At 40.6% G+C, this 125,783-nt stretch overlaps 3 protein-coding genes, 2 long non-coding RNA genes and 1 other non-coding gene across 6 annotated transcripts; all 6 read left to right on the top strand.

Moving 5' to 3' along the window:
• Window positions 1-5,968: 5,968 nt before the first annotated feature.
• LOC131250139 (brassinosteroid-responsive RING protein 1-like) lies at window positions 5,969-6,635 on the top strand. Its single transcript, XM_058250760.1, has one exon. It carries the CDS (start codon window positions 5,992-5,994, stop codon window positions 6,580-6,582), a length of 591 nt encoding a protein of 196 aa, XP_058106743.1. The 5' UTR covers window positions 5,969-5,991; the 3' UTR covers window positions 6,583-6,635.
• An 11,610-nt stretch (window positions 6,636-18,245) lies between these two features.
• LOC131250140 (uncharacterized) lies at window positions 18,246-21,361 on the top strand. Its single transcript, XM_058250761.1, has 6 exons — window positions 18,246-18,424; window positions 19,906-20,052; window positions 20,151-20,288; window positions 20,625-20,771; window positions 20,869-21,029; window positions 21,150-21,361. Exons 1-6 carry the CDS (start codon window positions 18,392-18,394, stop codon window positions 21,211-21,213), a joined length of 690 nt encoding a protein of 229 aa, XP_058106744.1. The 5' UTR covers window positions 18,246-18,391; the 3' UTR covers window positions 21,214-21,361.
• An 802-nt stretch (window positions 21,362-22,163) lies between these two features.
• LOC131249083 (uncharacterized) lies at window positions 22,164-120,554 on the top strand. The gene is made up of 3 exons (XR_009172668.1): window positions 22,164-22,601; window positions 23,542-23,660; window positions 120,395-120,554. It is a non-coding gene; the product is annotated as an uncharacterized LOC131249083 (long non-coding RNA).
• LOC131249084 (uncharacterized) lies at window positions 24,282-25,123 on the top strand. The gene is made up of 3 exons (XR_009172669.1): window positions 24,282-24,491; window positions 24,659-24,703; window positions 24,799-25,123. It is a non-coding gene; the product is annotated as an uncharacterized LOC131249084 (long non-coding RNA).
• On the top strand, window positions 75,930-76,036 carry LOC131250300 (small nucleolar RNA R71). The gene has a single exon (XR_009173225.1). It is a non-coding gene; the product is annotated as a small nucleolar RNA R71 (small nucleolar RNA).
• Window positions 96,873-97,694, top strand: LOC131249082 (brassinosteroid-responsive RING protein 1-like). The gene has a single exon (XM_058249650.1). The coding sequence runs from the start codon at window positions 96,921-96,923 to the stop codon at window positions 97,539-97,541; it is 621 nt and encodes a 206-aa protein (XP_058105633.1). The 5' UTR covers window positions 96,873-96,920; the 3' UTR covers window positions 97,542-97,694.
• Window positions 120,555-125,783: the final 5,229 nt, after the last annotated feature.

A 125,783-nucleotide genomic window follows, 5' to 3' on the forward strand; every position in this document is an offset into this window, starting at 1 on the left:
TTGTCAGTCTCAACTTACAGCAAGAGATGGCCAACGACCGTCTTTAATTGAGACGGCCCTTGACAGTCTTAAAGTACTAGTAAGAGACGGTCAATGGCCGTCTCTAATAGGGACCGTCTTTGACCGTCTCAAATTCTGCCATATAAGACGGTCAGGGACCGTCTCTTATTCCTGACGGTCAATGGCCGTCTTTTATCTGCAGTTAATGACGGTTTTTGACCGTCTTAAATGATTTGTCAACGTTCAAAATTTTAAGACAATAATAAGGACGGTCAAGGGCCGTCTAAAAATTTAGAGAGTTTACGGCCATCTCTAAAGTGTCTTTAAACCAAGCAATTTTAGAGACGGTCTAGAACCGTCTCTATATCCGTCATTTTTTTCCATTTTTCACGTAGTGAGCTAAGAATGGATGGGAGCTCTAAGGGGCCACCATGATGTATCAGTTTTATCCACACCATTCATCTATTTTTTTCATATCATTGTATAGCATGAGCCCAAAATTGAGGCAGATCCAACCCTCAAGTGGACCACACCACATGAAGCAGAGAGGTGACGGTTGAAACCCTCAAGTCCCTCTGTGATGATTAATTTCCATCCAAACTATTGATAAGGTCAGATGGACTGGATGGAGGGAAAACACAGATATCACAAAAGTTTCAACACCAAGTCAAGTGTTATGAGTACCCATAGGTGGTGAAATATCACTACAACATAAGTGTATGCGTGGGTATGTGTGCATAAACTTCTGTGACCTAAGAAGTTTTAAACGGTGCGTGTTTAATTCTCACTCTTTTAGGGTGTACCAACGGTTCATAGCTCAAGGGATATACTAAGTGAGAGATATCTCGTTTCAACACTAAGGTCTTGGTATCGATCTACTGGGGTGGCTAACACCGAAGTGTGAACTGAAGGTAGGGTGTTACTAACAAAAAAAATAAAAAAAATAAAAAAGATTAAAGTTACATGGGCCCACAATAATATATTTATTATATCCACACTGTTAATCCATTTGACAAGATCATTTTAGAAGAATGAGCTTAAAAATGAGCCATATCCAAAGCTCAGGTAGATCACACCACAAATAGCAGTGGGGCAATAATTCTTACCTTTAAAAAAAATTCATAGGCTAACCATAACATCTATTTTCCATCCAACCTGTTCATAAGGTTACACAGACCTGAATGAAGTGGAAAAACAAATATCATATTAATCTAAAACTTTTGTGAACCTCACAAGGGTTTCAACAGTAGACATTCAATCCTCACTGCTTTTGACAGTGTGGTCCAGTTGATCCTCGGATCTGTCTTATTTTTTGGCTCAAGCCTTAAAACAAGCTCATCAAATGGACAGACGGACGGTTTGGATATAACACATACATCGTGGTGGGACCCACAGAACTTAGTGACGTGGACACACTGGCGAGGTCGGTGGTGTGTGGTACACCAGCCAATACGCTTCCAAAATTGGATGGACGGTGTGAATAATAGTCAGACATCACGGTGGCCCCTAAGAGGCGGGGTTAGTGCCCAATCCGCGTGCCTTGACCAAAGACTGCTACAGAATTCGACGTGTATTAGGTGATCTCCTTGACCCAAGAACTGTTATTTAGAGATGTACATGAGGTGCCAAAAGAATCATCCTGTACGGTGTATATGGCACATGGTGGATGTCCATCAGCCCAAAAGTCCCTCTCGTCCATTCATCATACTGTCCACACTTGTATGAAAAGTAAACGGTTATGAAACATCCAACGTACATGTGGTCCACCTCTTGAATAGATCAGACAAATTTATATGTCCCAGATATCTCAAACGCGTGCATGATTTCATGGGTGTATGACGCTTGCAGTTCGGTGTTACTCGCTACAGGAATCCCCTGTAACCCAAGCTGTGTGTGGCCCACCGTGATGTTTACAAGGTATCCACTCTGTCCACCCGTTTCTCCAGCTCATTATACGACATGGGCTCAAATATAATAGAGATAAAAAACTTAAGTGGGCCACACCATAGAAAACAGTAGGATGGGACATGTGCCATTGAAACCTTTCTCGGCCACCATAATGTTTATATGCCATCCAAACCGTTCATATGATTACTTATGACGGAAGAAAGAGAAAAAAATAAAAAATAAATAAACTTACTATCCTGACCCGAAAATTTTGTGACTCCCTTAGAACGTTTCAAAGGTGAGCGTTGAGCCTTCACTCTTTCTTAGAATGTTCCACGGGCCACAGGAAGTTGCTATGGTCAGAACTAGGTAGGGTCCGCAGATTTCCGTGATCAATCCACTTCGTCCATCAGTTTCAAAAGATTGTAATAGGAAATTAATACGAAAATCAGGTATATTCAAAAATAAGGTGGGCCACCCCCCATGAAACATTGAGAATGGAAACATCAAACCTATTTTGGAGCTGATCATGATATTTATATGCCATCCAAACCGTCCATAAGGTTATTGCTACTCGGATAAATTGGAGGAATAAATATCAGCCTTATACAAAAACTCCTGTAGCCCCTACAAAAATCTAATGGTGGGTGTTCAATCCATGCTGTTTAATGTGATGCGGCCCACCTGACTGTTGAATACGCATGCCTATTTTCTCACTCCTATCCTGTTAATGTGGTCTTGCAAAACCGCTGGACAGAGTTGATTTGTCAGGGGCATCTATGTACGGCCCACGTAGCTCCAACCACAGGAACTACCCGTGGCCGGTGGCTCAGGCAACAGGCGAGTTAGGTCCACCAGCCCTCTTCCGCGGTGGTTGACCAAATAAGACTTGTTACCGATGGACCGCGCTACCCTTGACTACGGACGCGGATTGCGCTCTGACAGCGTCAGTAGCGAGGTTGGTGGCTACTGACAGTGCTCCGAGGAGCCTGCTTTTTTTTTATATATATATATATATATATATATATATATATATATATATATAATCCGAGCCCTCCATCTATTTTTATAGATCATTATAGAGCATGACCCAGAAAATGAGGGAGATCCAAATCTCGAGTGGACCACACCACAAGAAAACAGTTGTGATTGATTGCCTACTGTTAAAAACTTTCTGAGACTCACTGTAATGTTTATTTGTCATCCAAACGGTTGATTATGTCACGTACACATGGATGGAGAGAAAACATAAATATCAGCTTAATTCAAAACTTTTGTAGCCATTAAAAAGTTTTGAACGGTGAGTGTTCAATCACCACTCTTTCCTGTGGTGTGGTCCATATGAGATTTGGATCCCATCGTTTTTGGGATCTCATACTATAAAATAATATAGGAAAATGAATGGATGGCATGATGGGACTCATACATTATGGCAGAGCCCACAGCACAATAGCCACGTTACTGTTAGTACGCAATCCGCGTCCCCTTGACTACGCTGAGTCTCACCACCGAGGTGGGTGGGACGCTGACTGTGGGGTTCTGTGCCTTAAAACCACAATGTCCAACCATTTTGACGGACGCGGTTTGGCCAGTGACGCTGCCACCAGCCAGATGGCTAGTGGTCGGTGCTATGTGGTCTCTCTAGCATGCTGTACTTGTTTTATCCCTACGCCGTTCATTCATTTTGAAAGATAATTTTAAGGCTTTATCTAAAAAATAAGGTAGATCTAAATGTCACGTGAACTACATCGTGTAAAAAATGACAGTGATTGAATGTCCACCATTAAAAACCTCTTAGGCCCACTGTAATAGTTTTTTGACATTTAACCTCTTGATTAGGTCATAGAGATTTGGATGAAGGGAAAATATATATATCATCTTCATCCAAAACTTTTGTGGGCCTCAGAAAGTTTTTAATGGTGACCGTTCAATCAACATTGTCCGGTCCTCATGAGATTGGGTGCATACCGTGAAATGATCAGGAAGAATGGGTATACGGCATGGATGAAACAGATACATCATGGTGGAGCACAGAGAGCACTGATCCATTTCCTATTTTGACAGCTCATTTTAGGGCATGATTGCACTAATGAAATTGAGTCAAATCTTAGATGTGCCATGCCACAGAGAACAGCTTTTGTAGCCCATAAGAATTTTTTAATAGCCAATCACCTATGTTTCCTACTATAGTCCATCTTAAATTAGGATCATTTCTTAAAATGAGTTTTCAATACTGATGGACGGTGACGATGTAGTCATATACATCATAGTGGGCCCCACGGTCAGGGGTCCCACCCAACTCGGTGGATCCGGAATCCACGGAAGCTGCACCCTCATTCTGAATGAATCCTTCCAAACGTGTTATAATTCTAATTGGTGGACATTTGATTGTTGAAGGGAGCGGATTTGGTGAGACCCGGGATCCACGAGGTGGGTGAGACCCGTGACTGTAAGGCTTACAGTGATGTATGTGCATTAAATTCACACCGTCCAACCATTCTAAAAGCTCATTTTAGAGATGATACAAAAAATGAAGTTGAATCAAATCTTAGGTGGACCATACCATAGGAAAGGTCATGATTGAATCCTCACCATAATTAAAAAGTCCATGGAATCCAAGGAATGTGTATTTGACATCCAACTCATCAACAAGGTCATAAAATCCTAGATGAAAAGAGCACACAGATGTCATCTTAATCCAAAGCTTTTTTAGCCCCACAAGAAGTTTTTAATGGTGGATCACTACTCATCTAGAATTTGGAACTCCTTCGTTTTGTTGATCAATAGGGATGAACGGCATGGATGTAGTCACATACATCACAGTAGGCTCCACAGGGGTCCCACCCACCTAGTTGATCCGGGTCTCACCTAAATGGCTTCCTTTGTGGAAATAGAACCTTTTGAATTTTATTTTTTTTTAATTTTAAACAATTAAAAAAATTGTCTAATGGTCAGATTGTGAAAGAATCCTAATTTTTGGTTCACGGTACATCAAAAGTAATAATTTCCAAGTGGCTGCGTATCATCCATCACACTCCGCCAGAGTACAAAAACATCTCCAATTATAAAATCAGGTCCAAAAAAGCAACCCATATTCCCCACGTTTATCATCCATGCATATCCATCCATCCACGCATGTATATAAAGTCAGAAACTTCCTATCACATCCGTCAGCGAGAAGAATCCCATTTCCTGTCATTTTCTCCCAACACAGACTTAATACCCAATTGGACAGACCATGACGTGGCCACATTTGATTGGGCCACATGTGCTACCCAGGCCCCAAAAACCATGTTCGAAAGGACGCGGATTGCATACTGACACTCCCAACAGCAACCTCGTGGTCGTGCTATATGGGACCCACCATGATGAACATGTTCAATCCATACCGTTTATTTATTTTGACTGATCATTTTAGATTACGATTCCAAAAATGGGACTAATTCAAATCTCAAGTATACCACCACACAGGAAAACAGAGATGATTGGTTTCCTACCATTAAAAATTCTTAGGGCCATGGAAGTTTTAGACCAATATGATAATTTTTGTTTTCTTTTTATGTAAGTTTCTGTGACGTATTCAATATATTAAATGAAAAATCAACATAATAGTGGGCGAACCATATTTTTAATGGTAAGCATTCAATTACCACTGTTTTTTCATAGAGTAGTCCACCTAATACTTGGATATATTTCAATTTAAATATCTTACCTTAAAGGAGTTTGAAAAATTAAAATACGACAGCAATTTGTATTCTATTTGAAAGTTAGTCGAGTATGAAGTTTTGAACGGAGGGCATTCAATTACTACTGTTTTCTTGTAGAGTTCCATGTGAGATTTTGGATCTACCTCGTTTTTGGGCTCAAGCCCTAAAATGAGCTGAAAAAATAGATGGACGGCGTGGATGAAACAAATACATCATGGTATGGCCCAAACAGCACCGATCAGTTTCGAGGTTGCGCATCCTATTTATTTGAAAAGTCGTTCGGTCGAGTATGTACTCGATCGAGTCTCACGTGGGTTGGACAAATTACGTCTCGCCACGTCAGGCCTTCACAGAACTCGCTGTTTCCCCGCCCTGACCGAATCCGGCCCCCTATAAAATGCAAACTGACCCTATTGATTCTCCACAACGACTACTTGCAAATTGCAATCCGTCCCCACCTCTCGCCATGGGTTTTCCTTCTGCCTTACCCGACCTAGCTCTTCCCAGATGCGTTCTACACGCGTTTTACGCTCTTGGATTCCTCAGAAATCTCATCTCCGCCCTTTTCGGGCTTCTGGGTCTGACCCAACTGGTCGAATACGAAGTCTCCGTTTCGTCAGACGCGTCTGATCGTATCCGACGGCCTGGATTCCAGTCCCCGTCGGCAATGCTCATACGGCAGTTCTTGCCCGTCGTTTGTTTTGGGGATTTGTGTACGGAGAAGGTGATGGACGGGTGTGTGATTTGCTTGTGTGAGTTTGAGGAGGAGGACGAGATCCGACGGTTGAGGCACTGCGAGCACGTGTTCCATGTGAGCTGTTTGGACCGTTGGATGGATTGTGACCAGAAGACGTGTCCGCTGTGTAGGAGCCATTTGGTTCCGGAAGAAATCAGGGAAGAATTCCAGGAGAGGCTTTGGGCAGCTGAGGCGGCTTTGTATTCGGACGGCGAGGATCCGTCCACGTGGCATCTGGTCAGCTCTCTGTAGAAGGGTTGTTAGGCAATCCAATTCAGCCACTTTTGTAAAGTGTTTTTTTTTTTTTTTTTGATATATATATTTAAAATTTTTTATTATTAATTGTGTGTGGAGGGAGGTAAAAGCTACTCTGGTAGCGTGCGATGCTTGATACGCAGGCACTCGGAAATTGAACACGTGGAACTCGCTGTAAATAATTAACAATCTCAAAATCAGATTTGGCCGTTGAGTAATCTAAAGATTCTAAACTCTGATTAGTGAACAGTTGTTTGATGAAACAGGACCGTTCGATTCCTTTCATTTGAACCGTTGAATCAATCGGATGGTTATCGGTGCTGCATTAAAAAGAGCGTTGCCACTGGGTGAGTGTACTCTCGCGTAAAGATGTTGTCAACCCCCCGCGGCAGGCATGCCTGAGTTGTTGTATAAAATCTGAGCCGTTTATCAGGTGGTCCATACTTTAAAATGTCCAAGTCAAGAGAATAGGAATTCACAGGTTGATACTTTACGTAGATTCTATTCAAACGCATTTTGGTAAGTGGACATGCGGACTCTCTGTATGACTTTTTAGATGGCGGGTCTAGTGATGAACGGTTCAGATCTTGTACCTTGTGCAACGGTTACGACATGGAGCCTAGTGCAACTTTTGTGTGAAATTCTGGCAAGTATACTCTCGCCTAAGCAGTTGTCGTAGCTGGGGCATCGAGTGAAGTGGGACCGAGTTAGGGCTAACCCAACTCGTTCCGGTTTTGAAATAGGGTTGACCGGAGCTCAACTCGGCTCGGTACCAAGTCCAGCATGCCTGAACCGATCCGAATCTAAGTTTTTCCTGGATTAATCTGGATCAAATTCAACCCGGTCAAAAGTACCAAGTCAGTTCGAGTTGGCATCGATTCGATTGAGAGATAAGAGAGGGAGGGAGTGGAGTGGACAAAGAAGATGAGGGTGGTGATGGTGGTCAGTAATTGCTGAGCTCGAAAGAGGAGGGAGAGAGGGAGTGGATAAGAGAGAGAGGAGGAGGATGGTGATGGCGGTGGCCGATGGGTGGCTACCGGGGTCAGAAGAGGAGGGAGGGAAGGAGTGGAAAAGGAGGATGAGGGAGAAAGGGTGGTTGCCGGGCTTCGAAGAGGAGCATGAGGAAGGGAGGAAAAGAGAGAGTTTGGGATCGGGCTTGGGTGCGACATATTTGGTTAAATATACTTAAAAATTAGGATACACACACACACACCTGAATTCGAGTCAAGTTAGTTTTAGATCTAGTCGAGTCTCATTAGATCGAGTTTTGGGTTGAGTTGAGTTGACTTACTGGGTAACTCAAACTTGACTCGGTTTGAATTTGGATTAGGTGAAGCCTACTCAATTCGGACCAACTCACCCATTCTGCTAGGGTCCAGTTGGGTCTAAATGACTTCGACAAGTCGAGTGGGCCAGTCGCTCCTGACACATGTGCTTCGATGGTTTGGCTTCCGTTCTGACCAAATCATGGATGTGGATTGAGTGGGGCCAGTTGTACTCGTGACACACGTGCTTCGATGGTTTGGCTTCCGTGCCGACCGAATCACGGATGTGGATTGTGTGGGACCAATCACTATGGACATACCACGTGGTTGGATTGGAGGGCTCACATGCTGCTATCAGAGAGGTGATCGCCTAACAAAGCACGTTTGAAAAGGGATGTTTGTATCGCCCTGAAAATCGGGGGTCGTGCATATACTCGACTCCTGAGTTCCTGAGGTTACTTATAGCCAATTTTCATTAATATGCGTCCAATCTAAATGCGCAGCCTGAAATCTCCTGGAACATGAAGTACATCCACACAAGTCCACTGAAATGAAAGAGACTGAATACAAATATATACATATATATATACATGTCCAAAGGAATACATGGGTCGCATAAGATGCTACCTAATAAAATCACAAAAGAATAATATAACCAAAAAGAGTAAAGCTGAGCCCCTGCTCAGCGATCCAATCCCGCCTCTCAAGCTAGCGGAGAACCGTCCATCCACTGGAAGTAGGACAGCTCGTCCTCCTCCTCGAAGCTCGCCTCACCAGGCTCCTCTAATCCCGAGCCACCTGCATCTATGAATGGGTCTGGTTGGTGTTTTAAAACACCGTCCCAGAGTGGGAGTGAGTGATCAACTCAGTAGGTGCTATTAGTCTTAAGTTATCACAGACATCAATTATAATATGACATTAATGAAAAGCAGTCAAGCATAAATGTCAAACTAATCTTATTAATGCGCATGTATGCAGCATGACATGATGCATACCCTCACCACAACGCTCCCTCGTGCGACACCATCTAACAATCGCCAATGCCAACACTCCCTCAGTGCGACCTCGACTGCCGAATCGCCACCCTAACTAGTGCGATGCATGCGATCGTGTTAGCCGTGTGATTAATTAGGTCCATTCATCTAGCAGATTTGGGAATCTGGTACACCTCACGTATCAATGTCCTAAACGGGTTGCTAGGCCAAGACCCCCCAATGCGTGAGGACGAGACCCCGTGGTCCGTGATCCCGTTGGGTTCCTCATCCCCGACTTCAAGCACATGAGGAGTGCTATGAGAAAGGGATCGCTCGCGGTCACTATGGGGAGGCGCGGTACCCCAGCATAGGCCGACAGCTCGGACATAGTGTCCCATTCCACCATGCCCGGCTCACGAGGCTGTGGACGAAATTTCAAGTGGGTTATTGATGAGCGACAACGGTTGTAGGGTGTTACAGGTTCCATACATGTGTGAGCAAACAGGGTTAACGAACAAGGTTGGTCAGATAGTAGGCTAGACCACCTGAGTCGGGCAAGCATGAGGCGAGTGACATCGGGCACAAAGGACCCATGTAGTTGAACTACAGCCACCCGAACACACCCGCCCAAACGCATGGGTTTAGCCACAGCATAGTACAACCGATGGGACTACCGTCACTTCTCAAATTCCTGACCAACCCAAGGAGGGTGAGGGAATTCATAGCATGCCAACTATCCAAAAATCATCAAGCATAATAGTATCCTATACTTATGCATTCTATCCATACAATACGGACATCTTCGCAAGCAAATATATATTGTTAATAACTAAGGTGCGTGTGAGTGTGTGAGTGTGTGAGGAAGTTAAACACTTCCTCCGTCCCAAGAAATCATGTGCACAAGGTTATGAATTATACACATAAAGCAACACCACATGTGAGGAAAAGAATCAAGCAACCATGGGCATATTGTCAACCATACATCAAGTTATGTGAGAAGCAAAATCAATCATCATAAGAGCCAAGCAACAATTCCATATTATTTCAACAAACCTACAACTCATAGGGTTTTTCTAAATTCTCCAAATATGACATCTAAGCAACCAAAATCATTAATCTCATATTAGAATTGGTGCTAGGCTACCTAAGAGCAATAGTCCGCACCTTCGAATTCGTTGGAGGCTTGGGGACGACCTATGAGCGGGAATTTTTGGGGTTGAACGGCCGGAATCTCTAAAACAAAGCATTTGTATGTTAGAATCCATGCTAATCTCTTCTCAATACATGGATTTCAAGAAAAAAGGGTGAGGGATTTTACCTAGACGATCAACGGAGCGAATGTGTGGTTGTGGTGGAGGGATTTCCTTGGAGAAAGGGTAGAGAGTTGCAAGGTTGAGCTTCCTTGGGCCCCACCATCAACAACACCCTCCTTCACTCTCTTCTTCCTCTCTTTTTCTCCTCATTTCTCCTTTTTCTCTTCTCCTTTTTCTCTCTTCTCTCTTTCCTTCTCTAGGGCAAAATCGTGTGGGGAGAGAGAGCCCAAATGAGGCCCTTTTATAATGCCAGATTTGGTGAAAATAGCCCTAAAAAGTTGGGTTTTTATGATACTAGACCTATGGGAGGGTCTTTTCAAGATCTAGGGCCCACTATAGGGTATACATATTGATATACACCATAGGATAGTTAGCCCTAATGATGATCTACGTATAAACATGATCGGCCCGCCATTTGGATGCGCCAATTGACAGATATGATTAGAAATCTGTTCAACGGTCACCGATGGTCGATCGGGGCCACGACTATACGGATATGAGCAGGGAAATATCCTTACTCCATGTGTGAAGTTTGGTCGCAAACCGACGGTCCGAAATCCTCAACTTTGCATAAGAGTGGATGACTCAATTCACTTAAGTTTCAATTCCTTTCTTTTAGGGTATTTGCGTTTCTCATGCACTCGTCCCTCGGCTCAAGTTGAGCGGTTCTGGACACTACCCGGTCCAACTCCCGCGATGGACGTCGAGCCCAGTAAGACGAACATTACTCTATAATTTTGGAACTAATGGCCCACCAACGAGCGGTCTAGAGCTTGTTCAGAAAATCGGGGCAGTTCTGGTGGCCCTCCAACCATGAAACTTATAGGATAGGTGCTCTATGGCCCGATGAAGGGCCATGCAAAATTTGAGAATGATCAGATATGGGGTTTGGTCGCATGGGCTCGATTTGCGATCAACGGTCACCGTTTCACGATTGGGTCCCAGAGTTTGTGGATGGGTGTAGAAAAATTAATTAGACCTCCCCTGAAAATGTAGAAGAGATCCGATGGCTGGATAGCCTTGTATCTCAGCTTCATTTGCGAGCGCCAGATTCCGGTCCTGGCATAAATGGGGTGCATTTAGTCAGTGCCAGATCCCACTTCTGGGTGTCCACTGGGTCCGTGGTTCGCGATGGTCCACAAGCCCAGTGAGCTCTATGGTTTCCTAAATTTTTAGATTTTTCTGACCTTCCTGTGTCGCGGTACAGCCCGCACGGGCTGTCGCTAGGTGTAAACGGTCATCTGGCTTGGAGGCCCGCACCAGGTTTTATCAGGACCCGTTTGGCCTAATTAATTGAGCAAATTTTGGTCTAATTTATTTGTGATACCTCACTACGAGTAGCTTAAACGAATGGTCTTATGGCAAATCTTACGTGGACGCCCCAAGACATTGTTCTGGTTCGGCGGGTCGTTACACTACACCTGATGTTCAAGTGATCGGGCGGATTCATTGGCTTCCTACGGCTGATTAATTGGACTGGTGCGGTTCTTTACTGGTACTACCCCTGTATACACTAACATTGAGTTCTAATGGTCAATAAGTAATATTATAAGTTAATTAATTTTAAAAAAAATTTAAAGGAATTTTGGAAATCCAAAACAGTGAAAATTCAGGATGTTACAACGTTGATCAGGCATGTCCCGAACTCGAAACAGGCTGGGTCTCCGAGGGAGCCACAGTGATTTATGGGTTTATCAACACCGTCCATTCATATTTTCATATCATTTTAAAGGGATAAGACAAAAAATAGGCAGGTCCAAGGCTCAAGTGGGCCACACCATAGGAAGCAGCGGTGATAATAACGGCCACCATTGAAACACTTGCCTAGTGGCCACTGCGATGTTTACTTGCCATCGAACCTGCTCGTAGAGTCACATATATGAAACAACAAAACAAATATCAACTGAATCCAAAACTTTTAAGGCTCTAAAGAAGTATTTAATGGTGGAAGTTTAATCCTCAATGTGTGGTCCACTTGAGCGTTGGATCTGCATCTTTCTTTGGCTTAGATTCTAAAATGATATGAAAAAAATGGTCAGACGGTACTGATAAACCAATACATGATGGTGGGTCCCTCAAAGCCCTAACCTGTTCCGAGCACGGCACAGGCGGGGTCTGTACCCAATCCGCATCGCTTGGAACTTGAAAGTTAGGTGAGTACTGCAAAGAATTGCGTGGTGTGCCACCACCGATTTGATGTGGCAAAGTGTTTTGGCCCCAACATAAAGTATATGTTATATCCATACCGTCCATCAATTTTTTTTAGATCATTTAAGATCATGATACCAAAAATAAGGATTATCCAAACCTCAAGTGGGCCACACTATAGGAAGCAGTGGGAATTAAATGCCTACACTTGAAAACTTCTTAGGAGCATCTAAAGTTTGGATCAAGCTGATATTTACCTTTTCCCTTTCATCTGGGTCTTTCTGACATTATGAATAGGTTGGATGGCAAATAAACATTATGGTGAGCCCTAGGAAGGTTTCAGTGGTGGGCATCATTATCTCCATTGCTTTCTATGGTGTGGTCTTCCCCGTACTTCTCCCCATGACCTAAAATAATCTTATAAAATGGATGAACGGTATGGATATAACACATATGTCATGGTGGGCCAACATAACTTTGTTATGTCAGCACATCACGAGAGCACCACACAATCCGCTCATGTGAATAATTTAATATGATAGAGAAAGGTAGCTTAATCATATCCAGTCACCAAGGATCACGTAGGCCGCCACAGGGGTCTTTATCCGCATCCTCAAATTACAGTGTCCTCATATTATTATCAGGGATATTTCAGGTGACCCCACGTGGTAGGATTTAATTGTGCCTTGTGCGTGAAAAAAAAAATAATAGGGACCGGATTAGGTGAGACCCGATGCTCGCCCAAGACGGCGCACCTCTTAATGTGGGCCCCACCTTGATGTATGTATTCTGTAGAGTTGTACACGAACTGAGCTAGCTTGGTTAGCTTGCCCATCTCAACTCGAAAAAGCTCGATTTGGAGCTGAGTTCGAGCCCAGTTGAGCTGATTTTTTGAGCTCAAAAATGAGTTCAACTCGGATCGAACCCAATTCGAATCGTACTTGGATCGAATCAATTCAGTGACTTGGTTACTTTGATATTGATGTTGCCCACCTAATGTTTGATGAAATAACTTAACAAAGTGTGGCTGGTGGTAAGGAAAGTATGCATATGAAACAAATATATATATATTTTTTTTCCATAACTTTTATCTTGCTTAGAAGGTGTCTGATAAAATACATGTAAAATCACTGCTGCTATTTTACTTATGGTAGATTTTGAAGGTGTAGTCCATGTGTTTATAAAAATGCTGCACAAGTGAACTTGGCTCAAATTGGCTTGAGTTGCTGGTCAAACCCAGTCGAGCTAGCCAATTAGGCCCGAGGGCCGAGCCGAGCCGAGTTTGAGCTAGGATCAGCTAGTGGCCGAGCCGGGTCGAGCTGAGGCTAGCTCAACTCTATTCAACTCGGTGTACACCCTTAGTATTCTATATCCATGCTGTTCACAAAATCAATGCAATATATATATATATATATATATATATATATATATATATATATATATATATATATATATATATATATATATATATATATATATCTCTCTCGCTCTCTCTCTCTCTCTCTCTCAAAAATGAAGTAGTTGGAATTATTAGGTGGGCTATATCATAAGAAATAATGGTCATTGAATGCCCTACTATTAAAAACTGCTTATTTGCCATCCAAACAGCTTGATTCATAACTTTGGTATCTGTCAATGGTCTATCACTACTCTTTCCTGTGGTATTGTCAACTTGATAATTGCATCGGTTACATTTTTGGAACAGGTCGCACCGTCTTGGGCGAGTCCGGGATCTCGGCTCCCCATAGCAGGTGACCAAGCGAGTGGATTAGGTGTTACTTGGGTAACACCTTGGCAGGTATTATCCTTACTGTGTGGGACCCATTTTGATGGATGTAACGTATATTCAAGCTCTCCATTTTTTAGTCGACGTTATTCCAAAATTTAAGCATATACAAATCTTAACCACACAATTGGGAAAAGTAGTGGATGACCATTAATTTTTTTTTTACAGGCCATGAATGTATCTATCAAGCTGATATTTGTATTTTCCCATGGTCCATGTCTGATTTACCTTATCAAGGAGTTGGATGGCACGTAAACATTTAAGTACGTACTTATGATGGGCCTTGGGCAGTTTTTAATGATGGGTGTTCAATCACCATTGTTTTCTATGGTGTGGTACACCTGAAATTTGGATATGCTTAATTTCTGGGACCATATTATAAAATTGGCTGAAAACAACGTATGGACAGCATAGATATGCAATACATCATACATCATTGAGGTGGGCCCTGCAGTAAGGGTATAGCCAAAGGTGCTACCTAGTAAATGCCTAACCCGCTCCCGTTGACCAAACCAAATCGTGTGGCACACCAGCCATCTGGCTGGTGTGTTGAGGTCACCAAGTTATGTGGGCCCCACCATAAGGTATGTGTTATATTTAGGCCGTCCATCCATTTTGAGAGATCGTTTTAAGGTTTGAACCCAAAAATAAAAGAGATCCAAATATCAAGTGGACCACTTTGCAGAAAAAGTGGGAGATTGGACGTCTACTATTAAAGCCTTCTTGGAGTCATAGAAGTGTTGGATCATTCTAACATTTGTTTTTTTCTCTTCATCCATGTTTGTGTGGCCTTATGAGCAGATTGGATGAAGAGAAAAATAATCTCAAAAAATAAATGAATGGTGTGGATATAATAAATATATTTATAAAGAGTGCGGATCCTCTGCCTTCCGGAGGCGGGGAGTTCCTGCCTCCAGCGTTTTCATTGGTCAACGTCACTGTCAGTGCCACCTCGTCATTTTTTAAATATATTAGAAAAAGTACATTTAATAAAAACTAAAACGGAGACGTTAAACGAAAGCGGTTTACGCGCACGGTATGCGTAGTGAGTAAAGTCTGTGGAGCCCACCGTTATTCTCATTCGTGCAACTCCATCCATCTCTTTTATCATCTAAAACTATGAAAATTAATCATATCCAAAGATTAAGTAGACCACACCAGCTGAAACAGTGTGAATTGAATTCTACTATTGAATAGTTTTGGGGCACATGGAAGTTTTATATCAAGATGATATTTGTTTTTTCCACTACAAAAAAAATAACCAAAGGCTACGGACTATTCTGACTTTTAGTTATGGCTATAACCATGGCTCATTTGCTACGGCTTAAAACCGTAGCTAAAGCTTTAAAACTGTAGCTAAAAGCTAACTCCGCCAGACATACATGCAACCTTGGATACCTCATAAGAGACTCTACGAAGCCCATTAAAATGCGTGTACTCCATCTAATACATCTATCCATTTTTTAAGAGTATTTTAGAGCAAGAACCCAAAAAAGAAAGTAGATCGAAAGAACAAGTGGACCACACGGTAGGAAAGAGTATAGATTAATCCATTGATCGATGGTGTGGTTCAATTAAACCTTTGATTTGCCTAGATGTTGGGTCCATTCCCTATTAAAAAAATACAAAATTAATGGACGGAGTGGATATATCGATTGCATCAAGATGGACCCCACAAAGCCCTTGACAAAGTCGTACATCCAGATCCCATCAAATGTGAACCGTGGAGGGCCTCTTATGGATTATTCAATGGCTACGGTCAAATTGGATTTTAGCTACGGTTAAAAACCGTAGCAAGACCGTAACAGGCAAAAAGCACAAAACCGCGTTGCCTTTTTTCTTTTCCCCCTCTCACGAAACATTCATTTCCCTCCCTCCACTCAACCCTATTCCCTCTCAGGTACGTCCCTTTCTCTATCTCTCGATCTCCCCCGCCCCTTCTCTCTGTCTCTCTCTCTCTCTCTTGATCTCCCGCACTCCTTTTCTCTCTCTCTCGATCTCCCCTCTTACGAACTCCTCTTCTCTCCCTAACCATCCCCTCCCACTCGATCTCACGAACTCCTCTTCATCAATGGATGATTTCGAGTTTTTGCACTCCTGGTTGTGAAAGATCTAAAACCTCTCTCTGCTGAAAGATTCGGAACCCCTCTCTCACTCCCACTCACAAAAAATCAAAAACCCCTTTTCCACTGATAGATCTGAAAGCAGAGCTCTCTCTGTACTTGTCGCAAAAGTAACAGGCAGAGCACCAAACAAGCTCTTTAAGGAAAGGTTAGTTTATGTAGAAACAATTTTCAATCAATTTTTTGTTGCTTGTTTCCAAATTTCGGATGTTTAGATTTAGGGGTTTTTGATTATTATTTTTTTATTTATACTTTTTTTTTTTTACTGAAATTGAATGTTGAGATTAGAGTTTCTAAAATTTATCTGTAAATTTGTTGTCTGATGATGTAGAGGGGGATTTCCCTTGGAAAATGCATGGTGTACCCTATTGTGAAGCTTAATGTGGTGTTGTGGGTTGCGGCATGGTTTGATCCCGAGCCAATTGATCGTTGCTTCACTAACATCAATCTAGTGTCTAGGGACCAAGAACATGTGGAGGAAGGGATGCTAACTGTTTGACGAAATTCCCAAAGCGCATGTTGCACAGGCATGCACCTCTTATGTATTTATCGCAACTTATTTCCATTAATATTTCAAATATATATTACAATAGTTATCATAGGTTTTGATTTTGTTGTTGCATTAATTTGAATTGCAAGTAGGTTTTGTTGGGCAGGTGCATGCTTTATATGCACAACACTAGCAAGCTTAAAACATGCATATATGGTTATACAGCCACCACCTTCAGGTATATATCCTACGTCCTCCTCCAAACATGTGGAAGTGTAACCACTGAAGTAAGTTGTAATGCATTTGTGGACTTATGGAATTGAAAATATAACCTAGGGAGCAGGGACGAGTTGCCTTAGCATGTTGGCTGCTATGCTAAGGAAATACTCTTTTATGAAAGCTTGGGCTTGGCAATAAGAACACAAAACTCTTACAGATGCTATGAGCATGCAATTAATTACAAAGGTTTATTAAAATCAACCAGTTGCTTTGAGAAATAAAATTATGGTTCCAATAGAATATCCTATGCCTGTGCAATTCAATTGTTTTGCTAAGCTATGGTTTTGGGAAAAGTGTGTCATGATCAAGGGAGGTGATTCAATAATTGTGTATGGAAAGAACCGTTGCTTTTGTAATTGGCCATGAATATTTTTATCGTAGCAAGGTACTGCGGTATTTTTGTTATCGTTCTATGGTACATTTTGAAGGGCTTTCCTTGATGTGATGCAGTCCCAATTTATTCATTTTTGTATTATGTGCAGGCTTGTTAATGTTCATAATTGCTAGCATGTTTGATGATCTTTAATTTAGTGTTTTGATGGTCTGATACATTGGTTTTTCCTTTGCCCAAAATAGCATTTGGATGTTTGCACTCTGCAATATGCAGCATGATTTTTATTTTTTAATTTTTTTAATTTTTTGGTTATGTTTTGCTTTGTTTTTGTTTTTGTTTTTTGTTTTTTGGTTTCTTTTAAGAAATTCCCATCCCACTTAGAAATTTTAGAAAGCGCTTGTATAAAAATGTTGTTTTAACCTTGCTATCCATATGTGCTATGAGTGATTCCATAGAAAGAGATATGGAGCTGTTGGTGAGAAATGAATATTCGTCATGGCCTGAGGGTAAACAGGAAAATGCTTTGTTATGGCTAACCATATCAGAAATCTCCATTTTGCACATTGTAAATGTAAATAGAATGTAATCAAATTCCTTTCAAGTCGGACATCCATTGCTTGACGAAAGAAAAAAAAAATGTATTGGCCCTGTAAGTATTTTTGGACTGACAGCTATCTCTGTTGGTGCAAATTAGCTAGACTGTCCAAATCATCTTACCATGAAGCCAGATATCCATGGTATTTAGCTCATTGTTTTATTTTCAAAGCTAATATTCTTACTCACGGTTGTCTCTTGGACCGATGTAAATCCCTAATTATATGCATCTTGATGGTTCTTTCCTCTATTAATGCATTTTGTACTTGGTTTTTATTAGCTTATGATCTGCTCTCAATGGTAATTTCATGTTCTTAGTCATATTGTTCTTACTCACGGTTTTTTTTTTTCCAATGGCTTTTTAAAGATACTCTTGGATTTTTACTCACAAGCATGGCGTCCATGTGTGGTAGGCGGTTCATCAAAATGACATCTAAGGAAATGAAAAACAGCCTACATTCAAAATACATGCATGGCCCATTTGATTAGAAGTTGAGACTATGTCCTTCTTTCTCGACCAAGGTAGGTACAAAGTAAGTTGATTTTATGGACGACGGGGATCTTCCTATTCCATGTCTATGTAGTATGGCTAGGTGTATGGAGGCAAGTTTTTATATGTTCATGAGACTGCACATTGAGTAGATTCATTTCCGCACATCTTCCAGTTCCATGTTTTTCTAAAGTCATCCTGGTAGATATCCGGCCTACTTATTTATGCTGTTGATAGCGGACTTCTACTTTATTGAATATGAATACTAACTAATTGCAATTTGGTCATTTCCACTTTATTGAACTTGTTATTGCAATTTTATTGGATAGTGCATCCAAATGCTGCCTAAATAGTCAGTTTGTGTTGGATTAGAAGTATCACAGTTGCGAGAACATACAACCTAAACTGATTCTACCCAAAAAAAACCATTGGGCTGAAACTCAGAAGACAAAACAGAATCATGTAATGAATGTAGCACAGTCTCTCTCTCTCTCTCTCTCTCTCTCTGTATGTATGTATAAACCTGTATAGGTCCACATGCACTTATGCATAGCCCATTTATGTAGGTTTAGATGTGTTTGTGTATGCATATGTAACATGTTCATGTGTATGCAATATGCAGACAAACATGGATAATTTGATATTGTATATATACCTAGTTTGCTTTCTAAATGACTGTAGATAAAAAGTCTTTTGGGGAAGAAAGTGGAGTGGCTTTATTATATACTTCAGGCATTTAGAGCTTTTGGGATGGTGGTTATTTACATTTTTAGTTCATTGGCATAGGAATCTCTTCAAGTTCATTGAGGCTGCATTTGGATGCTCAGTTGAATTCAATTGCAAAATTTCAATTCATTAAAATGGAAATGACTAATGGAGTAGCTCCTTTTCAACTATGAAGTGATATGAAGGATTTTTTTGCTTTATGAGAATAGTGGGATTAGCGAAACAGGGTTCGTAACACCAATCTCAAATGGCTAGGACGATGCGGTGGTGATTATGGAAAAAAAATACTAATATTAATTCTTGCAGATGTAGTGAAGTAATCTATGTGCCTGTGGTCCTCTGTCAGAATTCTAGTAATAGTTTTCCTTGCTTGCATATATATGTTGTTGCATATACTTGAGTAAAAATAATTTTAATGAGTTGCATGTAGTAATATATGTGCCTGGCCACGGAATTCAAGTAATACCTTTGCTTACATATGTTGCATTATTTATCAAATCAGTTGTAGTTCTTCAAATTTCAGATTCTTTAGGGACCAATTAGATACTTGGAAATTATTGAATTGGAAATTGGAGTAGCATAGAAAACCCAAAAACGAACATATGAAGTGATAAAAAGGAAATGAAATGAATTTTATGTTTGTTGAATCGTGAATGAAAATCCTTCCTGATGTGCAGGTGCTTGTTTGTTTGTCTTATTTAACATTGCTTGTTCCATTTTCTATGTGCTTTTTTATTTTTCTTTGAGTCTGATCTTGATTTTTCTATGTGCTTTCCATTTTCTATGAATAAACTGCAGGTTTCTCGTCTGTTTGCTGAGTGGTGTCGGATTTGTGAACTTCCTGGCAATACTGATGTCGCTTATACCCATTATATCTCACAGTTACAACAAAGTGGGTTGCTTAAAGGGGATGATCTCATGGATCACTTTTTCCGAATCCTCATGGTAAACTTTTTCCGTGGTTTGTATTATGTTTCCATGAGAATCCTCCAGACCCTCACAGTTGTTAAGAGTTTTCCTTCTCTTTCTACCTATAATTTCAGGAAATTTCTGTAGCAAATTGTTTGGCCACTGACATGATTAATCCAAGCTCATTGTCCCTACAAATGCCACAACAAGTCCAGCATCTCTCATTTGCTGTTATTGATATGTATGCAAAGCTTGTGGTTTTAGTTATTAAGGTAGCGATCTTTTTTTTATTTTATTTTTGTGGTTATGGGAAATTTTTTTCAATTATAACAAATGTTGCTAGTTACATTAACCTCAGCAGGTGTTTTCTTTAATTAATTCAATGATTTATAACTTCATTTATCTTTGTTGTTGTTGTATTGTACGGTGGACCAGGGATCAAGTAAAGTGTTTCTCTTGTCCAAGGTTAATTGAAACACATGCACAAGGAAAATTTTTTGTTTTGTTTTTTTTTTTTTTTTTTTTTTTTTGTTTTTAAATAAAAATAAAATTTATACTTCTGCTTCCATTATGGTTACTTACAGTGTTCTCATTATGACATGTGGCAGATTTTGTCAGTGATTGTGAGAGTTATCCAAAAGGATGCAGAAGAGAAGAAAGTTGTTTTTAGCCAAAGGGCATATTTCAAATTGTTTCTGAACTGGCTTTTGGACCTTGGTTCCCTTGACCCTGTCCTTGATAGTTCCAACTTTCAGGTATGTGTTACTCATGAATGTCATCATTATCTTCTTTCTCCTCATCTTACACAACTGTGGTATAATCAGTTTTTTTTTTTTTTTTACTTGTGGGCAGGTTCACTTTCTGTACAAAGGCACTCTAAGGGTGCTCTTTGTACTGCTTCATGATTTTCCAGAGTTCCTTTGTGATTATCATTTCAGCTTCTGTGATGTGATTCCACGCAGTTGCATTCAAATGCGGAATGTTATTCAAAGTGCATTCCCAGGAAACATGAGGTTGCCCAATCCTTCTACTCCCAACTTGAAGTTGGCTGCATTACGATTTTGTTTGAACTTCCTAATCAATATTTAATAGTTCTCTATTAAGCTAGCATCTTTCTTCTCTCCTGAATGCAGATTGATTTGCTGGCTGAAATCAGCCAATCACCGGGCATTCTCTTTGAGGTTGATGGTGCTCTGAAAGCAAAGCAGATTAAGGCTGACATTGATGAGTATCTCAAGTTATCTTAAGTTGTCATTATTTTTCTCTACCTAACATTGAGAAATTCTCTTATTTTCATATTTACATAGCCAACCATGCTATACTATTTTATAAGTGCATGTTGCCAAATCATTAGTGCATATTTTGTAGCAAACATTTTTCATGTAGTACAGCTACTAGGAATCCTAGTTTCTAAAAACAAAAGAGAACAATTATAAATCCGGATGTGAATCTAAATCATAGGATTCAAATCATAGAATTGTAGGATTCATCTAGATAAAAAGAGATTCAAGATGGGATTCAAATCATTCTACTTAAGTTCAGCTCAAATCACAAGTTGTAAATCAACTATGATCATAAGTGATTGATTTGTTTAGCCAAGTAAGCATGAAAAAATAATAATAACGATTTCTAGTTCCTGTAATGAAGAGAGTAGCCCTTAAATTGCAGTCAGGTCTCTTTTTAGTCCAACTTAAATCTAGTGGACTTGCAATTTGGAGCCTAATCCATCATAAATAGAACTTAGTTTTTCTACTTAGACCAATAATTGCCAATCCGTATAATAGTGCATCCAAATGCCATTTAAGTATATCACCATTAAACATCTTACTAAAATTTAGGCTTGGGATAGTTAAGTGGTCTAAAGAAACGGACAGTTCCATAGAACATCGATAGGACAGTCGTGATAAGGGTCATCTTGAACTTTGAAATTGGTTCCCACGAATCTTAAAATGCTAAAAAAAATACCTGTACTTGATCTTTGGGCGGGACATTCGTTTCTGATCATGTGGGCGGCACATGCATTTCTGATAGTGTAGTTTGTGAATTTGATGTAAGAATAGTCTCCATTAGTTTTGAAATTCTATTAATTGCTTCTTCAGGGAAATCTTCAATTGAAAGATTTTGATATAAAAAAGCAGCAGGTGGGGTCTCTAGGAGAGCTGTTCAGAGGACTTTCCAGACTATTGTAACTGAAAATTTCCTTGAAATCCATCTCTTTTGGGCCGGGAAAGGGACTTGCTGTACACCTAATCAAGGTACTTTTGGTCCATCCATTTCGGCCATCAGTGTCACTCCAGGTAATATATCCAGGACTGAATATTAGAATTAAATTCTACAAATTTCTAACTGTTTGATACTAACAAATGAATATACATATCCTTTTTCTTTTTTCTTTTTTTTTTTTCTTTTTTTTTTTTTAAATTTAGATTTCATACCGACTGTTACAAGTCCACCAGGTTGGGGAAAGAAAAGCAAGACTGGTTTGATCATTGGGATTGTAGTTGGTGTTGGCGCTCTGAGCTTTAAATCCATTTTCGCAGTTTTTATCTGGAGATGCAGGAGAAGGGGTAGTGATGAAGATGAAAGTAATGCCAATATTGCTGAATTAGGGTGCATTTGGATGCTCAATTGAAGTGGATTGCAATTCATTCAAATCATTGCAGAGGAATGACCAAAGTTGGGGGTGATGCCGTAATTGCAATTCCATGTATACCAACTTGAAATTGTCGCAATTGCAATCTTGACACTAACCATACTTGGTCACTTTCTGTTTATTACGTTTCAATTCAACTGAGCATCCAAACACAACCTCATCGATATGCATTGAAACTCCAACTTAGACACTTGTAACTCAATTGGCGGAATATAGTCTTCCATCTCAAACAGGAGAAATTACAATTTTGTTCTAAAAAAACCTCTTGTGGTCAATTGGCTTTCTTTGGCCATATTCAGATGTCCAGGAGGGCAGGATTCCATTCCACCTAGGTCGATATCCGCAACATTTCAAACATAACCTGAAACCTCCTAAATATTGACTTGGGGCAGAAAAAGTGGACAATTGCTACTCTCTATACCAGAGTTTCCATTTTCTCTGTTGTCTCGAACACTCAACGGAATTGATGAACATCTGGTTTGCCAAAATATCTATTGTGATTGTGATTTAGGGTACATCCAAACACACCCTTAGGATGTGCTTGGATGCACAATTGAATCATATTGCAATAATTAGTTCAGTGGACTGGAAATGGAAAACTTATAAAATATTTATATTAATGGAATATTATTGAAATTGCAATACATTAATTTTGAGGTTGGACTTGAAAGGAGAGCAACTGATTGTCGTTACGGTCTAGTTATTTCATCAAGACTCAACTGAATGCTCACAATTCAATTGGTTGTGCATGCAAACACAGCAATACAATTTTGATTTTAGTGAAGCCCATGTTCAAAAATAGAGATTGTGCATGCATGCATTGATTAAGTAGATAATATGATCCAAATCTTCCTTTGTATTTGAATTTGCAGAGTGTCTAATCATGGCTGCCAAAGCAAACAATTTCAGTTATTCTGAACTAAGGGCTGCAACAGAGGACTTCCGTCCGGCAAATAAGTTGGGAGAGGGAGGATTTGGGCATGTTTATAAGGTACCTTTTTGTGTTTGATCTGGAATAAAAAAAAAAAAAAGAAACAGAAATTTAAGAACTAAGGATGTGTTCGGAAGTTTCCACTTTTGTCAGTAAAACAAGTTCAGCTCAAATCACAAATGAGAAAAGAATGGGTTTGTAATTCTAGAACATTATTATCTCACTTGGTTTGGGTTGGCATAGGAAAATGCAAACTGTGTTAAGTCAGATTTCTTTTACACTTTATTGCTGCCCCAAATTGCAATTGGGTTTGCCTATTGCCCATTCTCTATTCCAAAAGCGAAGTTTCCAAATGCACCCTGACATTTAAACACCTTTCAAGCTCTTTTTAGAACTTTTCATATTATTGCTAAAGCAATTTGTGAGGGGAAAAAAAATGTGAATCACAGCATGTGTATACCCATGCCACATGAGTTGACTCATTCATCCGGCGAGCCATGCTTGTGCTAGGAAAATGGACAGAAAACCACTAACTAAAGCATGTTTGGCATAGGAAAATGGACAGAAAACCATCAACTACAGCATGTTTGGCATAGGAAGATCTCTTAGTTTGGAACATCTAGCCACCTATCGTACATATGACCCAAGTTGAAACTTAGTTGTGTACATGATTCCCATCCACCACTAATGGATGGTTGGATATCTAGGAACAGAGTCTCATTTAGAAACAAGAATGCATGAATCTTGCTGTAGAATTATTTTAACTGCTCCAATTTTATCTTTGTTAATTATAGTTTCTGCTGTAGGTTGTGAAATGTGAGTTACCGGTTGTCCCTGCAAGGGAATTACCATCTGAGGAATGTCCAACCTAGCTCTCTAGTTCCCAATCAGGTAAATTTAGAACCACTTGCTTTCTAATTCCCAGTCAGGGTGAAAGAAAAACATCGCTACCTACCGGAGTATACTGTGCATTGGACTCTGGCTCCTAGTCCTACTTCTTACCTATGTCTTTTTCTTTTTTGCCTGCTATCTAATTACCTAAATTTCCTTCTATGCAGCTATATTTTAATCCTGCTACTGTGAAAATGTTGAGCAGCCTGAAGGTATATATTGTTGACATATGAATTGTCTTTGATATTTTACATTTTAGCATAACTATTGCACACTTGCTGTATGTTGATGAAGTTTGGTTTTGTAGTATGAAAGTAATGCATAGTTCGTGAGGTGGTCAACCATGTGCAGTAAGTTTTCGGATCAAAGCGAAGCTGAGAATAGAGTGTTAGTTGATGGAAAATTGATAACCAGTAGAGGCACATCCATGGAGTTATCGCTTGCGATTGTTGAGAAGCTATTTGGCTGCGAGAAGGCATTGGATCTTGCTGTCAATGAGAACTTTAAATAGACATATAACTATTATGTTGGTATTGTACTTTTGTCAATGGATTAAAATGAATGATTGTATTTGATTGAATGAATGAATGATTGTATTTGATTGAATAAATAAATGATTTAGCCATGAAGTATTTATCTATATTAGCTTTTATATGAGTTGATCTATCAGGTCATGTACTATAATGGTAAGAGATGCCATTATTATATTTTCTTTAATTATTTTTTAAAGCAATTGGCAGTTGCTACGGCTATTAACCATAGCCCTTTATTTGAAACTGTAGCTGTTTCTAATTTTAGCCTATTGCTACGGTTCTTGCTCTACTTTTAGCTACAGATATAATCCGTAGCGATATATACTTTAGAGCTACGGAAAGTATTGCTACGGCTTTAATTCGTAGCTATTGTATTTATGGCTACGGATTAAAACCGTAGCCATAGCTTAAAGACCTATGGCTACGGCATCAATGGCTACGGTCGTGCTACGGACTATAACCGTAGCCATAGGCATTTAGCTACGGTTTTTATCCGTAGCCTTTTCCCAGGTTTTTGGTAGTGTCCATTCATCCATGTCTTTGTGATCCTATGAACAGTTTGGATGAAAAATAAAAACCATTGGGGGCTTAGAAACACTTCAATGGTGAAAATCAATATTTCCACTGTTTCCTTTGGTATGTTCTGCTTGAGCTTTTGATATACTTCAATTTTGGGCTCAACTCCTAAAATGATCTGAAAATACGGATGGACGGCGTGGATAAACCACATGAATTCACAATGGCCCAATAGAGTTTACTCAGTACGATAAGACTCGGTACGCAATCCGATTTCACGTTTTAGACGCGGATTTCCTGCCATAGCCTATTGCAATAAAGATTCTGTGCAAGGATTCCAGATAGGCCCACTGCGACGTTTGTGATAAATCCAACCCGTTCATCCCTTTTTAGATATCATTTTAGGACATCATACCAAAACTAATGAATATACAAAACTTAAATGGGCCACACGAGAGGAAACAGTGGGGATTTAGTGTCCACCGTTGAAATATTTATATGGCCACAAAAGTTTTGCATCGGTCTAATATTTTGGTGTTTTCACTTCATCCTAGTAAAAATGACCTTATAAACAGTTTGGATGGCATATAAACATCAAGAGGCCCAGGAAGGTTTCAACGGTAGGAATTTCTTTCTCCACTGTTTCATCTTGTATGTCCCAGTTGAGTTTTTGATCATCCTAATTTTTGGTTACATGTCTTAAAATGAGCTCTAAAAATGGATGAATGGATTGGAATTCTTATAAACATCACGGTGGACCCCACCATACATCCAGCGCTAGAACTTCATGCAAAACGCTTTCCCCAGTGAATCCACGTCCACGGTTTCCATTGGAAACTTATTGGCCACTCCCCTGCCACTTGGTGCTATGTGGGCCCACCATGATGTATGTGTTTCATCCATGCCGTCCATCTATTTTTCTAAATCATTTTATGGTCTGAGACCAAAAATGAGGTATAACCCAATCTCAAGTGGACCACATTACATGAAACAGTGTTGAATGAACGTTAACCATTAAAAACTTTTTGGGGACCATAAAAGTTTTGGATCAAGCTGATCTTTGATTTTTCCCTTCACCTGGGTCTTTATGACCAAACCAACAGATTGGATGTCAAATGAACAGTACGGTGGGCCTTAGGAGGACTTTAATGATGGATATCCAATCACCATTGTTTTCCTGTAGTATGGTCCACATGAGATTTATATCCCTCTCATTTTTGGGATCAACCCCTAAAATTATATGTAAAAATAGATTAACGGAATGGATGAAACACATACATCATAGTGGGGAAGTGATGTCACCCATTTATATGGGTCCCACTATGATGTATGTTTTGTATCCACACCATCCATCCATTTGGAGAGATCATTTTAGGGCATGAGCCAAAGAATGAATCAGATCCAAAACTCAAGTGGACCCCACTACAGAAAATTGTGGAGAGAGTCACGCCCACTATTAAACTGTGGAGAGAGTCACGCCCACCATTTATTATGACTGAATCCAATCCAAACCGCGTCACTTTGTCTATTGAACCCCGTCACTTTGATCTACAACCCCGTCACTTTGTCTACTGAACCCCGTCACTTTGTATTGCAACCTCGTCACTTTGTCTAATGAACCCCGTCACTTTGTACTGCAACCCCGTCACTTTGTGTACTGAACTCCGTCACTTTGTACTACAACATCGTTACTTTGTTTATTATACTCCATCACTTTATGCTACAACCTCGTCACTTTGTCTACTGTACCCCGTCACTTTGTGCTGCAATCTCGTCACTTTGTCTAGTGACCTCGTCACTTTGTACTGTACTCCGTCACTTTGTACTGCAACCCTGTCACTTTGTCTACTGAACCCTGTTAATTTGTTTAGTGAACCCTGTCACTTTGTACTGCAACCCTGTCACTGTCTAGTGAACCTCGTCACTATCTAGTGAACCCCATCACTTTGTACTGTAACCCCGTCACTTTGTCTACTGAACCCCATCACTTTGTACTTCAACGTCGTCACTTTGTCTACTGTACCCAGTCACTTTATGCTTCAACCTCATCACTTTGTCTACTGTACCCCATCACTTTGTCCAGTAACCATACTTAACCCCATCACTTTGTCCAATAACTCTACTTAACCCCATCATTGTGTCTAGTAAAACCCCATCACAAAGTGACGGGGTACTTCACAAAGTGACGAGGTAAAGTAGACAAAGTGACGAGGTTGCTGCACAAAGTGACTAGGTACAGTAGACAAAGTGACGATGTTGCAGTACAAAGTGATGGGGTTCAGTAGACAAAGTGACGGGGTTGCAGTACAAAGTGATGGGGTTCACTAGACAGTGACGAGGTTCACTAGACAGTGACGGGATTGCAGTACAAAGTGACATGGTTCACTAGACAAAGTGACGGGGTTCAGTAGACAAAGTGACGAGGTTGCAGTACAAAATGATGGGGTTCACTAGACAAAGTAACGAGATTGCAGCACAAAGTGATGGGGTACAGTAGACAAAGTGACGAGGTTGTAGCATAAAGCGACGGGATACATTAGACAAAATGACGATGTTGCAGTACAAAGTGACGGAGTTCAGTAGACAAAGTGACAGTAGACAAAGTGACGGGATTGCAGTACAAAGCGACGAAGTTCACTAGACAAAGTGACGAGGTTCAGTAGACAAAGTGACTGGGTTACAATACAAAGTGATAGGGTTCAATAGACAAAGTGACGAAGTTTGGATTGGATTCAGTTGTAATAAATGGTGGGTGTGACTCTCTCCACTATTTTCTGTGGTGGGGTTCACTCGAGTTTTGGATTTGATTCATTCTTTGGCTCATGCCCTAAAATGATCTCTCCAAATGGATGGACGGTGTGGATATAAAACATACATCATAGTGGGACCCATATAAATGGGTGACATCACTTCCCCACCATGATGTATGTGTTTCATCCATTCCGTTAATCTATTTTTACATATAATTTTAGGGGTTGATCCCAAAAATGAGAGTGATATAAATCTCATATGGACCACACCACAGGAAAACAATGGTGATTGGATATCCATCATTAAAGTCCTCCTAAGGCCCACCGTACTGTTTATTTGACATCCAATTTGTTGGTTTGGTCATAAAGACCCCGGTGAAGGGAAAAAACAAAGATCAACTTGATCCAAAACTTTTATGGTCCCCAAAAAGTTTTTAATAGTTAACGTTCATTTAACACTGTTTCATGTAATGTGGTCCACTTGAGATTGGGTTATACCTCATTTTTTGTCTCAGACCATAAAATGATCTAGAAAAATAGATGGACAGCATGGATGAAACACATACATCATGGTGGGCCCACATAGCACCAAGTGGCAGCGGAGTAGCCAATACGTTTCTAATGAAAACCGTGGATGCGGATTCACTGGGGAAAGCCTTTTGCATGAAGTTCCAGCGCTGGGATGTATGGTGGGGTCCACCGTGATATTTATAAGAATTCCAATCCATTCATCCATTTTTAAAGCTCATTTTAAGACATGTAACCAAAAATTAGGATGATCAAAAACTCAACTGGGCCATACAAGATGAAACAGTGGGGAATGAAATTCCTACTGTTGAAACCTTCTTGGGCCTCTTAATGTTTATATGCCATCCAAACTATTTATGAGGTCATTTTTACTAGGATGAAGTGAAAACACCAAAATATTAGACCGATGCAAAACTTTTGTGGCCATATAAATATTTCAACGGTAGACACTAAATCCCCACTGTTTCCTCTCGTGTGGCCCATTTGAGTTTTGTATATTCATTAGTTTTGGTATGATGTCCTAAAATGATATCTAAAAATGGATGAACGGGTTGGATTTATCACAAACGTCGCAGTGGGCCCATTCGGAATCCTTGCGCAGGATCTTACTGCAAAAGGCTTTCGCAGAAATCCGTGTCTAACATGAAATCGGATTGCATACTGAGTAATATTGTACTGAGTAAACTCTATTGGGCCCACCGTGAATTCATGTGGTTTATCCACGCCGTCCATCCGTTTTTTCAGATCATTTTAGGAGTTGAGCCCAAAACTGAAGTATATCAAAAGCTCAAGTAGACCATACCAAAGGAAACGATGGAAGTATTGATATTCACCATTGAAGTGTTTCTTAGCCCCTAATGATTTTTATTTTTCATTCAAACTGTTCATACGATCACAAAGACATGGATGAATGGCAAAAACAAATATCATCTTGATATAAAACTTCCGGGGGCCCCAAAAACTTTTCAACAGTAGAATTCAATTCATACTATTTCAGGTAGTGTGGTCCACTTGATCTTTGGATATGATTAATTTTTGTTGTAAAACCCTAGATGATAAAAGGGATAGATGGAGTTTTTACAATGCTAGAATGACAGTGACAGTGGGCTCCACATACTTTACTCGTTACGCTTACCGTACTCAGCATGCAAACAGCTTCGTTTAACGTCTCCGTTATAGTTTTTATTAAATGTACTTTTTCTAATATATTTAAAAAATTAATGAGGTGGCACTTGCAGTGACGTTGACCAATGAAAACGCTGGAGGCAGGGAGTTCCTGCCTCCGGGAGGCAGAGGATCTGCACTCATTTATAAAACTTGATGACTTCCGAGATCTTATACATGAGCGAGGTACATACACCGGCCAGGGCGCTGGTGTGCCGTAGAGCAGCTAATCCGCTTCCAAATTGCGCAGCCTCGGCCTGGAAGGAATTTCAAACGTATTTTCTCAGGATCTGTCACTGACGGCGATACATGGCCTAATCAAATCTCACACGTCACAAGGACAGCCCTCCTGAATCGCAGGCAATCCGTTCTATCAATCGATGGCGTTGCTAAAGTCAGGTCGAGCAATATCTATCAAGGGCTGACTTGATATCTGATCTGAACCGTCCGTCGGTTAGGCCACACCTTAAGGATGCGTTGGTGATTTGATATGGATTAAAACGTCAAGAAGGAAAAAAAGAATAGCAGTTTATTTCTGTCCATCCAATGGTTACACAATGCGTGAACCACCTGATGAGTAAATTAACCCAATCACTTCCCAAATTCATTTGGAGAGGGGATCCAATACAGGAACAGTTTGGATCTCATGCCTTACGCCACGGACATCAGATGAGCCACATGTATATAAATAATTTGTATACACATGTCATGTCGCCAACGGTGTCTAAAACCATGTCTGCAGCGGTCACAGATTCGCTGCCTTCGTGACTTCAGGGCCCACCGTGAGGTGTGATGTATGTGCTTTGTTATAGGAGAATTTGAAACTATCCCAATTGAGGTAAGCCTGGCACGGTTAGTTGAGCAGCCACGTTGAGGAAGGGAGATGGCAGAGCAAGATAAGCTGACCCACGGCTTGGCACTAGCCCTGCGACTCTAACCAAGTTTTTTTTATAGAGCTTTCCTGTCGTTTTCCCACTTCAAAGTTCTTTTGTAGAACTTTCACACCAGTCTGAAACCAGAAAAAGCCATTACACACCCCATCCGTTGGCTCTGAGTAAATCCTCGTCGACCTACAACTAGGCTCAACTTGTTTACTGGTCTGGACTGTTATAGGCAGGACTCAGACTATAAGGTCGGCTTAGACAGAGCTATGCCCTACGAGCACGCTCAAAGTCAACTCCAGTAACGGACTTATGGAGCAACATCCGACGCACGATCTCAGGGTAATTGTCAGCATCAACGCATGCGTCGTTCCCGCTTAATGATAAAAATCATGTCAAAAATGACAGACACATTTACTCCAATCGAAAAGTAAAATAGGAGACACGCCCAAAGGAATAGGTACGCAAAATCTCTCACCCAAACATCCATTTACACTACTTAGACCCAAATTCCTAGTCTGACTTTGGCATCGGAGGGTCCCCTACTCTAGTCAGGGTCTCCTTTGTCTTCCTCCTATGCAGGCTTACAGGGCTCGGCACGAGTACTCGGAGCTCGGAGGGGGTGAGCCAGATTTATGCATCAATATTTTGGCGGCGCCTGTGGGAATCGGAATAAAAACCGCTCTTACTTTACCAAGGGGAGATGACAAAAGGAAAAAAGAATATACACACACCAACTGTCACAGTGAATCTCGAGCCGTCCAGGGCCCAGAATTCGACCTCTGGATTGCAGATAGAGTCTGCACCTACGAAACCTACTCAGCGGTCTAGAAATTGAGGAGGCAGATACCAAGCGCTACAAAACCAAATGGAAATGCTAGTTAATGAAGTCAGTCAAATGAGATAGCAGATGAATGACAACACTCACCTCTTGATCAAGAGGTGAATGCTCCGACGGGTGTAGAACATCCAGCCCCTGTAACATCCAAAGACATCTCGTAAGGATCATCTGGTCAAATCCCGATGCGAGCACGGGAACTATCAAATTAAGCTCCAACACACGTCACAGAAACCTCGGCCCTGGCCTCGACCGATCTCCACCATGAACTGGAACAAAGAAGATGCGGGAGGACTCCTGAGCTTGATCACGTTCGGGAAACAGTGGCCGAGAATAAAGATCCCTGAAAAACTCAGCTTGAAGAACTACGAGGACAGATCGACACAATGCATCGGACGTATCAAACTCAGACCCCGACCATTGTGGAAGCGATGGTGGAGGAGACTGAACCCCCATTCACCAGTGAGATAATGAATGCGGTATGCCTCCGCGGTTCCAGATGTCTCCCATCACGCCTTACTCGGGCTCTGGGGACCCTATCGAGCATATGGAGTCTTATCGTTCATGGATGGAGCTCCAATCAGCCTCCAGACCAATCATGTGCCAAGCATTCTCCATAATGCTTACTAGAGCCGCAAGAGGTTGGTATCGATAGCTGAAACCGAAGTCTATTGGCTCGTTTGCTGAGCTTAGTAAGGCGTTTCTCACACAGTTCATTGTAGGTAAGCAGCTTAGGAAACCCTCCGCCCACCTACTCACCATCAAATAGAAAGACAGGGAAGCTCTGAAGGATTACATTCTTTGATTCAATGGAGAAGCGATGCAAGTCGACGACTACTCGGACATGATTGCTGTGGCTGCAATAATCTCCGGGCTTAGGGAAGGAAAGTTCCTATTCTCGATAAGGAAAAACCCTCCGACTACACTGGGAAAATTCATGAATTGAGCACAAAAATATTTGAATGCCGAGGACTTCTTCAGCTCTCGAAAAGGGACTCATTACACGGGAAACTCCTCCAGAGACAAAAAGCGCAAAGATGCCCCATTACAGCCAAGCACGGGCAGAAAAAGGTCAGACGAGGATGGATCCTGCCACCAAAGGCCGAGTAGAAGGCATGAGAGCAAGTTTAGCTCATATACTCCCCTCAATACATCTCCGGAGCAAATCCTCTTGGATATTTGAGACCAAAAGCTGTTACATTGGTCGAGCTACATGAAAATGGGAGTAGGTCAGCGAGACAAGCGTAAATACTGTCGCTTTCATCGCAACCATGGGCACAACACTAGCGACCGTGTCGATATGAAAGAAGAGATCGAGACTCTTATTCGCAAATGGCATCTACGTTAATACATAAAGGAGGAGAAATAGCCACGGAAGGATGAGCCGTCGAGTAGAGCAGTGGACGACGCCGTGGAGATCTAGACAATATGTGGGGGACCATCACGAGGTGGGGATTCGAACCAAGCTCGAAAAGCTCACGCTCGAAGTACCGACCCCGAACATTACATCCACCTTGCTGAAAGGCCAAGTAAGGAGCCTCGGATGAGTCCGTGCAGCCTAACATTCACAGAGGATGACGTGCAAGGGATTTAACACCCTACAATGATGCGTTAGTGGTTACGATGACCATAGTTAATTGAAAGGTGTATCGCATTCTGGTTGATATAGGGAGCCGGTCAACATTCTGTACTCCGAGGCATTCGACAAGATGGGCCTTGACTGGTCACGCCTTTAACCCATTCGGACCTTGCTGCACAGCTTCGTGGGTGACAAAGTCATCTCGGAAGGGGCGATCTCTCTCCCGATCACAACAGGGGAGGGACAAAGCCAAGTCACCTTGTTGGTAGACTTTCTAGTAGTAAATACACCGTTGACATACAACTTCATCCTTGGATGACCATCACTTAACTCCATGAGGGGAGTGGTATTCACATACCATCTGATAATAAAGTTTTCCGCTGTTGGATGAATAGGCTACCTCTGAGGAGATCAACGGGAGGCTCGACGTTGTTATGTTGTAGCGGTTAGAAAGGGCTTGACAAAACAGGCCCTAATAGTCGATGCACTCGATCCCAGAGAAGATTCCTCGAAGGGAAGTTCCCCTATGGAGGATCTTTTGGCCATTCCACTCGATGATATCAACTCGACTAGAACAGTTCATCTCAGATCATCATTGACCACTGATCAGTGAACACAGATGTTGGAGTTACTATGACAGCATAGAGATGTCTTTGCATGGTCCCATCAAGATATGCTCGGCATCGCCCTGAAGTAATGGTTTACAAGTTGAATGTGGATCCAGAGCACAAACCTATCATGCAAAAGAGAAGGGCTTTCTAGCCAGAGAGGTACGCGGTGATCGCCGAGGAAGTGAAAAATTGCTCGAGGCAGGCTTTATCGAAGAAATCCACTATCTAGACTTGATCGCCAACGTTGTACTCGTCAAAAAAGCTAACGGGAAATGGCGGGTCTGTATAGACTACTCCAATCTGAATAAAGCCTACCCAAAGGATAGCTTCCCCCTCCCCAGAATCGATCAACTGGTCGACAACATGGCTGGGCACAAGCTACTCACATTCATGGATGCATACTCTGGCTATAATCAGATAACAGTGCACCCCTCAGACAAACAGAAAATGACATTTGTCATGGATAAAGGGCTTTACAATTATCGAGCCATGCCCTTCAGCTTGAAGAACAAGGCGGCCACATATCAGAAACTGGTAAACAAAATGTTTGCTTGTCATATCGGTCGAAGCATGGAGGTCTACGTCGATGACATGCTTGTGACAAGCATTAGAGTAGCCGACCACGTATCAAACCTCGGAGAAACCTTCTCTATTATACGAAAGTATCAAATGAGGTTGAACCCAAACAAATGCGTGTTTGGTGTGGGCTCAAGTAAATTTCTCATTTTTCAAGTCAGCCAGAGAAGTATTGAGGCAAACCCAGATAAGATCAAGGCTCTACTTAACATGAGCTCATCTCGAACGATGAAGGAGATCCAATGCCTCATCGGAAGAGTAGCCGCACTTAGCTTGTTCATCTCAAGAACAATAGATAAGTGCCTCCCCTTCTTCCAGTAGCTGAAGGCAGAATGGACCTCGGACCGTGAGCAGATGTTTCAGTAGTTGAAGCAATATCCAGGGTCTCCTCTGTTACTGTCAAAGCCAGTGAAAGGGGAAATGTTGTTCCTCTACTTGGCAGTCTTAACCTCGACCCTCATCAGAGTATCCGAAGGGAAGTAGCACTTGGTATATTACGTCAGCAAAACACTGGTCCTGGTAAAGACAAGATATCCGGGCATGAAAAAGCTCGCTCTGGCTCTGATCGTGTCTGTGCGACAGATACGCCCGTACTTCCAGGCACACTTGATAATCGTCCTCACTAACCAACCACTTCGATAGGTACTCCAGAAGCCTGAAGTATCTGGACGCCTGACCAAGTGGGCAATAAAACTCAGCGAATTCGACATCGAATATCGACCGAGGACTGTCATCAAGGGCCAAGTAGTGGCCAACTTCATAGCAGAGTTCACCGCTCAGAATAGTGAAGCTGAAGCATCCGACTCGGATGCACTCTCTTATTCGGCAGCAAACCTCATGACCCTCCAAGTACCTCCACTTGCCGAGGATACCAGAGCAGAGGCAGGGACAATGGATGATTGGACCCTGTTCGTAGATGGGTCGTCAAACTCGAAGCGAGGAGGAGCAGGAATTGTCCTAGTCACACCTAACTCGACAACTGTTCAATATCTCATAAGGCTTGTCTTTCGAGCCTCGAATAATGAGGCAGAGTATGAGGCTTTACTAGCTGGGTTTAGACTAGTAATTGCCTTGGGAGTCCGAGTCCTTAAAATTCGGTGCGACTCTCAGCTCGTCGTGAACCAAGTATCAGCAAAATATGAGGCTAAGGAAGCCAGGATGATAGCCTCTCTAGGTGAAGCACAAAAACTTATGAGTAAGTTTCAGGGGTGCAACATCAGTCAAATACCGAGGACTGAGAATTCTTGGGCAGACGCTCTTGCAAAGTTGGCCTCGGCGACTAAAGGGAACATTCCAAAGATTGTCCCCATAGAATTCCTCAATGTGCAATCATTAATCGCCTCGACCGATGGATCGTCCACCCTATGCAGACAACCACAACCTGGATAGATCCTATAATTGAATACCTCAGGGATGGCAAGACCCCTGAGGATAAGCTGGAGGCTCGGCGTCTGAGGCTTAGAGCAACACGATATGCAATCATAGGAGGTACATTGTACAAGAAAGGCTTTTTGTTACCATATCTGAGGTGTCTCTGACCAGACGAGGTAGAGTACGTGATCCGAGAGACCTATGAAGGGATTGCAGGAATCACTCTGGTGGCCGAGCTCTAGCCCAGAAGATTATTTGCCAAGGATACTTCTGGCAAACAATTTGAGAAGACTCCAGAGGCTTTACCCAGAAATGTGACAAATGCCAAAGGTTTACGGTCATCTCGAGGCAACCAGCGGAGGAGCTGGCTCCCATGAGCGGGCTGTAGCCATTTGCTCAATGGGGGATTAATATCATCGGACATTACCCCAAGCTAAAGGACAAACTAAGTATGCAATTGTGGTCATCGATTACTTCACCAAATGGGCTAAAGCCGAGCTTGTAGTTGGGATCACTGAGCAGAAAGTGATAGACTTCGTCTGGAAGAATATCGTCTGCCGGTTCGGCATCCCTCACACCATTGTGTCAGACAATGGAAAACAGTTCGACAATGACAGATTTAAGGGCATGTGTCAAAGACTCGGTATCAAAAATGCATACTCATCGCCTCGGCATCCTCAATCCAACGGCCAAGTGGAAGCAATAAACAAGATTATAAAGAGTCATCTTAAGATCAAGCTCGAAAAAGCAAAAGGTGCCTGGGCTGAATAGCTCCTGTTCTTGTTATGGGCATACCGAACTACAACCCGGTCACCGTGGAGACCCCGTTATCCCTCTCTTATGGCGTCGAGGCGGTTATCCCCATCGAGATAAGACTTTTCACTGCTCGAGTGCGATCCTATCAGGATGAAGAGAACTCCAAGCATATGATAATGAGCCTCGACTTACTTGAGGAGCTAAGGAATACAACTGAATTACAGATCGCGGCTCGGCACCAACAGCTCGCCCGTTTCTACAACTATAGGGTCAAGATGAGGCGGTTCCAAAAGGGAGACCTCGTCCTTCGCCGTGTATTCCAAAACACCACTGAGTCTAGAGTGGGGTCCCTGAGACCAAATTGGGAGGGACCCTATCGAGTAGTCAGCTCGGCCAGACCCGGGTCCTACCATCTCGAAAATCTGGAAGGGCGCCCATTGCCACACCCATGGAATGCTAAGCATATGAAGATCTACTATTCCTGAGAGAAATAATATAAGGGTTGGAATTATTTGTGGTTAATCCACTTTCAAATAAAAGAAGCATCTTTCTACACTTTTGTAAAATCTACATGGGATCTCGAATAGGGGTAAAGGTCCTGCAGATGAGTTAATTGCTTAAAGAAGTGATGACCTCTCACCTAGGTATGCTATGAAGGACCATCTCTCATATGCAGGGACGAACCCCTTCGGCTAGCTAACTCTTAAAGAAGAGGTCAGCTCGTCATTCGACAGACCCCATGAGGGTAATCCACAATCAACAACAAACACGTCAATAAAAAATCCACAAGTATGATATTCAAAATAGCACCGAGGCGCAATAATATCTAGTTATAAAAAATAAAAAGAAATAAGGTAAAATGTGGTTAAGCCAGCTTGAGGGGGGTCCGCAGGGGGGTTGGTCGGCTAGGGGAGTATCTTTGGTGTCTAGGGCATTGAGATTGAGGTCTGGGTAAAGACCTTTGACGTCTTCTACGCATGCATTGTAGCCGAAGTAGTAGATCTTCTCAGCCTCAACAGTCCTTTCTGTCGAAGTCTTAAACTCCTTGACAGCAGGAGCAGCCATCGAAGTGGCCGAGGCCTCAAACTCTACACGTTGAGTAGCGAGAGCTTTCTCAACGGCTGCCTCTGTCTCGACGACAGCGTTAAGCTTCGCCTACCTTAGCTTGCCCGCCAGTCGGGTGTTATCATCCTCCACCGTACTAAGTTAGGTTCTCACCTTTGCCAGCTCGGAATCAGCAAAGTCCAGATGGGACTGGAGCTTCTTGACGTCTCCTTGGAACACCAGCTCCCTCACCTAGCCCTTAGCCACAAGGCCCTTGAGCTCCTCTCCCTCCTCAGCTGCCGCCTTCAAGAGCAAATCCGCCTCAGCCTTCTCTCCTCGGAGGGCATCTATCTCTCCCTAGAGAGCCTCGATCTCCCCATCCTTCCTACTTATTTCTTGTAGCCTTTCCCAGGTTGACAGAAAAATGGGCAGTGCTTGCACAAAATAAGAAACGAAAGATATGTTGAAATTAAGGAGAGGTAAATCCAACTAAGGGAGGTGGGTTACCTTATAGCAAACCGAGGCAATATCATTGACAAAGGATTCATGATGGTGTGTGAGGAGCTTGGCAATCTCCACCTTAGGAGTATGCTTCATCGCCCAGCCAACTTATTAGGACATGTGATAGCTAAGGGGGAACTCCCCAGCCTCAAGGAGAGGAGTAGACCCTGCGGCCTCGCCGACACCACTGGCAGCCGAAGGCCTGAGGCTCCGTCATAGGCTAGCCCCCATCCCTGGTCGGAGTATGTGTTCTCCCGACTTGGTAGTCAACATTGGTGGACACGAGCACGATGTCCTTGTCGCCTGCCGGAGCCTCACCCCTGAGCTCAGAAGAGGAGGGGATGGCAATGACAGCTTCCTAACTGCCTCCCTTTCTACTTTGGGCAAGGGTGGAGGGGAGGTCAGGGGTGATTCGGGGGTAGGGGCAGGAGTGGCGACAGCCCTAGCCTTAAAAGTGGTGGTGCGACTAGCTTCGGGTCGGGGAGTCTCCTTCCTCCGAGCGGTGACCTTCACTCGGGGTTTGGAGCACAACATCTCTTGGAGAGGGGGAGGCTTCCTCTTCCTAGACCTCTCCGCATCGCCAATACCTGTGTAAAATATCTCAGCTTAGGGAGATGACTCCATTAAGAACTCCAACTAACAGAATAGTATATTAATACTAACCTAAAGCGAAAGGGGTGGGTTTAAATTTGCAAAGACTGGACTGATGAAGGTCTTCCCGGTTGATGATGCGGTGCCAGACGCGTTGCTCGGTGTTAAGCAATCTCGCCCTAGCAACCTGAGTTTGAAGAAGGAGAGTGAGCTCGGGAGAACCCTTCGGGTATGCTGCCAAAGGATAGTTAGGATCAAATAAGAACAACACGAGTTAAAAGTTGACGGTAGAACAGGCACCTCAAGAAATCAGACTTGGAGTAAAGAATTTGGTGGGCACTTTGACCTGTAGACCATTGAGCTCAGCTGGGAGTGCCACCCACTCTCCCGAGGCCCAAAACCACTTGTTCTTCCAATCTTTGTTGGAAGTAGGGAGCATAGTGATGAGGTCAGGACCTTATTGAGTCCTCGTTGAGAAATAATACCAGCACGGCTCGTAGAGGTCGCGCTTAGCTTGGTAAATGGCCATAAACTCGTCAAGTGTTAGCTCATAGTTTTTGAGCTGATGCTAGATCAGGTAGGTGGCTATCAACGTCCTTCAAGCATTGGGGATGAGCTGGCTTGGAGCCAACTTTAGATGTGCGGTCATGGCATGCACGAAGGGGTGAATGGGGAATTGGAGCCCACATTGGAGGGCGCATATGAAGATTGCTACATCACCTTCAGCTGAATCCCCTGGGGCATCCAAAGGGCTCGGAGCACATATATGTACGTAATGAGCTTGGAATCTGATAATCTGCTCGGATCTCGGCCATCTGGGATTCTATTAAGATCGAGCACCCAGGGACAAGCTCGGCAGGTCAGCCACCTAATGGTCCAGCAACCACCCATCCTATTAGATTTTAAGGTATTCTTTTTGTGCCTTTAGAGCGACCACTGGCTTTAGTACACTTATCTTTTCTGGCATGAGGTCGGAGGGGTATCCCTTCCATTGGACCTTCCAAGGCCTCACGCCTAGAGTCTGCATTTTTTGGCTCTAATTCACCCTCGAACGCATAGACTTCTCGAGCTTCACCCGATCCATTCAACATCGTAGACTGAACGGGAAAGAGAAAGACTAAAAAGAAAAGGGGAGCTAGAAAGAGAAAAGACTCACTGAAAATCGCCTGCTCGGGGAATTGTTAACAGCAAACGCCTTCCAGGAGGAATAGAGGAGAGAGTTCAAATGAAGGGAATACCAGCTTTTATAGCCCTAGTCGGCCATTTGTAATTATGACAAACAATTGTATGTGAAGCTGGAACGTCGTAGGGTCAAACCCTATGCTGCACATGGCAACTCATCATTAGTTTAGGCTTACATCAACCAAGCCATGCACTGCTTGCATTAAATGAGAATCGATGTGCAGACATCCTTGCTTGTAATTGAAAAGCTGCTACCATAGTACAACGCCTCAATAACAGGGAACCATGATTACGATTATACGCTCCGATTTTACTGACTTATCATTATGAAGGGCGCAATGGATCATCTCCCCAGGCATTTACTCCCTGAGTTCGAGCTCGAACTCAGTGAGTAAGGGGCTTTTGTTATGGGAGAATTTGATCCAACCCCAATTGAGGTAAGCCCGGCTCGGCTAGTTGAATGGCCTCGTCGAGGAAGGGAGATGGCAGAGTAAGATAAGCCGACCCATGGCTCGGCACTAGCCCTGCTACTCTGACCAAGTTCTTTTGTAGAGCTTTCACATCGTTATCCTTCTTCTAAGTTCTTTTGTAGAGCTTTCACATCAGCTTGGAACCCAGAAGAAGCCATTACACACCCCATCCGCTGGCTCCAATCAAATCCTCGTCGACCTACAACCAGGCTCAACCTGCTTACGGGTCCAGACTATTATAGGCATGACTCAGACTATAAGGTTGGCTCGGACAGAGATATGCCCTATGATCATGCTCAAGGTCAACTCCAGTAATGTATGTATGGAGCAATATCTGGCGCACGATCTCAGGGTAACTGCCAGCATCAACGCATGCGTCATTCTTGCTTAATGATAGAAATTATGCTGGAAATGATAGACACGTTTACTCTAATCGAAAGGTATAACTAGTAGACACGCCTACAGGAACATGTACGGAAAATCTCTCACCCAAACCCCCATTTACACTACTTAGACCCAGATTCCTAGCTTGACTTTGGCATCGGAGGGTCCCCTGCTCTAGCCAGGGTCTCCTTTGTCTTCCTCCTGTGTAGGCTTATAGGGCTCGGCGCGAGTGCTCAGAGCTCGGAGGGGGTGAGCCAGATTTATGCATCAACATGCTTTATATTTATGCCACCCATCTGCTTTGTGTGGTAGGGAAGGACATGATGAGTTCAAAACTAGGACAGAGTTTTATATTCAAGCATTCTAAAAGATGTGACTCACTATGAATAGTAAACTTAATTAATTACATATGGTCGTCATTCCTAAATAGTAAACTTATCATTTACATATGGTCATCATTCCTACTGGACATCATGGTTTTTGGCAATAATAATAATAATAATAATAATAAGTATTTAATTTAACATAACGACGATATCCTCCTAAAATTTTTAAGACTAAAATTTCTAAGCTCTTTTCATGTTGGACCCAACTCCTAAAACCCAAAGGATCAAAATTTATAATGAAATTAAAACTTATTATTTATGGTATAAATGAAAATGAAAGGGGTTTTCGATCGTTGATCTGATGGAATCTTGTAATTCTGGCATGGGTAACCCGGCATAGTAGGGTTGGTTGGCTAAAGTATCTTCAACTACCCTAAAATCATATATGATACTTCGAAAAACTTATTTTGGTTTGTGAGATATGACTGTTTTAAGGTTATGATGGTTTAGATCATTTCTGCATCAGGCCTTCTCTGGTCCATCTTTGCCATGGAAGTGTCCACGACCTGCTCTACATCTTTTTGCCAACTCATTTTGAAGCATGGGCACAAAGGGAAAGCTTATCCAAATCTTAGGTGGACCAGGCTATAGGAAGTAATAGTAATTGACACCTAACTTGAATACTTCCTAGGACCAACCATAATGTTTATTTCCCATAACCTCTAATGAGGTCATAAAACGTGTGTCCCCACCCTCACCCATGAAGGTGTTGTTGGGAGAATTGCGAAAACACACATAGATGAATCTAAGATATCAGTCTAATAGCACCAACCAAACATAAAGAGAACACAAAAATTTAACGTCGAAAAATCCTGTTAGGAAAAAACCACGACACAAAATGACAGATGATCACAATATATGAAAGCAAGATTTATAAAGAGAAAGAGCTTACCCGATTCAAACAACTTCGAATCTCCCCCTTGCTACGCCATTTGAAACCCTAAGACGATTTAGAAACCCTTAGAATATCTCCCAATCCCATTACACCCATATATATAGTTTTGAGAAGAATCCCAAATGAAATCGAAAACAAATTTTGCAGATCCAGTGGACTCGCAAAAATTCCCTGCAAAGCTGTTTGATGTCATCAAACGCCATTCGATGACATTGACACTTAACCTTCGATGACATCAAAGCCACTTCGATGGCATCAAACAACTACCAAAACTATCTAGAGATAAAACATGGATTTTTCAAAAATCTTCGATTACTCCACCCAGCTTCGATGGTATCGAACACATCTTCAATGTCATCAAACACATTTTTGATGTCATCAAACACTCTAAGATGTTATCGAAAAATGGCATCAATATATCCAACAACTAACAAAGAAAATTCAGAAAATACTTGATGGCATTGAGCGACTTCGATGACATCGAAGCCTGCTCAATGGTATCGAACCTGTCATCGACAGACCGTTGATTTTACAGATTTAAGACATCTATTAACAATAGGTATGGCCCTTGCAAATACATCTAGGCGATTCATGCATTTTTATTTTTATTTTCCAAATTATTGTAGGGCATTATCTGAAAAATGAAGAAGATCCAAAACTCAGCTGGAGCATATATAGGAAATAGTGGTGATTGAAGGACCTACCCTTAAAAACTTTCTAGGGCCCACTGTAATGTTTTATAATGTTTAGTTGCCATCCAACATGTTGATAAGGTCAGATGAATATGGATGAAGGAAAAAAGCAAATATCAGCTCGATCCAAAACTTGTGGTCAATTAATAGGCAATCACCACGTTTTCCCAACGTATTGTCCACCTGAGATTTGGATTCTTCATTGCCGTGCTCTGAAATACTAAGGGCCCCACAAGAAATTGTTAGCTAGTAGTGATTTAATGCCCACCTAAATACCTATTAGGACCCAACATGATGTTTATTTGCCATCCAATCTATTAATAAGGTCACAAAGGCCTAGGCGCAAGGAAAACACAAATATCAACTTGATACAAAAAAATTTTAGCCTTTGAAAATATTTTAATGGTGGGCAATTAATCATCACTTTTTCATATAGTATGGTCCGGATGAGATTTGATCCGCTTCATTTTTGGGCTAATGCCTTAAAATAATCTAGAGATATGAACAACGGTTTGGATTTAAAACACATACCTTATGAATAGGCTGCATAGTCGTAGATCCACCCACCTCGATAGTTCCGAAAATTATAGAAACGTGCTGTTGGGAAGATGTTAGCCATCCATATCTTATCCTTGGATACACGGACTTCAACCTTTGGACTGAAATCATTTTTCGATTATCCAAACCGTTTATGTGATGGGACTTACTTCAAAAGGAGAATATCCAAAATATAAAAATCCTTAGATTGGAATATCTAAGGCACCTCGATCATTTGAATCTAGTACAATAAACAAGTGTAATTTCTGGTGTGTGGTACATCTAAGCTGGGACCCATAATCTTGCCAGTTCAATTATTAATTGTGTGCCACGTGTGCAGCCTGTAAACACATGCGTATCATCTTATCGCATACTGAAATAGAAGTCTACTTTGATTTCTTTACTAGTAAATATTGCACGTGCTTCGCATGTGGGAATACATTAAATGAAGGGAAATGCACGTGCTGTGATTCATTCCTACGGGTTATGGTCATCCTCACCGGGGCACACAGGAAAAAAGGGTCCAGAAGAAAGCTGATTGCCTTGGTGTGTTGACGTGGCAAAGTTCTGTGGGCCCCACCATGATGTATGTGTTATATCCACACCGCCCATCTATGTTGCGAGATTATTTTGGGCATGGGTCCAAAAATAAGGCAAATCTAAAACTCAAGTGTACCAAAAAAAACAAAAAAACAGAGGAAAAATAATAACACCCATCATTGAAACCTTCCTAAGGTGAACCGAGAAGTTTATTTACCATCCAACTTATTTATAAGAACACACTGACTAGTATGAAGGGAAAACACAAATATCAACTGGATCCAAAACTTTTATGGCTGTTGAGAAGTTTTCAATGGTAGGCGTTCAATCACACTGCTTTCTATGGTGTGGTCCACTTGAATTTGGATAGGCTAAAATAATCTCGCAAAATGGATGGACGGTGTGGATATAAAACATCCATCATGGTGTGAACACACCAAATGAAGTCTAGGCACTAAAATGAGGTTTTAAGTCAAACCCTAATTTGTTAAAGCTCTTGGATGAAATTGCAGTAAACCTCCTTTTCCAGAGTTGTGTCCAAAATAGACCCTCGTAGAGATATATCAATGGATTATTCCAGGTACATGGAGCCAGCGCAAGGAATTAGATTCCGGTCCTAATAGGTCTGCACACAAAGTGATGGACCCAAATCCAATTAGATTTGACTATATTCCATTGGACCCGGTCAAGTGCATGAAATAGGATTGGAATGGTTTTGGTCCCCACCCTGATCTAGAATCCAGGCTAAAATATAATTTCATATTCAGTTTCTACTTCCTAGCTTGTGTCTAGGTTCTCAAATAAATATAATAATACAATGTCTTACATGCAGCTAATTGTTAAGGATGAGATTATGTTTTTGGCCGTGTGATGGCTAACATGGAGTGTGTGTACTAACAAGCTAACCCAAAAAATTATTATTCTGGCCGTGTGATGGTTAACATGGAGTGTGTGTACTAACAAGCTAACCCAAATAATAATAATAATAATAAAAATGGGATGCTTCAAAAATTAAACTCAAGTTGGATTTTCACATGTTTATACTAAGTAAAAAATGGATGCTTCACATGTCATAAACAGGCAACTATTGGAAATTCAAGAAGATACCAAATACGCCAAACAACCGTCCGTATCATGGAAAGAAAGGATTAAGTTCACCGGACAAAAGTCATTCCGCTTGTAGAAACACAGTGGGAATATTATGTTGAAGAAGAAGTTTTATAAAAACCTCAGGATGAAATCTATTTGCGAAGCACCTATATCTATTCACACCCTAGGTATGTAAATTTCATTTGAGACTGAAATTTTCATTAATGGAGGTAGAATGTAATAATTTAAAATTTTTCATACATATGTAGATACATAGATGATTATCTGACTGTACCACTGATTGTTTCCCTGCTCGATCATCTCCCACATACGAGGCCAAAGTATATAATTATCTAACTATTTACCCAATTGTATATTCTTATAATTACTGATCTAAATGTTAATCCAAGTCGTTAATCTAATGAATCGTGTAACTAATTCATTCAATAACACATTAAGCACATGTCCATTTACGAAAGTAACCATATAATAATTAAAATCTTCATCATTTGATTTCCTTATTTTTAACTCATTATCCAACTAGATATCAAAATAAACTATTTGTTACAAAGCTCGTGAGGAATACATTGAATCCATCAAGAAATTTTTATATTAGACACCCTTATACGTCGCTAAAAGCCATGACAGAGTGTAAGCCATTAAATGCTCATTGAGCACAATTAATGTGAGACTACACTCAGATCCATAGTTTAAGTGGCAGATTGAATGAAAGATACCGCGTTTCAACATTGAGGTCTTGGTATTGCTAAAAGTGAGCTCAAGTGGTAGACTGAGTGAAAGATACCTCATTTCAACGCTGAAGTCTTGGCATCGATTCCTTAGTGGGGTGGCTAACAGTGAAGTGTGATCTAACGGTGGGTGTACTAAAAAATTAAAAAAAAAAAACAGTGAAGTGTGAACTCACAATGGGTGTACTAACAAGCTTGAAAAAAAAATAAAAGAAAAAGAGTTACCATGAGACTCGTCCGGAGGAGACAGTGAAGTATGATCTCATAGATAGTGAAGTGTGGTCTGACAGTGGGTGTACTAACAAGCTAACAAAATAAAAACAGAGAAGTATGAAGTAACAGTGGGTGTACTAACAAGCTTTAAAAGAAAAATACAAAAAAAAAATAAAAATAAAATAAAGTTAATATGGGACTCGTCCGGAAAGGCCATCATTTTTGGGTTCCAATTTTTTATATTACACGTCACTAGTAGCCACGGAAGGGTATAAGGTGTTAAAACGTACATTATTAACGGCATACATCAAAGGTAGACTCCACATGATTAGTGGTGGATGTTAAAGGGGTATCTCACATGGTAGGCAATAACATTGATGGTGGGCCCCACATGATAGATGAACCATATAAAGGTGAGCCCCACATGAGGACAATCCACATTAAAGGTCAGCCCCTAATGATGAATGACCCACTTCCAAGGCAGTTCCTGCTTGATGGATGGCACACTTAGAAGTTGGGCCTTATAAGATAGACAATCTACATTAAAGGTGGGCCCCAATGATGTACAAACCACATCTAAGGTGGGCCTGACATATAGATAACCCATATCAAAGTTGGGCCTGGCAAGGTGGATGGTCCATGTTAAAGGCACGTCCCAAATGATGAAAGATTCACGTTGAAGATAGGGCCAAAGTGGGCCCAATATAATGAACAGTCCTCATCAAAGGTTGGGCCCATATGATCACGGTAGATATTAAGAGTGGACAAAAAACTTGAAAGATGAGTACTATGCGATGTTAGAAACCAAACATACATATCTATTTTTTTGTGATAAGTACATTGTTTACCAATATACTTATTTATTAATTAAATAGAAACCAAAATAAGCTACGTGAGACATAAGTAACTTACTTAGAATAACTTATCAATTGAAAGGTACCGTTAGCATGCACTGAATTTCATCCATGATGTACCAAAACTTGGTTAGGTACATGTGAGTCACATCGACGAGCATTAGTCACTGCCATTTTAATGGTCTGGTTAGGCACGCGTGAGTCACATGGGAGCATCTCTAGTGCACTTTCATTTTCAAATTGATCATGGCATATATACCATCATACGTGTCTAACCTCCTTACCATATAAGGTTCAAAGAATATACACCATACCGGACCATCGACGAACGGTCCAGCTGTGTCGGCTCAAAATAACTGATCCAAGGCCATATGGGATGATATGGGTCACATCAGTGGTGAATGATGTGACACCTGACACACTGATTTCAAATTGCTTATATTGTCATCACACACCAAATGTTTTATGGAAGGGTGGAAAGATGGGGCAGATTAGCTGTTACTTATCCTAACCGTGTGGGGCTCACCTTGATGTACTTTTTGTATATCCAGATTGTCTATCTGTTTTTACATCTCATTTTAGTATGGGATCATAAACCTTAATTAGATCCAATTTTCAAATTGACCATACCACTAAAAATAGTGATAAATGACCATTAAAAACTCTTTTATGAGCCACAAAAGTCTTAGATCAAGATGATCTTTGTATTTTCTCTTCATCCAGATCTCGTTGACATTATCAAGGGTTGGATTTTATATAAATATTATGAAAACTTTTCTATGGGTTCTTTGAAAATTTTAATGATGAGGCACTTAGCAGTATTAATGGGCTGGGCTCGGGCCTAAAACATAAAAAATTTGAATAGGCTGGCCTGGAACAGTTCAAACTCTGGTCCGAGACATACCCCAGGTCCGGTCCCATTGACAGCAATAGAGGCACTCAATCACTACTGTTTTCTGTGATGTGGTCCCCCTCACATTTGGGTCTTTATAATTTTTGGAACACGATCCTAAAACAAGCAGAAGAAAGGGATGGATGGTGAGGATATATGAAAAATATCAAGGAGGGCCCTACAGTTGGGTAACACCCACTAATATATTACCCGGGTAACACTAGTCTGCTCAATAATGTTTATGCTTGTATATATTGGGAAAATATTACCTGTAATATGTCCATTTCCTTGTATATATCAAGAAAGATGATAGTTTTCTTTTGTTTGTATATAAATGGAATGGCTAATTTGGATATCACCAAATAAGTTACTTTTTCTACTCCCAAGTCCCAACGGTAGATAAGTGACTTATTTTCGGATGAATAAGTTTGGTTTATGATTAGTATATACTTATTTTATTAATTTTTTAACTTTTCGTAAGTTGATGAAGAAAGGCATTAAGAGATTGAGAGAAGAAAGCATTAAGTATATTTTTTACCAACATATTTATGTCTCTTTTTAACGCACGCACACGCCTTGGTGGAATTTCACTGCCTATGGGTACTCGGACCCTTGACCTAGTGTTGAAGCTTCCTAGAGTCTACCACTCGAGCAAGCGTAAGGACCCAACATATTTAAAGTAGAAATTAAGATAAGCTGCTAACAGCACAAGTAGCTTATCTTTAGCAACTTTAGATCCAAACGCCCTGGAAATATCATATTTCCTACTAGTTGTGATTATGTGGCGAATAGGGGCATCGACTTGAATAAGGAGAATGGACGGTTAGAAAGACAAGTCCTACCATAGGTCGCTCACTTGATGAGTGAACTGCCTTTGTTTTTTTCTATATAGCATATTCAAAGTGCATTTTGTCTAAGCATGGCCTAGATCTTTGATACGTGTCCCATATAAGCCTGAGAACCACGCCTGGAATGGGAGCTGAGCATGGGCTGCATTTTATCAAGACCCTTCAAAATCAAGTGAATTTTTTCCCACAGTAAATCTCATATTTTACCCATGGGCTTTCTAAATGCTCCCAAACTTTACTTTCCCATACTAAACCAATTATGTACAGGCAGATTGTGTGTATACAAAAATACCCGTGGCACAGTGATATCCATGGTGCCATCGTGGCCTGTCTTATCCATAGTGGCATCATGAATATCACCATGCCACTATCAAATTCTTTTAAAAAATTAGACAGGCTATAAAGTTGGAACCGTGAGACTCTTCATCCAGGTCTTTAAAAAAATTAAAAAAAAACCTTATGAACAGATTGGATGGAAAATAAACGTCATAGTGGGACCTATGAATGTTTTAACTGTGAAAATATTATTCCCACTGCTATTTCTGGTGTGATCCATTTGAGCTTTGGATATGATTCATTTTTTTTGCTCATGCTCTCAAATGATATCTAAAAATGGATGAATGGTGTGGATATAATAAATACATCATTTTGGGGCCCATATAACAGTGATCTCCTTTAAAGCATGAAATTGACCGAGCTTTACATGAAATTGACTAAGCCTAACATGAAATTTACAGAGCTTCACGATGAAATTGACCGAGCCTATCATGAAATTGACCAAGTTTCACATGAAATTAACCAAGCCTAACATGAAATTGACTAAGCTTCACATGAAATTTATCGAGTCTCACAAGAAATTGAGCTCAAAATCGAAGCATATCCAAAGATCAAGTGGATCATACCACAAAAAACAGTGGGGATAATGATTTCCACCGTTGAAACCTTGCTAGGCCCCACAATGATGTTTATTTGTCATCCAGCCTGTTTACAGGATCATATAGATATGGATGAACGAAAAATACAAATATAAACTTAATTCAAAACTTTTATGGCTCGTAAGATTATTTTTTTTTTCAATTTAAGGTTTATGACAATTTGTTCAAATATACTCGTAGTGCGTGCTTTTTTCGATGGAGACACCATTTTCGTCCTTTCTTGACAAACAAAAATGAAAAAAAAGAAGTAGCGGTTTGGTGGAAGGGTATTCTTATATGAAAAAGAGAGAAAATTTCAGAAAATGAGTTTTAAGTATATAGGTATTGCTGCATGAAGAGGGTAAAAGATTCCAGAAAATGGGTTTTAGGTAGAGGGATATTGCTATATGAAGAGGAGAAAAGATTTCAAAAAATAAGTTTTTATAGAAAATGGATTTTTGTGGAATAAGAGAGGAGAGAAGATTACAGAAAATGAATTTATATTGCAGGAGTATTTTCGTCAAGAAAAAGGCAATAGTTTAGTCTTAGAAAGTAAAGTTTGAGAGTATTTAGAAAAGTCGGTGAGTGAAAAGTGAGATTTATAGTGGGAAAAATATCAAATCAGGTTCGAAAAATAGAAACCCACGCCACTAGCCAATGGCTGGTGGTCGGTGTTATGTGGGCCCCACCATGATGTATGTCTTTCATCCATGTCGTCCATATATTTTTCTAGATCATTTTATGATATGAGACCAAAAATGAGGTATATCCCAATCTCAAGTGGACCACACTACAGGAAACAATGTTGAATGAACGTCGACCATTAAAAGCTTTTGGGGGGGGCCATAAAAGTTTTGGATCAAGCTAATCTTTGTTTTTTCTCTTCATCTAGTTCTTCTATATGACCTAATCAATGGATTGAATGTCAAATAAATAGTACAGTGGGCCTTAGAAGGATTTTAATGGTGGATATCCAATAACTATTGTTTTCCTATGGTGTGGTCCACCTGATATTTATGTCCCTCTCTCATTTTTGGGATCAAGCCCTAAAATGATATGTAAAAATGGATGAAACACGTAGATCATGTGGGGCCCACGGATCACGTACCATCAAGCCCCGTGGTTGGTGGCAGGGGAGTAGCCAATCTGTGTCATAATTTTCGGAAACGGATTGGCAACTCTCCTGCACTGGCATGGTGGCTGGTAATTGGTGCTTTGTGGGCCCCACCATGATGTATATGTTTAATCCATGTCATTCATCCATTTTTACGGATCATTATAGGGCTTGTTCCCAAAAATGAGAGGGATATAAATCTCAGGTGGACCACACCACATGAAAACGATAGTGATTGGATATCCACCACAAAAATCCTCCTAAGGCCCACTGTACAGTTTCTTTGACATCCAATATGTTGATTGACCTAGATGAAGGGGAAAAACAAAGATCAGCTTGATCCAAAACTTTTATGGGCCTCAAAATATTTCTAATGATCGACGTTCATTAACACTGTTTCTTGTAATTTGGTCCATTTGAGATTGGGATATACCTCATTTTTGCTCTCATACCTTAAAATGATCTTAAAAAATAGATAGAGTGAGAGGATGAAACACATACATCATGGTGGGCCCACAGGGACCGACCACTGGCCATTGGCTGGCGGCAGGGGAGTAGCCAATCCGTTTTCCCTATTTTCGGACGCGGATTTCCTGTGAAAGCCTTCCGCAAGATCAAAGTCACCGCGAAAGGATGGTGGGTGGGACCCACTGAAACGTATATTGTAAATCCATTCCGTCCACCCGTTTTTAGAGCTCAATCTAGGACGTGAGACCAAAAATGAGGTGGATACAAAGCTAAAGTAGGTCACATGAGAGGGAAAATTGGGGAATAAATTCTCACCATTGAAACCTTCCTACGCTCCAACTTGATGTTTACACGCTATCCAAACCGTTTACAAGGTCATTCCTAATAGTATGAAGTAAAAAAAGTAGAAGATATAGCCTTATACAAAACTTTTATGGCCATAAGAATGCTTCAACCATGTTTACTGAATTCCTACTTTTTCCTCTCGTGTGGGCCACTTCAGTGTTGGATACACCTAATTTTCAGTCACATGTCCTTAATTGAGCTCCAAAAAACGGATGGACGGGGTGGATTTCTAACCAATATCGATTTGGGCCCCACCCAACATCCTTTTGTGGGATCTCCACGGGAAAGGCTTGGGCAGGAAATCGGCGTCCCCTATTTTCTTCACGTGGTCATCAATTCATGTTCATGAGGCGCCAGTTGCCTGTCCCCACGACCTACCTACATGGGGCGGGGCTTCTGGGTGGGATCCCTTACGGTGGGGCCTGCCTTGATGTATGTGACTTATATCCATGCCATCCATGCGTTTTGGAAACTAATTTTTAGGCATGATAAAAAAATAAAAATGAAGCAGATCCAAATCTTAGGTAGACCATAATACAAGAAATAATAGAAATTGACCGTTAAAAACTTCTTGTGGTCTAGAAAAGCTTTGGATCAAGCTAATATTTATGTGGTCCCTTTATCCAAATCTTTGTGACCTTAACAACCAAGTTGGATGGCAAATAAAGATTCCGGTGGCCCCGTGAAGTTTTTAATGGTGGGAATTCAATCATGACTATTTCCTATGGTATAGTGTACCTAAGATTTTGATCCTTTTCATTTTTAAGATTATACTTAAAATGAGTTGTCAAAATAAATAAACGGTGTAGATGAAAGGCACATACATCACAGTGGTCCCACAGTTAAGGATCCACGATCCACCCAAATCACAAACACAAACACAAACACAAACAGGAATTTCCATGGTTAAAAGGTACAATGGGATCATACGTGAAATTCACATGTTGGCTAGCTCTTTTTGCTCATGTTCATGTTAATACATCATCCTTGAAAAAGAGACAACATTTAAAGAAAATTGTAAGAAAGGAAAACCACAGTGGAAACCTCTATAATCCTCCCCATAATATTTACATGCCATCCAAACCTTCCCTGAGGTCATTCTAACTAGAGTGGGGCATTTCATACCCGAACCGGTGGATCCGGCCTGATCAGACCCAATCTGACTCGATTCGAACAGAACCGATGGTCAGGATCGGGTAGTGTAATCCAGATCCGAATTATTTTCGGGTCGAATCCGGATAGGCTCTGTTCCGAACCGACCCGATCCACGATTCAGACCGACCCGATCCGGACTGTATATATTAGTATGGATGTGTGTGTGTGTGTGTGTGTGTGTGTGTGTGTGTGTGTGTTACTTTTACCGCCTAGGATTTAGGTTTGGCACAAAAAAAAATCCCTCCCAATAGACACCTAAGCACGTCAACTCTCTCTCTCTCTATCTCTCTCTATCTCTATATCTGTGATTCTCTCTATATCTATCTCTTCATCTCTGTTGAAGAAGAAGGCAAGAAGAAGGTTTTGGAGCTTGATTCCTCTGCTGGAGAGATATATTTAGAAATGATCTATAAGTATATACAGAAGAGAGAGAGAGGGAAGGAGAAAGAGAGTCACAGCTTTGCTCGATTGAAGAATGGTGTATGAAATGGTTTTTGTGAGTCTGATCACGAGGTGTGTTTTATATCCAAACCGTCCATCCATTTGGTGAGCTCATTTTTACGCTTGAGACAAAAAATAAGACAGATCTAACCATCAACTAGACCACACTGCAAAAACTAGTGAGAGATTGAACGTCTACCATTGAAACCCTTTTCAGGGTCACCGAAGTTTTGGATCAATATCAAATTTGTTTTTCCTCTTCATTCAGGTACGTGTGAACTTATGAGATTTGTTTTTCCTTTTCAATCAGCTACTTGTGACGTTATGAATAGATTGGATGTAAAATAAACGTTATGGTGGGCCCTACAAATTTTTTAATGGTGAAAATCATTATCTCCGCCACTATTTATGGTCTGGTCCAGATGATCGTTGGATATGATTTATTTTTTGCATAATGCTCTAAAATGATCTCTAAAAATAGATGAATGGTGTAGATATAATAAATACATCACTGTGGGGCCCATGTAACTTTGATCTCCTTTGAACCGTTCTCACAACTCGGAGCTCGAGGAGCGTTCATGCCGTCTTCGCACGACATGTAATATACTAGCTATAATACAGCTGTGCTGGCTACAGGCTAGCTACAGCCTATACTTTTATAAAGGGTAGCCGATTGCATGCTGAGTAACTCAATACGCGAGTAAACTCTGTGGGGCCCACCGTCATTTATGCATTTTATCCACTTTGTCCATCCATTTTATTAGTTAATTTTAAGTGGTTAGCCCAAAAATGAAGCATATTCAAAGATCAAGTGGACCACACCACTGGAAATAGTGTGAATTTAACGTCTACTGTTGAAAAGTTCTTGATGGCCACAGAAGTTTTAGATCAAGCTGATGTTTTTTTTTTTTCACTTAATCCATGTATTTTTGATCTTACTAACAGGTTGGATGACAAATAAACATCACCGGAGTCCTTGGAAAGGTTTCAAACGTGGAAATCAATACTTCCACTGTTTCCTGTGGTATGGGCCATTTGAGCTTTGGATAATATTTGATTTTGGGCTCAACCCTTAAAATGATCTGAAAAAATGGATGGACAGCGTGGATAAACCAAATGAATTCACGGTAGGCCCAACGGAGTTTACTCAATTCGATAAGAGCGTACGGAGCCGATTTCTTTATGAAGCTTCTTGGAGAAGCTATTAGCGGGTGTAAAGCTTCTTCAGCAAGATATACAGCTGTACATTTTTATCTATGTGGGGCCCATCTTGAACTTTTTAGTTTTTCCACACCGTCCATTAGTTTTTTCAGATCATGTTAGTGGTTGATACTAAATTTTAAGTATATTTAATAATCAAGTACATCGCACCATAAAAGAATAAGAATAATGATTTCCACACCGTTGAAAGAAACAAACGAACCGAGTCTTACCCAATCCGATCTGACTCAGTTTTCCTGACCGAGTCAGACTCGGATCGATTCAGGCCAGCAGGAGTTCAGATTTGTTCGGGTTAAATGACCCGGACTCGGCCCCGGATCGGATCAGGTTCGGGTCAGGCCCTGCAAATCTTGAACAGAGTCAGGTTGGACCGAATCTGATCCGACTCGGTTCGATGCCCAGCTCTAATTCTAACTGAGATGAACTAAAAATGATCCAAAACTACCATAGGCCATAGGTTTTGATGGTGGGCGTTCCATCCCACTTTTTCCTGTAATATGGCTTATTTGAGTTTTACATTTGATTCATTTTTAGGGCTTGTTTGGTAGGTGGGCTTAAGAGAGATTAAGTGAGATGAAATTGTATTTGGTTCTATGCAAATTCAGTCATATGCTTAAAGACCATGGGAAGGAATGTAATTAGGTGGAATGAAATTGCATTTAGTCCAATGGGAGAAAATCCACTGTATCGGTGCATAGCACATTGATGCATGTGTTTTATCCATGTGGTCCATCCATGTGCATCGTTTTACATGTGACATTCAAGCTATATGCGTATGCAATTGACCCACATCAGTTATGAAACTGGTTTGTTAATTACAATTCCATGGTCCACCAAACAGGAGTTTTGCTTAATCCAATGTTTTTGCCTAAGGAAGAATCTGATCCCAAATATGGGAATTGGATGGTCAAAATACCATGATACTTCTAGACATGCAATTATTGTAGAATAATGGTGTTAATCCCATCGAATGCAATTCCATACCATTTAATCCCGTGGATTGTTCACCACCCCAAGTATAAGGTTGCGATATAGTAATAATCTCGATAAAACTGAGGTCGAATCCACAAGGACTGAACCTCGTACATAATTTGAAAGTAACCAGAACTAGAACTAGAATAAGATGTAATCTAAATCATGAAAATTTAAGAGAATAATGGTGAAAAACTTGTAAAATTCAAAGGTGGGAAACTAGGGTTTCCAACGATCTACTTGTAAAGATCAGGGAGATCTATGCTTGATTCACGATCACAACTGGATTTAGAGTCCTGTCTTCATCCAGTTGGAAGATAATTCATTAAAATTCACATCTGAACTTCCTTTGATTTAGTTTTCAATGAATGATAGGTATGAGAATTAGAATCGATTCCATCACAAAATCATGCCCATGAGACAGAGTAAACAACAGAATTTAACCAATCCACAACCAATATGAAAGAGTTATGAACGTTAGGAAGGATTCTATCATTCAACCATGTCCATGAGATGATGGTGAATAACAGGGCTTCCTAACTTCACACTAATAATGAAAAGGACATGCTTAGAGCTATCGTAGATCCATTGTAATTTAAGTCAAAATAAACCATTAAAAACTAAAAAGCATTCCTTATAATCAAACTATAATCAAAGAAAGTTCATTAAACATGAATCAAAGACATAGAAACAATCCCATCACACTACAAGCTTTACCTCTTAGCCCTAGCTAAGAGGTTTAGCCAGACATGATCAAGCTAAAGGCTCTTAAGGAAAGACATAAACAAAGAAAAAATCAGGAAGAAGGAAGGGAAGAAGAGTTGTCTCTCTCCACGGCTTGCTTCTCACGTCCAAAGATTGATGCCTCTCTCTCTCTCTCTCTCTCTCTCTCTCTCTCTCTCTCTCTCTTCTCTTCTCTTCTCTTTTTATAAGCAGCAAGGAGAGTTGGTGGAGGCGTGCATAGCAAGAGGCGGTGCTACGTGCGTAGCCTTTTGCAGTGAGAAAACACAAACGACAATAGAGAATTGCGCTTGGACGAAATTTTGGGATGGCCGATTGTCCCAACTTCATGGCTGGGGTCATGGCCGTCTTTTGCAACATGTGGACGGTCCGGATCATGGATCTGACTGTGTCCATGATTGCAGAATGGCTTATGGAGGCCGTCAGCGTTCGGACGTGCATGGTTACGCAGGTGACTACGCTGATGTGTTCGGTGGGCCCCAAACCAGTGTTAACGGAGAAATCCACTCCGTCCATTGGATTCCTGATGAAATTTCAGTCAGGAATGGATGGTTTTACTCGAGTTTAGTGCGGCCCAAAGGATCGAATCTTCCTGCTGTTCATCCTACGTTTGACGGTGATCTGCATGTGCACACATGCACAGGAACATTTGGACTTCATGGCAAGGGTCAGTGCCATCCCTTGGATTGAATGGACGGTTCAGATCATCTGTCCGAGTGATGATGGTGGGCCATAACCCATCATGGCGTCCCGACGTGCGGACGCTGTGCGAGGAGGGTTGGGTCGGGTCAGCCCTTCTTTGACCGGACTGTCCGGTCAGGTGCGCTGCGAACGTGCACACCCCATGTGCATGCTTGCACTGGTGTAGGTCCCATAGTCATGTGCATGATAAATCCGCTCCGTTCATCCATTTTGTCATCTAATTTGAGGGGTTGAGACCAAAAGTGAAGCATATCCAGATGTCAGGTAGGCCATAAATTAGTGATTTAGTGGCTGATTTGTCCGTTGGGCTATTTTTACAAAGATCCAATGGCTGAAATTTTACATATATGGTTAATTTAGGGTCCTCAGGCCAGATATAAAGTTTTGAGCAAAACAGATGGTGGGAACCCTATGATCTTACATTCAGGACGATTTTCAGGCCTCTTTATCGTTAATTTCTTGATTTTCTCGGATCTTTGGCATGTGAATTCTTCAATCTCGGTCTCCTAAGATCTGTTCCTTGCCTTGGTGATTTCTAAGTATTAAATCCATGCTTTTAATATCCCTTTTTAGTCTAAGCCCTAAATTCACCTTGCAACACAAATATGATTAAAATAGGGCATTAAACATTATCATGTACGTAAAATCAAGTAATAACTGAGTTTTAATATTCAATATTTGACCCTCAACACAATCCCCAACTAACATTTTGCTAGTCCCGAGCAAAGTATGCGAAAAATAATTTGAGAACCACAGGATAAATTTTTATAAACTCAAGGAGTTTTTGAAAAGCAATATAGATCATAGAATTCTAAGATACATCAATGTTGGGCATTACTTTCTCCTAAACTCAAGCTCATAGTCAAGTTCAAAGTATTAATCCATCAATTAGCACAATTCTAAACATTGAGTTCCATGGGCGCATAGTGTAAATTTGACTAATCACAATTAATGGTCCAATTCTCAATTTTCATGATATCATTGGTAACTAAAAAGAGCATCCCGGATAACCAACCTAAACCGAAACTTTCCATACAGTTTAGCCTTTTTATTCTTCTAGCTCTTAATTTTTCCATCGATGGCTTTCATGTTATGTCAACCTTTTTAAAGATCTTTAACAGGTAACCGTTTTTTACGACAACTGTTTTTTAGCTAGGTATTTTTTTTAAAAAAAAATGAACATGATGGACAAATTCCCCAGGTTGGTTCCTTCCATGCTTAGTGATTACCAGGTTAATAATTCAATATTGAACTGAAACCTTAATGTGTAAGCTAGATGTGACATGGGAAATCCTAAGTTAATCAATGTTTAAAACTTCTATTAATGGATTATTAATTCGAACTTGACTGCGAAATCTAACAAATAACTGAATCCAAGAGTCGTAAATTACCAACATTATGTATCTAAATCAAAGATGGCCATCAAGAATACTTCGAATTTACAAAAATTTTCAGAAAAGTTTTAAAAAATTAAAATTTTCACAAATTTTACTTAAGACCAAGAAAATACTAATTAGGTAACCTAATCTCCTATCCCCAACCTAAAATCTACATTGGCCTTAATGTAAAAGATATAAGCATGTAATGCACATGAGACAATGAAAGTAAATGAGAAGTGATGCAAAAATAGTACCTGATGAAGGAAATTGAACGGCTTTTTCCAAAGAAATCTCAGCGTAAAGGTAGTTCGACACAAGAGTTAAACCAACAAAAGCAAACTATTCTGACGGCATAAAGCCGACTATCTTAGAACAATAAAAAATAAATTGCCCTAGTCCTATGAAAGCAGTAAACCTACCTATACCTCCATCAGACTAGGAGATCAATCCTGATAAACAGGATCATTCAGAGGCATGGACATGTCTTTTGAATCAAATTTCTCGACAAATGGCTTTAATCGATGTCCATTCATTTTAAACTCATTGCCATTGTCAGGATTTCGAATCTCGACAGCCCCATGAGGATAAACATTGATAACGGTGAAAGGGCCAGTCCAACGAGATTGAAGTTTCCTGGAAAGAGATGTAACCAAGAATTATATAAAAGGACTGTGTTGGTCATGAAACGCCTTCATCTTGTCCTTGTAAATTCACAAGTTCTCGTACACATCGTTCCGGATTTCTTCAAGTTCATTTAACTGAAGTTTGCGTAGCGGGCTAGCGTTGTCTAGACTGAAATTCAGATTTTTGATTGCCCAGTAGGATCTATGTTCCAACTCCATAGGCAAGTGGCAGGCCTTCTCATAGACAAGTCTAAAGGGAGACATTCCAATATGGGTTTTAAATGCAGTACAGTAAGCTCATAAAACATCGGTCAATTGGATTGACCAAACCTTATGGTCAGGGTTAACCGTCTTTTGCAAGATGTGTTTGATCTCCCTATTGAAAATCTCAACTTCCCTACTTGTTTGTGGGTGGTATGGAGTGCTCACCTTATAAGAGATACCATATTTCTTCATTAAATTCTCGAATGATCTATTACAAAAATGTGAGCCCCCATCACTAATGATGGTTCAAGGCATTTTAAATCGGGAAAGGATATTCTCTTTTAAGAATTTAATGACCATTCGATGGTCATTGTTCCGGCACGGAATCGTTTCGACCCATTTAGTGACACAGTCTACGACGAACAAAATATATAGATTTCCAAAGGATTGGGGGAATGGTCTATGAAATCGATGCCTTAACAATCAAATGCCTTATGATAAGGATGGGGTTCAAGGGCATGATATTTCGATAGGACAACGCTTCCAATTTCTGACAACGCTCACAAGCTTTGCAAAACTCATGAGTGTCCCTGAACATAGTGGGCCAGTAAAAGCCACACTGTAGAATTTTAGCCGTGGTCTTTTTAGCAAAAAAGTGACTACCACAGGCTTGTGAGTGACAGAAAGAGATGACACTCTGATTTTCGTTGTCTAGCACACATCTCCTTAAGATTTGGTCTGGACAATATTTAAACAGATATGAATCATTCCAGAAGAATTTGCGCACCTCGGTGAAAAATTTCTTCTTATCTTGCACAGTCCAATGTGTTGGTGTGAAACCTGTGGCAAATAATTGGCAATATTAGTGAACTAAGGTGAATGGGAGACTTTGAACAATTGTTCGTCAGGGAACATATCATTAATATGTGCCGTCTTAAGGGAATCAGAGGGATTAATGCAGGAAAGATGGTCGGCCACTACGTTCTCTACTCCATTTTTATCCTTTATTTCTAAATAAAATTCTTAGAGTGGGAGGATCCATTTTATTAGGCGGGGCTTAGCATCGTTCTAAGAAAAAAGATATTTGAGTGCTGCATGATCTGTGTAAATGATAATCTTAGATCCGATCAAGTAGGACCTAAATTTGTCCAAAGCGAACACTACAACCAAGAGTTATTTTCTGTTGTCGAGTAGTTCACTTGGGCAGGATTTAGAGTTTTACTTGCGTAATGGATAACATAAGGCTTCTTTTCTTTTCTCTGGCCTAAAACCACTCCAAGAGCATAGTCAGATGCGTCGCACATAAGTTCAAAATGAAGACTCCAGTCGGGTGGCTACATGATAGGTACAGTGGTTAACATGCCCTTAATCTTAGTGAAATCTTCCTGGCATTGCTCAGTCCACTTGTATGGTGCATCCTTTTAAAGTAGATTATACAAAGGACGAGAGAGGAGACTAAAGTTGTCATGCCCTAAACTCAAAAAATGGGCTCATAAAATTTTCGATCACCGAATCCAGTGCCGACAGCCTCCGTAGTACCCCATTCTCGGCTCCCAGCGTCCATATGCTAGATTCCGATCTTGGGATCCTACAAGGAGGATTTTCAGTATGAATTTTTTTTGTAATGGAGCATAACCATAAGCATAAGCAAGTCACAAAACACAACACCACATATCCACTATATCAAAAACTTTAAGTACAATGCGTATGAAAGGGAAATACAATATAATGAAAGTAACAGAAACTCTAAAAGCTCGGCTGCACGCTCCAAGCTCAACGCTGCTGCAACCTAACGCCACCTGCACGCATCTATCGTGCATAAGCTTATAGAAAGCTTAGAGGGTAGTGAAAGTGTGTGTAAGGCAAGTGTCAAGTGTACAATATCAGAGTAATGCGGAAATATGCAGTAAGTCCATGAATGCTATCAACCATACCAAAGCTATGTGATGCAAGGCATGAATACTATCGGCCATACCAAGGCCATGCGATGCGAGGCCTATATAGCCAAATGTCATATGCGAGATGTAAAGTAAGCGTGTTAGTACTCATCAAGTACACATATCAGTACAGTTCCTCTCTGGACATCACCGGGGTCTAATACACCTCATACTGACTGCCTCCTCCCTAGCTGCACAGTCAAGCAAGTGGAAGAGACCACACTATCCGCCTGACCAGTAGTCTGCCAATACCTACCCGGCTCGCCGATAGCGGACCCATTTGCGAGCTAGTCAAACTTAGCCTAGCTTATAGCCCCCTCACTCGGGCGGATAAGGCCACACCCCCTTCCAACCGACCACGACACAGTGGGAGACGCGGCCTACTGGTATTCGGCATTCGCGTGCTTGTGTATTCACTCGGTCTAGACGTTGGAGCATCTCCTGGTACCAAAAAGGTTCTGAGAATTTCACCCAAGGACATCCTAAGTGCCCACAATGCTAGAACCAATATTTTCGGTATCTGATACGACCATCCATGATGTGCCTGTGGAGGCCATGACCCTGATGTTGCTAGGGCGTGCAGTGAATCACGATACAATGCGAAATGCATGAGTCAAACCGTCAGTCATGCAGTAATCTCGCGCGTACCACGCACTCATGTGGGGCACTCCATCTCATAAGGAGTCCCATAAATGTCTCAGCCCAATGGCTTATGGTATGATCTAACATTCCTCATATCAAGTATACATATGATGCGTATGGGCATGAAGCATGGGGATATACAAAGCATGTTACAAAGTAATGCACTATCCTTACACCGAAGATAGGCCTAGATGACCTACACATAACCAGTATGGGCCTAGCAATGGGCCCAAGGGAGAGTCATAATGCAGACATTTAACCAACATTATTACAATGTGGACGTCAAACCGACATTGCTCCCAAGGATGGCCCGCTATAAAACATCATTACACGAACCATAGGAGAATCACACATTGTAATGGACCCTAAGGACATCCCGTTGGGCCTCGACCCATGGGCCTTGGATACATCAAATGGGCCTTATATAATCAAGTGGGCCACATCGATGGGCCTTATGTACATTGCAATGGGCCATAACCCCCGGGCCTTGAAAGACATCACCATGGGCCTTATAACATGGGCCATATATATATATATATATATATATATATATCAAAGTGGGCCTCAGCAATGGCCTCATACACATCAAGGTGAGCCTCAACAATGGGCCATAAATATGACAAGGTGGGCCTAAACACTTGAGTCTTATATATACCAAGGTGGGGTCCATTTGAACTATAGATCTATCTTATTTTTAGTCTCAAACCTATTAAGACAAGCTTGCCAAATGGCTGGACCGTTTGGATGCAACACATGCATCAAGGGTGGGGTCCACCGAACTATGGATCTAGCTCATTCTTTAGCTCATACCATAAAATGAGCTTTTAAAATGGATGGACAGGTTTGATGCAGCACATACATCATGGTGGGTCCCATATAAATGGATGGCATGGAGTGAACACATGCATCATTGAGGTCCCACCGTCCAGCCCTGGACGGTGTGGTGAAAACACATGCACCATGGTGGGATTCCACCGTCCATGGTGGACGGTGTGAATAAAGCACATACATCATTGTGGGTCCCACGTGGGGCCCACCATAACGTTTGTTTTCCATCCAACCTGTTGATAAGGTCACAGTGACCTGAATGAAAAGGAAAAACAAATTTCATGTTGACCCAAAACTTATGCAGCAACCCAAAAGGGTTTCAATGGCTGGCGTTCAATCATCACTGTTTCCTGCTGTGTGGCCCACCTGATTGACGGCTGGATGGCATGGATAGAACACGAACATTACAGTGGGTCCCACCGTCCAGTACCGTGGACGATGTGGATAAAACACATAAATCACGGTGGAATTCACCGTCCACTGCCGTGGAGGGCGTGGAGAGAACACATACACAGGGTGGGTTCCACCGTCCCGTGCTGGGGACGGTGTGAATAAAATACATACATCACTGTGGGTCCCACGTGGGGCCCACCATAATGCTTATAAGCCATCCAATCCATTCATAAGGTCACGCAGACCTGGATGAAGTGTAAAAACAAATTTCATCTTGATCCAAATTTTTTGTGAACCCCAAAAACGGGTTCCAATGGCAGGTGTTAAGTCACCACTGTTTCCTATGATGCGGGCCATCTGAGCCTTGGATGGGGCTGATATTTGGGTGGGGCCTGCTTCAGGAAGGGGCCCACATAACGAACGGGTTGGATGACGTACAAACATCATGGAGGGGCCCACATGTGGGGCCGTGACCCCTGGCCCGTCCGCCCATACACAATAGCAGGCACTACCTGTGCCTCTGACACAGCAGCAGCAGCAATGCTACTGTTGCAATTATATATATATTTTTTGAAATCGTGATTTTTCATGGTTTTCCATACATGGGGCCCGCTTAAGCTGAATCTACCCCAGCCACTGGATTCCATGGCCCGATACCATCCAAAGGAGTCCAATATCCAGTATGTTTTAGCTCAAGGTGGGTCCTAGTCAATTTTTAACGGTAAAAACTAGTATTTTCTATGCTATGGCCCACCAGAAAAATCAGATTAATATCATTTTTCGGCTCAACGCCTAAAATGAGCCGTGAATGGGAATGGACATAGTGGATTGAATACTTACATCAAGGTGGGGCCTACACAAGTGGCCCCCCCAAATAGCCTTGAACCAAGGCTAATATTTATTTTTTTTCTTCAACGGACGCTGGATAGTTTCGGCATGGCACATACATTTGAGGTGGGCCCTACCCATGGTTGTGGGCCACCAAAAGAAGGGTTGGATGGCATGGGAAATACATTCATCAAAGTGGGGTCCATCCAAGTGGGCCAATCAACTACACTATCACACAAAAGTGAGAGAGAGAGAGAGAGGGAGAGATAGAAATAGAGCGGGATGCGTGTGATGGAGGGCTCCACCACTATGAGCCCTCCCTTGCAAGAAATCATACATTAAGTGGGTCCCATTACACGTGGGCCCAATAAATTGAAAATCAACTGTGGAGATCCTTTCTCCACCAAAATGAAAGGTCTAGATGACCCTATTTATACAAGAAAATAAACATCATGATGGGGTCCATGGAGAATGGCCCCATTATGGAATGATCATGAGCATCAAGGTGGGCCATCGGCCACACCTAAGGTCTAAAATGAGATCCATACCATCAATCGGTAAGCCTTACTTGGCCCATCATCAAAACGTGAAAAGTCTAGCCTAATGAGCACCCACCATTGATCTTCTCGGTTCGTTGGAATGCCAATCTCCTTATGCTTCATTTTGATGGAGATTGATGAGGGATGGATGGTTAGGATGAAGGTTTTGGGATGGGAAAGTGGGCCACCAAAAATCACTTTTTCTCTCTTGAAAATGGTTGGACGTGAGAGGCTCTTGCTTGCTTGGGAAATGTGATGAGAAATGAGAGAGAGAGAGAGGGTTGTAAGGAGAGAGAGTGATGGATGTGAGTGATGGGAGAAGTGATGGTGTACTTGACATCTTGACATGTATGGGTGTGTAAGAGAGAGGGTGAGAGAGAGTTGACTTGGTGGTTTCTTAACTTGTGGAGAAAGAAAGCATGGGTACTCTTGTATTTGACATGAGGTGATGGATGGGATTGATTGATGGGATTGATTTGACATGTTGTAGAGATTCCCTTGGGATTGCAAACGCGCGATATTTTCTTCGAAATAAATTTCAGCTCACATCTCCCTGCCAGGGTATCGGATCGGTGCACGAGTTGCGGCGTTGGAACTGCAGCGACAGTGCGGTCGCAATGGTACAAGTCTCGAATAAAGCCGATTCTACAGGATACGACTTAGGGTCATGCGCAAATGTTAATTATCGGTCGTAGGTTGCCGAAATTCAACAGGAAGGATCACGGGATTCGACGGAACAGTACGGATTAGGATACGGGTCTTACAAAAGTCCTTTATGAATCTTCTGTAAAACCCAACATGTCCTAAGAAGGATAGCACGTCTCGTATGTTTTTGAGTGGAGGTAGGTTAGAGATAAGATCAATTTTTGTCTTATCTACCTCAATTCCTTTGGACGAGATGAAATGTCGAAGGACAATTCCCTTACGAACCATGAAATGACACTTCCCCCAGTTAAATACCAAGTTCTTTTCTTCATATCTTCTCAGCACACGTTTAAGACTCTCTGAGTAATCGCTGAAAGATGGATTAAAGACAGAAATCATCCATGAAGACCTCTAGATATTGCCCCATCATGTTAGAAAAAATACTCATCATACATCGCTGAAAAGTGACAAGTGTATTACATAGTTTAAATGACATCCTTCGGTAAGCAAAAGTGCTGTAAGGACATGTAAATGTAGTCTTTTTTTGATCTTCAGGGGCTATCTCTATCTGATTGTAGCTCGAATACCCATCAAGGAAACAGTAATAGGAATGACTAGCTAACCTTTCCAAAATTTGATCAATGAAGGGCAAAGGAAAGTGGTCCTTCCTCGTGATGGTATTCAACTTCCTGTAGTCAATGCACATTCTCCAACTAGTAGTAACTCTAGTTGGCATGAGTTCATTATTGACATTGGCTACGATGTGATCCTGGACTTCTTAGGAACCATCTGAGTTGGACTCACCCATTGACTATCGGATATAGGGTATATGATACCCACATCCAATAGTTTAAGAACCTCGGCTTTAACCACTTCTTTCATGTTTGGATTTAGTCTACTTTATGATTGCTGAGAGGTCTTCGCATTATCTGCAAGATAAATGCGGTGAGTATAAATTGATGGGTCAATTCCCTTGAGGTCCGCCATCGTCCATCCAAGGGCTTTCCTATGCTCAATGAGAGTAGATATGAGCATACTCTCCTGTTCTTACTTAAGGTGGGAAGAAATCACCACCAAGTATGTCTCATCTTGACCTAAATAGACATATTTCAAATCAGAAGGCAAAGGTTTTTGGTCAAGCTTCGGTGGCTTGAGGTTAGACGGTAGAGGCACTTCATCAGTTTGGGCTAACTCTTCAAATTGTGGCCTCTGTCGGTTAACTTCAAGTACCAGCACAGCATCAAGCATGACACACGTCTCCCTAATCGTGTCATCATCAAAATCATGGGAGTGGGCCAGACATGTCTCTAGAGGGTCAGAGTATAAGGTCAGAGGCGTTTTATCTTCTACGAAAGAGTCAATCATGTTAATATCGTGGAAATCATTATCATTCTCTAACCGTCTGCCTGGGTTGAAAAAGATATTCAACTCCAATGTTATATTCCCGAAAGACATACTCATGACACCATTCCTGTAATTGATAATTGCGTTTAAAGTAATAAGGAATATGCGACTAAGAATGACGGGAATCTGAGTGCTCATGTTACTAATGGGTTCAGTATCCAGGATCATAAAACCTACAAGGTGGTAGAATCTGTCAACCTCAACCAACACATCCTCAATTATCCCTCTCAGTACACGAATAGAGTGATCAACAAGTTGTAGTGTGGTTAAGGTGGGTTTTAATTCACCCGAACCTAGCTGTTTGTACACTGAGTAGGGAATCAGATTTACACCCTCACTCCTAAGTCAAAAAGTGCGTGCTCAATTTGGTAGTTCTCGATTACACAAGGTTTAGTTGGGCTATCGGGATATTTGAATTTTTATGGCACATCTTGCTTTAAGATGGCACTTACTTTCTCAGTCAAGAAGATTTTCTTTTGTATATTTTGCAGTCTTTTGGTCATACACAAGTCTTTGAGGAATTTTGCATATGAAGGTATTTGTTTTACGACATTAAGTAGAGGAATATTGACCTTCACTTGTTTTAACACCTCTCACTACAAGAAATTCCACCTTTAGCAGCGACAATTTTCGTCGCTAAAAGCCAAATTTTCGTAGCTAAAAAGTTTTAGCGACGAAAATTTTCGTCGCTAAATTCATTGCCAAAAGGTTATGGCAACAGGTTTTTATTGACGGAAAATTTCAATCATTGGCAAAGGCAAGCTTTTTAGCGATGAAAATTTTTGTTGCTAAAAGTTAATTTTACTGACGAATTGTTCGCTAAAAAATAAATGTTAAACTTTTAGCAACGAAAATTTTCATTGCTAAAAATAATTACTAAACTTTTAGTGATGAATATTTTCGTTGCTAAAAAATAAAAGTCAAACTTTTAGCGACGATAGTTTTTGTCACTAAAAATAATTACAAAACTTTTAGTGACGAATATTTTTGTCGCTAAAAAGTAAATGTTAAACTTTTAGTGATGATAGTTTTCGTCGCTAAAAAAATTACAAAACTTTTAGCGACGAACATTTTCATTGCTAAAAAAATAAATGTTAAACTTTTAGTGACGATAGTTTTCGTCCTTAAAAATAATTACAAAACTTTTAGCGAAGAATATTTTCGTCGCTAAAAAATACGTAAAAAACTTTTACCGACGAAAATATTCATAGCTAAAAATATTTACAAAACTTTTACCTACGAAAATTTTCATAGGTAAAAGTCTCTTTTTTTTAAAAAAATAATCCAGAACAAAATTCCACACAAAATTCCTGATATATACCTGTTACAATATATTTCATCAATTCATCCTGATATACACTTGTTATATAATATATTTCATCATATTCACATTCACATCCTTCTAAACCCAAACTAGTAAATCCATCCAAACATAAATTACATTTATCTAAACACAAACGATCTTATCCACAGCGCATTCATTCACATATAAATACATATAAACTTAACATCATAAACAAAAATACCCTAAACCTAAACCTTAACCTAAACCTAAAACCTAAACCTAAAACCTAAACCTTAACCTAAACCTAACCTATAACCTATAAGTTTAGGTTTAGGAAATCGGGTTCGGGTTCGGGATCGGGTTTAGGTTTGGGTTTTCAAGTTTAGGTTTAGGTTTAGGTTAGGGAGTTGAGATTAGGATTAGGTGTAGGTTTAGGTTTAGGGATTTGAGAATATGTTAACATTTAGGTTTAGGAAATCGGGTTCGGGTTATAGGTTTAGGTTTAGGTTAGGTTATAGGTTAAGGTTTAGGAAATTGAGTTTAGGTTATAAGTTAAGGTTATAGGTTAAGGTTAAGGTTTAGGTTAAGGTTATATAGGTTTAGGTTTAGGTTGTAGGTTTTGAGATTTGAGAATAGGTTTAGGTTAAGGTTATATAAGTTTAGGTTTAGGAAATCGGGTTCGGGTTCGGGATCGGGTTTAGGTTTGGGTTTTCAAGTTTAGGTTTAGGTTTAGGTCAGGGAGTTGAGATTAGGATTAGGTGTAGGTTTAGGTTTAGGGATTTGAGAATACGTTAATGTTTAGGTTTAGAAAATCGGGTTCGGATTATAGGTTTAGGTTTAGGTTAGGTTATAGGTTAAGGTTTAGGAAATTGAGTTTAGGTTATAGGTTTAGGTTATAAGTTAAGGTTATAGGTTAAGGTTTAGGTTATAGGTTAAGTTTTAGGTTTAGGTTAAGGTTATAGGTTTAGGTTTAGGTTATAGGTTTTGGGATTTGAGAATAGGTTTAGGTTAAGGTTATAAGTTTAGGTTTAGGAAATCGGGTTCGGGTTCAGGATCGGGTTTAGGTTTGAGTTTTCAAGTTTAGGTTTAGGTTTAAGTTAGGGAGTTGAGATTATGATTAGGTGTAGGTTTAGATTTAGGAATTTGAGAATACGTTAAGGTTTAGGTTTAGGAAATCGGGTTCGGGTTATAGGTTTAGGTTTAGGTTAGGTTATAGGTTAAGGTTTAGGAAATTGAGTTTAGGTTATAGGTTTAGGTTATAAGTTAAGGTTATAGGTTATAGGTTAAGTTTTAGGTTTAGGTTAAGGTTATAGGTTTAGGTTTAGGTTATTGGTTAAGGTTTGGGGAATTGAGTTTAGGTTATGGGTTCAGGTTATAGGTTATAGGTTTAGGTTAAGGTTTAGGTTTAGGTTATAGGTTTTGGGATTTGAGAAGAGGTTTAGGTTATAAGTATAGGTTTAGGTTAGGTTATAGGTTAGAGTTTAGGGAATTGAGTTTAGGTTATAGGTTATAGGTTTAGGTTAAGGTTTGGGTTGTAGTTATAGGTTTTGGGATTTGAGAATAAGTTTAGGTTATAGGTTAAGGGTGTGGTCCTTGTAAATACAGATATAAACACGGCCTGTCCAAATGGCCAGGCCACTCCAATGCTGTCTATAGAAAATAGACAGCTTCATCATGGTCATAATAGCGGTTCCCAATTTCCAGGGACCCCCATTCAACATCCGGATAGATCCGATGCACATCCGGGTTTGCTCATTTAAATAAAATGGATTATTAAGATCATTTAAATAAAATCAGGTCCAATCAACAATCTGACCTGGAGGATTGTGTGGCCACTGATGCTATTTGTCTTTCTGTGAAGTTAGCGATAATTTCTGCATCAAACCCGGCGAAAGCAGCCTTAATGATAAAGAACATTTCTTTCCATGAATTCATTATCTCTCTCTCTTTTAATTTTTTAACTTTTCATTACAATAATAACTACCTGAAATCATGGCATTTTTTCAAGATAGAAGTCCAATCCATCCCAACTTGTGCACCTGTTAGGACAAGCAATTCAAACAACATCCTGCAACACATTTAAATGCCTAATCAGTCTCACTCTAGTCTTATATATTGAAATCATGTTCATCTATATACTTGTTGAATATATGAAAACAAAATGTATCTTCCCTGATTTGCTTTTTTTTTTTTGTGCATTTGGAATGAACCCACAAAGCCATTTCCTCTAATTAACAAAACCATCGAATTCAATGCATTATGAGAAGGGAATCCTTATTGAAATCTTATGTGGCCAAATAAGATAGATTTCTGACATAAAACCACAAAATTGCTCAATAAGAACATGGAAGGAAATGTGTTGGTAGTACCCTTATTTCTTGTAGTGCATTGCCTAATGCTACCCTAGTTGGACAAGCCACCTTGTTTTCCTTGAAACGCAATGCTATAGTTTCTCATCAATGGATTGAACGTCTATTAAGTACTTGTCCTTGCATACAAACATGTGGGCCAGGCTCAGGTCACCAAGGTGAGATTGCTTGCAAAATGAAGTTAAAAGCTAAGCATTTATACAGTTACCAACAACAGAACAAGGTTCTGTAATACAGGGCTTATGGGGCAGGGTGTGCTCCATTATACCCACTCGCCCACCCAGGACATGTATATGCTAACCCCCAAGAATACCATGAAATTTTATAACCATTGACATTGAAGGAAATACATTTGGTCAAAGATAGATTTTTATTATTATTATTGTTATTATTGATAAAATCTCTAATCAGTCTATTCATAGAAATTGTGAGAAGTGCTGCATTTTTCTTTTCTGATATGTATAACATGATTTTTATATGGTATTATACAATACTTTGGCTGAAAGTTTGTAAGGTACCATTGGGTTTTCAGTTTGTACAACTGGGTGATTACTATTCATTGATCAAAACTATCGATATTACGGGCCCCATTATTATTGATGGAGTTGGATACCCAAGCCAAGTAACCTACAATCCACAACATTACAGGCAATACATCCATATGCATCAATGCATACTAAAATACTACATTCCTGGATTTGCCCAATGCATGCCCTATGCTGAATTGTAATGCAAAGGAGACATGCATTTTGATCCACTGTACAATTACTAGATATTTACTGAACTTTAGAAAATAAAACTTACAGTTGTCTACATTGGATATATTTCTTCTTTGTTAAGTAAAAAAGGGAATTCCTAAACACAGGCCATACCTGTCGACCTCGGTTTGACATGAAACCGGTGGTGGATAGTTCTTTCATGTTTGCATTTATAAGAGGGTACCTAGAAATTAGCAAGGCAAAAATATATGAAAAGAAAGCTACTTCTCTACATGATGTAGACAAGTTATTAAGTCACTTAAAGAAACATCAAAAAGAAGACATGATCTAAGATCAAATAAACTATATACCCAGTATGACCATCTCTCCAAGATTCAAATAGTGTTTGATCTTGGGCTACATACTATATTTCACACCATAAGAAACAGGATAATAGAACTTACTCCTTATTGGATTCTTCAATCCTTTCAACATATTGGTTAGTTCCAATGATATCCTCAAGATACTCAAGAAACCCTTCATCGTGAGGCCCTTGGGCCTTTGGCTTCATTAGAGAAATTTGCTCGACTTCACTTTGAAATTTCAATGATAAAGAAATTGAAAGAGAAGATGGATTTTGATGGTATGATATTTTTTTCACAAGTAAATAGGCCTTTTTCAGCCATCAGCCAATCACCTACCTGAATAATCAAAAACCGATTGTTGTCCAAGTCCACTCCTTTTCCTTTCAATTTCTTAGTGACCTCTGTAAAATTAGTTCCACGGTCATTTATGTAGTACTTTGATGAGTTGTCTCGAAATGCAACTTTAGTAATGACAAAGTCACTTCCTACAACAGCTTCATATGTTCCATTATCCTACAAATAGTCATGGCATTTATAAATCGGAATGAACCATGGGCCCACATGCATGAAATCGTATATGTTCACAAACACATAGTATGTGTTTACTGATGAACAGGATCCTATAGTTCCGCTATGTTTAAAACCACCAGTTCATCACATTGAGGAAAGAGAAAAGAGTAAACAACCAAGCTCTGCCAACTGGTCACACCAAATGGAGAAAAAGAGATGTACACCAGTTCACGTGCACGTACCCATGGCACATGGGTTGCATGTACATGGGCTGGCCTGTACATGTTTTCTGGCTTAGAGAAGCTCAAACAACATTGCATTGATCTTCAAAATTCCAGTGGCTCCAGTTCCAATTTTAGCAGACCAAGGAATTCAATAAATAAATAAATAAATAACAACAGTGCATCGTAAACGGCTAACGCTACTCAAAATCTTCAATAGAATGGTGAAATAATATTATGAGGGTGAGAATGTAGGCCTCATACATTCATCTGCCAAGAAAGTTTACAATGACACACAACCTAAGTAAAACCTAGATTGTAACTACTCAATGATAGTTTGAGCTGGAGTCACAGCTACAACTAGTGTTACTTGTCCAAGGTCAATTCATAAAGATCCATTTACTTGGATTTGCAGTTAAATAAATGTACCAAATTTCAGCTGGACCAGCCATCTGATCAGCTGCATATGTTACATAAGCCAGAAAAGTCATCTCAGAGTTTGGTAGCATTGAGGGCCTGAAATAATGAGGGAAAAAAAGGTTAGGCATTCAACACAACTTTTTAACCACAATAGAAATTGGAATGGATAAATTCTCAAAGACTAAACTGGAAGAGCCTAGATTGCCAAGAGAAAACCCATCAAAATTAAGCTCTAGGACCTAAACATTCCTTGGAGGCACTCCTTGAATCCCCACTCTAAAATTCCTAAGCAGATCCAAGTAAGAAACACCACAGAACTCTGCAGTGATGAAGGCCCATCCAATAACCAAAGATGTGATTGTTTTAATCACCCATGTGGTGGACCTACTTTACTAATGAAGGTCTTCCGGTTATTCTCCTTCCCAAAGGCCCCACAAGAATGTTCCCTCTGGCTTGAAAGAGCATTGATTGCAACCAACTCAACCCAAACAGAGGAAATTCAATATTCTAATCATTGCTAATCAACAAATGGCATTGCATTCTCGAAGTTTCTATCACATTTCTTTCTAGATGCTCCAAAGAATTGAGTGGGGAAGCATTGTCCAAAGAAATTCTTCGTCTAGGTTTGAAATAGTTGGGTCCCCCACCATATACAAAGGTCAGACACTGACCCAGGCGAAATTCTAGGCTTAGAATTCTTCCTGGGCCATCTTGCAATGAAGAACAAGTCAATCACCATTAAAAAAAAAAAAGGGAAGAAAACAGTGGTCAGCCATCTCTTCATCATCACAACAGAGAAAACAAACATTTGGCAGATACATTTTTCTTTCTTGGATATTATCAAAAGTGGGAATTTTTCTCAACTATATATTTGCAAGGATTGGAAATCTCATCGGTAGGATGAATTTAAAAACTGTGATACTCCATTCGTTTAGGGACCCAAGATATGTACGCCTTAGATTGCTGAAAAGCAGACCCCGCCTGTATCATTTCTGGGCCAAACAAAACCTTTCCACCCTCGATCAATCACAACACTTAGTTAAAAACACAATTTAATAGTATTTACTCTTCAGACTATTTCTTATACCCGTGAATTGGATTTCTCAGAAATAGAATTTTGAGCACTTGAATTTACATGTTTGGATGGAGAATTTCCATACCATGCGTGTACAGAGAACTACTTTTTTTTTTTTTTTTGAAAAAATGATTCTATTCATTCACAAAGACTAGGTTACAGAGAACTATAGAAATCAAGAAGCAAAGAAAATGTAGAAGACCAATTTGGCCCAGCTATTGGTTCAAAAGATTGTAAGCCAGCAACTCCGTAATGCTGGAGACGTCTTCCAATGCTAGCTCACGCTCCAGTTGCGTTTCGTGTTGAATTGAAAACCTCTTAGAAAGATTAGGAAGACAGAGATCAAAGAAAAAAAATCAGGTAAATAGAATTTCAAGGGAAACCAATTCCACTAGGCTAGGTTACTCAGGTACCCTTTCCGCCATCTCCTAAATGGGTGATGGTTCATCTACTGTTCATGCGGTTACTGATCCAAACAGTCCAAATTGTGGGCCATCCAATGGAGGAAATAGAATGAAGTACAGATTCAATGATCGATATAAGATATTGGTTAAGATTCATCAATAGGACCCACGATTTGGACATCTATAGATGCAGATGTATGCCATTTGTATGCCTGATAAGAAGCCACTGTCAATGAAATGAAATGACATTTCATAAGCGGTCTACGCAATATTTCGCATCAAAACCTTATATCTAAAAAACCATTACAGGATATAGAGCATTTTATTAGAGATCTATAGGAAGATATCGACCATTCTTTTCAAGATATCTACACCATATATCACACATGAACCCTAGATCTGTTGAGAATAAAGCATTTTATCAGCATTCCATAAAGAGATCAATCATTTTTTCCAAGAGATCTACACCATATATCACATATGAAACCTAAATCTGGCGAGAAATCAAGGAAAATCAAAACAAAAGGGAAGAAAACGCAGAGATCTAATGAAAAATATCTCAGATCTGAGATAAACTCACTGACTTAGATGCCATGCTTGAGGTAGTACAGCTCCCAACAGGCATTGCCGACCTAGATACTGGCCTGACCGATGTGGATCGAGATGCGCACTCATTTTCTGAGGTGGAATAAACCGAGAGAGAGAAAGAGAGGGAGGGAGAGAGATGCACACTCATTTTTGAATTTTTTTCAAAAATTGTTTACAGCCTTTAGCGACGAAAATTTTCGTACCTAAAAGTCTCATCCACGTTTTTTAGCGACGACAATTTTCGTAGCTAAAAGTAAACCTTTCAATTTTTTTCAAAAATTGTTTACAGCCTTTAGCGACGAAAATTTTCGTACCTAAAAGTCTCATCCACGTTTTTTAGCGACGAAAATTTTCGTAGCTAAAAGTAAACATTTCGAATTTTTTCAAAAATTGTTTACAGCCTTTAGCGATGAAACTTTTCGTAGCTAAAAGTCTCATCCACGTTTTGTTGCTAAAAGTAAACCTTTCAATTTGTTTTAAAAATTGTTTACAGCCTTTAGCGAAGAAAATTTTAGTAGCTAAAAGTCTCATCCACATTTTTTAGCTATGAAAATTTTTGTAGCTAAAAGTAAACCTTTCAATTTTTTTCAAAAATTGTTTACAACCTTTAGTGACGAAAATTTTCGTAGCTAAAAGTCTCATCCACGTATTTTAACTATGAAAATTTTTATAGCTAACAGTAAACCTTTTGATTTTTTTCAATAATTGTTTATAGCTTTTATCGACGAAACTTTTTGTAGCTAAAAGTCTCATCTACGTTTTTTAGCTACGAAAAGTTTTGTAGCTAAAAGTAAACCTTTCGATTTTTTTGAAAAATTGTTTACAGCCTTTAGCGACAAAAAATTTCATAGCTAAAAGTTTCATCCACGTTTTTTAGCTACGAAAATTTTCTTAGCTAAAAGTAACTTTTCGAATTTGTTTAAAAAATTGAAAACAACCTTTACCGATGAAAATTTTCGTCCGTAAAAGTGACTTTTAGCTACGAATTTACAATTTCGTCTTTAAAAGTAAACTTTTAACGACGAAAATTTCTTTCGTAGCTAAAAGTGACTTTTAGTGATGAAAAAAAGTTTCGTCGCTAAAAGTTTCGTCGCTAAAAACTTTCTTTCTTGTAGTGTTTAGAATGTCCTGAGAGTTAGAGAGAGATTTTGGTGCAACCAACTGTTGGGGAAATGGAGCAACCGGCTTCCCTTGAGGTTCCGATTTTAATTCTTGTAGAGCATGGTTAGATCCATCATCTTTGTCCTCTTCCAGTTCCTTAGGCTTTTCAGCCCTAACCGGAATGGTTTTATAAATGGTCTTCCCACTCCCAAGAGTGGTGATAGATTTAGCTTGCTCCATCTGATTTGAAGAGCTTGGATCACTTATCTCATATTGAGGTTTAGGATTAGGGAGAGGTTGAGCAGGAAGCATCCCCTTTTCTATAACTGTCAATGTGAATCCATCTTTTGTATAAATTTCGTAAGTTCTCGTATTACTTGAGTAAGCTCTTGTGTGGAATTTTGGACCGGTTCTTCTTGAGGTTTCCCTTGATTTGGATTTTGATTGAAGAAACCTTGAGGGGTAGCAGTTTGTCCATTCCTTCAACTGAAGTTTGGATGATTTCTCCAATCAGGATTGTATGTGTTAGAAGTGGGCCCACTGAAAGGTCTTTGGTAATTGCTTACAGCATTAGATTACTCATTCGATACCTCTTGAATGTTGTAACCACAAATACCACAAACAATTTCCTTATCCTTATCCTTCTTTAATTCCTTGGCCTCGAGTTTCCTGGTGAGATAAGCCATTTTAGCATTGATATCATTGTCCTTTTTCAGGAGATACATTCCAACGCTCTCCTTGGATTGAGTCGGCTTATACATGGTGCTTGGTTTTGGATGTGTCCCATGATTGTGCGTTTTCAGCAAGTCTATCCAAGTAGTCTCACACATTATCGACATTTTTATTCATGAATTCCCCATTGCATATTGTCTCGACCAATTGGCGCATGGAAGATGTCAGACCATCATAAAAGAAGTGTGTAATGTGCCACATTTCAAATCCGTGTTGTGGGCATGAACTGACAAGATCCTTAAACCGCTCCCAATATTGGAAGAATGTTTCATCCTCCTTTTGGGCGAAGTTCATGATTGACTTTCTAAGGGTGTTCGTTTTATAATGTGGAAAAAACTTCTTTATGAACTCCCTTATCATGTCATTCCATGTGCAATAGATCGAGGACATAGTGAATACAACCACATCTTAGCTTTCTCTTTTAAAGAAAAGGAAAAGAGTTTCAGCCTGACTATGTCACCAGACACGTTAGGAAAGTATAAAGTGGCTATGATTTCATCAAACTCTTTCAGGTGTAAGTATGAATTTTCTGACTCAAGCCTATGAAATTTAGGAAGGAGTTGGATCACCCCTGGCTTGATATCCATGTGTCCCATATTCTCTGGAAAAACCATGCATGAGGAGGTGCTCACCCCCACCGGTTGTAAATAATCTCATAAAGTATGAGGCGGGGGTGCTTGATGCACCTCATTCTCATCTTGGACTTCCCCAACCCAAGGTTGAGGTAGTCCTTCTGGCTGATTGGCCAGTTGATTTACAACCATAACCTCAATTAACTCTGGGGATATCGAAAGGTGTTTAGTCCTGCAATCGATAGTTAACCCCTCAACTAATCCTCCTTCAATCATGAGACATCGAGTGTTGTCATGAACCCATTTGGGCATGAAACACTTGCAACCCTCAATCTCAGATTCTAACTTAAACCTAAAAAAAAAAGAAATAGAAATCTAAAAATAAAGAGAAAGAAGAGTTGGAAAGAGGTTACCAAATCAGAAGTTCTTAAATTAAGATCCTGCAAAACAAAACAAAACAAGTCGGTTTTTAAAAATAGAAATTCTAAAATTAGAAAGTTCCTAAAAAATAGAAAGTAAACTAGTTTTTAAAAAGGAAAAATTCCTAAAAAAGGAAAATATAAAGTTTCTAAAAATAGAAAATAAAACCCTAATCCTAAAAATAGAAAAATAGAAAAATTAGAAAGAGATTACTAATTTAGAAAGCCTATATCAGGGTTCTACAAAACAGGAAAGTTAGGTTAGTTTCTAGAAATCAAATGGAAAAACCTAAACCTAGAATTAAAAACTAGAAAAACCCTAATCTTAACCTAATTCTAAAACTAGTTAATCTCAGAAAAATGTAACCGTCAATCCCCGGCAACGGCGCTAAAAACTTGTTCACCACCCCAAGTATAAGGTTGCGATGTAGTAATAATCTCGGTAAGACCAAGGTCGAATCCACTGGGACTAAACCTTGTATGTAATCTAAAAGTAACTAGAACTATAACTAGAATAAGATGTAATCTAAATCAGGAAAATTTAGGAGAATAATGGTGAAAAACTTATAAAATTCAAAGGTGGAAAACTAGGGTTTCTAAGGATCCACTTGTAGAAATCAGGGAGATCTATACTTGATTCACGATCACAACTGGATTTATAGTCCTGTCGTCATCCAGTTGGAAGATAATTCATTAAAATTCACATCTGAACTTCCTTTGATATAGTTTTCAATGAATGATAGGTATGAGAATTAGAATCAATTCCATCACAAAACTATGCCCATGAGACAGAGCAAACAACAGAATTTAACCAATCCACAACCAATCTGAAAGAGTTATAAACGTTAGGAAGGATTCCATCATTCAACCATGTCCATGAGACGATGGTGAACAACAGGGCTTCTTAACTTTACATTAATAATGAAAAGGACATGCTCAGAGCTATCGCAGATTCATTGTAATTTAAGTTACAATAAACCATTAAAAACTAAAAACATTCCTTATAATCAAACTATAATCAAAGAGAGTTCATTAAACATGAATCAAAGGCATAAACAATCCTATCACACTACAAGCTTCACCTCTTAGCGCTAGCTAAGAGGTTTAGCCAGACATGATCAAGCTAAAGGCTCTTAAGGGAAGACATAAACAAAGAAAAAAACAGGAAAAATGAAGGGAAGTAGAGTTGTTGCCACCAACCCTTCTGTCTCTCTCTCTCTCTTTCCACAGCTTGCTTCTCATGTCCAAAGATTGATGCCTCTCTCTTCTCTTCTCTTTCGGCAGCAAGGGGAGTAGGTGGAGGTGTGCATAGCAAGAGGCGATGCTACGTGCGTAGCCTTTCGCAATGAGAAAATGCAAACGACAATAGAGAATTGCGCTTGGATGAAATTTCGGGATGGCCGATTGTCCCAACTCCGATTTTGACTTCATGGTTGGGGTCATGGCCATCTTTTGCAACATGTGGATGGTCTGGATCATGGATTCGACCATGTCTATGATCGCAGAATGGCCCACGGAGGCCGTCAGTGTCCGGATGTGCATGGTTGTGCACGTGACTATGCTGATGTGTTCGGTGGGCCCTAAACTAGTGTTAACAGAGAAATCCACTTCGTCCATTGGATTCCTAACGAAATTTTAGTCAGGAATGGATGATTTTACTCGAGTTTGGTGTGGCCCATAGGATCGAATCTTCCTGTCGTTCATCCTGCATTTGACTATGATCTGCGTGTGTACACGTGCATGGGAGCATTTGGACTTCATGGCAAGGGTCGGTGCCATCCCCTTGATCAAATGAATGGTTCAGATCATCCATCTGAGTGATGATGGTGGGCCATAACCATCACAGCGTCCGGATGTGCGGATGCTGTGCGAGGAGGGTTGGGTCTAGTTAGCCCTTCTTTGACTGGATTGTCCGGTCTAGTCTGCTACGAATGTGCACACCCCATGTGCTCGCTCACACTGGTGTAGGGCCCATAGTGATGTGCATGATAAATCCGCCCCATCCATCTGTTTTTTCATCTAATTTGAGGGGTAGAGACCAAAAGTGAAGCATATCCAAGTGTCAGGTGGGCCCTAAATCAGTGATTTAGTAGCTGATCTGTCCATTGCGCCACTTCCACAAAGATTCAATGGCTGAAATTTTACATGTACGGTTAATTTAGGGTCCTCAGGCCAGATATAAAGTTTCGAGCCAAATGGATGGTGGAAACCCTATGATCTTGCGTTCAGGACGATTTTCGGCCTCCTTATCGTTAATTTCTTGATTTTCTCGGATATTTGGCATGTGAATGCTTCAATCTTGGTCCCCTAAGATTTGTCCCTTACCTTGGTGATTTCTGAGTGTTAAATCCATGCTTTTAATACCCTTTTTCAGTCCAAGCTCCTAATTCACCTTGCAACACAAACATGATTAAAATAGGGCGTTAAACATTATCATGTATGTAAAATCAGGTAATAACTGGGGTCTAATATGCAATATTTGACCCTCAACATGGACCAAACAAGCCCATGAGGAAACAGAATGGTACAGTCCTGATAGGAGCTATGTGGGGATCATCATGATGTATGTATTTTATCCACCCCATTCATCTATGCTGATGACTCAAGTGTACCACACCATAGGAAGTCGTGGGTATTAAACATCTACCATTAAAAACTTCTTTGAGGCCAGGAAAGCTTTGGACCAAGCTTTAAAATATTTTATGCTTCGTCTTGGTCTATATGACCTTATACGTAGGTTGAATGACAAATAATCATCATAGTAGACATTAAGAAAGTTTCAACAATGGATGTCATTATTGCCATTGCTTCCTATGGGACCGCAGAAGCACAAAGAGATTAATCAAGCAAAGTATTCCAATCGCGCAGTCACAAACACTCTGAATTTAACGTGGAAAAACCCTTTTAGGAAAAAAACCACGGCACGAAGCGACGGTAATGCACTATGAAAGCAGAAAATTATAAGAGAGAGATTACTCAATTTGAAAAGGCCTCAAATTACCTAAGTTACACCCTTGAAACCCTAGGAATGAATTAGAAAGCTCTTTGATACCCTTTATTCCCTATTACACTATATATATATATATATATATATATATATATATATATATATATATATAAATATATATATAGATATATAGATATATATATAGCCTCTAGGTGAATCACAATCGAAATGGGAAACAAATCCTGCACTTACACAATTCTGCGTAACTTTGTACAATTGTTCAATGACACCTTTGATGACACTTTGATGGTATCGAACCATCTTCGATGTCATCGAACTAAACATGAAAACATTCTAGCTACTAAGCATGAATTTTCTGAATTTTCTCGATGGCACTTCAATATCATCGATGGCATCAAACCTCTTTCAATGGTATCGATTTGGACACCTAAAGTGTTCAGCAACCAATTGAGTAATTTTTAAATTTTTCGATGGTATCGAAGTATACTCGATGACATCGAGTTGGCATTGACAGACTTGTTGATTTGCATATTTAAGACATTAATCAACAATCTCCACTATGTCTTCTCAATCGCCATTCTTCATAGCTCATTTTTCCTCATTTCTAATTCTGTCTTGTATCATAACTCCACCATTGCTTCTTATGTAGCCTGTCTTCCTTTTATGTCTTCGCCAAGCCAAGAGAAGTTACACATAACTTGAACTTCTCTAAGGGAACGACCTTAGTGAGCATGTCCGCCGGATTCATGCTCGTGTAAATCTTCTCCAGAGTCATGCCTCCTTCCTCAAGTACCTGTCGGATAAAATGGTGATGAACATTAATGTGTTTAGTACGTGAGTGATAAACAGAATTTTTAGACAAATTGATCGCGCTTTTGCTATCACAATTAACCAGTATGGCCTCCTACTGAAGCCCCAACTGATTTATCATCCCCCTCAACTAAACACTTTTCTTGAATGCTTCTGTCATTGCCATATATTCAGCTTCGTTCGTGGAAAGAGCCACCATAGACTGAAGCTTCGACATCTAACTGATCTCTCCACCCACTAGTACAAATGAGTAATCAGAAGTAGAGATGAGCATCGGACGACTCGATCTGGCTAACTCGATTCATTCGACTCATTCCGATCTGACTCGACCTGAACCAAATGGGTGAGTTGGTCCGAACCGACTAGGCTTCACCCAATCCGAACTCAAACTGAGTCGAGTTCGAGTTACCCAATAACTCGACCCAACTCGAGCCGAAACTCGATCCGGTTATACTTGACTCGACCCAACTCTCTAACCCTACCCGACCCGATCCCAAAATATCTCTCCCTACCTCATCCTCCTCTTTCAAGCCTGGCAACCACCCATTACCCTCCTCCTCCTCCTCTTCCAAGCTTAGCAACCACCTAGCACCATCACCCTCCTCCTCCTCCTCCTCCTCCTCTCTCTCCTCTCCACTCCCTCCTCCCCTCATACTCCTCTTCTAAACCCGGCAACCACCCACCACCATCACCCTCCTCCTCCCCCTCTCTCCTCTCCACTCCCTCCCTTCCTCATCTCTCAATCCGACTCGGTGCCAACTCAACCCGACTTGGTGCTGCTGACCGGATCGGACTCGGTCTGGATTAGTTCAGGCTAGATCGAGCTTGGATTGAGTGAGGCATGCTAGACTCGGTTCGAGTTCGGGTCAGGCCTATTTCAAATCCAGATCGAGTCGAGTCAGCCCTAACTCGGTTCGACTGGACTAAATGCCCAGCTCTAATCATAAGTTAACCTTCTACTATCCACACTACCCGCATAATCAGAATCTACACACCCTACTAACTTGGCCTCTGATTTCTTAAAAGATAAGACGTAGTCCTGTGTACATCGAATGTATCGAAGTAGCCATTTTACTGCTTCCTAATGTTGCTTTCCAGGGTTAAACATATATCTGCTAACAAAACCCATCGCATGTGAAATATCTGGTCTCATATAGACCATGGTATACTTCAAACTGCCAACCACATTCGAATGAGGCACACGAGACATAACCTGCTTTTCCTCATTTATTTTAGGATAGGGTCCAGAATAAAGCTTAAAATGAGCCATGTGAGGAATGTTGGTCGGCTTTGCCCTGTCCATCCCATACTTTACCAATACCTTAATTTTTTAGGTATTCCTTTTGAGATAACTAAAGCCTACTCATTTTCTTATTTCTGTGTATATTAATATCGAGAACCCCCTTTGCAGCCCCCAGATCTTTCATCTCAAATGTCCCTGATAATTGAGTCTCCAGTAAGTTGATCTGAGACATGTTATAACTGGCGATCACCATGTCATCAACATACATTAATAGGATGATGAATTTTCTATCACTCAGTGTCTAGTAATAGACATAGTGATCATATTCACTTCTGGTAAACCTCTAATTCAATATGAAATAATCAAACTTTTTATACCACTATTTAGGCGACTATTTCATGTTGTACAACGACTTCTTTAGTCTACAAATCTTATTCTTTGCCTCTTTTGTTTTGAATCTCTCTGATTGTTTTATGTAAATATGCTCTTCTAATTCTCCGTATAGGAAGGTAGTCTTTACATCCATCTGTTCCAGCATAAAATTGTATTGGGTAATCAGCGCCAACATGAATATGATAAATACTTACTTCATAACCGGCATGAATATATCAGTGAAGTCGATGCCTTCTCTCTAAGCATATGCCTTCACTATCAACCTTATCTTGTACCTATTATGTTTCTTCTTGAAGATCCATTTTCACCCAATCGCTTTTTAGCCAATGGGAATCTCCACTAGCTCCCACATCTCGTTCTTATACAATGAGTCTATATCATCGTTCATCGCTGCTTTCCACTTTTTCACATTAAACTCATCAAGTGCATTTTGAAGAGTAGACATATCCCCCTCATTTGTAATGACAACATATATGCAACATTTGAGTCATCCCTATATTTCACCAGTAACCTGCGATCCCACAGCGGATTTCTTCTCACAGGTGGTTGCTCCACCTGATCTTGTACCTCTGTATGTGTGTTGAGACTCAAATATTGCATATTTTTTCCCATTTATATCTTAATTTTATGAACATGATAGTACTTAAAGGTATCTTTTATACGTGTTTGTGTTGCAAGGTGAATTTATGAGCTTAGATTGAAAAGAGTGCTAAAAGCATAAATTTAATTCTCAAGAATCACCAAGGCAAAGGATAGATCTTAGGAGACCAAGATTGAAGAATTTATATGCCAAAGATCCAAGGAAACCAAGTAAGGAATGAAGAGAGTGAATTTGTGTGATCCTCGACCAGCCCTAGCCCTGGCTTGACTAGCCCAAGCCTAGCTTCGACTGGCCTAAGCTCTACCTCGTCCAGCCCTGGCTCTAGCTCGACCAGCTTAAGAAACTTCGGCTTGAACTCCCACAACATCATACTTTAAATTCGTGCGATCTTCAACTAGTCGAAGGTGGTCCTCGACTAGTTGAGGGTTACACAGATTTTGCGCGAACTACGTAAATTTGAGGTGGTTTCCAAACTTTTCTAACTTGGTGCGAAAGTTGGATTCCCCATCTATAAATAAGAGTTCCAAAGCATCTTCTAGGGTTTGAAGAGCAGAGTAAAAGGGTGGAGCCACCGTCCAGGAGTTTTTTTCTTCTTCCTTAGTCTTTTTGTTTTGTTTAAGAGTTCTTAGTTCAATCATGTCTATGGTTGGCTAAACCTCATGCCTAGGGCTAAGAGGTGAAGCTTGTAGTGTGATTGGGATGTTTACTTTGCTTTGATTCATGTTCATGTTGAACTTCATTGATTTCTAGTTGATTTTAAGGAATATTTTCAATTTTCAATGGTTTGTTATGAATCAAATTATAATAGATCTGTGATAGCTTTAGATATCTTCTTTTCTGATTTGAGATTGTGAATTTAGTAAATCCTGTTGTTCACCATGTCTCCTGGGTATGGTTGGGTGATGGAATCCCTTATAATCCTCACAACTCTCATCCATTGAGGCCAGTTCAATGAAAGTTCAGAGATTTGATTATCTTTCTTTTCTCAACTGTATAAGATAGGACTCTAATTCCAGTTGGATCTCTTAAATCAAGTAAGGTAGCATCCCAAGAGCTACAAGTGGATCCTTGGCATCCTAGTTCCCACCTTTAAATTTATAAGTTTCAATTACCTTATTCAAAATCACTCTCTCAAATATTTCAGATTTAGATTTGCATCTTCTTCTAGTTCTACTTCTAGTTATTTTCAGAAACGTATGAGTTAGTCCTTATGGATTCGACCTCGCTCTCACCGAGATTATTACCACATTATAACCCTACACTTGGGGTTATGAATAATGTGTATCAGTATCAGCCTGTGTGTCATATGTGTCTACTTGAACGTTCACAACTAACTTTTCTGATTCCTCGTGCTCATCCTTATGGAATAAGGATCCTTCGTCGAATTTGACTTCACAGTTAATGATGATTTTCGTGTGACCCGGTCATACAGCCTATAACCCTTCACACCACCATTATAGCCAACAAAGATTTACTTTTTGGCTCTTTGGTCTACCTAATTTCTCTCAACCGATGGTACATGAGAGTAAGCTTCACAACAAAACATATGCAATTCTGAGTAGTTTATTTACTGATAACTCTATACTTCCTCTGGAATTTTGCAATCAATTGTTGTATAAGAGGACCGATTTACCAAGTAACAAGCCATATTAACGGCATCAGTCTACAATTCCTTTCTCAACCCAACATTACTAATTATGCATTGGGCCCTCTCGAAGAAAGTCTGATTCATCAGCTCAGCCATACCATTTTGCTCTGGTGTGTGGCGTATTGTGTTGTGCCTCACGATCCATTCATTTGTACAATATCGATTAAATTTATCCGAAGTAAATTCTCTACCATTATTTGTCCTTAGTACAATCATCTTTCACCCGGACTTTTTTTCAACCATCGCCTTTCATTGCTTGAAGTTGGTGAAACCATTGGATTTATTTTTCATAAAATAAACCCACACTTTCTTGGAGTACTCGTTAATGAACATGACAAACCATGACGACCCTCCAACGAAAACTACAGGCAGCAGCCCCATACATTAGAATGCACATAATTAAGATCACCATTACATACATGTTTTCCATATTTAAAAGATAATCTTGAATGTTTACCATATATACAATGCTCGCATATATTTAAATCAAAACTTTTGAAAACTGAAATTAAACAATGGTTAAAAAGTACCTTTATGCCTTGCTCGCTCATGTGGCTCAGACGTGCATGCTACATATGTGCAGATGTGAAATCCGCGACAGATGCTGCAACTCCACCCGATGAAGCCTTCTGATCAACCTATAAATATTTTCGTTCTTATGTGCCTTCATAACAATGAGTGCCGCTTTTGAAACTTTAAGGACACGATTAAAATCAGTGAATCTGCACCCAAGCGCCTCGACTGCAACAAGAGATATCAAGCTCTTCCTCATATAATGAGTATGTCTCACCTTAATCAAGGTACGTTACATCTCATCAAACATCTTGATGCGTACCGATCCAACACCTACGACATTACTTGTCACGCCCCAAACCCTGAGATCGAACTTACAAGAACCCCGATCGCTGAATCCGGTACCGACAGCCTCCGTAGTACTCCATTCTCGGTTCCCAACATCTATACACCAGATTCCGATCCTGAGATCCTACAAGGAGGATTTTTCAGTGTACATTTACCTCGTAATAAGCATAACCACAATTATACCCAAATCATAGAGGCAACATCATCATCACATATCCACTAATATAATCATTTGAGTACAATGCTGAAAAGGAAATACATAAATCGAAAATCAAGCTCCAGAATATCGCTAAACGCTCCAAGCTCAACACTGCTGCAACCTAATATCACCTGCACACATCTATCGTGCATAAGCTTATAAAAAGTTTAGAAAGTGGTGTAAGTGTGTGCACAAGGTAAGTACCAAGTATTTAACACACTGTCATAATCATAATATGTCAGAAATAAGCAGAAATACTAACAAGATAATGAATCATACGATATCAGAGTAATGAGAAGACATGCTGATAGGCCCATAAATACCATCAGCCTTCAAATATCAGATGCCGAGGGTACAATGCAATATGTAAATCCAGTTAAGTTCATCTAGGTCATATAAGTGCAGAAACATAACAACCTAAAATGTCATATGCCTACAGATGTAATGCAATATGCGATGCGAATGAAATGACCAAGCTGGAGTGTGAAGTCGGGATGATAGCACGTAGTATCGCAGGCTACGGGGTCCACCACAAGGGACTTCTATCCAAACCAGTCCCATACCTAAATTTGGATAGTCAGACTCAATGTGGTAAACTCCTGATCTCAGGTTAGTCGCGCGCCCAACCGAAATCCTAGCCATACGAAGGTACACAATAATTAGTTGCGCACCACCAGCCCGAGTGGATAGTGAATGAAACAAATGCATGATTATGCAACTCTTACTCAATAAGTCCATATATTAGTATGGTTCCTCTCTGAGAAATCACCGGAGTCTATTACACTCCAAACCAGATTGTCGTCCCATCGCGCGCAACAAGGTGAGTGGAAGATACCTCACTATCCGCCTGCTAATATCGGGCCCGGCTCGTCGATAGCAGACCCATTCCTCGAGCTGGTCAGACTCAACTTAGCATTGCCCCCTCCTCTCGGGCAGTTAAGGCCGTACCCCCTTCCAACCGACCACGACACAGTGGGAGACGCGGCCAAACGGTATGCGGCCCTCATGCGCTCATGCATCCACTCGGTCTAGACGTTGAAGCAACCTCTAGAACCAAAAGGGTTTAAGGACTTTCACCCAGGGATATCTATAGCACCCCATGTAGAACAGATTTTCGGTGTCCCATCTGGCCATACACGAAGTACCTGTAGAGGCTACGACCCTGATGTCGCTAGGGCGTATAGTAATCACAACACACAATGCAAGATGCATGAGTCATACAATCCAGTCATGCATCAATCCTACGCATACCGTGTACTCATGTGAGACAATCTTCGCCTATCAAGGAGTCTCATAACAACATGGCCAATGACATATGCAATGGTTAACCACATCTCATAACAAACATGCAGATGATGCGTATGGGCATGTATCGTGATGCTGTGCTGTCACATACTCATAATCGGTATCAACAATCGGCCTTGACAATGTGGACATTTAACCAACATTGCCCCCAAGGAATGACCCACATGGAGCCTACCATATAGTGGACCCATGGCCTCACACAAGGGCCTAGTATACAACATCATAGGCCTCACTCAAGAGCTTAATACATCATAATGGGCCTTTCACATGGGCTTCACATACCTTACATAGGCCTCAAATGCATCAGGCCGAGGCCGAATGCTCATCAGAATGGGCCTCAATAGTAAGAATCGGCGATCAGAATTAGCCTCGGTGATTGACCTCGATAATCGGCCATAATAATTGGAATTGATCAATAATCGGCCTCGATGATCGGAATCGGCAATCAGCCATAACAATCAGAATTGATCGATAATTAGAATCGACAAATCGGTCATGAGAATCGGATCGATCGATGATCAGAGTTGGCAAATCGGTCATGAGAATCAGATCGATCGACAATCAGAATCGGTAAATCGATCACGAGAATAGGATCGATCAATAATCAGAATCGACAAATCGGTCACGCGAGTCGAATCGATCGATAATCAGAGTCGGCAAATCAGTCACAACAATCGGAACGATTGATAATCAGAATAGGCAAATCGGTCACGTCAACTGAAAATCGGCAATCGATCACGTCAATCGGAATCGGCAATTGGTCATGATAAATGGCCTCGATCGCTAATTGACAATCGGTCAAGTCAATCAGAATCGACAAATCGGTCACGACAATCAAAATCGGTAATCAGCATTGATAATTGGCACCGATAATCAGGGTCGATAATCGGCGTCGGCCTCGATAACTGGCATCGGTAATCAGTAGATAAACAAAGCGAGGACCATAAATGATCAGCCGATCAACTATAGTATAAAGATCGACACTCAACCATGGTTATATCAAATCCGATAGCACAGAGTCATCCGTCTATGGTGAATGGGGCCCACCGATTAGGGTTAACCCACTAAGAGAATGATGATAATGGGCCTAACAAAGCCCAAGGGAATGTCACAATGTGGACATCCAACCAACATTGCTCATCAATGTGGACATCAACCAACATTGCTCCCAAGGAGTGGCCCACATAGAGCCATATGAATAGTGGCCCTTGGCCTTACGTACAATCACGATGGGTCTCATTTACGTCACATAGGCCTCGTCATATGGGTCAACATACATCTCATCGGGCCTCGAATACACAACAGGTGGGCCTCGCACCTGGGCCTCAAATATGTCATAACGGGCCTCGCACCTGAGCCTCATATGTTAAGTGGGCCACATCACATGGGCCGCATTATATGGGTCACACCATCGGCTTCATGTATATCAAATAGGTCGTATCGGTGGGCCTCATATATATCAAGCCGGGCCGATTAAGTGGGCCGATCAAATGGGCCAAATCAAATGGGCCGATTCGAATGGGCCGATACAAATGGGCCGAATCAAGTGGGCCAATTCAAATGGGCCTCATGAATATCATAAGGGTGGGATGAATATCAAACCGGGCCCACCCTTATGCATTTTGAGATCCAACCTATTCATAATTAGCATAGAGATAGATGAAGTGAAAACCCAAAATCAGCTTGGACGGGAACCACCGTGGCTCCTATGAAGTTTTAAACGATGGATGTCATTGTATCCCATTATTAGTGCAAATGGTGGGGTCCACTTGAACTTTGGGTCTCACTCACTTATCCCATGCCATGAAATGATATGTCAAATGGTTGGACGGTTGGATACAACACATGCATTATGGTGGGCCGCACCGCCCAAATAGTGGACAGTGTAGATAGGGCACATACATCATCGGGGCCCACACCACCAGGATGGAGCACATACATATGGAGTGGGTCCCACCGTTAGATGGACGGCGTGGGATACAAAATATACATCAAAGGTGAGGCTGCTGACATCCAGAGAGCAGCTATATAGCCGCTACACGTGCAGCATTGCTGCCTTACAAAGGGAGAGGTGGGTCCCACGGACACCACCAATATATAATGCTGCACAGCAGCTGTGTGCATTAAAGAGAGAGCAGGGGGGAGGTATATATATATTATTTTTTTTATATAACAAAATCAGTTGCTGTACAAGCAGCTTTTCTGTATTTAACAGAGATATGTGGGTCCCATGTAGGGCCCACCACAACTGGTATATATATATATATAAAATATATAATACATATAAAATATCTAACGTCCAGGCCGTCCAGGGCCTGGACAGATACATACATCAGGGAGTTGGCCCCACACGTGGGGTGAGTCTCACGTAGCACGCATTACGGTGGGCCCTTTTAATTGGAAGGATGGTGTAGATGGTCCCATGGACCCCACGCCAGCTGACACTGCACTGTTGCCACCACCACTGGGGATGGGTGCCAAGACCTCAGCGTGAAATGAGGTATCTTTCACATAGTCTACCACGTGAGTTATGGGGCCCACCGTTGAAACAAGGTACCTCCATCCAGTCTGCCAGCGAGCTATGGATCTGGGCGTGTACACGCACCAAAGAGGGCCCACATCTACCGTCCAGGGGTGATCGATGGTTTGGATAAAACACATACAGTATGGTGTGGCCCACCAAAAGGGATGGATGACGTGGGTGGGTCCCCTGGGCCCCACCATCAGTTACACACTCATGTCAGTACACACTCATGTCAGCACACACTCCATGCTAGCCATGTAAGACCCGTGTCCTAATCCGTACTGTTCCGTTAGCTTCCGCGGTCCTTCCGGTCAAATTTCGGCAACCTTCACACTGTATTCGGTGTTTTGCGCACGATCCTAAGCCAGGTCCCGCACACCGACGTCGGCTCGATCCGAAACTTATGTCTTGGTGATCGCGTCGTCGCAGCGGTTCCAACGCCGTGACTTGCGCACCGAAACGATACCCAGGCAAGAAGATGCCGATCAGCGTTTATTCCGAAGAAACACCGCGCGTTGCGGATTTCGAGGGAATCTCTACAATTAGTCCCATCAATCAACCATTAAAGCATCCTATACCTCAAGTACATCAACCCATCTCCACCTTTTTCAAAAGTCCACCATTCTTTCCACCTCACCACTCCTCTTTTCCAAATTTCAACAACAACCATACACCTTTTCACAATTTTCAACCCAAACCATCCCCCATCACTCCATCACCCATCTCACTCCCTCTCTCTCTCTCCCTTACAAGTCTCTCTCTCATTCAAACTCTCCCATAGCAAGTCCCATACGTATGGTCCTCCCATGGTGAGAAAACTTCCTTTGTGAGGTCCACCTTTCCCACCCCTTCATCTCTCATCTCAACCATCCATTTTTCATCTTCCTCCATCAAAGGGTAGCTCAAGGAGCTAAGGAAGCCAAGGGAGCAAGAAGATCTAGCGGTGGGTGTTTGGATAGGATAGTTTTTGATGTTTTTAAGATGGGCCAAATGAGGCCAACCGATCAATGGTTTGGATCTCGCTTTGGACCCTATGATGTGGCCAATGGCCCACTTGGATCATCATGATCATTCCATGATGGGGCCATTCTCCATGGACCCCATCATGATGTTTACTTTCTTGCATATTTAAGGTCATCTAGACCATTTATTTTAGTGGAGAAAGGATCTCCACCGTTGGATTTCAATTCCATGGACCCCACATGTAATGGGATCCACTTGATGTATGATTTAGTGCAAGGGAGGGCCCATAGTGCCGGGGGTCCCTCCATCACGCGGTTTCACTCTCTATCTCTCTCCCTTTTTATTTTATTTTTATTTTATTTTATTTTATTTTATTTTGTTGTATGATGAAGAGGTTGTGTGGCCCACTTGAATGGACCCCACCATAGGGTATGTATTCCATCCAACTCACCTACGAGTGGGGCCCACTTTGTGTGTAGTATACACGCCATCCTCCATGAGGTGGCCCACATAAGCAAGGCCCACCTCTAGTATATTTGCAGAGTCCAGCGTCCAGGGACGCTGGACGTTTCATGGGAAATGTAAAAGAAAAGAAAAATTAGCTTGGTTTGGAGATGGCCCACTTGTGCAGGCTCCACCTTGATGTATGTATTAAATCCACACCATCCATTCCTTCCCTAAGCCCTTTTTAGGCGTTGACCTAAAAGATGGGATCCATCAGACCTTCAGGCGGGCCATACCGTGGCAAATGGAGGTTTGCACCATTGAAACCTTTCCTAACCCTTTTATACGCTGAAACAGGCCCAATATTGGGCTTGTTTTGACTGTCGCGAGGCATGGGAAGCCATTGGACGGAGCAGATCTGCAAGAGGTGGATCCCACCTGCAAAAACAAAAAAATCAAAAATAAAAAATAAAAACAGCAGCAGCTGCTGCTGCTGCTGCGTCAGAGGTGCAGCAGCGCTGCCTGCGCACGCCAGCGTCCGGGCGGACGGACGTCCCAGCAGCCCAGCACGGCTGTAGCCGTGGGCCCCACCTTGATGTTTATATGCTATCTAAACCGTTCATATGGTGGGCCCCTACCTGACGTGGGCCCACCCCAAAAATCAGCTCGATCCAAGGCTCAGGTGGCCCACACCGTATGAAACAGCGGGATTTAACCCCTACCTTTGAAATCCTTTTGGGGCCCACAGGAGTTTAGGATCAAAATGAAATTTGTTTCTACCCTTCATCTAAGGCCCACTGGCCTTATCAAGGGGTTGGATGATATATAAACATTATGGTGGGCCCCACATGGAGCCCACAGTGATGTAAGTGTTTTATCTCCACCGTCCGCCTGGACGGTGGAGCCCACTGCGTGCGTGTGTGTGCGCGTGTGTGTGTGGGTGCATGTGTGTGTGCTGGTGTGTGTATATGTATTTATATACAATATTATATTACATATAATATATGTTATATGTATATATATAATGTTATATTATATATATAATATCATATGTTATATATATATATAATATTGTATTATATATAATATATGTTATATATATATAATGTTATATTAAATATAATATTATATGTTTTATATATATATATATATGTGTGTGTGTGTGTGTATATATATTATATTATATATAATTTATTGATGGTGGGAGGCCCACCTCAGTACTTGTGACCCATGGTTGAGGCCCACTTTGATGTATATATAAGGCCCATGGGTCGAGGCCCATTTGCTGTAATGGGGCCAATGAGTTGAGGCCCATTTGATGTGCACATGGGGCCCAATTGGTGAGGCCCATTTGATACATATAAGGCCCAGGTGAGTAGACCCATTTGATGTACATATGGAGCCCAACTGTCGAGGCCCATTTGACACGTGAAAGGCCCATAAGCTTAGGCCTATTTGATATGTTCTGAAGCCCCCGGGTTACAGCCCATTGCAATGTACATAAGGCCCATTGGTGTGGCCCACTTAATGAATATAAGGCCCATATGACTTGGCTAATTTGATGTATTTAAGGGCCCAATGGATGTACCTAAGGTCCATTGCAATGTATGATCCCAAAATAACTTATGAAATGATATTTGTGGCAGTCGTGCCTTGGGAGCAATGTTGGTTTGACGTCCACATTGTAAGTGTAGTGTGGTTAAATGTCCGCATTATGACTTTCCCTTGGGCCCACTGATAGGCCCATATGTGTAATATGTAGGCCGTCTAGGCCCGTCTTCATTATGAGCATCATCCACCCCATGTGACATATTTAATTCCATGATTCATGATCATATGCATCATACGTATGTTTGATATGAGAAATGACTGATCATAGCATAGCCTTCGGGCAGATTGTTTAGGGGCTCCCGTACAGGGGGTGTTGCCCTACATGAGCGCACGATATGCGCAGGATTGATGGAGTGAATAGTGTGATTCATGCATTCGCATTGTGTGGTATAGTTCTTGTATGCCCTAGTGACATTAGGGTCATAGCCGCCACAGGCATATCGTGGTTGGAAGGATTGGATACCGAAAATCTTGTTATACATGGGGTGCTATAAATATTCCTAGGTGAAAGTTCCTAAACCCTTATGGTACTAGGAGGTTGCTCTAACGTCTAGACCGAGTGGGTACATGAGTGCCGATTACCAGAAGGCCGCGCTTTCCACTATATCGTGGTCGGTTGGAAGGGGGTGCGGCCTTACCCGCTCGAGTGGAGGGGGCAAAGCTAGGCTGAATTTGACCAGCTTGAGGAATGGGTCCGCTATCGACGAGCCGGGCCTGATATTGGTAGGCGGATAGTGAGGTCTCTTCCACCTACCTTATTACGCGTGATGGGACGGCAATCTGGTTTAGAGTGTACTAGATCCTGGTGATATTCCAGATTTGAGCTGTATTGATATGTGGACTTAAATGAGAATTTACATGCTTGAGTTGCATTTCGCACCGCATGGCCTTGGTATGGCCAACATCATTCATGCCTTGCATCGCCTGGCCTTGGTACGACTAATGGGATTCTTAGCATTCATTAGCATTTTCCGCATTACTCTGATATTGCATGACTACATTATCACCTTGAGCATACACTTTCACCACCCTCTAAGCTTTACATAAGCTTATGCACGCCGTTGCGTGCGGTGACGTTGGATCGCGCGCGAGGCTTGGGACGCGTGGTGATCTTCTTTTGGAGTTTTGGTCTATCTTCATTGTATTTCCCTTATGCTCATTGTACTATAAAGTTTTTGATTATAGTGGAAATGTGATGGAGTTTTTGGTTGTTGTTTGTGGGTTATGCCTTTGGTTATGCTTATTACGAATCAAACGAATGTTAAAAATCCTCCTTGTAGCATCCCAGGATCGGAACCTGGCGAATGGGGGGATGGATGACGTGGGTGGGTCCCCTGGGCCCCACCATCAGTTACACACTCATGTCAGTACACACTCATGTCAGCACACACTCCATGCTAGCCATCTCTACAGGGATCAATACTAAGACCCCATGTTGAAACGAGGCATCTTTCACTCAGCCTGCCACTTGAGCTAAGGAGCTGGGCGGACCCACGTCAGATCTCACTTCACTGACAACCATACCCCACTCTAGCCACATCAAGGTGGGCCCCCTATGGACGGTTGGGATGACATAAAAACATCATGTCCCACATAGATGGGGTCCACCGATAGATGGCATGGATGAAAGACACACATCATAGGTGGCCAAGATCATAGAAAGAGAGAGGAAGAGAAAGACACCGGCAAAGATGGAGGGGCCCCGCCACTATGGGCCCCTCTTTGATACAAAGCCTACATCAAGATGGGTCCCACATATGTGGACCATTAAATAAATAAAAAAAGGATAAAAGACAAACATCTAAGATCACCCATCAGCTTCTTCTTGCACCTTAAGCCTCCTTAGCTCCTTAGCTTTGGTTCCAACGGAGGAGATGATGTTTGGATGGTTGAGATGGGAGATGAAAGGGTAGGAAAGGTGAGCCACATTTGTTGCTTGGGAGAGCTTGGATAGGCTTGGACGTATGATGCTTAGTTGCTTGGAATGAGTTGAAGAAAAAAAGGGAGAGAGTGTTATAAAGAGAGAGGGATCGGTGATGGATGTAGTGGTGATGGGTGTGTAAGAGTTTTTTGACTTTAGGGGTAAATGTTGTAAGAAAAGCATGAGTTTGTAAGAAACTTTTTGACTTCGGGGATTGCTTGGGGATGGGTGAGAGGTGATGTGTACTTGACATGTACTTAATATGATGAATTGATTGATTGATTGATTGAGGTAACATCTCGTAGAGATTCTCTCGGAATTCGCATGCATGACGTTTTCCTCGCACCGAACACTGGCCCACATCTCCTAGCCAGAGTATCGCCTCGGCGCGCGAGATGCGGCATCGGAATCGGGACGACGACGCGGTTGCTAGGGTACAAGTCTCGGTTTGAGTCGACTCGGGAATACGGGATACGACTCGGGGTTGCGTGCAACTGCCGATAGAAGATCGCGGGTCGCCGAAATTCTACCGGAAGGACCGCGGAAGCCTACGGGACGGTACGGGCTTGAATACAGGTCTTACATTACTAGCATTATCATTGCTTATAAATACTTGGCCACTATCGCACTCTCTGTAACTAGTGATCCAACTCCGATGAGGAGTCATGTGATATGATGCCCCAGTATCCAAAATCCACTCATCCTTCCGATCATCGTATAAGTGTCCAACCATAGAGACTAATAATACATCATTTTCACTCGTACCTTCATCAAAATTGACAGTATTGACTTCCTTGAAAGAAGCCTTTGAGTTCTCTTTTCTTGCAATATGATTTGCAAAATACTTCTTCATGTGCCCAGACATCCCAAAATTCCAACACTTCAACTTCTCTTTGCCATTACCCTTAGATTTGGATCTCGATCGAGAAGATCTACTGTCCCACTTAAAATTTCACCCCCTCGTAACCAATACATTAGTAGAGGTAGCCATGTTACCGCTTTTCTTTCTCATTGCCTTTCCATATGAATGACTGAGATAATGGTATTGATGCTAAGATTTAATCTACTAGTGCACAACAAGTCCTTGAATGACTCATATGAAGTTGGGAGAATTCAGCAAGATACATGTCCGATCCTCATCTTTCATTATTTCATCCACATTCAGCAGTTTGTAAATCATCGTGTTAAAGTTACTAATGTGGGACTCAATATCACCTCCCTATGCCATCTTCGTATTGAACAACTGAAGCTTCAAGTATAGGCAATTCTTAAGAGATTTCTTTGTGTATATATCCTCTAATTTCGCTAATGTAGTTATTACAGTTTTCTCTCTCATGACATTATAGATAATCTCATCTGTTAGACACAAGTGGATAGAGGTTCTCGCTTTCTTATCCATCTTATTCCATTCTTCATCTGTTATAGAATCTGACCGCTTTTTAAGAATGGCATTGTCCAATCCTTGCTGAATTAGGAGACCGATCATCTTGACCTTCCATAATTCAAAGTTATTTTTTCCGAAGTATTTCTGAACATTGAACTTAAGATTTGAAGCTATTGATATTATTCTTTTAGATTCAATCTGTGCCCCAACATTAATCTCTAATATCACTTGTTGGGGACCGTGGAAGCACACAGAAATGAATCAAGCAAAGTATTCCAATCGCACAATTAATCCCAATAAAAAATACTCTGAATTTAATATGGAAAAACCATTTCGGAAAAAAAAAACCACGGCACAAAGCGACAGTAATGCACCATGAAAGCAGAACATTACAAGAGATAGAGATTATTTGATTCAAACAAGCCTTGAATCACCCAAGCTACACCCTTGAAATCCTAGGAACGAATTAGAGAGCCCCATTGATACATTCTATTCTCGATTACACTCATATATAGCATCTAGGTGAATCACAATTGAAATAGGAAACAAATTCTTCAGTTACACAATTCTGCGTAACTCTGTGCAATCGTTTGATGACACTTTCAATGATACTTTGATGGTATCGAACCTTTTCGATATCATTGAACTAAACATCAAAATATTCTAGCAACTAAACATGAATTTTTCGAATTTTTTCGATGATACTTCAATAGGACTTCGATGCCATCGACGACATTGAACCTTTTTCGAGCATCGAACAAGACACTTAAAGTATCCAACAACCAATCATGTAAATTTTGATTCTTTGCGATAGCATCAAGTAGCCTTTAATGGCATCCAGCTATCATCAACAGACCGGTTGATTTATAAATTTAAGACATTAATCAACATGGTCTACTTGAGCTTTCAATCTGTTGTCTTTTTGGGCGCATGCCCAAAAGTTATCCTTCAAAATTAACGGATAATTAACGGACACAGTGGATAAAACACATACATCAAAGGTGGGCCCCATAGAACCCTGCCAGACCTTCCGTCTCTAGGTCCTGATTGGGGTAGTACCTAACATGCGTATCATTTTTGGAATCATGTCCTAACATGTTAGCTAGAGAAACTGATGTACAAGGTGGATTTATCCAAGTGGGCCCATGTATCTTTCCACCACGTGTAAACTTTCTGTGGGCGGGACAGCCAACTCGCGTCCTTGTTTATCCATCTGGCCATTCCCAATAACCGAAACATCGTTTCCATATACGTACGAAACAAAACGGTACTATCTCTCCTTTTCTCCCAACGCAAGCGTAACAAATCCAGGAAATCTCTTCCGTATTAAATGCAAACACACATCTCTCCTCTCTATCGACACAAAATTCAAGAAGAACGGCTACCTCTCGCCATGGGCTTTGTTGTTGCCTTTCCTCACCTTGGTCTTCCCAGATTCCTTCTCCACGCATACTACGTTCTTGGTTTCCTCAGAGATCTCATCTTCTGCCTTTTCAGGCTTCTCTGTCTCAGCCACCTAGTCGAATCATACGTTCCTGTTTCATCAGACGCGTCTGATTGTATACAACGGCCTAGATTCCAATCCGCGTCTGCAATGCTCATTCGGCAGATCTTGCCCGTTGTTTCTTTTGAGGATTTGTGTATGGAGAAGGTGATGGACAGGTGTCTGATTTGCTTGTCTGAGTTTGAAGGGGGTGAGGAGATCCGACGGTTGATGAATTGCAAGCACTTGTTCCATCGGAGCTGTTTGGACCGTTGGATGGATTGTAACCATCAGACGTGCCCGCTTTGTCGGAGTCATTTGGTACCCGAAGATATGAGGGAGGAATTCGAAGAAAGGGTTTTGGAAGCAGATGCAGCTCTTTATTCCGACGGTGAGGATCCATTCATGTTGCAGGAGTTCGGTTTATCATGGGTAGTGGACAATCCAATTCAGCCTATTTCGCAATAAGGGATCATTTGCATGCTCTCGGGCAATCCAATTCAGACAATTTCCCAACAAGGGATCATTTGTATGCTTGTAATTAGAATACATTGAAATCTAAATCAAATAGTAAATGTAATTAATGTAAATTGAAATTCTCAGTTGTGTTTGGATGGCTATAGTTAGATACATTAGAATTCAAATATTGCATTTAAATGTCTGTGGCATGTATTATTAGAGCTGTAGACGAATCGAGTTAACTTGGTTAACTCGCTCGACTTGACTCGGAAAAGCTTGACATGGCTTGGCTCGAAACAAGGTTCGAGCCAAGTTGAGCTTATTTTTTAAGCTCGAAAAAATTTCGAGCCGAGTTTGAAGTAGACTGAATTCGACTCAACTTGGATTGGAATGGGACTTGAATTTGACTCGGTTCGAATTGATTTGACCTGAATCGAGTTCACTTAGTATAAATATTTTGTATATATTTATATATTTAAATAAATTATATATTATATATATTAAAAACTATAAAACCTTATAAACTCAAATTCATCTCATAAGCTTGAACTCGAACTCATCTCATTAGCTTGAACATGAACTCGGCTCGGAAGATCGAGCTCAAGGTTGGCTTGAGTTGGCCTGAGCCGAGCCGAGCCGTCTAGTTAGGCTTAAGGACCGAGCTGAGCTGAGTTCAAGCTGGAGTAGCTGCTGGCCGAGCTGAGCTGCGCTAAGCTCAACTCGGTTCAACTCGTGTACAATTCTATGCATTATGCAAATTAGTTTTAATACTCCAAATTAAGATACGTTACATTTGATATAATAACTATAATAAGCCATTGAAATATACATTTTAGTAAAAAATAAGGAAATTACAATACTTGGGTGGGCCATAAAAGAGGCCCATTTTTAAAAATCAGATCCTCTCTGACATTTGCATCCCATGAACCAATCGATCCCTTTTACCCATGTGTATCCATTTACCACCGATTACAGCCGTTTATCATCAACCAAACAACGTACCCTTAATATTATAACTTGTACGTTAGTTTGGTGAAAGAGGACCACTTGATATATATTTTTCACTTCAGCTGTCCAATAATGGTCCAGCAATTAGATAGTAATATATATTTAAAGAAATGTGATTTTTGGTGTAGATACAAGTGTTGTGCCACGTGTGCAACTATTAGATGCCTGCGTATCATCCGCACACATTTCTATACTAGCAAATTGCACATGGGATTAAATGGCTTAGAAAACCATTTTAAACACATTTTTTTAAAGCTACATAGATAGGATCATTGACTGGTATGGCCCACCATCGTTGCCAGATAAACGGTCTAAATTGTAGAACTGAAGGATAACGCCTTGTTGGGTCTGAAGAGATAGTGCCGTGAGGACTTTCAAGTGCTTGGTGTAACTTTCTTTTGGATTTCTGAGTCCTGACCCTTAAGACCAGGTCAACTACGGGATAGCCGTTTGTTAAAAGAAAAGCAGCTACAACGGTCAAAGTTAGAAACGATATATTATTTTGAACAGAGCAGATTCAAAGTAGATTCAAGGCCCAAAGTGGGTCCCAGTCAGTATGATTCATTGGACTGAAACCCCCCTCACAATAGGCTGCGTCTGGGTCAGATTTTAAAATGTTTCTCAGCAAAATTGTTGGTAGTTGGATGTACCCAACCAGATTTTAACGGGTCTGGGTCCAATGTTTTTTGGACTCATTAAAAAATCATTGGACCGGTTAAGAAATCAGGTTGGACTCAGGTCTCACCTTTCAATACCATGTTAAAGTTCAGAATGGTCTGAGACAGGTCCATCAACTTAGACCCTGTTAAAAGCAGGTTGGTTAAATTGAGCTGCATCTGGGTCAAGCCCAGCCGGTTTTAATTAGAGCTGGGCATCAAGTCGAGTCAGACCAAGTTAGGGCTGATCCAACTCGATCCGGTTTTGAAATAGGCCTGAGTCGAACTCGAACTGACTCGGAACCGAGTTCAATATGCCTGACCCAATCTGAGTCAGGTTCTAGTCTGGACTAATCTAGACCGAGTCCGAGCCGGTCACAAGTACCAAGTCAGGTCAGGTGCAACGGCTATCCAAGGGTTGAAAATCACAACTCAAAACCTAGATTCACTTGCCAGAATTGCCACCTCTCCATTAGCTACATGGCATCTTAGATCTGAAACATTATATCTAAGTTTTTTTAATATATATGTACGAGTTGAGTTTCGGATCGAGTTGAGTCAGTACTGAGTTGGATTTCGGTCGAGTCGAGTTGAGTTATTGGGGACTTGAAGTTGACTTGGTTTGAGTTCGGATTGGACGAAGTCAACTTAATTCGGAGTAACGCACCCACTCGGTTCGGATCGAGTCGTATCTGAACAAGTCAGATGAGCCGAGTCGTCCTTTGCCCAGCTTTAGTTTTAATATTAATACTATATATATATATCTTAAATATTTATGCTAACATCCAGGAAGAAAAACAAAAGAATGATTTTTCCTAAGCCACACTCATGTAAGAAAGACCTTTTAAAACACGTGTCAAAGTCACAAATCTATGGCAATATAATCCATTCGGTAGGTGGGCCTGACCATGTAAATGCTTTTATTATACTGGAAACCTGAATCCAAAGACTTGATGATTCCCTGAACCCGTGGATCGAAATCCATGGATTGATTGAGCAAACCATATTTGATGGATTGAGCAATCTCCTGACCTCTGGTTCGTGAACACTTGTTTGCTATAATAAGACCATTGGATTTTCATTTTAACTGTCCAATAAATGTCCACGAATACAAAACCAGATTAATTGATTTCATATATCCAACATGGTTGGTTGAGCTGGTGGAGACAGTGTCCATGTGCACTAGTGATACAGCGTTCAATCCCTAGCTGTCTTAACTTGTAAACTTTACTGCCTTGGAACTATCCAAGCTACTTGGAAAAAGAAAAACGTTTCTCTAATACTATAGCTCTGATTGTGAAAGGTACATGAACCAAAATTCCCAATATTAAACGGGAGCTATTTGGTACTCTGGCTGCTTCTCACATTTGATATGCAGGCAATTAGAAATTCTACACAAACACTAATTTTGCAACTTACTCTTAATAAGTCAAAGTCCCAAGTCATTTTTAACCATCCAATAAATATACACCAATCCAATGGTCAGATGATAAAGAAAGTAAAAATAAAAATTAAAAAAAAAAAGAAGGAAGCATAACATTCTGTTCATGACATATTTTAAATGGGAGCTATAATTTCAAGAGTTTAATTTGAATTTCTCAATGAATTCAATTTATAAGTAATTCTTAAGTGGATGCATATCACCTAACACTTCTGCCAAAGTATCAAAGATTTTCTGCATTAAGTATTCATTGGACTGCTCATATTCTTCCTTTGAGATTTTTGATCCATGAGCTGCTCACGAGACTTATAATATCAACAGTTTGGATCGCTGAGCCATATGTAGTACATGTTTATACGTGGAAGGATTTAAATTGTTTATAAACGAATTTGTTATTTGATACTCAGTAGAAAATGGTTCTTGATACTCAGGCAGTCACAAGTTGCACAACATTAATTCAAATTAAACTATCTAAATTGTGAAATGTGAGTCGCCCAATAAATATCCAGTGATCGGTTTTTTGTTTTTTTTTTGAAACTGTTATTAATGAACATTTGTTTGCTGAAATAGGATTATTTAATATTTTTCACTTGAGCCGTCCGATAAATCTCCAGCCTATGGATGCTTATATAATCCAAGAAGTCTAATTTTTAATCTATGCTACATCTAAACTCAGATCAACAATAATTGTGGGCCACGTCTGTGACTTGTAACTTCCTGGGTATCATCCGTCACACATATCTTTACTAGCAAATAGCACCTGCAAAGGCGACATGTGTGTGTGTGTGTGTGTGTGTGTGGAAATGGTTCCATGCGGTCGAGCTCATTGGAACTTCCCATGAGGTTGAGTTGTGTGGGCCTCACCGTAATGTGTGTCGAACATCAACATTGTACATTTGATGGGTCTCCTTTAAATTATGGGGTATCCCAAAAATCAGCCATATACGGAACTCAGGTGGGCCATATCATCTAAAATCATGTGAAGACATGCCTAAAACATATAAAATCACTTGGTAGGGCTCACCTAAAATTTGGATGCATGTGAAACTTGGTCTGATCCCCCATCCAAGTGGGACACATATAATGGATGGGCTGGATTTGTGAACCACACCTCGGTGGGCCCAACACATGAGTATAAGTGTTTTAATGGGAGGGTAACCCCTTTCAACTTTTGTACTTAGTGTGGCCCACAAAAGTCATTGATTGACTTGATTTTTAAGCCCGAGGTCCACCATGGAATAGTGCATCTGACTGATGGAGTAGATGTTTGACACACATCATGGTGGGACCCACACAACTCAACCTCATGTGAAGTTCCCATGAGCTCCACGGCATAGAGGGGGAACGGTACTACGTGGTCGTGGGGGAATAGGACTATGAGATTGAGCTCACGAAAACTTCCCATGAGGTTAAGTTGTGTGGGCTCCACTATGATGTGTGTAGAACAACACCGTGTATTTGATGGCTCCCCTTTAGGTTATGGGATATCCCAAAAATCAGTCATATATGGAACTCAGGTGAGCCATACCATCTAAAATCATGTGAACACATACCTAAAACATATGAAAGCACTTGGTGGAGCCCACTTGAGTTTTGGATGTGGCTGAAACTTGATCTGATCCCTCATCCAAGTGGGACACACACAATATATGGGCTTGATTTGTGAACCACATCTCAATGGGCCTAATAAATTATTATGAATGTTTTAATGGGACGGTAACTCCTCTCAACTATTGAATGTGCTGTGGTCCACCAAAATCGTGGATTGATTTGGTTTTTAAGCCCCGGCCCACCATGGAATGGTGCATCTGGCGGATAGGGTAGATGTTCGATTGACACACATCACGGTGGGGCCACACAGCTCAACCACATGGGAAGTTCCCATGAGGTCCACCGCATAGAAACATTTCCCACAGAGAGAGAGAGAGAGAGAGAGAGAGACGCCAAAAGTAGGCCCAGACAGTATGATTCATTGGACTGGTGCCCAGACAGTATGATTCGTTGGACTGAAACCCAAAATAATAGTCTGCGTCTGGTTCTCAGCAAAATTGTAGGTAGCTCGATAGACTCAAACTGGTTTTAACAGGTCTGGGTCCAATTTTTTTGACTCATTGAGAAATCATTAGACCCATTAAAAAAATCAGGTTGGGCTCAAGTCTCACCTTTCCAGACCCTATTAAACTTTAACATGGTTTGAGACAGGTCCATCAACTTGGACCCTGCTAAAAGCAGGTTGGGTCAAGTGGAGCCACGCTGCGTCTGGGTTGAGCCTAACTGCTTTTAATAATATTATTATATATACTAAATATTATAATGATTATTCAATGAAAAGAATAAAGAATGATTGTCCCCAAGCCACACTCCTGTAACCGAGACCTTTTAAAGTGCATATGTCAAAGTCGCATATGTATGGGCAATATAATCCATCCAGTGGGTGGGCCTGACCTTGTAAATGCTCTTATTTGACTCAAAACTTAGATCCAAAGACCTGATGAGTACCTGAACCTGTGGATCGAAATCCATGAGTCTTCAAGAATAAGTCCTGGGCCCAAAAAGTAAGTCCTGGACCCAAAGAGACCTGAACCCAACAAGACCCAACCCATTGACAGCCCTAAATGGCAGCTGAGTTATTTGATATTCTGTCACAACATGGCACTTGATACACATGCGCTCAGAAAAAAGTACTTGTTGGATATATTAACTCAAAATTAAAATGAATGAATTGTAAAACCCATTGTTGCTAAGTTACAATCTATCATGGACACTTGTTTGTTAAAATAAGTCCATTGGGTACTTTTTATTTTAACTGTCCAATAAATGTCCACCAATATGCCAAACCAAATTATTTGATTTCATATTAGTTGAGCTGGTAGAGAGAGTGTCCACGGACGCTGGTAATATAGTATTCAATCCTTAATTGTTTTAACTTGTAAACCTTATTGCCTTGGAAGTAAAGTTATTTAAAATAATAATAATAATAAAATAAAAGAAGAAATAAAGAAAAAATGCTCGCCCAACACAATGGCTCTGATTGTGAAAGGTCCATGAACCAAAATCCCCAATATTAAAAGGGAGCTATTTGATACGCTGGCTGGATCTCACATTTGATATGCAGGCATTTAGAAATTGCACATATGGCAAAAACACTAATTTTGCAACTCACTCTTACTAAGTCCTGAGTCATTTTTAACCACCAAATAAATATCCATTAATCCAACAGTCAGATGATAAAATAAAAAAATAAAAGCTTAAAATTCAGGTCATGATACATTTAAAATGGAGTTATAGTTTTGACAGTTCAATTTGAATTTCTCCAAAAATGCAATTTATAAGTAATTCTTAAGTGGCTGCATATCACCCACCACCTCTGCCAGAGTATCAAAGATTCCGTTTTTGTATTTTATTCTGGACTGTTTATTTGTTAACCACTCACTGGGTCCCTTATATTCATCTTTAATGAGATTTTCGATCCATAAACAGCTCATGAGACTTACGATATCAACGGCTTGGATCACTTGACCATGTGTAGTACGTGTATACTTGCATTTTGGATGGCCTGATACCTAAATCCTAAGAATATAAAGAGTGTAACCTATCTGACAGAAAGCTGGGATCTTGCATGTATCTAAATTGCAACTCATATGGGCTAGCTTGGCAAACCTCTTATGAAGAGAAAAGGATTTTGGACATGCAATTTTCTTTAAGAAACTTACTTAAATATCCTTATATGAAAGATCATTATATGAGTTTAACAGTTTGTATATTTGTGGAAGAAAATTAAATTAAAAATAGGAGAAAATACTGTGGCAAAAAAAATCTAAGAATATTTTTAGTATATGCGGTATTAAATAAATGAAAATTATGATAAATAAATACAAATAAAAGAAGGTCGTTTGCTTTAAATATTACTAGGGAGTATGTGACATGTAATGACATGGGGAAGTAAGAGACATGTAGAAGAAAGCTACTTACTTTGAGTTATGCACAGGAAATGATAGGTTTATGAATTTTAATAAAGGATTTTCTCTCACTGATGTAATTAAAATTTTTGCTGATAATTTTATCTCACCTAGATATTAATGAAAGCGGTTTGGCATGCATTATTTGAGATGTACATCTTGCATATCATGCATGCCTTTGCAAATTGGAAGAAATGAAGAACTAATATCTCTGTTGTCTTGAATATCTAAAACAATCCATGTATAGCCAATAATATTTGGGCATTGCTTCACTAGACATTGATTATCCCATGCCTTGTCAGCTACAAGGTTATCAAATACCTTGCTTGCTACATGGTTATCTTATGCCATCACCGACAATATCATGATGCCAAACTTGACTACATGAGACGCCTGATATCCAACAGATAAATGATATGCATGTTGCCCAACCGATGATAGAAATACCAAGTACCCACATCACAATCTCTCAACCAACCAAAAAAAAAAAACATTTTTTGGAAACAAAACAGCACAAAATATTTTCGATCATAAGCAATACAAAACGTGTGAATTTTTTTTACCACGTAGTTGATAGTCATTTTATTGACTTTTAGGAGTATTAGGACTAATCTTATCATAAGAATTTTGGCACCATTACGAATGTCATATACCTCTTGACAGGGCTTGGTATCATCTTCAAAATCATAAACAATTCCATTTTCACTTTCATCAATTACATTCAAATAGTTGCTTTCTTTCGATGACACTCCTAAGCAAATATCCTTTCCCTCCACATTGAAAATATGTGCTTGATTGGGCATTGATATGGTCTCTCATGTAAGGTATACAGATGTTCCTTAGCTCCTACCATATCCTGTGAATTAAGGCATTCATTAGACCATGTAACAACTTTCTTATATTTAAAAGCTCCAACATTAGAGGTTTTCTCAAACCACTTGTCCTATTTAGTTTTCCTCCCCATTTAAGGTCATTTGAAGGCTTCTTCAATACTCTACTTAAACGATGTAAATCTATCTCATCATTGATAAATAATTTTAATCAACTCAAGTACCTAAGCACTAATTGATCATCGGTTTCTTACAAATCCAATCAACTTAACTAATTTTATAAAATTCCTTGTGTAATTGTCCATGCTATGGTCAAAATTTCTACGTAGATATTGAAATTTTTGGCATAGAGTTTAAGAATAGTCGTGAGTGAGAAATTTATCATCTAAGTTGACCTTCATTTCGTCCGAGTTGTTAATTTGTTGATATTCCCTTTTCCGTTCATGACTTAGTTGGTATGTTGCTACCAAAGTAAAGTGTGAGCTTTGAATTATGTTGCAATGAATTTAGCATTATTCTCTTTTGATGCTTCTTTCTACTATAAAAAAGTCTCTAAAAAAGTACTTGAATCACAATAAAATTTTGGATCAAGTTTACCATTAAAGTCAAGGACATCTACTCGGATGCTCTTGTAGACATTTTCTAGAGTACATACAAGTTGCTCCATTGCCCAAGTTAGTTGTGGTGGAGCTTGTCGTGACGAAGCTCTAGTAGAACTTGAAGAATTGGAGTGCGCTTCTTCATTGAACACATTGGACCATTGGATGGTTAACTCATATATGTAAGAGGTTCTATTGGTTCATTCACATGGCTTTGAGCAAAGAGTCTATGCAAAACCTCCTCAATCATAAATTGAATTTGGTTGTTAGCTTATTTTCATTCCTCCATTTCGGCGTGCATATGGACATCTTCGAGTAAAGTCATATGGTGGCGTTGGCCTCCTCCTTGCACTATTAAGATTGACTTACTCCGATGCCAAATGATGTCAATGCAAAAGCAAGAAAGAAGAAAATACTCAAGCATAGAGTAGAGAGGAAAATAAAGTTGATTGGTTGCTTGAAAATGAGGGTAACAACACATTAAATACCTTGGGATGATTTCTTGGTGAATTTCTCCTGACAGGTGGCAGCTTCACCTGCTCATGTACCTCTTCTTGTGGCTTAGATTCTTTAAGTGACTCACCATTGTGGATTTCGACATTAATCACCACTGATTTTTCCATTTCCTTGTATTCATCCTTACAAAATAAAGAACTTTCATCAAAATTGTTGTCCTAATTAATTGTGATATTCCGTGTGGCTCAATCATACAACATGTATCATTTCACACCATTACCATTGTCGACAAATGTAAACTTCTTCGCCCTTTGGTTTAGCTTATCTCTTTTAATAGATAGTATATGAGAGTAAGCCTCACAACTAAATACTCGCAACCCTGAGTAGTCTACTTCTGAACCACTCCATACTTCTTTATGAATTTCGCAATCAATAACCGTACATGGGGACTGATTCACCAAATAGCAACCCATGTTAACGGTCTCAGCCCATACACTACCAAAAAAATGATCAAAGGCTACGGACTATTTTGGTTTTTAGCTACGATTATAAACCGTAGCTCACTTGCTACAACTTAAAACCATAGCTGAAACTGTCCAAACCGTAGCTAAAGGCTAACTCCGCCAGACGTACGTACAACCTTGGATACCCCATAAGGGACTCTACGAGGCCCATTAAAATGTGTGTTCTCCATCTAATACGTCTATCCATTTTTTAAGAGTATTGTAGGGCTTAACCCAAAAAAAGAAGTAGATCAAAAGCTCAAGTGGACCACACAGTAGGAAGAGTGGAGATTAATCCATTAATCAATGGTGTGGTTCAATTAGACCTTCAATTTGCCTAGATGTTGGGTTCGTTCCCTATAAAAAAATTACAAAATTAATGGACGGAGTGGATATATCGATTGCATCAAGATGGACCCCACAAAGCCCTTGACAAGGTCGTCCATCCAGATCCGATGAAATGTGAATCGTGGAGGGGCTGTTACGGATTGTGCAATGGTTACGGTCATATTGGCTTTTAGCTATGGTTAAAAACTGTAGCAAGACCGTATCAGGCAAAAATGCAAAAAACTGCGCTGCCTTTTTCTTTTCCCCCTCTCACGAAACGTTCATTTCCCTCCACTCAACCCTAATCCCTCCCACGTCCATCCCTTTCTCTCTCTCTCTCTCTCTCTCTCTCTCTCTCAATCTCTCGCACCCCTCTTCTCTATCTCTCTCAATCTCAATCTCACGCGTCCCTTTTCTCTATCTCTTTCAATCTCCAGCGCCCCTTCTCTCTCTCTCTCTCTCTCTCTCTCTCTCTCTCTCTCTCAATCTCCCGCGCCCTTTTTCTCTCTCACTCCAGAAGACATCTCCGCAACAAATTCAGAACTTGGTAAGCTTCGAATATGAGCTTTTTTTTTTCCTTTCAGATTTATGTATGTGGATCTTTCTAATTACTTCCCCTGCAAACTTAGAATGCAGGGGAAGCCGAAATGTGGAGTTCCGATTGTCGGTGGTCTGGCACTTCACATTGAAAGAACTACATTCTGGCTCACATGAAAGAACTGCATTCTGCCAGTGTTCATTCCTTTGCTATCTTTTGTGCCAGTCATTAACCAGTTCCTTCAAGAATGATCTAAAGATGCTCGATGATATTACTGATAGTAAGGAGAATGGTAGATTACTTCAGCGTGATCCTCATGCTGATGGTTGTTGATTTGCAGGCATCCGCATATTTTTTCTGCTACGCATTCGGAATTTGATCTGCTGAAGGCATCTGAAGCACTCAAAAGAGTTGTCTGTGCTCTCAGATTAGAGTGACAGTTCTTGTCTAATCTTTCCTAACAATGATTCTTTTGTGTGTGTGTGTGTGTGTGTGTGTGTGTATTGTAAATATACATTATATCTAATCTATAATACACACACACACACACATACACACACACACACACTATAATATATACCATACAGAGTCTGTTTTGCAAAGACAGATAATCTTTTTAAAGGCTGCTGCTTATGGCTGGTATATGGAATCTGTGGAAGGAAAGTAATGCGTGGTGCTTCGATGACATGGCTGCTTATGGTTGGATGTTATCTTTTCTTGAAGCTTGATTATTTGATTCTTTGATGCTCAAAACATCCCGTACCAGCTTTTTGGCTGTGTTTGGATGCACAAGCAAATTAAATTGTAAACATTCATTTTAGTCAAGATAAACTAACAATGTATCCTACTATCTATATTGATGAAGAAGAAGCCTCTCCTCCCATGCTGCTGAATTTCTTTCAAGCTCAACCTAATGGGAATACAACTGCTATTTACTACTTACAATTCAGTATGATAGTGCATCCAAATGCACCTTTCTAACTCCATGTTTCGTTGTTTCCCAAAACGTTTCTTGGTGATTCAAACATGGGTTGCCAGAAATTAGATCCAAAATGGGATGTGATGTGATGTGATGTGATGATATGAATTGATTGGATGCTGTCTTTTCTTAGTGAGTGTGGGCCCCTACCAATAGTCCCAAACAGACCATGTCTCTTTGGTTATGCTGTCTTTTGTTAATTATTTTTATGATGTTTGTCCATACAAAAAAGTAGCAGGTAGACCATGGACAAGAAACATTGTCCTTATCTTTTTCACTGAACTTTTACTTTAGGGAAGGATACAATATTGTATTACTCTCCTTGGGTCCACATGCTAAGATGGCCGGATGTGAACCATCCTTATTTTAGGTTCCATCCTTTACCATTGAAAATATTTTCAAAGATCTCCAGCCGCGATGGAGGAAAAACTGACTCTTTCTTAATTAGAGCCTCAATTGCTAAATTAGGCATGCCATTTTAACTTCTAATTAAGTTTAGTCCACTAAATTCTTGAAACATTTAGAGAAACACAGTTCAATCCCACTAAAATGACCATGAAATCATTACAGAAAGAAGTAAAAAAACCCCAAGAAATAGCATTTTCACTTTAATTCCCATCCTACTAAAAGTTCAAGTTCTAAAATATAGCAGCATTTTTAGTATTATTGTCGTACCTATCAATGATAGGTTGAAATGAAGGAAGAATTAACTATAAATAGGTTATGCAATTCATTAAGAGGTCCATTTCATTACAAGTTATTCACTTCTATCAGTGGTTCAAAATTAGCTATGTTCAAAATTGGGTTCTGCTCCATATGCACTGGTATGTTGACAGATTGCATTTTAGGTATGAAAAAGGGCTTTAAGGATGCTAGCAAATTTTCTAGGACATTTAGAACCCTTTTATGTTAACAGATGGAGAAAGGTGGTGGATAACTTGTTTGTTTACAATAAGAGAATATGAGATGTAGGAATTTATGGTGTCAACTACCAGTGCATGTGCATGATGACCCTAATTAGGTGTTTGAATGTCATAGATCTAATGATCCATGTTGATAAATTGCATTTTAGGTATGAAAAGGGCTTTATGGCTGCTAGCAGTTTTCCAGGACATGTAGAACCTTTTACTTTAACAGATGGTGAAAGGTGATAGATAACTTGCTTGTTTATGGTAGGAACTAAGCATAGTTATCAGTGTCAACATCTTATCCCATTGATAAACTGGCATATTTGTTACCTATCAAAAAATGCATATCCAGTAGCTTTTAATATCTTGTACTGTTGAAATAACATTTTGGGTGCATCATTTAGGTTTTAAGTCTTCAAAGATCTCTTTTCATGGCAACGAAGGAACTTTTGCCTTGGGTAACTTGTTGTGCTTGGATGGATGCTAATAGATGATCTTTTTTCATTGTGCATTAATAACAACAATGAACCATTTCTGACTAGCATTTTAGCTAAGTATTTCAAAACTCTTTGGTGTTTTAGCTAGTTTCAAATCAAGATCATAAATGCATGTGTTTAGAATTAGATTCATGAATGGGTGAAAAATACTTATTAATTATTTTTTTGGTAAGGTGCAGGTTAAAAAAGGACCCTTTGGTTAATCAAGTTTCACCTATAATGGATAGGGAGTGGATAACACTAAGTTTTCCAGACCCACGTTTTATTTCTGGAATGAGAAGTTTTTTAAAGTTTGCACGAGATCACCTTCCTGGTAGAAAAATCATTTTTTGTCCATACACCACTTGCAAATGTGCACATTTACCGATTTCTTATGATGATTTGGAAATACATCTAATGAAAAATGGATTCGATCCAAGATATAGGGTTTAGAACATGCATGGTGAGCATGTATCACCTGAGTGTACTGAACGTGCATCAAGTTCCCAACAGTGCCATAGTGTCCCAAACTTAAATGACGTTCACAACACGATCGTTCAAGAACTCGGTGGTAATAACCTAGATAAAGTTGTCCAGGATGAGCCGAACGTAACCCATGTAGTCGAAGGTGAATTTGGAGAAAATGAAACTAATGATTTTAAAGCAATTCTATAAGAAGCAATAACTGAGCTATACCCTGCAGCAGAAGATTTCACCGTGCTGACTTTCATTGTACAACTTTTTAAATTAAAGGTGAACCATGGATGGAGTGAAAAAATCTTTATAGAGCTCCTTCAACTACTAAAGAAGGTGTTGCCTTCTGGTAATAAGGCCTCAACTAATACCTACCAAGCGAAGAAGATCATTACAAAGTTGGGTCTTGATTATGTGAAGATCTATGCTTGTCTAAATGATTGCATCTTGTATTGGAGAGAGCACGAGATGAAAACTAGTTGTCCAACTTGTATAGCTTCTAGGTTCAAGACAGAAATGGATGATGATAAAAAACAAATTCAAGTACCTGCCAAGGTGTTAAGGTATCTTCCATTAACACTAAGCTACAAAGAATGTTCAGTGTGCCATGGTTGGCGAAAGAAATGTCCAGAAAATTACAACATGAAAAGATGGAGCATCCAACTGATTCTATTGCATGGAGGAATCTCGATGACAAGTATATGAATTTTTCAACTAAGCCTTGCAATGTTCGATTGGGTTTGGCTACAGATGGGTTTAACCCATTCGGCACTTATAGCACTTCATATAGTTCATAGCCTGTTATGTGTGTGACGTACAGCCTTCCACCAAAGCTTTATATGAAACCTCAATTTACTATATTGACTTTGCTCATTCAGGGACTGCAACAACTGGGAAAGGATATTGACGTTTACTTACAACCATTGATTGATAAACTTCAAGACTTATGGCGAAAACGGGTCATGATGTTCGACGCATACTATGAAAATAAATTCAATATGCATGCAGTTCTGTTCTGGACAATCCATGACTTTCCAGCATATGGTAACGTTTCCGGTTGTAGAACCAAGGGTAAATATGGTTGTCCTGTATGTGGTCCCAACACAGATTCCTTATGACTCCAGTATAGAAAGAAACATGTTTATATGGGCCATAGACGGTGGTTGCCAATGTTAGACCATGCTAGAAAGGACACAAGTGCTAGCATTTACAATAAGAAAGTGGAGATACGACGACAACCGATCCGTCTGGATGGGATTGAGGTTGAAAGACAAACTGCGAACCTGCAGTGGGGGAAGTATGGGAAGAAGAATATAAGGGGTATTAATGGAGGCTGACAAGAGCTAATCGATGACGTTGAATCACTGTGGTTCTTCAAACGGTCTATATTATTTGATTTGGAGTATTAGAAAGATATTCCTGTGTGCCACAACCTTGATGTTATGCATGTCGAGAAAAATATATGTGAAATCCTTGTCGCTTTGATGTTGAACACACCTGGTAAAACCAAGGATGATGTTAATGCGTGCAAGGACCTGAAACGGTTGGGAATTAAGAAGCATCTATGACTGAAGAACAACAATGGCAAGATGATTCAGAAACAAAGTCCTTCTTATCTAAGAAAAGAAGAGAAAAAACTTTTCATCCAGACTTTATATAATCTGCGTGTTCCTATTGGTTTTAGTGTGAATTGGAAGACCATTGTAACAGAAGATTGCATGGATTTAAAGGGAATGAAGTCTCATTCTTATCATGTGTTGATGCAACATCTACTCCCGGTTCTTATCCAGCATGCATTCAAGGATAGGAACGGCATTCGTCCTATAATTATAAGCTTTTGCATCTTCTTTAATGCCTTGTGCTCGTTAACCATAGACCTTTAAACGCTCATTACTCTTGAGAGGGGCATGGCTAAGACGTTATGTCAGCTTGAGATTATATGCCCTCTATCGATAGTTGTCATGATGATGCATCTTACCATCCACTTGGCTTACGAGGCTCGCATATGTGGTCCTGTATATTATCGATGGATGTATCCATTCGAAAGGTACACTATGAGCTTAGTAAGAATAAATTGGTGAAACGTCTAAAGTTGCATATATATGTAATGTATCATTATTTTTGTCAGGTTCATGAAGACATTCAAGGCTTATGTCCGTAACAAGACGCGACCTGAGGGTTGCATTGCAGAACAATATATCAAAGAGGAGACAATTATATACTGCAACCAATATAGAGGAAGACATAAAACAAGCCTCTTGGAAAAGCTAGAAAAATGTTTTGACGGAGTCATTCTAGAACCACAGAAGTTACAAGAAATTGTTAACGATGATTCTAATGATGACAATGTTGGTCCAGTAGGTTCGAGTCAAAGTGTCATCGTAATGAGTATCGAATATGAATAAGCTCGTACTTGGGTCATGAAGAGTCATCCTAGCTATGATACGTGGGAAGGGTATGTACTTTTAGCTCATATGTATATATCTTCTTTACTTTACGCAATTTCAATATAACATTGGTATCAAATAACCCATAGGAAGTACAAAGATTTCTTGCAGCGTGCTACAAGAGGACCAATGAGGTGCCTAGCGAGGATGAATTTATACCTTGGTTGAAGAGACAAACAAAGTTCAACGAATCTAACGAGGAAGAATTCAAAGATATAGTGAGAGGACCTAGCTTTTGCTATGCAATACAATAAGTATTGTATTAATGGTTTCCTTTTCGTCACTAAGGAGTATGAGGAAAATAAAACGAACCAAAATAGTGGGGTTATGACAGAAGGTTTGACCACCTTCTGATCTAGTGCTAAGGATATAAATACAGTAGATGAAAATCAACCTTACTATAGAGTCCTTCATAGAATTATCCAATTGGAGTACCGTAGAGGGTATAAGCCCATCCTATTTAAGTGTGATTGGGTGAAGGTGACACATCATGGTGTTTCTGTTGATGTCGAAGCGAATCTGAGATTAGTAAATTTGTCTAGTCTTTATAGTTCAGACAAAGTGGGTGACGAGCCGTTCATTCTCGTGGAGCATGCTGTGTAAGTTTTCTACTCCAAAGATCATAAAAATCCTGAATGGCACGTGGTCTTGGAGGTTCCAAAAAAGATTTTTGTCGAAGAGGAGACATGCCTTTTATCGGAACGATTGAAGGCTGTAACTGATGCCGATGCAGGACCTAATCTCACCACCTTAGCAAATGCCGATGAGTTGATATTCAATGAACCTAAAGAAGTCAGTGTTGTAGTTGAGAAAATAAAGAAAAGAAAGCGATCAAGGAGAATCTATTAAATTGTTTATATTTTTAATCCATGTAACAAAATGATATATATTGAAGGAAATATAATGAAGGTATGGATAATATAGTGAATTGTTTGTACTTTATCTGTTATCTAACTTATTTCTTAACCATTAGTATTTTTTTTTCTATTACCATATAAATAAGCACATGGATTCACAATCAGAGGCATTGGGTGTAAATGCGAGCAACACCAAAGGTAATAAGATAGTTCTCATTAATTAGATATGTAGATTTCATTTTTCTTATATATTGGCGGTAATCAACAATGTTTATATATAACTATTATTCTTTTTTATGTAGATGTGCCAGCTTCTTCTTCATCTAGAAAGAGAGGCCCTGCTAAGGGTGCTTCTTTACATGTGCAACCTGATAGGAAAAAGTCCTTAAGACGAATGAATTCGGGCAACCGAATGAGGACAGTCCCAATCGCAAAGACTTTGCATCGATATTAGTGTCCTAACCCGTGCTCATATCCCGATCATATACCAGGACTTTCGCTAGGTGCCTCATGCACACATTCAAAAGGTCATAGAGACATTGTCTGTATGCCTCGTATCCTAGACCGTATCGTTCCTTAGACTTCCGCAGTCTTCCCGGTGAATTTCGGCAACCTTCGACCCTTAACCGGTATTTACGCGTGACCCTAATCCTCATGCCGTCAACCCGAGTCGACTCAACCCAGAACTTGTAACTTAGCGACCACATCATCGCCGCAGTTCCGATGCCACAACTTGCGCGCCGAGGCGATATCCTGGTTAGGAGATGTGGGCCAGCGTTTGGTGCGAGGAAAACGCCGCACGTGCGAATTTCGAAAGAATCTCTACAAGATGTCACATCAATCAATGAACCCATCAATCCCATCATGTCAAGTACACATCACCTTTTACCCATTCTCAAGTAAGCCCCAAAAGTCAAAAAGTTTCTTACAACCCATGCTTTTCTTACAACTTTTGCCACAAAAGTCAAAAAAGGGGCTCTTACACCCATCACCAACACATCCATCACTCCATCACCCATCACTCCCCCCCTCTCTCTCCCTTTACAAGTCTCTCCCTTATTTTCAACTCTCCCTAAAAAAAAAATTCCATACGTATGAGCTCTCCAACTCTTCCAAGCTACAAGTGTGGCCCACCTTTCCATCCCTAGATCTCCCATCCTAACCATCCATTTCTCATCTTCCTCCATCAAAGAGAAGCACAAGGAGCTAAGGAAGCCAAGAGAGCAAGAAGATCAAGCGGTGGGTGCTTTGATAGGGTAGTTTTTGATGTTTTTAAGATGGGCCAAGTGAGGCCAACCGATCAATGGTTTAGATCTCACTTTGGACCCTAAGATATGGCCGATGGCTCACTTGGATCATCATGATCATTCCATGATGGGGCCATTCTCCATGGACCCCATCATGATGTTTATTTTCCTTGCATACTTAGGGTCATTTAGACCGTCTATTTTAGTGGAGAAGGGATCTCCACTGTTGGATTTCGATTTCATGGACCCACATGTAATGGGACCCACTTGATGTATGATTTAGTGCAAGGGAGGGCCCATAGTACCAGGGTCCCTCCATCACGCGTGTCCCACTCTCTATCTCTCTCTTTCCCTTTCTTTTTCTTTTTTCTCTTCTTATGTTAATATGGTCATGTGGCCCATTAGGTTGGACCCCACCATGAGGTAGGTATTTTATTCAAACCATTTATAAGTGGGGCCCATCTTATGTGTAGTACCCACACCATACATCATTGGTGGTCCACCTAAACAGGCCCACCTTTGCACGGCCAGACCGTCCAGCGTCCAGGGATGCTGGACGTTTGATTGGAAAACACAAATGTTAGCTTGGTTCCAAGCCAATGGGGGAGGCCCACTTATTTTGGCCCCACCTTGATGTATGTCTTCAATCCACGCCATCCATTCCGTCCCCAACCTCATTTTAGGCGTTGAACCGAAAAATGGTGTCAACCCGAGGTCCTGGTGGGCCATACCATAGCAAATGGTGGTTTTCACCATTGAAACCTTCCCTAATGCTTTTATACGACGAAATATGCCCAATATTGGGCTTGTTTTTCTTGTCTGGAGCCATGGAGGGCCATTGGATGGAGTGGATTGTCTAGATGTGGACCCCACCTGTGAAAACCGCAAGAAAACAGAAAATCAAAAAAAAAAATAATGGCAACACAGCAGCTGCCGTTGCTGTGTCAGATAGCAGCAGGCGCTGCTTGCGCACCAGCTCCCGGGTAGGCCGGGCGGACGTACAGCCACCCACGGCTGTAGCCGTGGGCCCCACCTTGATGTTTATCTATCATCTGACCCGTTCATTGGGTGGGCCACCCCCTGACGTGGGCCCACTCCAAAAATCATCCTGATCTAAGGCTCAGGTGGCCCACACCGTAGGAAACAGTGGGATTGAACCTCTACCATTGAAACCCCTTTTGGGCCCACAGAGGTTTAGGATCAACATGAAATTTGTTTTTACCCTTCACCTAGGTCCATGCGACCTTATCAACGGTCTGGATGGAAAATAAATGTTATGGTGGGCCCCACGTGGAGCCCACAATGATATGTGTTTTATTGCCACCGTACAGGCGACGGTGGAGCACACTGTGATGTTTGTGTTCTATCCCCACCGTCTAGGACGGTGGGTGTGCATGTGTGATCATGTGCACGCGTGTGTGGGTGTGTACGTGTGTGTGTGTGTGTATATATATATACATAAAATATTATATTATATATAATATGGTATGTATTGTACATATATATATTATATATAATATTATATACAATTTACTGCTGGTGGGAGGCCCATCTCAGCTTACTTGTGGCCCATGGCTGAGGCCCACTTTAATATATATGTAAGGCCCATGGGTCGAGGCCCATTTGATGTATTAGGGGCCCATGGGTTAAGGCCCATTAAGATGTATTGGGGTTATGGGTTGAGGCCCATTTGATGTACATATGGGGCCCAATTGGCGAGGCCCATTTGATACACATAAGGCCCATAAGATTAGGCTCATTTGATACATTCTAAGGCCCACGGGTTATGGCCCATTGCAATACACATAAGGCCCATTGGTGCGGCCCAATGATGTGGCCCACTTGATGAATATAAGGCCCATATAATATGGCCCATTTGATGTATTTAAGGTCCAATGGGATGTACCTAAGGTCCATTGCAATGTGTGATCCCAACATAATTTATGTAATGATATTTATGACAGTCGTGCCTTAGGAGCAATGTTGGTTTGACGTCCACATTGCAAGTATAGTGTTGGTTAAATGTCCGCATTATGCCTTTCCCAAGGGCCCATTGTTAGGCTCGTACGTCTAATGTGTAGGCCGTCTAGGCCCATCTTTGTTATGAACATCATCCATCCCATATAACATGTTTAGTTCCATGATTCATGATCATATGCATTATATGTATGCTTGATATGAGAAATAACTGATCACAGCATATGCCTTCGGGCAGATTGTTTAGGGGCTCCCGGATAGGGGGTGTTGCCCTACATGAGCGCACGATACGCGCAGGACTGCTGCATGACTGGATAGTGTGATTCATGTATTCACATTGTGTGATATGGTACTGTACGCCCTAGCGATATCAGGGCCGTAGCCTCCACAGGCGTATCGTGGTGGCAGGATTGGATACCGAAAATCTTATTCTACATGGGGTGCTATAGATATCCCTGGGTGAAAGTCCCTAAACCCTTATGGTACCAAGAGGTTGCTCCAACGTCTAGACCAAGTGGGTGCATGAGCGCCGAGTGCCGATTACCAAACGGTTGCACTTTCCACTGTGTCGTGGTCGGTTGGAAGGGGGTGCGGCCTTACCTGCCCAAGAGTAGGGGGCAAAGCTAGGCTGAGTCTGACCAGCTCGAGGAATGGGTCCGCTATTGACGAACCGAGCCCGATATTGGTAGGCGGATAGTGAGGTCTTTTCCACTCACCTTATTGGCCGCGATGGGGCGGCAATCTGGCTTGGAGTGTACTAGACCCCGGTGATATCTCAGATTTTGAGTTGTATTGATGTGGACTTATATGAGGATTTGTATGCTTGAGTTGCATTTCACATTGCATGGCCTTGGTAGGGCCGACATCATTCATGCTTTGCACCGCATGGCCTTGGTGGCTAATGGTATTCTTGGCATTCATTAGCATGTTCCGCATTACTCTGATATTGCATAACTGCATTACTACCTTGAGCATACACTTTCACCATCCTCTAAGCTTTCTATAAGCTTATGCACGACCGTTGCGTGCAGGTGATGTTGGATCGCTGCAGCGCTGAGGCTTGGGCGCGTGACAGATCATTTTGGAGTTTTGTTCATCTTCATTATATTTCCCTTTATGCTCATTGTACTTGTAAAGTTTTTGATCATAGTGGAAATGTGATGGAATTTTTGGTTGTTGTTTGTGGGTTATGCCTTTGGTTATGCTTATTACGAATCAAACTGGTGTTTTAAAAAAAAATTCTCCTCATAGCATCCCAAGATCAGAACCTGACGAATGGGTGCTGGGAGCCGAGAATGGGGTTCTACGGAGGCTGTTGGCGCCAGATTCGGCGATCGGGAATTTTGTGAGCTCGGTTTCCGAGTTTGGGGCATGACATTGTCACTGTTTTATGAGTTTGAGGGTAAAAGTTGGGATGCAGGTGTTTGGTACATAACACAATGCATCAATGAAACATGGAGAAATTATAAGAAAAGGTTGACTAAAAAATATAAAAAAAACAACGATCCTATAGTTGTCAGAGATAGTCCTACCCCCCAGGTGTCCCTATGCAGGATTGAAGGATCTTTGAGGATCAATACAACATCGAGCAATTCAAGAGAGCAAGTGCAATGAATAAAGTCAATCGGGCAAAGCTAAAAGGACTTGCGTGTCTTGGGAGGCGCAGCATGGCTGCTACTCGCCATCAGATAGTATGTATCTAAAAATAGGTATTATAGTTTAAAATTAAATTTAATTTTGATCTAATTAACTCTACTAATGATGTGTTTTTGAACGACATGTTATATGCCAAATGCGATGGAGAGGAATCTTACCTCTGATGCCGAGATAGGTAGAGGTGATGTCTACTTAAGAGCCCATATGAGCAAGGACAAAGTTGTCCAGTATCTTGACCTTGTTGTAAGTGCACCCATCTAACCACTAACTAGTACCATTATGAAATGTCATTATATAACTTTGAATTATTTTACATTCATTTGTATTAATTTTGTCACAACAAAAACTAGATGAGCTTTATAGTAGCAATCCTGCTTCTAAAATGACCGGCGTTGACGATGTCCTTACACAGCTACTAATAAAGTTTAAAAATTACTTGAGTTTCATGGTAATTATGAATTTTCTAATAACTTAATTTGTAATGTTTTACAGTTGGTTAGTTCTGATAGTAGAGGGTGAATGCGTGGTCTAGGTTGCTCGATAAGTAAAACAGGACTGAAGAAGTCAACCCCTGCCTGCTCAAAGCTAGATAATATGGTAAAAGAAAAAGAAGGCCTAGCGCAGGAGATATTAGAGATAAAGAAATAATTGGTCGACATAAAGGCCTGGGTGGGTATGCATCAAGAGGCACAATCTGGTCAAAACCTCTCATCACCACCAGTGGCTAAATCTACTCAGGCATCATCGGTATGCAATTATAATTTCGCTAATGTAATAAGCTTACAATTATATTATAAATGCTAACAATAACAATGTCATTTTATATGTGTACATGTAGCCGGATACGATTATATCGGTAAGAAATGTGAGTTGCTTGGTTGGGGCTTACGTGGTGTTGTTGCTCGTGGTCGAGTACACAACGTTAGTTCAAATGCAGTTGTCCATTGTGAGCCAGTAGTAGAGGGAGCTTTTTTTTTATCCTGACTGAGATTATACACCCTGATGCTCCTTTGTGGAAAGAAGATGGATTTACATCTACACTTGGAGAGGCCAGTCCAGGATCATTTGTGCAATGGGGGAAGTAATCAATGAGATTCCAATAATTTGAATAAATATAGTACTATATAATTGAACATATAGTAATTTGGCTTAAGTGGGTTTTGGTTGGGGCTTACATGGTGTTTTTTTTTTCTATTTTTCTAGTTACTCTATATGATGTTTGGCCTTTTTTTTTGGTACTCTGTAGTTCATCGATATTTATAGTCTGCGTGAATTTTGCACTATATATTTGAATATATTTATAGTCTTAGGCTCCATTTGGTCATCACATTGGTGTTTTTGAATGTAAATTTATCTCAAACCAAATGGAGCTTAAGCCCTTTTTTAACTCCGCCAATGCAACTCCTTGCATTGCTGGTCTCAAGCCCGAGTAAAGGAGGAGGGAGAAGGGCTTCAAGGTGAGTTTTATCATTTTTTTCCATTTTTTGAAGTTGTTATAATTTTTGAGTTTATTTTTGCTTGCAGGTTGATAGATTTGCTCGCATATGTTGGCGTATGGCCTTACAATTCTCAGAGGTACTCATGGAACTTAACAAGATCATTGGCCTATAAGTTCATTCATGTTGGATCTTATGATTTTACATTCCATCATATGGCCTTACAACTCTCTTACAGTTTTACTTTATTATTTTAATTGTCTGCAGTTTTCAGACAAGTAGTTTAGTAAGTATTGAGTTATATTAGGAAGCTTGATACAGTAGATTATAATGTTCATAAGAAACTGAAATACTTCAATTCCATTGAGGTCATGCTGTTGTCTTTGATGACTGATCACTTGTCCATTCCTGCAGGATTAGGATATAATTCCACCATTCCTGATGCTCCAAATGCAGAATCACATCTCTTAACTAAGACATTAGCTGAGAAAGTTAGAATGTTGAGGGTCAAATATTACATATCAGACCCCAGTTATTATCTGGATTTACGAACATGGTACTGTTTAACGGTCCGATTTAACCGTGTTTATGATGCAAGGTATGTTTGCGAGCTTAGACCAAAACAGGGTGCTAAAAGCTGAGATTTAAAGCTCAGAATTCACCAAAGCATGGGACAGACCCCAGGAGACCAAGATCAACGGATTTGCACACCAGAGATCTGAGAAAATCTAGAAACTGAAGATCAAGTGGCCCAAAAGACGCTCAGAATGCAAGATCACAATATTTCCACCATTCGTTAGGTTCAAAACTTCATAGGTAGCCTGAGGACCATAAAGTAACCGTACATGTCAAATTTTAACCATTTAATCCCCTTGGAAGTGGCCTAATGGACATATCATCCCTCAGAATCATGATTCTGGGCCCACCTGATGTGTGGATATGCTTCAAGCTTGGTTTCAACACATAAAATGAGGTGAAGAAGTAGATGGACAGTGTGGATTTTTCCAAACATCACTGTGGACCTCACCCCGTGTGGTGCGCATGTGCACAGCACACGTGCAATCACAATGCACCAAACACATTAAGTCGGTCAGCGTGCGCTGGCCTGACTATTTGAAATCTAAAATCCCCGCCCACAGAACAGCAAGCAGGGACTTGCAGTTGGGTGCAAGTGGGCCACAATCATCATCCAGGTTGATGATCTGAACCATTCATTACACTTAAGAGGCCAAAATGACCGTGTCCCGACTGGTGTCCTGATTTATTTGGATGTTTCATGTATTTGAAGAACCCAAAAGGAGGACGGACGACAGAGTAAAAGAGTCTGTAGGCCACATCGAAATTGATCTAAAACCATCACTTACAAAATGGTTTTTTGAGGGAAAGTTCATGGACGGAGTGGATTTCCATGAAGACATCGATAATGGGCCTACCGAGCTTCACAGCGTAAAGGCATACACAGGCCCTGTTTTGCGGTTGTCCGAGACATTCGGCCACTGTGGGCCATCGTAGGTGCACAGACGTGATCGGACGGTCGATCTAGACCGTCCATATGATACACAGGCCCTGACCGACCCTAGCCATGGAGCTAGATTCCAAAGTGAGGCCGTGCACTGTCTAAAAACCCAGTTAAGCGCAAGTCGGTTTGTGCTTTAGTTACGCAGGGAGTGCGTAAATCTTCCGCACCGACTTCAGACGTTGTGCATAAACAACACCGATTGCCTGCTTTTACACGCAGCCACCGACCTCCGTATTCTATAAAAAGAAAGGATGTGAGAGACAGTAAGGCATTCAATCATTTGCTAGGAACGTGGAGCAGCTTTCTTACCAGAGTTTTTTCCTTCCTTTGCTTTTGTTTTATGTTTTTTTAGAGATTGGCCTAATCATGTTTAGGTCAGGCTAAACCCCTTAGCTAGGGCTAAGAGGTGAAGCTTGTAGCGTGATGAAAGAACTTTTTGCTTGTGCCTTTTGTTTAGACTGAGTTGATGTTGATTTTAGTTTAATTAAGGGAATGTTTTTAGTTTTTAATGGTCTGTTGTGACTAAAATTACAATAGGTCTGCGATAGCTTTGAACATGTTCCTTTCCTTTTTATGATAATGACGTCAGGAAGCCCTGTTGTTCACCATCATCTCCTGGGTATAGTTGGATGACGGTACCCTTCATGATCCTCATATCTCATATGATTGGTTGGTGACGCAGGGATGAACGTGATGAGGATAACTACTCCGAATCCATAGAGCTTCTCTGGACTCCTCACGGAAACTTCTCGAATCCACGAGGAAAGAAAGCAGAAAATAGAAATAAATTCTAAGAAATTCAAAATTGATGAATTGATGAATAAAAATGAGTTCACAACCCTTTAAATAGGGGTACCAAGCAATGGGAAAGAAATTAGAATCAAACTACAACTCAAACTCCTAGAATCCGTGACTTACTATAAATAGTAAAGTTACTATTTATAGACGGTCGTGATGTCTACTAGTGCACAAGGTTTTCGGCCAAAAAAATAGTAAGTGTCCTATTTGGCTTCACCAAACCGTTCTCCTAATTATTCTAAGCTCTTTTCACATTGGGCTCAACTCCTAAAGCCCGACGGATGAAGAGTTATAATCAAACTTAACTTACTATTTATAGTAAAATGAAATTAAAGTAGGGAAATGACCATCGATCCAGGGGTTTTTCACAATTCTGAGCTAAAGTAGCTCATTCTACCCCAAAATCATATATTTTATGTCAGGTAACTCATTCCGGATTGCGAGATACGCCTAATCTAAGGTCCGACGGTCCGGATCACTTCTGTCGTCGACCTGGCCTTTTCTGATCCATCTTGGCCATGAAACTGTCCACGACCCGCTCTACATCAGTTGATAATTAGTTTAATTCTGTTGTTTACTTTGTCTCCTAAGCATGGTTTGATGATGGAATCCATTCTAATTCATATACCCTTCATCTCTTAAAAACTATATCAAAGTAAGTTCAGTTTGATTTTCATGGTTACACCCTTCAACTGGATGAAGATGGACTCTAAGTCCAGTTGAGTTTTTGATGTAGGCATAAGATCTCCTTGATCTCTACAAGTGGATTCTCTTAATCCTTAGTTTCCTACCTTTGATTTATCTAAGTTTTAGATAATTATTTCACCATTATTCCCTAAATTTCATTCAATTTAGATTTCAACTTAGTCTAGTTCTAGTTCTACTTAATTTCAGATTACGTACAGGTTCCAGTCCCTTGGGATTCGACCTCGGTCTCACCGAGTTTATTACTACATCACAACCGTATACTTGGGGAGTGAACAAGTTTTTGGCACCGTTGCCGGGGACTGACGGTTACATTTTTTAAAAATTAATTAGTTTTGGGATTAGTTTAAGATTAGGATTTTCTAACCTTAGATTTTAGGTTTAGTTTTCCTGATTTTTAGAAACTAACCTGTTTTTCCTGTTTTGTAGAAGTCTGACATATACTTTCTAAATTGGTAATCTCTTTCTGATTTTCTAGTTTTTATAACTTTGTATTTCTAAAATAGGTTTTATTCTAGGAATTTTCATAATTTATATCATCCATTCTTTCTTTTCCTTTTATAAACTAGTTTATGGGACTAGTTTGGATAGCAGTCCCTTGTGATGGACCTCATAGCCTGCGATACTACGTATTATCATCCCAACTTCACACTCTAGCATGGTCATTCCATTCGCATTGCATATTGCATTACATCCACGGCATATGACATTTTGGGTTACTATGTTTCTGCATTTATATGGTCTAGATACGGCTGACGGTATTCGTGAACTCATCAGGAATTGTATATTGCATTGCATCCTCGGCATCTGATAATTGGATCTTTATGGCTCCTCATTTGTATAGATGATTTATATTGCATACTCTAATATTGTTTGATTCTTGGACTTATCAGTATTTCCGCTTACTTTGATATCGTATGATTCATGATCTTACCAGTATTTCTGATATTGTATGATTATGACATTGTATTGAATACTTGACACTTACCTTGTGCACACACTTACACCACCCTCTAAGCTTTATATAAGCTTATGCACGATAGATGCATGCAGATGATGTTAGGTTGTAGCAGCGTGGAGCTTGGAGGCTGTAGCTGACTTTTGGAGCTTTAATTTTTACATATATATTTCCCTTTCAGCATTGTATTTAAATATTTATATTAATGGATATGTGATGATGATGTTGCCTTTGTGATTTAGGTAAACTTGTGGTTATGCTTCTTACGAGATAAATGTACATTGAAAATCCTCCTTGTAGGATTTCAGGATCGGAATCTGGTGTATAGGCGCTGGAAGCTGAGAATGGGGTACTACGGAGGCTGTTGGCACCGAATTCGGTGATCGAAAATTTTGTGAGCCTGGTTTCCGAGTTTGGGGCGTGACAACTTCAGTTAGGCTTGTTTATCTGCTTGCCTCTTTGCTAGAGCCTTTTATGCCATCTTTCTCTATTATGGTAATACATCCAGGCTTTGTTAGAAGAAAATGCTCTTGTAGCCATATTTTTTGCACTGTTCATGCCTGTTTTACTTTCTGGTACTTTAAATAGTTTCAATTTCATTTGGCATTTTGAAGCATTTCTTGTTTGTGGATGCCATTTAGGTACTGAAGTAGCTTAATTTGTCTCCTGAAACACAACTCTCAATTTGTGATGAAAAAGGAGATATCCAAAAATTCAATTCTTCTACAATTTGGGAATTTAATGAATCTCGAAAATCTTGATCTTTCCAATAACGGTCTAACAGGTTCTATCCCTTCCACTTTAGGGAACTAGACAAAGCTGGCAGTCCTCTCCCTCTTTCAAAATCAAATTTCTGGTTCTATTCCTCCAGAACTTGGGAATTTAATGAATGTCGAAAATCATGATCTTTCCAATAACAGTCTAACAGGTTCTATCCCTTCCACTTTAGGGAACTTGACAAAGCTGATAGTCCTCTCCCTCTTTCAAAATCAAATTTCTGGTTCTATTCCTCCAGAACTTAGGAATTTAATGAATCTCAACAAACATATACATGCTTTGTGTGAAGAATCAAAGTTGTGCATCAGGAGGGACCTACTGTGACAATTACCTGACCCAAATTTCAAGCTAGTACACCCACCAAGCACGCCATATGTGCATGCTGAATGTGGACCAGTGGCAATCTCTTAAACAGTCTCATTGCCTTATTGGTTTCATATGTGTGGCTCACCTGATGAGTTGAGAGGCCTATCTTTTAGACAAGGTCATCTACACAGGTCCGCATGATGCATGGCTAAGATGTCCTACAACGATGGCAAGTTAGCAGGCATGGCTTGTAGTGGTGCATGTTTAGAGTTATTTGGGAATCAGATAGATCTGTTTAGAAAATCAATAGCCACATAAGATGAAAAGTTTAGAATGCAATTTTAGCCATTAACCAACCTTGCTTTTGGGTGTACTAAATTTCCATTGGTGATAGAATGGCCATCGTACTTGTTT

Source organism: Magnolia sinica, chromosome 6, assembly GCF_029962835.1.
Source record: "Magnolia sinica isolate HGM2019 chromosome 6, MsV1, whole genome shotgun sequence".
NCBI classification, from domain to species: Eukaryota; Viridiplantae; Streptophyta; class Magnoliopsida; order Magnoliales; family Magnoliaceae; genus Magnolia; species Magnolia sinica.

What these genes read in the sequence shown, in the direction of transcription:
- LOC131250139 (XM_058250760.1), top strand. Translation starts at nt 5,992, where the DNA reads ATGCAAACTGACCCTATTGATTCTCCACAACGACTACTTGCAAATTGC.
- LOC131250140 (XM_058250761.1), top strand. Translation starts at nt 18,392, where the DNA reads ATGTCCTTCTTTCTCGACCAAGGTAGGTACAAA. An exon ending in ACTTTTTCCGAATCCTCATG is followed by an intron (nt 20,053 to 20,150) that starts GTAAACTTTTTC and finishes CTATAATTTCAG; the next exon opens with GAAATTTCTGTAGCAAATTG. An exon ending in GCATTCCCAGGAAACATGAG is followed by an intron (nt 21,030 to 21,149) that starts GTTGCCCAATCC and finishes TCCTGAATGCAG; the next exon opens with ATTGATTTGCTGGCTGAAAT.
- LOC131249082 (XM_058249650.1), top strand. Translation starts at nt 96,921, where the DNA reads ATGCAAACACACATCTCTCCTCTCTATCGACACAAAATTCAAGAAGAA.